The sequence below is a fragment of the Palaemon carinicauda genome, chromosome 42, assembly GCF_036898095.1.
Source record: "Palaemon carinicauda isolate YSFRI2023 chromosome 42, ASM3689809v2, whole genome shotgun sequence".
Classification (NCBI taxonomy): Eukaryota; Metazoa; Arthropoda; class Malacostraca; order Decapoda; family Palaemonidae; genus Palaemon; species Palaemon carinicauda.
In genome coordinates, this window is record NC_090766.1 from 23,731,681 (window position 1) to 23,842,086 (window position 110,406).

Consider the following 110,406-nt stretch of genomic DNA (forward strand, 5'->3'; position numbering starts at 1 on the left):
TAAAGCGCAAGGTATGTGAGGCAAAGAGGGCAGCTGACCTGAGGTGGGGTCAGGGATTAGGTCATTCATATGAAGAGAATAAGAAGAAGTTTTGGAAAGAAGTGAAGAGAGTAAGGAAGGCTGGCTCAAGAATGGAAGAGACAGTGAAAGATGGAAATGGAAGGTTGTTAAAAGGAGAGGAGGCAAGGAAAAGATGGGCGGAATATTTTGAAAATTTACTGAATGTTGAGGATAATAGGGAGGCAGATATAATTGCTGTTGCAGGTGTTGAGGTGCCAGTGATGGGAGATGAGAATGAGAGAGAGATTACAATAGATGAAGTGAGGAGAGCACTAAATGAAACGAGAGTAGGAAAAGCATCTGGTATGGATGGTGTGAGAGCTGAGACGTTGAAGGAGGGGGGTGTGACTGTACTTGAATGGTTGGTGAGATTGTTTAATATGTGTTTTGTGTTGTCAATGGTACCAGTAGATTGGGTTTGTGCATGTATTGTACCACTATATAAGGGTAAGGGAGATGTGCATGAGTGTTGTAATTCAAGAGGTATTAGTTTGTTAAGCGTAGTTGGAAAAGTGTATGGTAGAGTATTGATTAATAGGATCAAGGATAAAACAGAGAATACAATCTTGGAAATACAGGGTGGTTTTAGAAGAGGTAGGGGTTGTATGAATCAGATTTTTACAGTTAGGCAGATATGCGAGAAATATTTAGCAAAAGGTAAGGAGGTGTATGTTGCGTTTATGGATCTGGAGAAAGCGTATGATAGAGTTGATAGGGAAGCAATGTGGAAAGTGATGAGGTTATATGGAGTTGGTGGAAGGTTGTTGCAAGCAGTGAAAAGTTTCTACAAAGGTAGTAAAGCATGTGTTAGGATAGGAAATGAAGTGAGTGATTGGTTTCCGGTGAGAGTGGGGCTGAGACAGGGATGTGTGATGTCGCCGTGGTTGTTTAACTTGTATGTTGATGGAGTGGTGAGAGGTGAATGCTCGAGTGCTTGGACGAGGATTAAAACTGGTAGACGAGAATGACCATGAATGGGAGGTAAATCAGTTGTTGTTTGCGGATGATACTGTACTAGTTGCAGACCCAGAAGAGAAGCTTGGATGATTAGTGACAGAATTTGGAAGTGTGTGTGAGAGAAGGAAGTTGAGAGTTAATGTGGGTAAGAGTAAGGTTATGAGATGTACGAGAAGGGAAGGTGGTGCAAGGTTGAATGTCATGTTGAATGGAGAGTTACTTGAGGAGGTGGATCAGTTCAAGTACTTGGGGTCTGTTGTTGCAGCAAATGGTGGAGTGGAAGCAGATGTACGTCAGAGAGTGAATGAAGGTTGCAAAGTGTTGGGGGCAGTTAAGGGAGTAGAAAAAAAGAGGGTTGGGCATGAATGTAAAGAGAGTTCTATATGAGAAAGTGATTGTACCAACTGTGATGTATGGATCGGAGTTGTGGGGAATGAAAGTGATGGAGAGACAGAAATTGAATGTGTTTGAGATGAAGTGTCTAAGGAGTATGGCTGGTGTATCTCGAGTAGATAGGTTAGGAACGAAGTGGTGAGAGTGAGAACAGTGTAAGAAATGAGTTAGCAGCTAGAGTGGATATGAATGTGTTGAGGTGGTTTGGCCATGTTGCGAGAATGGGAAATGGATGTCTGCTAAAGAAGGTGATGAATGCAAGAGTTGATGGGAGAAGTACTAGAGGAAGGCCAAGGTTTGGGTGGATGGATGGAGTGAAGGAAGCTCTGGGTGATAGGAGGATAGATGTGAGCGAGGCAAGAGAGCGTGCTAGAAATAGGAATGAATGGCGAGCGATTGTGACGCAGTTCCGGTAGGCCCTGCTGCTGCCTCCGATGACCGCGGAGGTAGCAGCAGTAGGGGATTCAGCATTATGAAGCTTCATCTGTGGTGGATAATGTGGGAGGGTGGGCTGTGACACCCTAGCAGTACCAGCTGAACTCGGTTGAGTCCCTTGTTAGGCTGGGAGGAACGTAGAGTAGAGGTCCCCTTTTTGTTTTTGTTTCTTTGTTGATGCCGGCTACTCCCCAAAATTGGGGGAAGTGCCATGGTATATGTATGTATGTACGTACTTTCGGCAAAGCTGAAATTATAAGCCATTAAAATTTAGCAAGGGTTAACTACCCATAACGCTAGTTAAGGGGGGGGTAGCTTGCTACTGCTCCCACTTGCACACTGGTGATTCAGCTCACTTTTCTTGGAGGTAGGACTTTAATGGGGGGGGGGGGGGGATAGGGTTGACGAGTAAGTTTGAATAAATAGCTAAGCTTTGTATCGTTAGGAAAAATACAAATTATCTATGAATTTATCATTTGTTCCATAACTGGAATACAAACCTACGCTAATTATTTAGGGGTGACTCACCCATTAGGAAGGGTGGACGTCCCTCCCAATCTGGCTTATGTCTCTTACCTGGGGGGCTCCTTATCTGAGTGTGTTAGCAGAAAAATATAAGAGTGAGTTCACGCCAAGAACGAATGAGAATATTGAAACAGAAATGAGAGAAGAAAATGTTGAATATCTAACGGATATAGATATTAATGAAGCAGATATTGTCAAGGCTATAAACGAAATTAAAAATGGATCGGCAGCCGGACCAGATGTAGTTCCAGTGATTTTGTTAAAAAAAACTGCAAACACTATCGCGAAGCCGCTTGCAATACTGCTAAGACAAAGTGTAGATATGAGCGAGATATATGTTAAACATAAATTATCTTATATAACCCCTATCTTCAAAAGTGGATCAGGACTAGAGGCAAGCAATTATAGACCTGTTGGTCTAACATCACATATTATGAAAGTGTAATAAAAAAGAAAATAATGAACCATTTAGTTAAAAATAATTTTTTTACTATGGGTCAACAGGGTTTCGTGCCTGGAAAAAGTACACAGACCCAACTGATAGCACACTATGAAAACATATACAAAAATATGATAAATGAAAAAGACACAGATGTGATCTATCTAGATTTTGCAAAAGCCTTTGACAAGGTAGACCATAACATATTGGAGAAAAAAATGAGAAAGCATAATATTGTGGGAAAGATGGGAAAATGGGTAAAAGAATTCCTGCAAAACAGAAAACAGATAGTGGTTGCAAATGACGAGAAATCAGATGAAGCCCAGGTAATATCTGGTGTGCCACAAGGTACGGTATTAGCTGCACTGCTGTTTGTTATTATGATCTCAGACATAGACTGTGATGTTGAAAACTCCGTAGTGAGAAGTTTCGCCGATGACACAAGAATAAGTAGAGAAATTACTTGTGATGAAGATAGGAACTCACTACAAAGAGATCTAAACAAAATATATGAATGGGCGGAGGTAAATAGGATGGTATGTAACTCCGATAAATTTGAATCAATAAATTATGGAAACAGAGAAGGAATGGTATATGCATACAAGGGACCTAATAATGAGACAATCACAAACAAGGAAGCAATTAAAGACCTTGGTGTAATGTTAAATAGGAATATGTTATGCAACGACCAAATAGCAACACTGTTGGCTAAATGTAAAGCAAAAATGGGAATGTTATTCAGACACTTTAAAACAAGAAAAGCTGAACACATGATTATGCTTTACAAAACTTATGCACGTAGTACACTCGAGTACTGCAATGTGATATGGTACCCACACTACCTAAAGGATATTGCACAAATAGAGGATGTACAAAGGTCCTATACTGCTAGAATAGAAGAAGTTAAGGACCTTGACTACTGGGAAAGACTGCAATTTTTAAAACTATACAGTCTAGAATAGTCCATGAGCCAGATGAGAAGTCGGTACCATCTGGGGGCACCAAACGAAACTTATTTTTTATTGATTGCCAACCCATACCATTAACAAAAATACATGATGGACTTTTCAATCTCACAGCTTAAGATTTTTATGACAGTTATAAGTTTTTATGTAAAAAAACGAAAAAAATACGATTTCATCACTAAATGTTCCAACACACAACTGCTTGTGGGTGCTGAATAAAAAGATAATTTCATTTGAAAATGTGTTATTTGTGTTTGATATTCTTACATGAATGGATGAAATAGATTTAATTGATAATTTATTAATTACAGGTTAATATGTACAGTTCATATGTAGTCTATGAAAAGCATTTGTTTCTTCGAAACGACAAAGCTACTTCACAGAACGTTCTTCTACATCTATTTATATTTCTTCAGATGATAGTGTGACTGTAAGAAGATGCTCAATGGAATCACCAGCAAAAAGACAGAAAGTGCAATAATTAATAGAGAGGACTTGCATTATTTGTTCCAAACACTCTTCTGAAACATATTTGACAAAGGCCAGAGATGACCAGTCTATTTGTACATTAGTCGACGCAGCCAGAATAAGGAATTTTGATCCTATCTTAACTCTCGAAAAACATGAGTATGGTGAAATGCTGTTCTACCATAGAGACTGTAGGTCTAAGTTCACACACAAGAAAACACTTCAGCAGTTGAACAAAGAACCCAACTCTGAGCCACAATGCTCAAACGAAAGGAGATCCCCCCGTTGTCCAGCAACAACATCTCGTGTCCTAGGCCATATCTGCATCTTCTGTGAGAAAGAAAGCAAATATATGCCTGGTTCAAATACCAGAGAGACACTATTCCAATCCAGGGAACTCAGGTCAGATGAAACAATTCGGAGAGTGGGTCAGAACAAACTGGACCATAGAATACTGGCAATCACAGCCAGAGATTTGGTTGCTGCCGAGGCCCATTACCATAAATCATGTTATCGTAAGTACACCCGGGGAGAGAAAGAGAAAACACCAGTGGCTTCTGACAAAGATGATGAAGCTTATCAAGCAGCATAACAGCAGTCTTACGGTCTACTATTCCAGTATGTGAGAGACACATTATTTCCAAAACCAACAGTCCTAAGAATGACATAGCTTACTGTAAAGTTAGTCCGCTACATACAGACATGTGGTATCAATGATGTAAGACCTCATACTAAGAAACTCCTTCGTCGGAAACTAGAATGTGAATTCAAGGAGTCGCTTCATTTCGTCCATGATGACAAAGGAAAACTTCTCGTATATCTAGATAATCTTCCCTTAGACCAAGTAGTGGTAGCCATGGTGAAGACTGAAGAACAAATGCTTGAAATAAAATACTCCGAAAATATTGACAACATTATTAAACTTTCTGCAAACCACTTGAGAGGGCAGATTAAGAAGATCAAACTTAAGCCTTGGCCTCCATATCCTGCTGAACTGAATTCTGATTATACCGAACTACCAAAATCTCTGTAGATGTTCCTAAAGATTCTGCTTCATGGTGAGACAAAAGAATTAACTATGAAAATGGAACGTGTTGTCCATTCGATAGGCCAGGATTGTATTTATGCTGTCAGCAGAGGGAATGTCGTTACTGCCAAACACATATTGCTTCCTTGGGGTGTAAAATCACTCACAGGAAATGTTGAACTTATCAAGATGCTCAATCGCCTTGGTTATGGAATTTCCTATTCGAAGTTGGAACAGACAGATACTGCACTCTACCTTCAGAGGCAAAGGGAAGAAGCAGACCAAGGCATAGTCCTCCCATCATCTTTTCATTCTCATATTCCTACTTCACTTACTTTCGACAACATTGATAGGGTTGAAGAAACTTTGAGTGGTGGGGGCACATCACATAGAGTGGATGGGATCATCATACAGCCACAGGTTCACACAATAAAACCCCCAGAAACTGCGCCTCAGCTTTTGAACAAGAAAAAGCGAAGTGTAATTCTAATTCCACTAGGAATTCCAGAGTACAATGCTGGCAGTAGAGTAGGTCCATCAGTCATGAAACCACAGGACATGGATCTTCAAAACGTGCAGGATTTTGGGATGCAAAGAAACTTAATATGGTCTCTTACTCTTCTCTCAGACACTAATGATCAGTCAGTAAATTCTTGGACAGGTTTCAATGTGAAGACAAGTGACAACAAAAGTATCCAAAGAGACACTGTACGCTATCTCCCGACCATCACTACCCCAGCCACACAACTGTCAACTGTTCACCAAGTGATGCTTCAGATCATGAAGATAAAGGCAGAACTACACTTGGAGGAGATCGTCTGTGTATTCGAACAAGCTCTATATGCAAAAGCAATGGAAATCAAATGGAAGAACACAGTGAACTGTTCAAAAAGGTTGTGATCCACATGGTGGCATTCCATACCTTATGTAATCTTCTGTCGATCATTGGGAAGAGGTTCGCATCTGCTGGCTTGAGAGATCTTGCTGTGGAATCAGGTATAATAGTTGAAGGTTCGATCACCTCTGTGCTTGAAGGACGGCACTACAATCGAGGTCTCCGTTTCTGCAAACTCGTATATGAGACACTATTGAGACCGGCTTGGACAAGATTCTATCCCTGGCTCTAAGAATACCACGGAGACGTCAGACATATGAGAGAGACAATCCAAGTGCCAAGCCCACTGGAGTGCAAAGGCTTGTTGTTGGGTGACGTTGGAGAACTGCAGATAAATTGGATGACAGGAGCACCAGCTCCGAATGTAGTCCTGGAGTTCCTCTCCTGCAAATGCAAGAAGTCATCCAAGCTGCCATCCTGCCAGTGTATTGTGAATGGACTGCCCTAGGCCTGTATCCTGCAGGATTGCGAAAACATGAAGGATGACGATGTTGGTGATATGCAAGAAGGTGGATCAGATAATGACAGCGACATTGAAACCCAATAAACATTTAAGGTTTCCTTTTATGTATAATACAATGTAGTCATACACTGCTGGGTATGGACTGATTTTGCATAAATGGTAGCATTCTTGTATAGGCTTATACAGGTATCTGGAAAATTTAATTAATGTTGATTATGTATGATGTTTCCACTTTATTTTCATTTTCATATAATGGTTTATTGTTGTCATTTTTGTTATCAGATACTGTAATGGACAATCTAAAAAGGTTCCAATGCATATATAACAACTTATAAGATGCAAATTAAACATAAAGCTTTCAGGTTTGTGGATCTGAATAAATTCCCATGAGTATTTTGTTGCACAAGAATAAAGTGGTCTGCTATTGCGGTCGGAAATATGACGTTTTTATGTTTAGACCCCACCCACAAATTAACGGCTCTATTGACCTTAAGCTGTGAGTCACACATGTCCATCATGCTGCATTGTGTTGCAGATACATATAGCTATCAGAAAATATAAAAAATGTTTGGTGCCCCCAGATGGTACCGATTGGTCAAAATCAGAGTGCTGGCTCACGGACTAGAAAGGAGAAGAGAACGCTACATGATAATACAAGCATGGAAGCAAATAGAAGGAATTACTGAAAACATCATGGAGCTAAAAATATCAGAAAGAGCAAGCCGAGGTAGATTAATAGAGCCAAAAAATATACCAGGTAAACTAAGAAAGGCGCACAGGACATTAATCCACTACGCACCAGCATCGATAATGCAGCGACTATTTAACCCTTTTACCACCGGGCTCTTTGGAAATTTCCAACCCTTAACCCCCAAGGGGTTATTTTTTCCCCCAGCACATTTTGCAGTATATATTTTTTAAATTGCTCTAACAGCCTCAATTTTTGTCATAGAGAGGTAGGTTGGTCTCATTCTCTTGGAAAATGCCTGAATTTTCTAAAAAAAATTATCAAAAATATGAAAAAAAAAAAAAATTTTATAGCATTTTTTTGCAAGGACGTACCGGTACGTCCATGGGGGTAAAGGGATGAGTTTTGTGAAACGTACCAGGTCGTCCTTTGGGGGTAAAAGGGTAAATGTGCTGCCAGCTCATCTAAGAAACATATCAGGAGTGAGCGTAGATGTGTTCAAGAATAAGCTCGATAAATACCTAAGATGCATCCCAGACCATCCAAGACTGGAAGATGCAAAATACACCGGAAGATGCATTAGCAACTCTCTGGTGGATATACGAGGTGTCTCACACTGAGGGACCTGGGGGAACCCAAACAAAAAATAAGGTAAGGTAAGGTAAGGTGTGCTCTCTCTCTCTCTCTCTCTCTCTCTCTCTCTCTCTCTCTCTCTCTCTCTCTCTCTCTCTCTCTCTCTCTCTCATATTACAAATAGATCTAAACAAAATATATGAAAGGGCGGAGATAAATAGGATGGTATTTAACTCCGATAAATTCGAAACAATAAATTATGGAAACAGAAAGAATGGTATATGCATACAGGGGACCTAATAATGAGACAATCACAAGCAAGGAAGCAATTAAAAACCTTGGTGTAATGTTAAACAGGAATATGTTATCAATGACCAAATAGCAACACTGATGGCTAAATGTAAAGCAAAAAAGGGAATGCTATTCAGACACTTTAAAACAAGAAAAGCTGAACACATGATTATGCTGTACAAAACTTGTGTACGTGGTACACTGGAGTACTGCAATGTGATATGGTACCCACACTACCAAAAGGATATTCCACAAATAGAAAGTGTACAAATGTCCTTTACTGCTAGAATAGAAGAGGTTAAGGACCTTGACTACTGGGAAAGACTGCAATTTTTAAAATTATAGTCTAGAAAGGAGAAGAGAACGCTACATGATAATACAATCGAAGGAATTACTGAAAACATCATGGAGATAAAAATATCAGAAAGAGCAAGCTGAGGTAGATTAATAGTGCCCAAAACTATACCAGGAAAACAGGAAGGCACACAGGACATTAATCCACTACGCACAAGCATCGATAATGCAGCGACTATTTAATGCGCTGCCAGCTCATCTAAGAAACATATCAGGAGTGAGCGTAGATATGTTTAAGAATGAGCTCGAAAAACACCTAAGATGCATCCCAGACCATCCAAGACTGGAAGATGCAAAATATACCGGAAGATGCATAAGCAACTCTGGTGGATATACGAGGTGCTTCACACTAAGGGACCTGGGGGAACCCAAACATAGAATATGGTAATAAGGAAGGCTGAGGCGCTCTCTCTCTCTCTCTCTCTCTCTCTCTCTCTCTCTCTCTCTCTCTCTCTCTCTCTCTCTCTCTCTCTCTCTCCTGATGAAGATTCACTTGTACCAGATCTTTCTCAAATGGAGAAATTCTTCAAGATATAGATCTTGAGACATTTGTTATCAGATGAAGACTTTTTTTGTACAAAATCTTTGTTAGGTTGACAAGTAGTCCAAATCTCTCTCTCTCTCTTTTGATGAAGATTCACTAATATTGGATCTTTCTCAAATGGAGAAATTCTTCAAGATGTAAATATTCAGACTCATGTGTCATCTAATGAAGATTTTCCTGTACAAAATCTTCATTAGGTTGACAAATATCTCTCTCTCTCTCTCTCTCTCTCTCTCTCTCTCTCTCTCTCTCTCTCTCTCTCTCTCTCTCTCTCTCTCTCTCTCTCTCTCTCTCTTTTGATGAAGATTTACTTGTACTGGATATTTCTCAAATGGAGAAATTCTTCAAGATATAGATCTTGAGACATTTGTTATCAGATGAAGACTTTCTTGTACAAAATCTTTGTTAGGTTGACAAGTAGTCCAAATCTCTCTTTCTCTCCCTCTGTATTTTGATTTTTAATTCCCTGTTAAATCTTCACATTTCTCTGAACATTATAATAAATTTTTTGTATCATTACTCGATGTTTTGATTAAGAGAAAATTAGTAACACATCAAAAGGAAATCCCTGTATTTGCCATTCGCCTTCTGCAAGAAATATGACGCTATCAGACTATTTTTCTTAAATTTATGGTATTTAGTGCTATTCTCATAACTACTACAATACAGACCACTAAAACACTTGATATCGTTACGTTTCGATGATGGGAATGATACGGTAATAAGATTACTCGGTAACATGATGAAAGGAAATCATTCGGTTTGCCAGCTCACCTTCCGCAAGAAATATGACCTCACAAGATACGTGATGTAAACTCGATAAAGAATTACTTGCAAAATATGTAAATCCCTTTTCTTTTCTCTTGCAAGAAATGAAAGAAAAAACTACTTACCAAACAAAAGTATTTCATTTTTATAATGTAAAAATAAATATATTTTTAAAAAAATATTTGTCCTAATAGTGTACTTTCTTTAGATAAATATTGATCTATCATCAGAGATTGAATAAAAGTGTAGAGTACAATTTACACTATGTAGTACTCATGATAATCAATACAAACCCTCAAAATACTTTGTATTGTTAATTGATATTTCTATAATAGGAATACTAATACTAATCGTTAGCCTATTGGAAGGAAATCACTGTATTGCCCCATCGCTTTCCGCCGGAATATGACGTCACCAGACATGATATGAACTTGACATATTAAAATTTTTCTTAATGTACTCTTTAATGAAAACGGATACTGTATATTATCAATAAAAGAAAATAATAATTTACCAGGATAAATCAGTTTATTTTTATACAAGAAAATAGATTATTTCCAAGGAAATATTTGTCCTATTAGCGTACTATTTCCAGTAGACTTGAGACGTCATCACCCTGAAAAAATATTCGTAAAGTCGAGACTTCATAAGTCGAATAGGTCGTAAGTTGAGGACTATTGTACTGTATGTATTATTTTATTTCCCATTTATTATTACATTAGGAACGAAGTGGTGAGGGAGAGAACGGGTGTAAGAAATGAGTTAGCGGCTAGAGTGGATATGAATGTGTTGAGGTGGTTTGGCCATGTTGAGAGAATGGAAAATGGTTGTCTGCTAAAGAAGGTGATGAATGCAAGAGTTGATGGGAGAAGTACAAGAGGAAGGCCAAGGTTTGGGTGGATGGATGGTGTGAAGAAAGCTCTGGGTGATAGGAGGATAGATGTGAGAGAGGCAAGAGAGCGTGCTAGAAATAGGAATGAATGGCGAGCGATTGTGACGCAGTTCCAGTAGGCCCTGCTGCTTCCTCCAGTGCCTTAGATGACCGCGGAGGTAGCAGCAGTAGGGGATTCAGCATTATGAAGCTTCATCTGTGGTGGATAATGTGGGAGGTTGGGCTGTGGCACCCTAGCAGTACCAGCTGAACTCGGTTGAGTCCCTGGTTAGGCTGAAGGAACATAGAGAGTAGAGGTCCCCTTTTTGTTTTGTTTCACTCTGGCTGATCTGTCTTCTTGGACTAAGATGGTGCCTTATTCCTCATCTTCAGGTAAGTAGTATCAGCAGTTTTGTTTGAGGGCATAACATGCTGTACAAATCAAGAATACTGTGAGCCAATATGTCTTCCCAGAGTGGTTAGTTTTTGCCAGACACACCCCTTAGTACGAGACCAAGCACAAATAGCAGGAGCTGTGAGTGCTAGTGCTGTACTTCTTCCCAGTATGGGATACGGAACCATTTGGCACACACTGTATCTCTCTTCCCCGAGAGAGAAAGTGGTTGATTGTCCAGAAAAGGGTGAAGAAGGGCAGTACCCTTCATTCTGGCTGACTGTGCACATGTTAAAACCAGTAGTTGGCATGTGAGCACCTGTAGCACATAAAGAGACACCGACCCTCGATGGATTGTTTCTTGGTACCTCACCATTCCTCACATATGCACGCAGGGAGAGATTGGTCGGAGTTCCTGTGTCAAATACAGTAGTCTTCTTCGATGATGTCGTCGTCGTCTTGTAGAAGTCAAAGCATAAAGAATCTAATAAAGATGAGGCACAGGAGAAAGAGGGACGTGAAAGTTCACTTTCTGCAGAGTTTTTGCAAGCCTATGATGATACTTCCACAGGTGAAGAGACCCTCAACCTCATTCTGAGGTTGGGAAGAGTCTGCAGCAGCAAAACCTCCTTCCTCCGACAGAGCACTAGGAATGTCTAATGAATGTTACCTTCTTTAAGTTCCTGTTAATATCATCATAAGGCCACACTAGTGAGGGAATGAACAGCAGGACATGCCATCCAACAGCAGGAACAAGGATGTTGCTGATTATCAGCAGGCTTGCTCATATAATTATCATACCCTCACAGTATCTCTGGAAAATTACTGCATATCCCTATCTTCTTCCTTATATATCTACTGTACTGAACACAATAATCTGCTAGCATATTTATTCAAGGTAATGGAAAATGCAAAAGATTAAAAAAGCCAAGTTATGAGGCTGCAGAGAAGTACGGTAGGTCTGTACTGTGCTGTGGCCGAAATCAAACAGTGCTCAGTTGCCCGTCAGGTAGGAGGTTGGACTTACTTCCACCCACCAGCAACTAGTACCACCTTGAAAGTTTCATCGGCTGTTTCCAGCTTCACTGAAATCATATTCTCACTAAAGGATGATGGTTTGTATTTATGTAGGAACAAATTAAAAATTAAAATCTTTGACATTTAACTCAACCCAATGACCCTGGGTTGTATTATATTTAAACAACCTACCATAAATTCGAGAAAGTAATCAAACAGAAAAAATTTGTTGAAGGACAGAAAACAGCAGGGGTCACCTATATTAACTGTTGATCACTAATTACAAAACATGACTTTTATAGCAAACCTCAGAACAGGAAATATTACCGTATATTATAATTAACTGCTGTTGAAAGTTTAATACATTTTTGATGCTATGTTACTATATTCTTTTCTGCTTCAATTTCTTATATCTTATTTACAGTACTTAATATGAGAATGTAATTATAGTAAAAATATAGCAATTTTGATCTAAGAATACTGTAAATTAATACTTTCACCATTGAAAATTAACAAAGAAAAGGGATTTTGACGAAGGAAAAATCTATTTCTGGGCTCAACCTGTGTTGCTCCGTGAAATGCTCCTTGATGCACCATTTCAAAGCTATAAATACTGCTAAATATACCAGAGAAAAAAGTTGCATGGAATGCTAGGAATATATCCAGCTCGCTCACCCCTAAAGGGTGTCGGTATTAAAACTGGAGCGAGTGATACCTTTCCAATTAGACTTCTCCCTCCTCAAAATCCCCCGTTACTACGAGGTGTCGTTCACTACAGCTACTGCCCCCCCCCACCCCCCCCCACCACCACCACCACCACCACTACCTATCCTTGTAAACTTTTACTGTGATAGATAAATACCAGAAAATCTAAATCTTATAACAAAATTACTAAGTGCTATTTGATATTTCGGGCCCATGAAAAGATTAAGCCTTCAAGAATACTTACACAGTAAACCTGAAAATAAACAGATATTGTATTGGGTTTCATTTTTCCTTCTTTCCTTTCCTTACTGGTCTGTTTTCCCTGTTGGGGCCCCTGGGCTTATAGCATTTTGCTTTTCCAGCTAGGGTTGTAGCTTAGCAAATAATAATAATAATAATAATAATAATAGGTGACCCCTGCTGTTTATCAGGGCACCAGCCACCCGTTGAGATACTACCGCTAGAGAGTTATGGGGTCTTTTGACTGGCCAGACAGTACTACATTGGATCCTCCTCTCTGGTTACGGTTCATTTTCCCTTTGCCTACATACACACTGAATAGTCTGGCATATTCTTTACATATTCTCCTCTATCCTCATACACCTGACAACACAGATTACCAAACAATTCTTCATCACCCAAGGGGTTACTGAACTGTACTTGTTCAGTGCCACTTTCCTCTTGGTAAGGGTAGAAGAGACTCTTTAGCTATGGTAAGCAGCTCTTCTAGGAGAAGGACACTCCAAAATCAAACCACTGTTCTCTAGTCTTGGGTAGTGCCATAGCCTCTGTACCATGGCCTTTCACTGTCTGGGGTTAGAGTTCTCTTGCTTGAGGGTACACTCGAGCACACTCTCCTATCTTATTTCTCTTCCTCTTGTTTTGTTAAGTTTTTATAGTTTATATAGGAGATATTTATTGTTGTTACTCTTCTTAGAATATTTTATTTTCCTTTTTTCCTTTCCGCACTGAGCTATTTTCCCTGTTGGAGCCCCTGGGCTTATAGCATACTGCTTTTCCAACTAGGGTTGTAGCTTAGTAAGAAATAATAATAATAATAATAATAATAATAATAACAAAACATAAAATATCTAAATTGTTTATTTGTAAATTTTGTAACAGTACTAGAGAACATAATATATACATAATTTACATTCAATCTGCTTATTTTTCAGCAAAACTTATAGACTTATCTGAAAATAAATGCAAAGCTTCATCGTAAAGCTCTTCTTCAATCTCCTCTTCATCTTGGAAAAACGTTGGGAATGGTGGGTGGTTTTCTTCAGTGATCTTTCTAGTTGGTAGGCTGCAATCGTACATGTTAACATAGTTTCCAACTTCGCCAGGGATAGCCGGGCCGTGAACCCAAATAACATTGTGTCGCGTGTTGATACGCCATATCTAGATATGAGAAAGATAGACTTTACCTATTTCAACCTGCTTTAGTTATAATCATCTGAACTTTAAGAGTTATGGAAATTACTATAAATATTCTTATATATTTTTTGGGAGATGATTATAATAGGTATATGCATGCCAACTATAATGCAGTACAGTGAACCCTCGCTACTTCGCGGTTCGACCATCGCGGATTCACCACTTCGCGGATTTTTTCCATAACCCATATATATACAGTAATTATATATATATATATATATATATATATATATATATATATATATATATATATATGTATGCATGTATTTATGTATATATGTATGCATGTATATATGTAGGTATGTATATGTGTATACATATAAATATATATATATATACACACACACATATATATATATATATATATATATATATATATATATATATATATATATATATATATATATATATACAGTAGGGTCCCGAATTATACGTGTTCGAATTATACGATTCCCCTTTTATGCGATCGCTATTTTTCAAAAATAAATTTTCTGTATCTGTGAAGCTGTTCAAAGTCTGCTAGTCAAGGACTACAAAACATATCAAATATATTGTCTTTTTAAGTCTATTGGTACCCCTAAATACGGTGATTTATAATAAATGTTACAAAACAATATTAACATTACATCTTATTAACATAATTTCATAATAAAAAGCCTATTTAAGGATAAAATTCTGCATCAACAGTGAAATCAACTGTTAACTGTGCGAGTCCAGCTGACGAAATGTAAACAGAATTGTGGTTAGTTCTCGGCAATCTTTATCTTTCTCCAACCTTTCGATAATTTTAATCGTAGTGTTAATGATGGTATATTAAAGCATTATTTTTGTTTTTGTTTAGTACAGTATATATAAAAGCTTTATTTTTCACTTCGGGCGTTCAAGGTTTTCACGAGTAGACTGGGTTCGTTTATCGGCAGTGAATAGCCTAAACTTCGGTAACGAGTCGGCAATATTTTGTCATATTTTAAACAGTATACATTTGATTTGCAAAGATTGGTTTCGTAGAGTACACGGTATAATTATAAAAATCTCTCTCTCTCTCTCTCTCTCTCTCTCTCTCTCTCTCTCTCTCTCTCTCTCTTTGTGGGCTACTCTTCACTACCTCTCATTTCTTACCTCTCTCTATCTCACTATCAAATGAAATCTTTGTTGCTTCACAAAGTTTCATTTATATTGAAAATCAATCATGATTCAATTTTCCTTACTTTCTCCAATCTCGCACCATCTCTGTCACATCGAACGTTATAGCGGTAACTCAATTGTTCGATAACTTTAAAAATCTGCTTAGTACTTGCTGCTTCTCTTACTTTTTTATAGATGGTTTCATAATTGAAGTGGGTACAAGTTGACTTATAACTAAAGTTAGGAAAAGTATTTTGGATACGGAATGGACAATCATCTTTAGTAACAGTTTGGAATTATCGTAAATTATCATTCAGTCATTAGCGGAAGTCTGTTAGTGTTAATTAAACGCAAAAAGAAAAAAATAGCTTTCCTGCTTTGCTACGTATGTAGGAATTTATATAGATACGTTAAATAATATTTGTAATAACATATTTACTAAAAGCTTTTAATATTATTAATCACTTTGATCATGCGTGTTTAATGCCTTCGTTTGTTTATTATGATCGAAAATGGAGGGTACAGTAAACGAATGGAAGGTTTCCGTTTCAGTTTCCGTTTCAGGAGGCGTCATAAAGAAAAACATTAAATAAATGGCATTCATTCCATTTATTTGGAAGTTCTAAGAAAAATGTTATTTTTATTAATAAAATAAATTTTTGAATATACTTACCCGATAATCATGTAGCTGTCAACTCCGTTGCCCGACAGAATTCTATGGAGGGATACGCCAGCTATCACAATACTAGAAGGGGGTGTATTTACCAGCGCCACCTGTGGCCAGGTACTCAAGTACTTCTTGTTGACACCTCCTCAATTATTCCTCGGTCCACTGGTTCTCTATGGGGAGGAAGGGAGGGTCGATTAAATCATGATTATCGGGTAAGTATATTCAAAAATTTATTTTATTAATAAAAATAACATTTTTCAATATTAAACTTACCCGATAATCATGTAGCTGATTCACACCCAGGGGGGTGGGTGAAAAACCAGTGTACAAGACTAAAGGATAGCTAAGTATCCCGTATTTCATATAATCAGTTATCCACAATAACAATGAAATAATAAGTACCTGGTAAGGAAGTCGACTTGAACCGTTACTCTGCCTTTAATAAGATCGTCTTCCTTACTGAGCGCAGCGTTCCTCTTGGGAGGCTGAATCAACTCAAAGGTGCTAAAGTATACAGGGCTGCAACCCATACTAAAGGACCTCATCACAACCTTTAACCTTGGCGCTTCTCAAGAAAGAATTGACCACCCGCCAAATCAACAAGGATGTGGAAGGCTTCTTAGCCGACCGTACAACCCATAAAAAGTATTCGAGAGAAAGGTTAAAAAGTTATGGGATTATGGGAATGTAGTGGCTGAGCCCTCGCCTACTACTGCATTCGTTGCTACGAATGGACCCAGGGTGTAGCAGTACTCGTAAAGAGACTGGACATCTTTGAGATAGAATGATGCGAACACTGACTTGCTTCTCCAATAGGTTGCATCCATAACACTCTGCAGAGAACGGTTCTGTTTGAAGGCCACTGAAGTAGCCACAGCTCTCACTTCATGTGTCCTTACCTTCAGCAAAGCAAGGTCTTCTTCCTTCAGATGAGAATTTGCTTCTCTAATCAGAAGCCTGATGTAGTAAGAAACTGAGTTCTTAGACATTGGTAGAGAAGGCTTCTTGATAGCACACCATAAGGCTTCTGATTGTCCTCGTAATGGTTTTGACCTTCTTAGATAGTACTTAAGAGCTCTAACTGGGCAAAGTACTCTCTCCAGTTCGTTCCCCACCATGTTGGACAGGCTTGGGATCTCGAACGACTTAGGCCAAGGACGGGAAGGAAGCTCGTTTTTAGCCAAAAAACCGAGCTGCAAGGAACATGTAGCCGTTTCAGATGTGAAACCTATGTTCCTGCTGAAGGCGTGGATCTCACTTACTCTTTTACCTGTTGCTAAGCACACGAGGAAAAGAGTTTTTAATGTGAGGTCCTTAAAAGAGGCTGATTGGAGCGGTTCAAATCCTGATGACATTAGGAACCTTAGGACCACGTCTAGATTCCAGCCTGGAGTGGACAACCGACGTTCCTTTGAGGTCTCAAAAGACCTAAGGAGGTCCTGTAGATCTTTGTTGGAGGAAAGATCCAAGCCTCTGTGGCGGAAAACCGCTGCCAACATACTTCTGTAACCCTTGATCGTAGGAGCTGATAGGGATCTTACGTTCCTTAGATGTAACAGGAAGTCAGCAATCTGGGTTACAGTGGTACTGGTTGAGGAAACTGCATTGGCCTTGCACCAGCTTCGGAAGACTTCCCATTAAGACTGATAGACTCTGAGAGTGGATGTCGTCCTTGCTCTGGCAATCGCTCTGGCTGCCTCCTTCGAAAAGCCTCTAGCTCTTGAGAGTCTTTCGATAGTCTGAAGGCAGTCAGACGAAGAGCGTGGAGGTTTGGGTGTACCTTCTTTACGTGAGGTTGACGCAGAAGGTCCACTCTAGGAGGAAGAGTCCTGGGAACGTCGACCAGCCATTGCAGTACCTCGGTGAACCATTCTCTCGCGGGCCAGAGGGGAGCAACCAACGTCAGCCTTGTCCCTTTGAGAGAGGCGAACTTCTGAAGTACCCTGTTGACAATCTTGAACGGTGGGAATGCATACAGGTCGAGATGGGACCAATCCAGCAGAAAGGCATCCACGCGAACTGCTGCTGGGTCTGGAATCGGAGAACAATACAAGAGGAGCCTCTTGGTCATCGAGGTAGCGAATAGATCTATGGTTGGCTGACCCCACCGGGCCCAAAGTCTGCTGCAAACATTCTTGTGAAGGGTCCACTCTGTGGGGAAGACCTGACCCTTCCGGCTGAGGCGATCTGCCATGACATTCATATCGCCCTGAATGAGCCTCGTTACCAGCGTGAGCTTTCGATCTTTTGACCAAATGAGGAGGTCCCTTGTGATCTCGAACAACTTCCTCGAATGAGTCCCTCCCTGCTTGGAGATGTAAGCCAAGGCTGTGGTGTAGTTGGAGTTCACCTCCACCACCTTGTTAAGCTGGAGGGACTTGAAGTTTATCAAGGCCAGATGAACTGCCAACAACTCCTTGCAATAGATGTGAAGTGTCCATTGCTCCTGATTCCATGTTCCCGAGCATTCCTGTCCGTCCAGTGTCGCACCCCAGCCCGTGTCCGATGCGTCCGAGAAGAGACGGTGGTCGAGGGTCTGAACAGCCTATGGTAGACCTTCCTTGAGAAGAATGCTGTTCTTCCACCACGTGTGAGTAGACCTCATCTCTTCGGAAACAGGAACTGAGCCCGTCTCTAGCGTCATGTCCTTTATCCAGTGAGCAGCTAGATGATACTGAAGGGGGCGGAGGTGGAGTCTCCCTAACTCGATGAACAGGGCCAGCGATGAAAGTGTCCCTGTTAGACTCATCCACTGCCTGACTAAGCATCGGTTCCTTCTCAGCATGCTCTGGATGCATTCTAGGGCTTGGAAGATCCTTGGGGCCGACGGACAAGTCCGAAAAGCTCGACTCTGAAGATCCATACCCAAGGAGACAATGGTCTGGGATGGAACGAGCTGAGACTCCTCAAAATTGACCAGGAGGCCCAGTTCCTTGGTCAGATCCATAGTCCATTTGAAAATCTCCAGACAGCGACGACTTGTGGGAGCTCTTAAAAGCCAGTCGTCTGACGGAGCCGGACACAAGATCATGATACTGCTGCACAGTCTGTAAACTGTCAATCATGGGCAAGCGAGGAAGTACAGTGACAACCCGAATCTGTCTAGACTGTCTGGGTCGTACAGACAACTCCTTAACGGGTTGCTGAGGTTGCCGCACTGCGTCACAACAAGTCCCTTCTGTTGGTTGTTGAACGTCTTCCCCGTGACACATTGACTCCGTAAACAAAAAAAAAAAAAAAAAAATCCTCTAACAAGGACTAAGCTTGGACTGCATGTCATGCAACACAGCTCAAGGTCTATGGGAGCAGGTGTGGTAACAGACGGGATTAGCGGCTGAAGTGGAACCATTACCTTCCCTGTAAGCATGTAATGCTTAAATAAAAGTCCATAAGAGGTTATGCAGCTAAAGGCTCCCTCCAAATGACAGAGTCCTCAAGGGAATATCAGAAGGAGGGAGAAAAGAACTTTCTCATCTACAGGGACCTTATCCTAGAAAAGCTAAGTTCTCTGAGTGAGGGTTCACTGGTGCAAAAGCAGCAGACTAGAAGGGCAACGTTATGAAACTGCTTGACAGTCTAGTGAGTTGGCAACAACCCAAGATGTGTTGAGATGCGGTAAGGTATGCAGAGCATGATGTATGCAGAGTATGCTGTATGCAGAGCATGCTGTATGTAGAGCATGTTGTATGCAGAGCATGCTGAATGCAGAGCATGCTGTATGCAGAGCATGTTGTATGCAGAGCATGCTGAATGCAGAGCATGCTGAATGCTGAGCATGTAGTAAGCAGAGCCTGTGCATGGCGTTTAACATTTCTCAGAAATTCCATGACCAGTGCTAGTTGGTATGAAAATGGAGGTAAGGTATGCTGAACAGCAGAGTCAGAACGAGCTGGAACAACAATAGTTGTGGTTTCCTCTTCAAGACTCCGATGAGGGAACACCTGAGGCTCAGTCTGCAAAGGCTGAATAAAAGACAAGCAGAAGGAAGGCGCATGGGTGGAGGAGGCTGACTCCTAGCATGAGTGGTTGAACCCAAGGGTTGCGCTTGCTGAGCGGTTGGCGGAAGCGGAGTAGCAAGTTCCAGTTCCTGTGGTGTGAGCGGAGCGCGATGAGGAAGAGGCTGCGCAGAACAAGGTAAATGTCTCGCAAGCTGAGGCTCCTGAGGCGCAAGGCTAAGGTGTTGTGGTGCTTGCCTTGTGGAGGGTTGAGCTCGCTGCAGCAAGAGCTGAGGAGACTGACTCATGGACGGGAGAGGTTGTTGTACCTCAACCGAGTGTTGCATCACTGGTGGAGCAGCAAGTGGAGGCGGAGGAAGAGAGGTATAATCCTCCTGATCCCAATGTAAAGGTTGCCTTAAGGAAGGAGGAGGCTGAACACCACAGGGAGCAGCAAACTCAGCACGTGGCTCAACATCGTACGCCTGGCAGGTGGAACTGCTGGCAGGTGATACTGCGATCAGGCGGAGCGAGTGTAGGTGGAGGGAGTGTAGGCGGAGGCGGAGGAGCAACACTCTCAGCCCGACACTCACGCATCAAGTCCGAAAGCTGTGCTTGCATGGACTGTAGTAGAGTCCACAACATCGTACGCCTGGCAGATGGTACTGTGATCAGGCGGAGCGAGAGTAGGTGGAGGGAGTGTAGGCGGAGGCGGAGGAGCAACACTCTCAGCCCGACACTCACGCATCAAGTCCGAAAGCTGTGCTTGCATGGACTGTAGTAGAGTTCACAACATCGTACGCCTGGCAGGTGGTACTGTGATCAGGCGGAGCGATCATAGGCGGGGGGGAGTGTAGGCGGAGGCGGAGGCACAACACTCTCAGCCCGACACTCACGCATCAAGACCGAAAGTTGACTTTATGGACTGCAGTAGAGTTAACTTGGGGTCGGCAGACACTAAGTTCTGCTGAGGTAAAGCCTTAACAGCAGAGATCTGTTGTGGCAGAACCTTACTCCTCTTAGGCGGAGTGTAATCAACTGATGACTGAGGAGAGTCAGAGCTAACCCAATGACTGCATTCGGGTTGTGAACTTTAACTTCGTACGTCTGGCATAGGTCTGGACTTAACGTTTAAGAGGTCTTGAGACCTGAGACCAGCGTTACTCTGCCTTTATTTTCTCCCCTAATCTCTTCTGCAGACGAGCAAAATAAGGGCTCAATCGTCTGCGGGTGGGAGTGACGGACTCGGTAAGACACGCCCACAACCACCGAGAATACTTCTGTGCGCCGATCAAGGCCTGCTGAACCCTTATGCCCTTCGACATTGCTTCTCCCCTGGGCTTGGGAGCTTGCAAGAGGTCCCGGACTGGGAGGACGACTGGCGCGCACAAAAGTACCCTCACGCACTAATTACTTATCACTTTGATTTCTGTTTGCACTTATTTCACTGAACTCGAAACTTTAAGTGGTTTGTACCTGAAATACGCAATTCTATCCTTTCTCAAAGTTAGTAATTGCGAAAACAGAATTACAATGTAACAGAAAAATCTAATGAAAGATAATTCAGTGGTTGGAAAGAGACTAAACACTAGATCACTCTAGAAACGTTTAGTTTCTTCCCCTAAAGAGACTAGGGAGAAGAGCAAAAACGATAACGACGTTACTCGTACGCCTGGCAGGCTTGAATGAAACGTTTATCCTCTTTCTCCCTCCGTCTCTATCTCTCTCTCTCTCTCTCTCTCTTGACTTAGAACCTGAGAGAAGAGCCCAATCATATATATCGTTAAAACATATTATTGTTAAAGGAAAAAACTGAAAAGTTCCTTTATTAGGATCAAAACCATTAAGTTAAGAAAGAATGAACAAAACGCTAGACACGGTTACTCTTACTGCAACGTGAAACCGTGAACATTCTTTCTCTATCGTAACGATAGAGTGCAAGTTGAACGTTCTGAACGTCAACAACTGCAGAGACAAAACAAAACGTTAGTTCAACTTTGAAAACAGTACGAGACTGTCAAAGAAAATCTTTCAAACTCTGTGGCGGAAATAGCATAATATGTTAACAGGTAAAACCGAAATGACGGGCTCAAAGTTTATTAACTTCGGTAAAAGACCGCCTACTATTAGGAAGGTCGAATATAAACAAATATAAAAATTAATTTTAATGAGTTTATAATAAAAGGAAGTTAATCGAAGAGGCCTATAAGAGGCGGAGAGATATAAAATAAATCTATAACTTTGTTAAGCAAAATTAAGAAAGAGAGTCTATACTCTCTTAGACACCAACACTTCCGTCTAAGGGAAGGGTCGGCCATTGAAAGGTGAACGAGAGTTCATACTCTCTCGTCACCATAATTAATCAAATTAATTCCAAAAGCTAACTAAGCTAATATAGAAGTTTCCAGTAAAGCGACAGCCGAAATCAAAGAGAAATACTTCACCAAAGTCGTGAAAATACTCCAAGAACATAAGCGTATCCCAGAACGTCTTGCCGGAAGCACGACAGAGGAATAATTGAGGAGGTGTCAACAAGAAGTACTTGAGTACCTGGCCACAGGTGGCGCTGGTAAATACACCCCCTTCTAGTATTGTGATAGCTGGCGTATCCCTCCATAGAATTCTGTCGGGCAACGGAGTTGACAGCTACATGATTATCGGGTAAGTTTAATATTGAAAAATTAAGTAGAACATTGGTAATAGCAAAATCAACATATAATCAATACTTGGTAAGATTGCTGTTGATGCAAATGCGTCTGTTTCTTCGTTATGATCATTGATCAGAGATAAACGTAAACAAAAGATTGGTTGTCGTTTTTTATTGTGCTTTTTGGCGTGTTTAGGAAACGCATGATATAAAATCTCCTTTATTTTGATAATTCTGGATTTTCAATGATACAACAAAAGCTAGTCTATAGAGTGATGGTTTAGTTATTCACCAGTTGTCTTATACAATAGATATGACAAACATTAAAATTTGTCTGTATTTTGGGTCGTGTAATAACGGGAAATATACGGTGTTTACACCCATCCTGGTTTTCATTTTAACCTTTTTTTCAAGTTATTGGAACTTTAAAGCATATTAAATGTTTGATTTATTTACAAGAACAACTTGATATAAAAAAAAATGCATTATAGTACATAGAAAGTATTGGAAATGGGTAGTAAACACGTTTGAATAGGCAAGTTGCTGGTTGCCATGGCCCCAATGGAATTATTTCTGTTAGTTGTGTTTCTAAATATGCGATTTTCCATTTATACGAGGTCATTGATCGATCAAATTCTCGCATAATTCGGGACCCTACTGTATATATCTAAAGTAGGAAGATGTGATGTAGTTCTAAGGGAAAAGTATGGGAAATATGTCTGGGTAATAAGCAAAGCTCCACCTCCAGTTTGTTTCTTCATTATGATCAAAGATAAACGTAAACAAAACATTGGTTGCCATTTTTTATCGTGCTTTTTAGCGTGTTTAGGAAACGCATGATATAAAATCGCCTTTAATATTTGTGCCTGTTTTAGTTTAGGGTACTGTAGTACATGCATTAAGTGTTCTGTACATTAAAGGGTAGTTTGTTAACAGTACTACGTACAAGGGAAGGTTTTAAAAGTCTGAATATACATGTTGAATAAATAGGTAAATATGGTGTCACTACTTCGCGGATTTTCACTTATCGCGGCCGGGTCTGGAACCTATCTACCGCGATAAACGAGGGTTCACTGTACTGTATAATAAACAGCTATTTCTGAAGTATTGCATTTTCATAATTGAACCTTTTATTAAAACTAACTTGTATTGCTCTAGACATTTAAAATACCAGTATATCTTAGAATTAAAAGAGGAGTTCTACAGTACAGCACATCAAAAGACATAAATATATGAAAGACCAGATATTAACATTGCCAGTATATTTTCATATACAGTACTGTATCATTGTTACAGTAAAGTACATTTAACGTACAGTACGCTTATAGTTCTTCAGCGAATATTTAAATCCTAGGGTTCATCTTATTGAGAAGATATTTTTTCATTAGACTGTTAGGTTAGGTTATAAGTTGTAAACAATAAAATAAAAAAAATTCTGTACTCAAACTATGGTTGACAGGAAAATGATTTTTTCTTTGTAAGTACCTCTCCATAGTAGAACACAAAACATTACTACGAAGTCCACTACATATGAACAAATGATTTGTATGAGTAGGTTCTCAAGTTGACATGTTCTTAAGTCAAACATATTTAGCTGAGCCCTACAGTACTCTCTCTTACACTACCCAATGCGCCAAACACTCGACGGCTCAAGAATTGTATCATTCTTCACACCTGCTGGGTATAACTTTGTACGTAAAGGATTAGTGGTGTTTTACTGATATTCTTCTTTCAATTTTTATTGCATTAGTATATTCAGTGTGTATTAGCGTTATTGTTACATTAACTACTGTATAGTACTGTATACAAAATACTATACCGTAGTAATGTATAGATTAAGTGTACAGTGTTTGAACAGTGCAAGTCTACCTGCTGAAAACAGCAATCACTCACGAGAGTTACCTTAGCTAATTAAGCTGTATTGTAGTGATAGTGCTGTACATAAATTACAGTAATATACACTAGAGTACCAGCGAGTGTCGTTAGTTCAGAACAACAGTGTTTTGTTGTTACGTATTGTATGTATTACATGCATGTTTCAGTGTGACAATGACTAGTTTTATGTGTACTGTAGTCTTACTGTGTAGGTGTACATGTGTACATGTAATGTACACTTACTGAAATGTGTTCATTCATTAACAAAATACTTATACTGTGATAGAAACTAAATAAAAACTATATTAGGCAGTACAGAGGGTTACAGTAGATAGTGTGTTAGTCAATCACATCTAGGCAATGGGCAGCGAGTTGCTTGGTTTAGGGTTAACCCAACCTAGGGCAGCAAGTATTCACAGATTCTTACTTTTTACGCCTGACTTTACAGTCCGCCCTCGCCTTTTTCGGGTTCATTCTTCGCGATTTCGCTCGTTCAAGACACACAAAACTGTATAACCTATTAAATAAAAAATCCCATATACGGGGGTTTGCGAGAAGTACTCTAGCGGTGCGACGGTTTCAAACAGCACAAGTTCCTTTGCATCTGGCTCGCTTTGCACCACTTACTTCTCTGTCCAGTACAACATCCCATCTCACACTGACTTGGCCTCAGTCTTGCATTGTCTCTCCTAGCATGTGTCTCTCCCGCTTCGGTCCTTTTTTAACAGAATCATGTTTTCATGTAAAAAGTGATGTAACTGTACTGTACAGTATCAAAGCCTTACCGTGTCCAATACTAGTGTACATGTGTGCAAATGTACTAAACACTTACTGAAATGTCTTCATTCAATTACAAAATACTTAAACTGTGATAGAAACCAAGTAAAATCAATACTAGGCAGTACTTGGTGCATTAATCGACTGTGCGTAGGGAATGGGGAGTGAGTTAGTAGGGTAAGGAGTTATCCCACCCTAGGGCAACAAGCATTCGCGGATTCACGTTCTTTGCGCCGGTCTCTGTTACCTAACACCCATGAAGAGCGAGGGCTGGCTATATTACTGAACTCCGCGAATAAGAAGCACCTACTGTACTGTACACTGCAGCAAAAGTCAATGTTTCTTATTGGAAGATGGTCTATTGTCAATTTATTTTAATGGAGGAATTTTGGCAATTTGCTAAAATGCAATATATTTCTAGGTATTCTAATGCATTTAATTATTTTTCATTTCAAAACAACTGCCCTATTTTCCAAGGTATGCATTACTGAACAAAAAGGAAGATATGATAAAACTTTTTTTTTTAATTCGCATAGAATTGGAATGCAGTTTGCATCTCATTAAAATATTTTGTGATTTATGGTTTATTCTAACTTCGACAATTAAAGTAGTGCCATTTACAGATTAAGCTCATGTTATTGAATATAAACAAAGAAACTATTTGTCAATTTACAACACCAAAGTAACTCTGGCAATCTGCCAAATCTGTCAACTTGACCAAGGCATTTTGGTAGTTTGCAAAATCAGTTGTTTTACATTATTTGCCATTCATTCTTGTCTTTTTTTTCATTCAGTAATTTTAATGCATGCTGTCATATGTTGTTTGGTAAAAAAAAAAAAAGAAAAAAAAATAATGCATTTGTTATGCTGTTGTGGAATGCAACTACATAATTTACCGTTGAATCTTATGGTTATAATGTAATTAGTTTAAACGGCACATCACTCTTCAGAAAACAACCCTCAAGCAAATTGAGAACTTAGTCACACATATTCACAATCAATTCTCTAATTCTTTAGTTTATCAGTCAAAGTTGCACTTCCATAGCACATAGAATGTTGGGTAAGATTAATTGAAACAATATCAATATCATCAATGAATGTTTCAGGATTAAATGCCTCAAACTACTTAAAAACCAATTCAATTTTCTATACTGTATTACAAGGATTGGTAATCTTTTAACAATAATCAAATCTACTAACCTTAACTCCCCTGATAATTCGAGGATTGCGGCCCATATGCCCCGGCATCTTTGTACCCGGCCAAACTCTAGCTTTCTCACCGCCACCACCAATGCTTCCTCCACTTCTATGTGCCTTGGTTACACCATGAGTTGCTCGCAGACCTTTGAAGCCCCACCGTTTCATTACACCTTGAAATCCTCGATCAATCCTGTAACAAAATTCCTTCTATAAATATCAATTCAATAAATAAAAATAACTTTTCATAAGTATGTAAAGTATTTAAAATTACAGAGATAATCCTCATCTATACTTTATTATCTATAGGATTCCTGAATTTGTACAGTAGGTAAACTTATGACTTGCAACATTGCCAGGTGAATAAAACACCAAAAAACATCTGAATCCATAACATGTCTCATCATATTTAATCAGATCTATACAAACTTATTATTTCAAATTTCTAATGACCTAATTTTTTTGGTTATATTTTCCACACAGAATTTCACTGGCAAAATAAGATTAGCCACTAAGTAATTTAGTTTAAGCATACCATTGAATCATATTTCCAAACTCACAAGCCTGGTTTGATGTATTTCTTCTTAAAATAGAGTTAAATAAGTATGAGCCCTCACATAGTCAAAACAACCGGGACAATTAGGTGGGAAGACAGAAGATGAGATGATAAACAGAAGTCAGAAAACATTGCAGGTATGGGTAGACAGGCTTCTGCAGGGAGCCTCAGACAATATCTACAGTTTATAGGGTTATGGTGGCCTACTGATAACATCCCTGCCCGGGGATTTGAGTCCTGCTCAAAATCGTTAGTTCCTTTAGTTGCTGCAACCACACCCTCCTTGTGAGCTAAGGTGGGGGTTTGGTTAAGCCTATAGGTCTACTTGCCGGGTCATCAGCAGCCATTGGCTGGCCCTCCCTGGTCCTAGCTTGGGTGGAGAGGGGGCTTGGGCGCTGATCATATGTATATAAGGTCAGACTCTATGGCAGTATCCTGATTGCTATGGCAGTGTCACTGTCCCTTGCCTCTGCCATTCATGAGTGGCCTTTAAAGTGACATTACTGTATATATACTATGATCATACAAAACATAAGACCAAAAATTAAATAATTATCACAAATTTTTCCCAACTATATAAACCTGTCCTTTAATAGGATTATGATTTCAGTGAAGCTGGAACGGCTGTTAGTTTTTACGAGGTAGTTATGGCTACTGCTGTGTTGGCGAGTAAGAACCACCCACCTGATAGTCGGCTAGACGCTCGATTTTGACCTCAAAGCCTGGCTTGTATAGATAGCAAAAATACAAATTAATCTAAAAATGTTATTTTCATTATAAAATAAATTTTTGAACATACTTACCTGGTAGTTATATATATATATATATATATATATATATATATATATATATACCTGTATATATATATATATATATATATATATATATATATATATATATATATATATATATATATATATATATATATATATATATATATATCTGACATCGGGGACGTAAGCTATATATATATATATATACAGTGACCCCTCGCTACTTCGCGGTTCGACCATCGTGGATTCACGCCTTCGCGGACTTATTTCATTAAATACGGCATCCAATTTCATCAGCAAACCACTATTTTTGGGGGAAACATCATTTTATTCTAGAAAATTGCTACTCTTTAAATAGTTAATTGCACATTAAGAAAGCGTGTACTTTTGTTTTTAAATTTCAGGAGATACAGGAAACAAAAACACGGCATTCGATTACAACAGCTGATTTTCTCTCTCTCTCTCTCTCTCTCTCTCTCTCTCTCTCTCTCTCTCTCTCTCTCTCTCTCTCTCTCTCTCGTGTTATACAATAATTACAAATAGATGGGGTTAAGTGTCAATTAAATACAAAACGAAAAAATTATACCGTGTATACTGTACATCCATTTCAATCATAGCTTAAAATACGGTATCCAATTTTGTCAGCAAACTACTATTTTTTAGGAAACACCATACTATTCCAGAAAACTTTTACTCTTTAAATAGTCAATTGCGCTATAATAAAACATGTACTTATGTTTTTAAATTTCGGGTGTGTTTTAAAAATCGAGTATTTTTTACTTCTTTTTGTTTTACTTTTGGCTGTGATCACATCAGCTGATGTCTAGCTTCCGCTCTCGAGAATATGCGCGGTAGGAATACATTAACAAAGAATTGTTTACTGTACACCATTTCTTAACTTATCCAAACCATCTATACAGTTAATATTACATAAGCACCAATGAGTTATAACCTATCATATTTATTATTTAGTACATTTAAAACCATTCTCTCTCTCTCTCTCTCTCTCTCTCTCTCTCTCTCTCTCTCTCTCTCTCTCTCTCTCTCTCTCTGTCACATCGAACGTAATAGCGGTAACTTAATTTTTCGATGACTTTAAAAATGGCCTAGTACTTTCTTCTTCTTTTACATTATTTGCATATGGTGAGGTGGGTACAAGTTGACTTATAACTGAAGTTAGGAAAAGTATTTTGGATATGGAAAGAACAAATATCTTTCGTTAACAGTTTAAAATTATCGTAAATTATCGTTCTGTCATTAGCGGCAGTTTGCTATTGTGGATTAAACGCATAAGGAAAAAAAAGGTTTCCAGCTTTGCTACGAATTTAGGAATTTATATGGATGCGATAAGTAAAACATTTGTAATAACAATGTTTACTAAATGTTTGTTATATTATTAGTTATCACTTTGAGCATGTGTGTTTAATGCGTTCGTTTGTTTATTATAATCGAAGATGGAGCGTAAACCAATGGAAGGTTTCCGTTTCAGGCGGCGTCATAAAGAAAAACATTATATGAATGGCATTCATTTCATTTATTTGGAAGGTCTAAGAAAAATTAAGTAGAACATTGGTAATAACAAAGTCAACATATAATCAATACTTTGTAAGATTGCTGTCGATGCAAAAACTAACCTATACACAGATGTGTAAATGCGTCTGTTTCTTCGTTATGATCAGAGATAAACGTAAACAAAACATTGGTTGTCATTTTTTATCGTGCTTTTTGGCGTGTTTAGGAAACGCATGATATAAAATCACCTTTAATATTTGTGCCTGTTTTAGTTTAGGGTACTGTAGTACATGCATTAATTGTTCTGTACATTAAAGGGTAGTTTGTTAACAGAACTGCATAAAGGGAAGGTTTTAAAAGTCTGAATATACATGTTAAATAAATACGTAAATATGGTGTCCCTACTTCGCGGATTTTCAGCTGTCGCGGCCGGGTTTGGAACCTATCTACCGCGATAAACGAGGGTTCACTGTAACTACCACGTAAGTTTTATGTTTAAAAAATTGTGATTGTTCCTAACACCATCCTTTAATAGGAGACTTATCTTTAGGAAGAAAAAAGTTCATATGGACGAAATTCTGGCTGGCTAACCTTTCCTGGAAATGTCTGGCCCTGTATAAGGGTGAAGATGATGACTACTGTCAACATACTAACAGCCAGCACACGGAGATGTCACTGGAGTTGGAAAATAGTCACAGGAGAACCTATACCCTTACACAGGATATGTTGTCTGAATGTATATGCATTATGAGAAATGGGTTTGCATACATTCTATACATCATCACTCTTATCTAAGAGGATAGGCGAGATACTTTATAACAAATCTTGTCTGAAAAGAAAGGTTGCTCTATTATGAAGCTTATCTGTGTCTAGCATTCGAACCACCATATAACGGCCATGACCGCTGCACCCTAAGAGAGGGGAAGAAAGATGAGAAGAAGACCAGTCATTCTAACTTAATCTAGGCTTAATCTTAGACGAGATGCTTCTTGTCCCATGAGGGAGTTGGGCTGGCTATACAATCTGCAGAGCATTCACCACCAGATCAAGGATAAAGGCAACCAAAGACTTGTGGGTATACTACCGTAGGTAATGGGAAGTGAAGGTTGTCTGGCATTTCCAGGCTCCTGCCTTTAAAAAATTCATCACTGACTGGTTCTTCCTGAAAGCAAGAGTGGAGTTGATACCACATACTTTGTGAGCCTCTGCCCACAAAGGTCCTTCAATCCTCGTTGGCTGAATCCAGAACGAAACAGTGTTCTTAGATACCCTTTTCCATGGTCCTGCTGGTGCTAAGAAAGTCTCTCTGGTTCTCAGGCCTGAAGTGCAGTCCTCTTCAGATACCACTGTAGAGCCCTCACTAGTCAGAAAAGCAAGTCATTCTGGTTCTTGCTGGATGCCTCTTTGAGAGAATATGGAAAAGGAATTGAATATAGTATCATGAATGTCTGGGTTTGGGGTCTTGGCCACAAACCTAGGCAACAAACCCATGCATTATTATTATCATTATTTTTCATTTTTATTTGCTAAGCTGCAACCCTAGTTGGAAAAGCAGGATGCTATAAGCCCAGGGACCCCAACAGGGAAAATAGCCCAGGGACCCCAACAGGGAAAATAGCCCAGGGACCCCAACAGGGAAAATAGCCCAGTGAGGGAAGGAAACAAGGAAAAATAAAATATTTTAAGAACAGTAACAACATTAAAATAAATATTTCCTATATAAACTATAAACACTTTAACAAAACAAGAGGAAGAGAAATTAGATAGAATAGTGTGCCTGAGTGTACCCTCAAGCGAGAGAACTCTAACCCCAGACAGTGGAAGACCATGGTACAGAGGCTATGGCACTTCCCAAGAATAAAGAACAATGGTTTGATTTAGGAGTGTCCTTCTCCTAGAAGAGCTGCTTACCATAGCTAAAGAGTCTCTTCTACCCTTACCAAGAGGAAAGTAGCCACTGAACAAAATTACAGTGCAGTAGTTAACCCTTTGGGAGAAGTAGAATTGTTTGGTAATCTCAGTGTTGTCAAGTGTATGAGAATAGAGGAGAATCTGTAAAGAATAGGCCAGACTATTCGGTGTACGTGTAAGGAAAGGGAAAGAACCGTAACCAGAGAGAAGGATCCACTGTAGTACTGTCTGACCAGTCAAAGGACCCCATAACTCTCTAGCGGTAGTATATCAATGGGCAGCTGGTGCCCTGGCCAACCTACTACCTAATGGTAAAGGAGACCTTCCATCCCTCAGAAGGACTCGTGACATGCGAGATGACATGCAACTCACAAACTCACTTCGCTGATGCCAAGACTAGCAGAAAAATAGTCTTGAGAGTCAAATCCTTGTCTGATGCCCATCTCAAAGGCACACGTGGGGTAAGCATAAGAGACTTGAGAGCTTGGATAACATCTCTCAATGGGGCCTGCAATCCCAGGGTGTGCAAGAATCCTCAAAGCTCCTCACGTGTATAGACAATTTCCACAAGGAGGAAGGGTCTAAGAATGTTAGTCTACAGACTTAGTTTAAGGATGAGCAATAGCCTTTCATTACAGACTGCGGGAGCTTCTCTCTAGAGAAGAAAAACAAGAAAATCAGCTATCAATTGCACAGAGGTTTTGACCATAGAAGTATCCTTTCTATTATTATTATTATTATTATTATTATTACTAGCTAAGCTACAACCCTAGTTGGAAAAGCAGGATACTACAAGCCAAAGGGCTCCAACAGGGAAAAATAGCCCAATGAGGAAAGGAAATAAGAAAATAAACTACTGTATACAAGAAGAAATGAACAATTAAAATAAAATATTTGATAAACAGTAACATTAAAATAGAATTTTCATATATAAACTATAAAAGAGACTTATGTCAGCCTGTTTAACATAAAAACATTGGTGCAATTTTTAACTTTTGATGTTCTACCGATTCAACTACCCGATTAGGAAGATCCTTCCACAACTTGGTCACAGCTGGAATAAAACTTCTAGAATACTATGTAGTATTGATCCTCATGATGGAGAAGGCCTGTCTATTAGAATTAACTGCATACCTAGTATTATGAACAGGATGGTACTGTCCGGGAAGATCTGAATGTAAAGGATGGTCAGGATTATGAAAAATCATATGCAATATGCATAACGAACTAATTGAACAATGGTGCCAGAGATTAATATCTAAATCAGGAATAAGAAATTTAATAGACCATAGTTGAAGACCAGACAGGATAACAATACTCAACACAAGGTAGAGGGAAAGAATTAAAATGCCTCTTCAGAACAGATTGATCACCAAAAACCTTACAAGACTTTCTCAATAAGCCAGTTTTTTTGTGCAATTGAAGAAGACACAGACCAAATATGTTGCTCAAAAGTAAATTTGCTGTCGAGAATCACTCATAAAATTTGAAGTCACACAGAGTTAAAGAAACCTTATCAATGCTGGGATCCAGATGCTGAGGAGCAACTGTCCTTGGCATACTTACAATCATACTTTGAGTTTTGTTAGGATTTAACTTCATGCCCCATATTTTGCACACTGCACTAATTTTAGCTAATCTGTATTGAGGGATTCAGTAACCCCAGATCTACATTCAGGAGATGGAATTGATGCAAGAGTAGCATCCTCTGCATATGCAACAAGATTATTTTTTTATGCCAAACTACATGTCATGTGTATATACAGTAGTATGAAAAGTAATGGGCCAAGAACACTACCCTAAGGAACATCAGATTTCACATTCCTATACTGTACTCACCTCACTTTGGTGCCCATCAACAACAACTCTTTGCTATCTATTTCTTAAAAATTCAATAATAATGCTAAGAAATGACCCACCCACTCCTAACAGTTTGAGTTTGAAAACAAGGACATTATAATTAACAAGGTCAAAGGCAGCTCTAAAATCAAGGCCAATCATATGAACATCCTGACCACAATCAAGGGATTTCTGTACAGCATTGGAGATTGTAAGAAGGCATCACCTGCTCCAAGGCCTTTATGAAAACCAAATTACAAACTAGGGAACAGATGATTAACTTCAGCAAACCTATTTGAACGTTTTGCCAAAAGACGTTCAAAAACACCAATCATAGAAGCTGGCCTACTTTCCCTAGTAGACAGTTGAAGAAAACCTTTGCAGGTATCTTGACATCAGTGTAGTACCTCACGAAAAGCCTTTAGCTCAGAGATGCTGGATAATCTCAACCTGTGAAGAGCAAAGTGATGATATCTCAGCAAGTGGGGGTAAAAGAGAGGAATAGGCCATAAAGGTAGTTCTCTAAGCACCTCAAACAAGAGCATCAGCAGATTTGAATACAACAACTACAGAGTTATTGGGTCCTTTGACTGGCTACATAGTACTAAATTAGATCCCTCTCTGATTACAGCTCATTTTTCCATTGCCTGCACATACACCAAATAGTCTGGCTTATTCATTACACATTTTCCTCTTTCCTCATACAACTGACAACATTTAGATACCCTAAAAATTCTTCTTCACTCAAGGGGTTAACTACTGCACTTTAACTGTTCAGGGGCTACTTCCCCTTGGTAAAGGTAGAAGAGACTCTAGCTTTAACAAACCATTCTTCTCTAGTCTTGGGTAGTGCCATAGCTTCTGTACCATGGTCTTCCCCTGTATTGGGTTAGAGTTCTCTTGCTTGAGGTTACACTCAGGCACACTATTCTCTTGTTTCCTCATTTCCTTTCCTCAATGGGTTATTTTCCCTGTTGGAACTCTTGGGCTTATAGCATCCTGCTTAGCAAGTAATAATAATAATTTGGCATGCAGTTACCTGGAAGCCCCCAGGGTCATCTTGAGACCTGAAGTCGTTTACAACATCTAGATTAATTAGAAAATCTAGCAGAAGAGTGGAAAGTTTACACATCTGGGTTGTCCCAAGGGTGTTTGAAAGAGCCCCCAAATGCTGCCCAATGGTCTTGAATAGGGGAACAGGATACTGGGACTTTCCTGTTCAGCCATGTGGCGAACAGGTCTATTGCCTATGATCCCCAGAGAACAAAATATTTCTGCCATACAAGGAAATAGAAACCACTCTGAAACTACAATTTCCTCCTAGTGGCTGAATTTGTCTGCTGTGCACTCCTCTTGCCTGGAATGAACCTCGCAGACAGCTCTACAATACTGTATTGTCTACTGCCCAAATAAGCACGAGTTTAGTAAATATGCAAGGATGAACGAGACAGTTCCTCCTTTCTTGTTGACGTGAGTTACGGATGTAGTATTGTCACATATAACCATTTAGTATTCTATCAAACTCTGTTGGAGAGCTTGCAGAGCTACGAATGACACTATCATTTCCAATACATTAATATGCAGGTGGTTTTTTCTGGGGCCAAAACATGAGACAACTTGATCCTTTACTTGTGTGCCAACTCCCATTGGATGCATCCAAGAACAGAAGCATCTCTTCAGATGGGGAGTTTAAAGGAATTCTCCTGGTGAGTTTTATATTGTTCAGCTACCAAGGAAGATCGTTCCTCACCTCTTGTTCCACAGAAACAAGATGAGTGGGGAGATGGCTGACAGCTGACCAGTGACATTTCAGACAACACTGGAAAATCGTTGGTGGAGACATCAGTGTAAAACGAGTTTCTCCAATGAGGAAAGATGTCCCAGAAGCATTTCCAGTTATTTGAGAGAGGTCATTTTCAGGGAAGCCAATTGAACGAAGTTCATTTGAAGCGATGCATTGAGTGAACATTAGATTCAAAGATTTACTAATATAATGTTGATTTAGTTTAAGGCAACTTTGCCAAAAGGTATAATAATGAGAATTTGAAACAAATATTAGTATCTTGATACGACAAAAACATATAAGGTATATCAAGTGTTTGATAAAGGTCATTAAAAGAAATAAACACTAACCACCATCTTTAACAAAATAAATATAAATTCCACTTTATAATACTGCTCAAGTTTTGAAAACACTGTCAAGTATGATGTTCACATTTGCTGGGCATTAGTGCATGAATGCAAGGAACAATGCTTTCCTGGATCTGTCGGGCATGTATTGTAAACATTTGAATTAGAAGAGTTGGTGCAGTTTTAAATGTTCGGTCTGCCAACTAGTAGCGATTGTCGCACATCCATCGCCAAATTGGATGACAAAAATGCTGTCTTCAACTCCACTGTCTTATGCTGTAATAAAAAAAGTTCTTTGCTAAAAGTGAGGCGATCTGATTTAGGAATAACAATGTCCGTTGCCGTCTGAGGAGTAGGTGGGTGACCGCTATTGTTTTTTGCCTCTTTAGCACAGTTCTCCTCTGATTTGTTCCTATTCCAATCCTTGATGCAACTTCAGCTGAAACCTCAACTATTGCGTCTTGAAATATTCGTAGTGGTGGATTGTGTGTGTTCTCGGCAGCGATCACAATTTCATCTTTAATACAGTATTTTCCACATCAGGTTTCACTAGATAAGGACTATGACAATACTTAATTTTTCCATACAATTATTGTCATTTCTGTCATCTAAAGTTGTCTTTAATCATCCTTTAGAGTTATATACTTTACATCGCCATGTAATACAGCTTAAGGTTGCTTTGTTCTTTTTATATATAAATCCATTACAACTTATTTTGTCACGTCCACCTTTTGATAAAATGATTTCCATTATGGGTAGTGTAGAAGAACATTACTTAATATCAAATAAAAAGCCGATGAATCACACGTCTTCATTCTATGAAAAACTGTCGTCTAATCATTCTAAGATGCTTAATTTTAGTTTCCTGCTAAATATCAAGATCACCTCATCGCTCAAATTGTTCCGCTCAAAACCACCATTGCTAAAAGAGTATCACTAAGAACAGCTTCGCTGAAACGGACTTTGCCGAACAGGTAAACAAGACATTGCCACCACTAAGCATGAAGTGCTCGCTTGAACAGGAATGGGAGTACAGTACTATCCCTCTGAGCCTGCATATCCCACCTGCATATCCCATTTTCCCATGGAAAGACTATCGCTGCTGCCATGTCTATCAGCATGCCTAGATACTTCAATCCATATTTGAGCGTGAGAATTAACTTTTTCCAATTGCTTAAAATCCCCAGATCTTGACAAAAGGAAAGCAGCCTGATCAATCCTATAGCAACTGCCCCTCGAGAGAGGCCAGGATCAGCTAATTAGTGAGATTCCTGAAAAAAATATATCCCGTTCCAGTGGACCCAAACAGACACCATAGTGAACATCCGATGAGCAGAGGACAGTCCAAAACACGAGAACTTGAACTGTTAATGTGTTCCCACAGGGATGAAGAGGAGGTATTTTCAGGAGGACTGGTGAACAGGTATCTGGAAATACAAATCCTTCAAAACCGACAAGAGCATGAAGTCTTTTTCTCTAACGGCAGACCACATGATACCATCTCCAAGGTGAACGGAGGCCAACTAGTGATCATTTAAATACCACTGAAAGATTTTCTGGAGGATATGTCCATGGAGAATGAGTTTCTCCAGCAAAAAGTGAAAGAGAAGACATTACCAAAGTCGAGATGTAAGTACTGTCTTGGGCAGAAACTGTTGCACTATCTCTCAGAGCTTGCTCATGCGATCATTTACAAAATGCTAGTCAACATTGGGACAATGCTAACCAACATAAGATCAACATCGTATAGTTTGCACAATCACGTAAATGACAAACCAGGCTTGCTGTGTCCAGATGCTTTCATTGTTGAAAACAAGTGGTGAATAAATGTACTAACAAACTTTGTCTGAACACAAGCTAGGATATGGAGTTGCCAATTAGTAGATTAAATAACTTTGTTGAAATATACATCAAAAGAAAAGATCTTATACCTCGTAGCTCATAGGAATTGCACATCAGCCAAAAACCAATCTGACAGCTCATATGTACGTCAACAGACATGTACCTTCAAATACGTAGGGTTAAAACAAAACATGAATAAACTAAAAATTTGCAAGTCATCTTCAACCATTAAGCACCAGGTGGTCTATTGTAAATCATACTTGAAAGGCTACCTAACTACAGTGATAACTCTTGATATAAAATTTTCATGATGCGAAACGATATGCGAGGATTTTTTCGCCTATTACGAAAAAATTTTCACGATAAGAAAAGAGATTTGTCAGCCCGGCCAAGAATAAAATAGTTGTACAGTTAAAAATATGAGCCAGGTGAAGAAAACGGCTTGTTTATACATAATAGAAAACATACCTCTCTATAGTAAGGTAACTACAATAAGAGTACAGTACATATGGTACTATATATTTTGTATATGAACAGTACTGTACAGTATTTTACTGTATGTATTGTATTATCTTCCATTTATTATCTTATTATGTTCTAATAACTAGTAAATTAAAAGGTTATATAACTACAGTGATAACTCTTAATACGAATGTTTCTGCATACAAAATTTTCATAATACGAAACGAGATGAAGATTTTTTTGCCTATTACAAAAAACTTTTCATGATACAATAGGATTCGCCAGCCAGGCTGAGAATAAAATAGTTATAATGTTAAAAATATGAGACAGTTGAAGAAAACATAACTCTCTTTAGTAAGGGTAACTATAATAAGAGTACAGTAGGTATGGTACTGTATATTTCGGATATGTACAGTATTGTACTGTATGTATTGTATTATTTTCCATTTATTATTGCATTGTGTTCTAATAACTACTTAATTTACAGGTACAGTATTAACAGTTAGGTATATTGAATGATTCAAATGTATTTGGCTGAATTTCATTGTGGTTATAGCTATATTATAAAATTCATGCGGTGTTTTTGTAGGATTTGGAGCAAATTAGGCAATTGACATGTAAAACATGACTCATAATACAAAAAATTCACAAAAGCCACTCCGGAGCAAATCAATTTTGTATCTTGAGGCATTATTTTATGTTGTATGGTACTGAGGTGTCTAGAAACTTTCAAATGATAATGAAGTATCAAGCAGAAAATAATTTCCCATTGAGTAATTTGGAAAGGATTAAAAATCCTCTTGGTAGTGTTTACTGGTAAATGGTATTTGAGTTGTTATACCAATTTCAATAAATGATCTGTTGATTGGTACAGGGTATGGAACATCTCATACAAAAAAAAATTATTTTGCACTCCATAAATAAAATGAGTATCACTTGACACATTTGTGAGTGAAAAACCTAGATTTATGAGAATGCACTACAGTATAATGATATACTGTACAGTATTAGTTCATATTATTTTCAAATAATACCAACGGTCTCTGACATGTTGAATCTACATTTAATAACGTACTGATCTATATAAACATCGGATATACTTGTATACTCACGTTATCCCACGAATATCAACATAACTTCCAGGTCGAAAATGAGATGCATACAAAGGGGTGCCTGGTGCTAGCTTAGCGGTTGGACTAATGATGAACTTAGTTAGTTTTCTCTTTGGCAAAACACCAGATTCAACAAAAAGGGAATTGAATTCCTTTGTTACCTGCAAAAAAAAGAAATAAAAATTTTTTTAAGTAAAATTATTGTTACATCAAGTCAGTCTGAAATCTTCATAGATAAATAACCAAGTTTCTCTTTGAACTAATTGTAGTCATAGATTAAATTTTCCAATGAAACATAAAGAAAATGGAATTACCAAAAAAACAACTTTAAATTAATTAGAAAATTTGCTCAGTGAGTATGATGACAATGGCTATCAACCATAACTACATGGCTGGGTGTTTTACAGGCCATTAAGCTGTATGCCAGGTGATGTCATTTAAGAAACCAACTCCTTATACTGAACTATGCTCAAAGTCGTCACCCCAAAGTTTTTAGCCTGATTGACGTGTTATTTCAGCCAGAAAACATCACATCTCTCATACAACTCATAACCCAGGAAATCTTTACAATAATGAAATTTTAATCTTGAAATTGATTAGTGTACTTCTATACTCCCCAAAAGTTTGTATTGTTTCCAGCCTCCTGTTAAAATACTACTGCTAGGGTTATGGGGGTCCTTTGACTGGCCAGACAGTACTACATTGGATCCTTCTCTCTAGTTATGGTTCATTTTCCCTTTGCCTACACACACACCCAACAGTCTGGCCTATTCTTTACATATTCTCCTCTGTCCTGACAACAGTAAGATTACCAAACAATTCTTCTTCACCTAAGGGGTTAACTACCGCACTATAATTGTTCAGTGGCCACTTTCCTCTTGGTAAGGGTAGAAGAGAATCTTTAGCTATGGTAAGCAGCTCTTCTAGGAGAAGGACACTCCGAAATCAAACCATTGTTCTCTAGTCTTGGGTAGTGCCATAGCCTCTGTACCATGGTCTTCCACTGTCTTTGGGTTAGAGTTCTCTTGCTTGAGGGTACACTTGGGCACACTATTCTATCTTATTTCTGTTCCTCTTATTTTGTTAAAGTTTTTATAGTTTATATAGGAGATATTTATTTTAAAGATACTGTTCTCAAAATATTTAATTTTTCCGTTTCCTTTCCTCACTGGGCTATTTTCTTTGTTGGAGCCCCTGGTCTTATAGCATCCTGCTTTTCCAACTAGGGTTGTAGCTTAGCAATTAATAATAATAATAATAATAATAATAATAATAATAATAATAATAATACAAAGCTCTCCAAAGTTTAGACATCTATCATGAAACTAAAATTGTCCCATTTTCCTTTACTTCAATAGCCATGACTCATCAAGCATAATAATGTATTGTGTATTTATGACATTTACCAATGCCCACCTCGTGGGAAGCATTGGGGACACGTACAAGTATATCAAAATAAACTATACTAGGTTACAGAAGGGAAATGATTATTAACTGCAGAGGTTGAAGCCAGCTTACAGAGCGACCCATGGTGCTGTACCCCAAGACTGATTGATTAATTGATGGATTTAAAGTTTTCTGGCATCCTGACATCTAAGGTCATTGACGCCGATATCATTTATTTTACATAAAAGTTAAGATGTCATTAGAGAAGTTAAATAGTTTTCAGAAGACCTGCTTCTGAAATAAATCTAAAAATCCCACTCACATAGTAGGACACATCATGTCCAAGAACCTTGGCAAGGATGAACCTGTCATCCTCACCTCGAGCCTCAAACAGATATCTATTTCAGTCAACAAATGCCTCACTGTTAAAGGTACCAAACAGTCGTCGCAATACGGTTGGTGTTGGCCCTTCAGAAGAAACTTGTGTGTCAACCGAGTGTGACCAATGCGGAGACGACAAAGAGACGTCTCCCACTTTCGGGGCATCATGTTATACCTCCAAGGAGATATGACATTTGTTACCTCTCCAATCTTATTGTCATCTAGACTATCCCAGTGCTGTTGCCAATAATTATTACAAAACTATTTCTTGATGTTAGATAGGAAATCATTACAGGGAATGGGATACCTTCTTGGTAGCAACTTGGATGCAGCATTCTTCGCCAGTAAATCTACCCTCTCATTCCCAGACATACCTGCATGTGCTGGAACTCAACAAAATCGAACCATTATACCTCTCCGACCAATAATAAAAAGCAATTCTAAAATCTCTAAAACTAGAGGGTTACTAGAATTAAAAACTTCTAAAGCTTGAAGGACATTCCTTGCATCACTAAAAATGGTAAAATTACCCTCCTTCTCCAACGCTATTTTCTCAATAGCGGTTAGCATGCCATACAGTTCGGCAGTAAATATGGAAGCTGTTAGAGGAAGTGCACCTCTACAATTAAAACCATTACTATGTACTCCCAATCCAACGCCAGCATCAGATTTGGAGCCATCAGTATATATAAAAGTTGATCCCCTATGTTCTGCAACATGTTCCATAAAAAGAGACCTAGATTCTAAGTCAGTCATATTCTTCTTAACTCCAATAAAATATTTACAAAAAGATACCTCCGGTAATTTCCATGGAGGCACTGATGATACCTTAAATGTAAGCACCTTACTTCTAATTACCTTAAATGTAAGCACCTTACTTCTAATTACCTTAAATGTAAGCACCTTACTTCTAATTATATTCGGACTGTTTAATAATTGTTTCACCCGAAACCCATAATGTTGAGGAGATTTAAGGTGCAACTCAAAGTATGATGTGTGTCTTACAAGGCTTGCAGTCTGAAAGGCTAAAGAGTTAGGGAGTCGTTGCAACCTAAACCAATACCGAACAATAGAAGACTTTTGGTAAAGGTCTAGAGGTCATTCTCCAGCATCAACAAGGTGACTTGTGATAGGCGAAGTTCTAAACGCTCCCGTGGACAATCTAATACCAGCATGATGTATTGAATCTAATATCTTTAATCGGCTTGGGATGGCTGAACAGTATATTTCACCTCCATAACTAATTTTGGAGAAAATCAAGGCCTTGTATAATTTTAAAATAGTATTGCGGTCTGCCCCCATGATGTATGGGACAATACTTTTAAAAGATTCAAAGCCTCAAGATATTTAGCTTTTAACACTTTTAAGTTATAAAATATCAAACCTAAAAATTTTGCTTCAATTACACATGGGATACATTGACCTTTAATGTATATATCCAGGTCTGGATGTACTCCCTGGATACGACAAAAATGGACAATAGTAGTTTTACTTTTCGAGAACCTAAATCCATTCATATTGGCCCACTGGATAATTTTGTCCATTGAGAGTTGTAGTTTTCTCTCAACCATTGCCATTCTAGCTCCAGCAAATGATATGGAGAGATCATCCACAAATAACGTTGAGAGAACATCCCGGGGTATGACTGAGGATATCCCATAATTGCTAGTGCAAACAGGGTTACACTCAGCACACTACCCTGAGGAACTCCTCCTTCCTGACATTTACTCTCTGATAGAGTTTCCCCAACTCTCAAATGAAAAACTCTATGTGATAGAAATGACTTAATAAATAGTGGTAGCTCTCCTCTTAATCCTAATTCATGAATTGTCTTGAGTATACCATATCTCCATGTGGTATCATATGCCTTTTCAAGGTAAAAAAAGACTGTCACATGCTGCTGTTTGGAAACAAAAGCTTTACAAATTAAGGACTCAAGTCGTATCAACACATCAGTCGTTGAGTGCATTTTTTTGAATCCACATTGAATGGGTGATAAAATACCCTTCTTTTCAAGGTACCACATCAGCCTTGCATTGACCATCTTCTCCATCATTTTACATTAACAAGATGTCAATGCTATAGGTCGATAGTTTGCTGCCCATGGGAGCAGTACAACAAAAGCCTGAAATTCAGGGACATTGCAAACAGGTGCACAGTTGGGGAACCCACACAAAGTCAGGTCTTTCTTAGCTATCAGAGTATTCAAAGACCATTCGGAGGCCACCATCTGAGTCACTCTGTTCAGGTTGTCTGCAAGCACATTCCTCTTCCCCAGAATGAAACGAGCTGAGAGGGACACCAAATGATCTTCTGACCATCGTATAATCTCTACTGCAAGATGGCATATGGGCAGCGAAAAGGTACCTCCTTCTTTGTTTATGTAAGCCACCACTGTGGTGTTGGCGCTCATCAACACCACCGAGTGACCCGCCAGCAACTGATGAAACCGCTGGAGAGCTAGGTAGGCTGCCGAGTGTGCAAGCATATTTGCAAGAAATGAACTTACCACTGAAATGTCATCTCTTGTTAAATAATGATCCTGTTCACCCTCCAGGCTTAGATGAAGATTTAGTTGATGAGTTAAACTTTATTCAAGTTAAATATCTGCTGCCAAACACAACTCCTTTGCTACAACCCATGGATCAACAGGTCATTTCTAATTGCAAGAAATTATATACTAAAGCCTTGTTTCGGAAGTGTTTTGAAGTCAGTAATGATACTCGACTAACTTTGAAAGAATTTTGGAAAACTCAATTTCATATTCTTAATTGCGTTAACTTTATTGATAATGCGTGGAACTAAGTGACCTACCATACTATGAACTCAGCCTGGAGGAAACTCTGGCCCGAGTGTGTACCAGGGCAAGATTTTGAGGGCTTTAGTACTAATGACAAAACTCTGAATGACATTGTTTCCTTGGGACAAAGCACAGGCTTGGAGGTACAATGATGATGTTGACGAGGGAGGAGGAAGGGAAGGAGGCTATCCCCAGTTCAGTTATTAAAGAAAAGTGTATAAAGTGGGAGGAAAGTTCAAGCTTTTGTTGTAAAAACCCATCCTGATACCGTAGTAACCAACGGGACTGTAAACCTTTTCAATGATAATGTTATGTCGCATTACTTTATTCTGCAACAAAGGCAAAAGTAACTAACATTGTATCAATTTTTAATTAAAAAAAATCCTTCCCCAAAGCGACAGAGAAGGGAAAAAAAACCCGAACTTCAATTATTAGATGTTTTTATGGAAGGGGATTCCCCCTCCCAGCAATAACTCCTTCCTTCCTCCCCACACTACCATCCACTTACTTAATCTGTCATATCGCAACAAGTTTTCTTATATTAAGATAACTTCTAATGTTTTTATTTTTATTGAGAGTTTTATATGTCTTATTGTATTTAATGTTTGTGTCAAAACTACATGATTCCATCACTTTTTTATGCTAGTGTCTTGCTACTAGCAAATTATTAACTTCTATATTTATGTAATGAGAAATAATAATTCGGTATTAGAACAAATCAGTATTTGACTACCTTTTTGGAACGAATTATGGTTGAATGCCGAGGTATTACTGTACTAACAAATCCAGAACATCTGGAGTATGGGCATGTCATTTTAACACGACAGCGATGCATAGACAGAAGACAAAGGTAGTATGGCTTGCCAAGTCCATTGGTTTATTCCCATTAACTGCTAGATTGTCTCATTACTTTGCTAAGGTCTAAGGAAACAAAAAAGGATTTTCTTTAGGGTTAAAAGAAAATTATTAATATTAAAGGGGTGGATATTTACTAACCCAGAGAGACAAACTTGACTCCTAAAGAGCTGGCCTGAATAAATTTTGGGATAAAATATATGCTAGTATAATAAACCTTATTGATAAAAAAAGTTAGAAATTAAAACCTATGATAAATAGATTTTAATAACCAAGAACCCAGCGAGAAGCAATATGAACACCAGGGGATGTTCAGAGAGAAAAAAAATTATGTTAAGAGTTTTTCAAACTACTTCCAGCTGGCCTTCTTTCTTTGTTAACTTTCTCCTCTACAACTGCTTAACTGGTTTTGATGGAATACACCTGAACCACACAGGAATGGGCTGAAATATGTTATTTTTATAATAAAATAAATTTTTGAATATACTTACCCGGTGATTATATAAGCTGCAACTCTGTTGCTCGACAGAAAACTCTACGTTAAAAATCCGCCAGCGATCGCAATGCAGGTAGGGGGTGTACTTCAACAGCGCCATCTATCGTGCAGGTACTCAGTACTCAATGTAAACACAGAACTCAATTTTCTCCTCGGTCCACTGGGTCTCTATTGGGGAGGAAGGGAGGGTCCTTTAATATATAATCACCGGGTAAGTATATTCAAAAATTTATTTTATTATAAAAATAACATTTTTCAATATTAAACTTAGCCGGTGATTATATAAGCTGATTCACACCCAGGGGGGTGGGTAGAGACCAGCAATAATTGTTTACATTATTATGAGCTAAGGATTTTTTATTTCATTTTAGCAGTTATTCAAAATAACAAACATAAAATAAATAAGTACCTGGTAAGGAAGTCGACTTGAACAATTACTCTGCCTTTTTAAGTACGTCTTCCTTACGGAGCCTCGCGATCCTCTTAGGATGCTGAGCGACCCCTAGGAGCTGAAGTATCAAGGGTTGCAACCCATACAACAGGACCTCATCAAAACCTCTAATCTAGGCGCTTCTCAAGAAATGACTTTGACCACCCGCCAAATCAAGTAGGATGCGAAAGGCTTCTTAGCCTTCCGGACAACCCAAAAACAATAATAAAACATTTCAAGAGAAAGATTAAAAAGGTTATGGAATTAGGGAATTGTAGTGGTTGAGCCCTCACCCACTACTACACTCGTTGCTACGAATGGTCCCAGAGAGTAGCAGTTCTCGTAAAGAGACTGGACATTCTTAAGATAAAAAGACGCGAACACTGACTTGCTTTTTCAATAGGTTGCGTCGATTATACTTTGCAGAGATCTATTTGTTTAAAGGCCACGGAAGTTGCGACAGCTCTAACTTCGTGTGTCCTTACCTTCAGCAAAGCTTGGTCTTCCTCATTCAGATGGGAATGAGCTTCTCGTATTAAGAGTCTGATAAAATAGGATAAAGCATTCTTTGACTAGGCAAAGATGGTTTCTTAACTGAACACCATAAAGCTTCAGACGGGCCTCGTAAAGGTTTAGTTCGTTTTAAATAGAACTTAAGAGCTCTTACAGGGCATAAGACTCTTTCTAGTTCATTTCCAACCATACGATAAGTTTGGAATATCGAACGATATTGGCCAAGGCCGAGAAGGCAGCTCGTTTTTGGCTAGAAAACCAAGTTGTAGAACATGTAGCCGTTTCGGATGAGAATCCGATGTTCTTGCTGAAGGCATGAATCTCACTGACTCTTTTAGCTGTGGCTAAGCATACCAGGAAAAGAGTCTTTAAGGTGAGATCTTTCAGGGAGGCTGATTGTAGCGGTTCGAACCTGTCTGACATAAGGAATCTTAGTACCACGTCTAAATTCCAACCAGGTGTAACCAAACGACGCTCCTTCGTGGTCTCAAAAGACTTAAGGAGGTCCTGTAGATCTTTATTGTTGGAAAGATCTAAGCCTCTGTGACGGAAGACTGATGCCAACATGCTTCTGTAACCCTTGATAGAGGGAGCTGAAAGAGATCGTTCTTTCCTCAGATATAAGAAGAAGTCAGATATTTGAGTTACAGAGGTACTGGTCGAGGATACGGATACTGACTTGCACCAGTTTCGGAAGATTTCCCACTTCGATTGGTAGACTCTAAGGGTGGATGTTCTCCTTGCTCTAGCAATCGCTCTGGCTGCCTCCTCCGAAAAGCCTCTAGCTCTCAAGAGTCTTTCGATAGTCTGAAGGCAGTCAGACGAAGAGCGTGGAGGCCTTGGTGTACCTTCTTTACGCGTGGCTGACGTAGAAGGTCCACCCTTAGGGGAAGTGTTCTGGGAACGTCTACTAGCCATCGAAGTACCTCGGTGAACCATTCTCTCGCGGGCCAGAGGGAAGCAACTAGCGTCAACCTTGTCCCTTCGTGAGAGGCGAACTTCTGCAGTACCTTGTTGACAATCTTGAACGGAGGGAATGCATATAGATCTAGATGTGACCAATCTAGGAGAAAGGCCTCTATATGAACTGCTGCTGGGTCCGGGATTGGTGAGCAAAATATTGGGAGCCTCTTGGTCATCGAGGTTGCAAAGAGATCTATGGTTGGCTGGCCCCAGGTGGCCCAAAGTCTCTTGCATACATCCTTGTGGAGGGTCCATTCTGTTGGAATTATTTGTCCCTTCCGACTGAGACAATCTGCCATGACATTCAAGTTGCCTTGGATGAACCTCGTTACTAGTGATATGTCTAGACCTTTTGACCAGGTGAGGAGGTCCCTTGCGATCTCGTACAACGTCAGAGAGTAGGTCCCTCCTTGCTTGGAGATGTACGCCAAAGCCGTGGTGTTGTCCGAGTTCACCTCCACCACTTTGCCTTGAAGGAGAGACCTGAAGCTTTTCCAGGCCAGAAGTACTGCCAGAAGCTCCTTGCAGTTGAAATGCATTGTCCTTTGAATCGAGTTCCATAATCCCGAGCATTCCCGACCGTCTAATGTCGCACCCCAGCCTACGTCCGATGCGTCCGAGAAGAGAACGTGGTTGGGAGTCTGAACAGTCAGGGGAAGACCCTCTCTTAGGTTGATATAGTCCTTTCACCAAGTCAGACAAGACTTTATCTTTCCGAAAACCGGGATCGAGACCGCTTCTAGCGTCTTGTCCTTTTTCCAGTGAAAAGCTAGATGGTATAGAAGAGGATGGAGGTGTAGTCTTCCTAGTGACACAAATTGATCCACGGATGACAGTGTCCCTACCAGACTCATCCACAGCCTGACTGAGCAGCGTTCCTTCTTCAGCATCTTCTGGATGGATAGCAGGGCTGGGGGCTGATCGTCTTGTTCAGCAACGTCCTCATCAGAGGGTTCCTCATCCGAAACTGATGAGGAAACGGCAACGGAGTGGGCAACGTCTGACTCGCTGAATCCGGTCGCACTGGTGGATGCGTGACGGAGCCGGACGCAATATCATGGAACTGCTGCACAGTCTGTGAACTGTCAACAACCATGGGTGCGCGAGGAAGTACAGCGTCAACCCGAAACTGTCTAGACCGTCTGGGTTGTGCAGTCAACACCCTACCGGGTTGCTGAGGTTGACGCACTGCGTCACAACAAGTCACCTCTGCTGGTGGTTGAACGTCCTGAACGTCAACAACCACCTCCGAGCGTCGCTAAACGTCAACGTGCGACTGGCAACCCACACTGGGTCGCATCGGTGGAGGAACCACCTCAACTGGCAGACGCGAGTAGGTTACCTCAGCGTCAACAGGGCGCACAACCGACCGGTTGGAAGGTTGTTGGCCAGAAGGAGGAACCACCTCAACTGGCAGACGCGAGGGGTTACCTCAGCGTAAACAGGGCGCACAACCGACCGGTTGGAAGGTTGTTGGCCAGAAGGTTCTTCTCCGCATTTAAGTCCTCTATCAAGGACGCAAGCTTGGACTGCATGTCTTGCAGCAAAGCCCATTTAGGGTCTACGGGAGCAGGTGTGGCAACAGACGGGGTTAGCGACTGAGGCGGAACCGTTTACCATCCCTGAAAGCCTTGTTATGTGTGACATAATAGTACAGCAAAACTTCAAAGGCTCGACAAAAGCTGAGAAGTTGACCTGTAAACAACTTGGAGCGTCTCCTGGCTAGGTGCCAGGGCGAGTCTACCAGCATTGAGAAGTCTATCTGGGCAGAGGCATGAACTCCCAAGCCGAGAACTTCTCTCGTGTCATATCAGACTCTCGCTCTATAAGCCAGTTTAAAAGAAGGGAAATCAAAGGCTGTATCCCTAAAACTCCTCCTGGTGCAAAAACCAGTCGCCTAGCCAACGTAACGCTCTCTAGGAGAGCGAGAGAGCACTAGCTTAAAAACAACGGCTTCGAAGTAGCTAGGCCTAGTGTAAGTTCTGACGTAAGGCGAACGAGGAGCAGCAGTTACAAGATCCGGACGAAGATCCTTAAAAAAATCATCATGATTTAATTAAAGTCCATAGGAGGCTAAGCAGCTTAAGGCTCCTCTCCATCTGACAGAGTCCTCAAGGGAATATCAGTAGGAGGGAGAACAGCAACTTCCTCATCTACAGGAACCTTGTCCGATAAAAGCTAGGTTACCTCAGTGAGTCTCTCACTGGTGCATAAGTAGCAGACCAGAAGGCAACGTCATGTAACTGCTTGACAGTCTGTGAACTGTCAACAACTGAACTGTCAACCACAACAGGTGTGTGAGGACGTACAGTGTCCACTCGAGACTGCTTTGACTGTCTAGACTGAGCAGTCAAAACAACTCTAGAATGCGGAGGTTGACGCACCGCGTCAAAACAAAACAACTTAGACTGTTGTTGTACCTCGCGAACGTCAACGGAAGGTTCCGTGCGTCGCTGAACGTCAACATGCGGCTGGCAGGGTACACTGGAACGCATGGGTGACGGGACTCTCTTGGAGTGCGGCAGAAGGTCGCCTCAGCGTCCACAGGACGCACAACCGTGGTTGGTTGTAGGCTAGAGGTTGGTGCAGTGTCAACCTTCTCCGCACGAAAGTCCTGCATCAATGACGTTAACTGAGACTGCATGGTCTGCAGCAAAGACCACTTAGGGTCTACAGGAGCAGGTGCGGCAACAGACGGTGTGACTGCCTGATGCGGTACCGCTTTGCCTCTCTTAGGAGGTGAGCAGTCGTCGGAAGACTGCAGCGAGTCCGAACTGACCCAGTGGCTACAACTGGGCCGTTGGATTTGCGCGGAAAGGACCGACTTGCGCTTAATAAGCCGCAAGACCTTGGTCCATGGTTTCTTACGAGAAACCTCTTCCGCAGACGAGGAATAAATGGGCTCTCTCGTCTTAGAGTGGGTGGGGCGATCTTGGGTAGATACGCCCGAAACCACAGAGGGAAAACGTCTGTTCGTTGATCAAGGCCTCTCGAACCCATAAGTCGTTCGACATTACTTCTCCCCTGGGCTTGGGAGCTTGCAAGAGGTCCCGGACTAGGTGAACGACAGGCACGAACAGACGAACCCTCGGACGCAACACTGTAACACTTTGCGCATATCACTTTATCGATTTTCTGTTTTGCACTTATTTCACTGAAATCGAAACTTTTACTGATTTCTACCTGAAACACGCAATTCTACCCTTCATTAAAAGGTAGTAATTGCGAAATCAGTCGTAAAATGCAGCTAATTAATACTAGCAAAAAAACAGAAAACATATATTAAGATAAAAAATTCAGTGGCTGGGAAAGAGACTAAACGCTAGTTCATATAAACTACGTTTTCAATCTCTCACCGCACATAGCCTGGGGACAAGAATAAAACCCTAGAAACGTTTTACCTTTCTCCCCGTACAGAGACTAGGGACGAGAGTAACACGAGAACAACGTTACCCGCTTGAACGGAACGTTTTCTCTCCTCTCTCCCCCTCCGTCTCTATCTCTCTCTCTCTCTTTCTCTCTTGATTTCGCACCTAAGAGAAGAGAAGAGCCCAATTATATATCGTCAAAAAAACATGTTATTTGACTAAAGGAAAAAACTGAAAGGTTTTCCAAATAAAAAGTTCCTTTAATTTAGAATTTAAAACATTTAAGCTAAGAAAGAATGAACAAAACGTCAGAATCGATTTACTCTTACTGCAAAGTGAAACTGTGATACACTCTCTCTCTATCGTAACGATAGAGCGCATGTTGAACGTCCTGAACGTCAACAACTGCGTAGTCTAAACGTTAGTTCATCTTTGAAAACAGTACGAAGACTATCAAAGAAATTCTTTCATAAAACATTACATTTAAAAAGTTTTAAATTCTTTAAAGGCTAAATACGATATAACGGGCTCAACGTTGATTAACTTCGGTTCCAAGTTAGGACCGCCTACTATCAGGAAAGGTCGCATATAAACAAAACATAAAAATTTATTTTTATATGTTTATAATAAATGGAAAGTTAATCGAAGAGGCCTAATAAAGGCGGAGAGATATAAAAAGTATAGATCTATAACGTGTTAAGCAAAATTACTAAAAACCTAAACACACTTCCGTCTAAGGGAAGGGTCGGCCATTTAAAAGTGAAAGAGAGTCCATACTCTCTTTGTCACCATAATTAAATCTATCCAAAACGAGTTCAAGTTTTGAGATGAAGATAAAACACCTGCATAGCGAAAGCTCAAAACTAGAATAGTGTACTTCACCAAATAGTTGTGAAAACAAATCCAGTTAGTAACAGCGAATTAGTAGGTCTTGCCGGTAGCTCGACAGAGAGAAAATTGAGTTCTGTGTTTACATTGAGTACTGAGTACCTGCACGACAGATGGCGCTGTTGAAGTACACCCCCTACCTGCATTGCGATCGCTGGCGGATTTTTAACGTAGAGTTTTCTGTCGAGCAACAGAGTTGCAGCTTATATAATCACCGGCTAAGTTTAATATTGAAAAATACAATTATCATATCTATATAAAAAATTCATTCTATCAAAGCACTGTATGCTTACCTCTCTTGGGTCAAGTGAATCTGCACCAACAACAAGGCCAGCAACATTCCCCGTTCTCTTGTTAAAGTAGCTAGTTGCCATATCTTCTGGGGGAATATATCTTATCACATGATTATCTGACACCTGCCAAGAAAAATATCAAGATTATATTGTGTGATTTTCAATAAGGAAAAGTAATCATTAAAAAAAAAATTGTTAATAAATGACTACAAATAGTAATCAGAATAATATACAGTGCATACTACTGAAGGCATGATAGATATCCCAAAACCCTTTGATAAAATGAATTTTTCTATTCCAAAGTAAAATACAGTCAAAATAGTAACTTTTATAGATGATTATGTATACTGTACTAGTATATATTGCATGGTAAATATGACAAATTCAGAGATAATTTGTGTTTTTCCCTAATTAATACAAACCTGGAGTTATTTATGTGGATATTCTTTCAGCAGCAGCAGGAGGTAGCCATTAGACTTTAATTTCAAGGTGGCAACCCTGCCTAACCGCTTGAGCGGGTAGGCTGGGATTGGTTGGGGGGTACCCAGCCGCCTCTATACACTCTCACAGTGGTGAGATACGTCACTTTTTATTGCAGGCAGGACTTCTGGGGGACAAGTGATGGCGGGCCAATTTATAGAAATAACTCCATGTTTGTATTAGTTAGGAAAAAATACAAATAATCTCCGAATTTGTCATATTTACCATGCAATATACACTAGTAGAAATTATCCCCGAATTTGTTATTTGTTCCCATACTAACAAACCTTTCGTTATTTATGCGGATGACTCATTCTTAGGTGGGTGGAAGACCTACATCTGGCATGGACATTGACCCGGTTTTACCTAGTACAGTATATGACTGTGGTCTAGGGAAAACTTTCATACCTCGCTGAAATATACAAAGTGAGTATACTCGTAGAGTGGCAATGCAGTAAAATAGAGGTTGTTGTTTGTATGAACGTCTTTGAGTTTATACAGTGGAACCTCTACACACGAACGTATCTACATCCGAATTTTCCAACATACGAAGTAAAATTCGAGCAAAATTTTGACTCTACACCCGAATTTTATTTCGACACACGAAGTAAACATTACGCCATTGAGCGTCGAGTGCTTAGTTCTCTATTCTTGTGTGTATCGTGTGGTTGTCGTCTGTTTGGTCTGTTATTAACAGTGCTTATTTTCTTCCTTTTCTCACATTTCCTTTTTGATTTTACCTATAATCATGGTGCCTAAGAAGCTAAGTTTCAGTACAGGAAGAAGGCGATTCTTTCAGTAGAATTGAAGCAAGAAATTATAGAAAGACATGAGAGCAGTGAGCATGTGAGTGATACTATATGGCTAAACAATATGGCCGGAATAGGCCTATGATCTCGAGGATCATCAAGCTGAAGGCAGCCATTAAAGCAAATAACCATCGAAGGGGATCACCATTATTACAAGACATCTTAGCAATACCCTTGAAGAGATAGAACGCCTTTTGTTGATAGGGATAAAGGACAAAGAGATTGTTGGCAACGATCATTTGTGAGAAGAGCCAACGTGATGAACAGAAAGAAAGAAAAAAGTGAAGCAAAGAAAACCATGATAGCATTAACAATCTCTTTTAAATAAGACTTCTCTCTTTTTCTGTTTCTCTCTAAACATAGCATTAACATGTTCTTTAAATAAAATCTCTCTCTCTCTCTCCTTCTCTCTCTCTTTTCTTCGTTGTTATAGAGTTAGATACGTCTATTTTTTTTCCGAGAGAGAGAGAGAGAGAGAGAGAGAGAGAGAGAGAGAGAGAGAGAGAGAGAGAGAGAGAGAGAGATTAAACAAAAATGTGTTTAGAGTACATATGATTTTTAACAGCGTCAACGAGTTGAAAAACAATTAAATGTAACTAAGGAAGTAATAACAGCTAATCTGAATTCCTTTATTAACTAAAACAAATATTGATACAAACACACTCGTGTGCGTATGCACAAACACACACACAGGTGCAAAAATTGCTACGCAGTAAGAAAAACGGTTGGGGAGGAGGTAGAGATGGTGACTGCGATAACATACCGTAACTCATCACTGAAAGTGATGAAAATAAAAAATCAAAAGAAAAAAAATGTAAAAAATATGAAATATAAAAAAAAAAAATAAGCTAAGTTAGATTAAAATGTCTGTAGTGTAAGTTACGGTATGTTATCGCAGTCACCATCTCTAGCTTCTCGCCGATCGTGTCTCCTCGTGCGTGTGTGTGTGTGTTTGCGCATACGCACACGAGTGTGTTTGTATCAATATTTGTTTTAGTTAATAAAGGAATTCAGATTCGCTGATATTGTTTTTTTTAGTTACATTTAACTGTCTTTTAACTCGTTAACGCTGTTAAAAATCATATGTACACAACACATTTTTGTTTAATCTCTCTCTCTCTCTCTCTCTCTCTCTCTCTCTCTCTCTCTCTCTCTCTCTCTCTCTCTCTCTCTCTCTCTCTCTCTCTCTCTCTCTCTCAGAAAAAATTAATAGACGTCTCTAACACTAACAGTGAAGAAGAACAAGAGAGAGGAGAGAGAGAGAGAGAGAGAGAGAGAGAGAGAGAGAGAGAGAGAGAGAGAGAGAGAGAGAGAGAGTATTTATTTAAAGAACATGTTAACACCATGTCTACCTTCTCGCCGATCGTCCGGGTCCTGGCGTAGCAAATCCTACACCTGCGTTGGCCTGTCTCTAAGGTAAAGTGGCAATAAAACACATTTTTTTTTTATTATTTCTTTATAATTATCTTTTTTACATGCTTCTTTCATATTATGCAGTTATGTTATTGTTAAGTGTAATTATGTGTAGCCATTTATTAATGATTTATTATGGGTTTTCATGCTGAGGAACGAATTAAATGAATTACCATGTATTCTTATGGAAAAATTCGTTTCTACATCCGATCATTTTCTACATCCGAAGTTGGTTGTGGAACGAATTAAATTCGTATGTAGAGGTACCACTGTATAGGAAACAATCAAGACATATCCCATTGCTCCCTTGCAGAAAGCAATGGGGAAGTGCACAGTATAACAATTTTATAACTTGTACTAGGCTACGCATGGGAAGTGATAATTACCTGCAGAGGTTGATGCCAGCTTCCAGAGGGACCCATGGTGCTGTACCTCAAGGGAGGGGAGGATGAAGAAAGGAAAGCCAGACATTCTTCTTATTCATCCAAGTTTTAACCGGGTAACCAGTGCCCTCAACCAACTGCTACTTTTTCCATTGAGGAGCTTGATGTATCTTAAACCACTTGTTGAGCAGTCACCACAGGACCGATAGTGAACGTAATGAGTCTCCTGTAGGCCACGTCTTTTAAGTAATGGGCTGTGAAGGTAGTCTGCCTCTTCCACACGCCGCTTGGAGAACTTGCAACATGGAAAAGTTGCACTTGAATGCTAGGGAAATACTGTTTCCCCTGACATCGTGGGCTCTAGGTCGACGAGTCTGAGGAGGATCTGGGGCCAAAGCCCTTTCAATGACTTGGGAAACTCAGGAGGAAACCGTGTTTTTGGTGATCTTCCTTTTTACTCTACCTGTACTAACAAACAGAGGTGTTAGTCTGGGCCATATTGCTGCAGTGCATTTAAGATAGTATTTCAAACTCCTCACTGGGCATAGTAACAACTGATCTGGGTCATTGGTTACAGAACGATGACTCGCAATTTGAAAGGGTCTGAATCTATGGTCCAGCACCTCTGGATTTTGAGTCTTAGCAATAAACTCAGGGACAAAGCTGAGTGTCACTTCCCCCCGTCCCCTTGAGTGGGCGATGTCATACGAGAAGCCATGAAGTTCACCGAGTCTCTTTGCCGAGGCTAAAGCGAGCAGGAACGCCATCTTCAGAGTGAGATTTCGGTCAGTTGCATGGCATAATGGTTCGTAAAGAGGTCCTTTCAAGGAACTCGAGGCACAAACCACATTCCAAGGAGGAGGCCTAATCTATGACTGGGGGAAGTGATCTCATAACTCCGTATGAGTAAAGAAAGCTCCAACGAAGAGGAAATATCTACTCCTTTCAGCTTAAAGGCAAGGCTTAAGGCTGAGCGATAGCCCTTCACCCCCGAGATTGAAAGGAGTTTTTCCTCCCAAAGGCACACAAAACTCAGCTCTTACTGGAATAGTGGCATCGAGTGGAGAGATATTCCTTCCACGACACCAACCACAGAATACTCTCCATTTAGCCTCGTAGACCGAGGTTGAGAACTTACGCAAGTATCCGGACATCCACTCCGCAACTTGTCGCGGAAAGCCCTTTTGAGAGAGAAGACGCTGTATAGTCTCCACACGTGAAGTCAAAGTGACTGCAAGATCTTGTGGAAGATGTTCGTGTGTGGTTGTTTGAGTAAATTTGGTCGTGGAGGGGCTTCTCTTGGCAGATCTACTATAAGTTGCAGGAGGTCTGGAAACCCCTCTGCATGATATCATAGCGAAGCTATAAGGGTCATCATTAGATCTTAGGATACTCTGGTCTTGTTGAGCAGTCTTCTCATCAGACAAAACAGGGGAAAGGCGTACACATCGATGTTGTCCTACCGTTGTTAGAAAGCATCTTGCCATAGAGCCTGAGGGTCTGGGACTGGAGAACAGAACAGCAGAAGCTTGCTGTTCAGAGATGTTGCGAACAGGTCTACAGTCGGGGAACCTCACAAAGTCAGGACGTTGTTGGCTATCTGACCTGAGGATTCAAAGACCATTTGGAGCCTACTATCTGAGTCACTCTGTTCAGATTTTCCGCAAGCACATTCCTCTTGCTGGGAATGAATCGAGCTGATAGAGACACCGAATGTTCTTCTGACCATCTGAGGATCTTTATTGCAAGATGGCATAGAGGGTGTGAAAAGGTACCGCCCTGTTTGTTTATGGAAGCCACTACTGTGGTGTTGTCGCTCATCAACACCAAAGAGTGACCTGCCAGCAACTGTTGGAACTGATGAAGAGTTAGGTAGGCTGCTCTCATCTCTAGAAGATTTATGTGCTGGTACCTTACTGACTGACTAAAGGCCGGAGATCGTAAGGTACAGCATTTGAGCCCAGCCCCCCCCCCCCCCCCCCATTCTTTTGATGCATCTGTGAAGGGCATCAAATCCGGAGGGGGAACGAGAAGATTCTGGCCTCTTCGAAGGTTTTTGTCTACCATCCACCAACTCAAATCCGTCACCTGATCCTGAGTTATCAGAACTCAGGTGTCCGGTGGATATGAGTGTTGGTTCCACATGGACTTTAGTTGCCACTGCAGAGATTTTATCCTGAGGGGGCCATTTGGAACAAGACAGATGAGAGAGGTTAGATGGCTTAACAGACACAACCAACGAGAGGCTGGAAGAACTTCTTTTCTGAGGCAGGGAGTGACTACTTCCTTCAGTCTGTGTACTCTTTCATCTGAGGGGAAGACTCTCTCTAGGACGGTGTCTATGATCATACCGAGGTATACCAGTCTCTGAGAAGGTTGCAGTAATGACTTCTCGTGATTTATCAGAACCCCCAGGTCCTGACAAAATTCGAGAAGCATGTCCCGGTGACAAAAAAGGGTTGTCTCTGAGTCCGCTAGGATCAGCCAGTCGTCCTGATATCCGAGAAGACGGATGCCGTTCCTGTGAGCCCGACATGACACTAGGGCGAACACTCTGGTGAATACTTGAGGAGCTGACGTGAGACCGAAGCATAGAACTATGAGCTGGTATGTCTTTTCCTTGTGTATGAATCTCAGATACTTTCTTGAAGACTTATGGATTGGGATCTGAAAGAATGCGTCCTTCAGATACAGTGTGCACATGAAGTCCCTTGGACAATCCGCTTGGATGACCGTGTCTGCCGTCTCCATTCTGAACTGAGTCTATTGAACAACCTTGTTCAGAGGGGAGAGATTGATGACTGATCTCCAGCCTTCAGTTGCCTTTTTCACCAGAAAAATTCGACTGTTGAAGCCTGGAGACCAGTCCGCGACCTCTTAGAGAGCACCTTTCTGCAGCATGGTCTGGACTTCGGCCCTGAGGGCCAGCTCCTTTGCGGATCCCTTCACATAGAAGCTTTTAGACACTGGATCCCGAGTCAGAGGAGGGAGAGATTGAACGAACGGGACGAGATACCCTAGGGTGATCACTTCGACCGTCCAGGGATCTGCCCCGTGAAGCTGCCACCTGTGCCAGCGGCGCTGTAGGCATCCTCCCACAGGTGGTAGGTGATGAGGAATGCCATTCCTACTGGGAGTGACCACCTCGGCCACCTCCCTTTCCTCCCCTCTTTCCTCTAAAGGACTTGGACCCCTTCTGTCCCTTGGACTGAAAGTGCCGCTTCAACTTGGAAGGTCCCGAGGACCTAGAAGTTGACTGGTCAGTAGAGTAAGGTGCTTGCTGAGGCTGAGAAGACTGGGAAGGTCTACCATAGGTCCACAATGTCATAGGCCTGTGGAGGAGAGAATCATTGGACAATTGCTCAGCAGCCCTCTCTATCTCTTCCAGAATGAAGAGAGATGAACCCTCGAGGGTGGAATTCCTCAATCGAAAGACCTCCACTTTTGGCACCTGCTTGTGGAACCAATCTATAATGGCATCCCTTCTCGTGAGGATAGCGTTCGCCCACAGGTTGACAACCTGTAGAGACAGAAACTCAAGAGACCAAGTACCTGACAACAGAAAGGACTCAAAAGTCTTCCTGGACGACTCTTTCAAAAGATCGTGGGAGCAAACCATGAAGCTTAAGGATCCCAACCACAGATCAAGCCACAAAGCAGCCTGCATGGTGTACTTCGCGCCTCTCTCTATGTTCAGGAGATCAACTGCCGAGAGGGAGGCCTTCAGAGAGGAGAAGGTTTAAGAGGGAACGCCCTTCGTTAGAGACTCTACCATAGGGTTGAGGGTCATGGTGGAATGCGGTTCTCCTTCGATTTCGTAATACTTCCTTTGTAAAACGACCCATATCCTTCCCTTCCTGGATGGTGGAACCAGGAGTGGACAGCCTGTTGATGGCCCTGCGAGGACCAGCCAAAAGGTATGTTCCAACTCACGTCTCTCCTGTTTGGAGTGATAGTTCGGACTGGCCGCCTTTGGATGATTCTCATCCTTCGAGTCTAAGGGATCGTCCAACTCCAGGCTAACATCCAGAGCCTTGGGTAGGTCAGGGTCATCAACAGAATCACTGGGTGGGCCCGCCATAGGGGACCGCCTATGTGCCTCAGTCAGTCTAGCTTTCCGTGCCACAGCGTTCTTAGGTTTCATCTCAAAGTCCTTCAGCTAACTATGCACAGGACATTCCTCCGCAGACTTAGGAAAAGGGAACCTGCGAGGTCTTCGAGGCACTAAACGAAGCCTTGGCAACAGGAGCTGGAGGCTCTTCCTCTGGAGGAGCAACAGAAACTGGACGCTTGTCTGGAGGCAATACCTCGATGTCTTGAGGGTTGAAGGGATGGATCATGATCTCCCTGGGCAAGCCTATGTCCCTACTCGTCCTAGGATGCATGATATCGGCGTGAGGTGGTGTTACGCCTCTCATCCTTATCTTCTGCTTCTTCGTTATGACCTCTTTTACCTTCACTTGCTTAAAGGGTAACTCGGCCATATAAGAATCAGAAGGAACAGGGTCTTCAGCACGCAATCGGGGTGGAGGTGATCTGTGCGCTCTTTCCGCAGTCGACCCCCTTTTAGGGTCCTGGCTCCTAACTGACGAACCCATCGAGGGTTCCAGGGGGATCCTAAGGGTTGCCTTGACTGAGACAGTCAGAGGCTGAGGCGGTGGAGGAGCCCTATTCAGTCTTAACGAGGGTGGTCATAAAGGTGCTCACCCATGGAGGAAGCTCTGTGCCCCTAGGTATACCCTGGAATTCCCTAGGAGTGTGTCCTTTGGGTGGAACCCCAGAAGGAGCTCCAGTTGACGGAAGTGACAACCTCTGAGGCAGAGGAACATGTTCCTTCGGATGCGAAGGAAGGTCGGGACTAAAAGGAACATTCGCGAACCTATTAGGGGGCTCCTTGAATACTTCTGGGAAGAGTGTTGGTCTTCAGCTGAAGGGGGAAGACGCAGAGGGACGAGCGAAGGTGTTGGAACCGCACTTGCTCACGGTTCCAACACATCTGTTCGTGAATTGCTCGCGGAAATCGCCGATTTACTCGTGAAATCGTGAGATTCATGTGCAAAATCGCGAATTTCACGCATCAACTGACGCCATTCACGAGCGGAAGTGCTCGCAACAGGAGCCACAGAGGGAGAGGAAAGTCTAGCACCTTCCTGCTGCCCCAGAGAAGCACCTACGTCCGACAAAGTTGGCAGAGGAGCCCTCTGAGTAGGGACTACTCTCGATGGAGTATGCGTAACAGCATTTCTGAGTGTTGCGTAGGTGAACGCTTTGCTAAAAATCCCCAGGTAGTGAAATGCACTTGGGGTTTAGCAGGACGCCTGTTAGAAGAATGATCAAACTCATCTTCAGGTCCGGTCCAAGGTCGTTTGGACGGTCTGGTTGATGGGCTACGTGCTGATGGACTGCGCATACGCCTACCTCTACTTCTAGACGAGGAATGTCTAGACCTTGATTGCAAACATGCGGTTCGAGATCGCGAACAAGATGCTCAAGAACGAGAGCATCTAGTTCTCTTTCGAGAACGGCGTGAAGGACGCGAATGCCTAGCTCGTGAACATCAGCTTCGGCCTCGTGATTGAGAACGTTGTTCTCGTGAACGGTACCCTCGTGAACGTGAACACTACCCTCGCGAACGTGAACACCACCCTCGTGAACGTGAGTGACGTCCTTGCGAGCACGAGCGCAGTTCTCAGAGATATAGAACGCCAGCATCTGAACCTAGGTCTAGACTTTGCTAACGATCGTGTAGAACGCGATCCCGTGACTCAACCTTGTAAAGAGGAACGCCTTCGAGGAAAGATGTTACTTTCATTAGTAAAATAAATTTTTGAATATACTTACCCGGTGATCATGTAGCTGCAGCTCTGCTGCCCGACAGAAAAAACCTACGGGCGGGATACGCCAGCGATCGCTATACAGGTGGGGGTGTACAACAACAGCGCCATCTGTCGAGTAGGTACTCAAGTACTTCTTGTCAACAAAGAACCAATTTTCTCCTCGGTCCACTGGGTCTCTATGGGGAGGAAGGGTGGGTCCTTTAATTCATGATCACCGGGTAAGTATATTCAAAAATTTATTTTACTAATGAAAATAACATTTTTCAATATTAATCTTACCCGGTGATCATGTAGCTGATTCACACCCAGGGGGGTGGGTGGAGACCAGCATACATGTTAACATTAGAAGCTAAGTATCCCGTATTTCATTTTAGCAGTTATTCAAAATAACAAACATAAAATTAATAAGTACCTGGTAAGGAAGTCGACTTGAACCATTACTCTGCCTTTTTAAGTACGTCTTCCTTACTGAGCCTCGCGATCCTCTTAGGATGCTGAGCGACTCCTAGGTGCTGAAGTATGAAGGGCTGCAACCCATACTAAAGGACCTCATCACAACCTCTAATCTAGGCGCTTCTCAAGAAAGAATTTGACCACCCGCCAAATCAACCAGGATGCGAAAGGCTTCTTAGCCTTCCGTACAACCCAAAAACAACAATAAAAAGCATTTCAAGAGAAAGATTAAAAAAGGTTATGGGATTATGGGAATGTAGTGGTTGAGCCCTCACCTACTACTGCACTCGCTGCTACGAATGGTCCCAGGGTGTAGCAGTTCTCGTAAAGAGACTGGACATCTTTAAGGTAAAATGATGCGAACACTGACTTGCTTCTCCAATAGGTTGCATCCATTACACTCTGCAGAGATCTGTTTTGTTTGAAGGCCACTGAAGTAGCGACAGCTCTAACTTCATGTGTCCTTACCTTCAGCAAAGCATGGTCTTCCTCATTCAGATGAGAATGGGCTTCTCTAATCAAAAGTCTGATGTAATAAGAAACTGCGTTCTTCGACATCGGTAAAGCAGGTTTCTTAATAGAACACCATAAAGCTTCTGATTGTCCTCGTAATGGCTTCGTACGTCTTAAATAGTACTTAAGAGCTCTTACTGGGCATAGTACTCTCTCTTGTTCGTTTCCAACCAAACTGGACAGACTTGGAATCTCGAACGATTTGGGCCAAGGACGAGAAGGGAGTTCGTTTTTAGCTAAAAAACCAAGCTGTAAGGAACATGTAGCCGTTTCAGATGTAAATCCTATGTTCCTGCTGAAGGCGTGTATCTCACTGACTCTTTTAGCTGTTGCTAAGCAAACGAGGAAAAGAGTCTTCAAAGTGAGATCTTTAAAAGAGGCTGATTGAAGCGGTTCGAACCTTGCTGACATCAGGAACCTTAAAACCACGTCTAAGTTCCAACCTGGTGTGGCTAACCGACGCTCCTTTGAGGTCTCAAAAGACTTAAGGAGGTCCTGTAGATCTTTGTTGTTGGAAAGATCTAAGCCTCTGTGGCGGAAGACTGCTGCCAACATGCTTCTGTAACCTTTGATCGTAGGAGCTGAAAGGGATCTTACCTTCCTTAGGTGTAAAAGGAAGTCAGCTATCTGCGTTACAGAGGTACTGGTTGAGGATACTGAATTCGCCTTGCACCAGCTTCGGAAGACTTCCCATTTTGACTGGTAGACCTTGAGAGTGGATGTCCTCCTTGCTCTGGCAATCGCTCTGGCTGCCTCCTTCGAAAAGCCTCTAGCTCTAGAGAGTCTTTCGATAGTCTGAAGGCAGTCAGACGAAGAGCGTGGAGGCTTGGGTGTACCTTCTTTACATGCGGCTGACGCAGAAGGTCCACTCTTAGAGGAAGAGTCCTGGGAACGTCTACTAGCCATTGCAGTACCTCGGTGAACCATTCTCTCGCGGGCCAGAGGGGAGCAACCAACGTCAACCTTGTCCCTTCGTAAGAGGCGAACTTCTGCAGTACCTTGTTGACAATCTTGAACGGGGGGAACGCATAAAGGTCTAGATGGGACCAATCCAGAAGAAAGGCATCTATGTGAACTGCTGCTGGGTCCGGAATCGGTGAGCAATAGTTTGGGAGCCTCTTGGTCATCGAGGTAGCGAACAGATCTATTGTGGGCTGACCCCACAGGGTCCATAGTTTGTTGCAAACATTCTTGTGAATGGTCCATTCTGTAGGGATGATCTGACCCTTCCGGCTGAGGCGGTCTGCCATGACATTCATGTCGCCTTGAATGAACCTCGTTACAAGCGATATGTTTCGATCTCTTGACCAGGTGAGGAGGTCCCTTGCGATCTCGAACAACGTCATCGAATGAGTCCCTCCTTGCTTGGAGATGTACGCCAAGGCTGTAGTGTTGTCGGAGTTCACCTCCACCACCTTGCCTAGAAGGAGGGACTTGAAGCTTCTCAAGGCCAGATGAACTGCCAGTAGCTCCTTGCAGTTGATGTGTAGTGCTCTTTGATCCGGATTCCACGTGCCCGAGCATTCCCGACCGTCCAGTGTCGCACCCCAGCCCGTGTCCGATGCGTCCGAGAAGAGAAGGTGGTCGGGGGTCTGAACAGTCAGTGGTAGACCTTCCCTGAGAAGAATGTTGTTCTTCCACCAAGTCAGTGCAGACTTCATCTTCTCGGAGATAGGAACTGAGACCGCTTCTAGCGTCATGTCCTTTCTCCAGTGAGCAGCTAGGTGATACTGAAGGGGTCGGAGGTGGAGTCTCCCAACGCGATGAACTGGTCCAGCGATGAAAGGGTCCCTATAAGACTCATCCACTGTCTGACTGAACATCGGTTCCTCTTCAGCATGCTCTGGATGCATTCTTGGGCTTGACTGATTCTGGGGGCCGACGGAAAAGCCCGAAAAGCTTGACTCTGAATCTCCATACCTAGATAGACTATAGTTTGGGATGGGACGAGTTGGGACTTTTCTATATTGACCAGGAGACCCAATTCCTTGGTCAGATCCAGAGTCCATTTGAGATTCTCCAGACAGCGACGACTTGACGCAGCTCTTAAAAGCCAGTCGTCCAAATAGAGGGAGGCTCTGATGTCTGCTAAATGCAGGAATTTGGCAATATTCCTCATCAGTTTGGTAAACACTAGAGGTGCCGTGCTTAGGCCAAAGCACAGGGCTTGGAACTGGTAAACCACCTTCCCAAAGACGAACCTTAGGAAAGGTTGGGAATCTGGGTGGATGGGGACGTGAAAGTACGCGTCCTTTAGGTCTAACGAGACCATCCAGTCTTCCTTCCTGACCGATGCTAGCACCGACTTCGTCGTCTCCATGGTGAACGTCTGCTTGGTGACAAAGACATTTAGAGCACTGACGTCTAGCACCGGTCTCCACCCTCCTGTCTTCTTCGCTACTAAGAAGAGACGGTTGTAGAAGCCCGGGGATTGATGGTCCCGGACTATGACTACCGCTCCCTTTTGTAGCAAGAGAGACACCTCTTGCTGTAAAGCTAGCCTCTTGTCCTCCTCTCTGTACCTGGGAGAGAGGTCGATGGGAGTTGTTGCTAGAGGGGGCTTGCGCAAGAATGGAATCCTGTACCCCTCTCTGAGTAACTTCACAGACTGTGCGTCTGCACCCCTGTTCTCCCAGGCCTGCCAGTAGTTCTTGAGCCTGGCTCCCACTGCTGTCTGGAGAAGAAGGCAGTCAGACTCTGCCTCTTGAGGACTTGGAACCCTTCTTCTTGTTGCCACGTTGACTATCGGCACGGGTACCTCCTCTGCTGGAGGTTCTGCCACGAAAGGGCGGAATGAACCTAGACGCTGGTGTGTCCATCCTAGGTCTAGGCACGGAAGGTAAAGCTGTGACTTTACGTGCGGATGACGCCACCAGGTCATGGGTGTCTTTCTGGATCAACGAGGCGGCAATACCCTTGATCAGCTCTTCAGGAAAGAGACACTTGGATAGCGGAGCAAACATCAGCTCTGACTTCTGACATGGTGTGACTCCCGCCGACAAGAAGGAGCAAAGGTGATCTCGCTTCTTAAGAACTCCAGACACGAAAGAAGCCGCAAGCTCGCCAGACCCATCCCGAATGGCTTTGTCCATGCAGGACATGATGAGCAAGGCAGAGTCCTTATCCGAAGGGGAGGTCTTTCTGCTCAACGCTCCCAAACACCAGTCCAGGAAGTTAAAGATCTCAAACGCACGGAAAACTCCCTTCAAAAGATGGTCCATGTCCGAAGAAGTCCAGCAAATCTTGGACCGTCTCATAGCCAGTCTGCGGGGAGAGTCTACCAGACTTGAGAAGTCGCCCTGGGCAGAGGCAGGAACTCCCAAGCCTAGAACCTCTCCTGTGGCATACCATACGCTAGATCTGGTAGCAAGCTTGGCCGGGGGAAACAAGAAGGTTGTCTTCCCAAGTTGCTTCTTGGCCTGCAGCCACTCTCCCAGTACCCTTAAAGCTCTCTTGGACGAGCGAGCGAGTATGAGTTTCGTAAAGGCAGGAGCTGCTGACTGCATGCCTAAAGCGAACTCAGAGGGAGGTGAGCGTGGAGCTGCAGACACAAACTGGTCCGGATACAACTCCTTAAACAGGGCAAGGACTTTCCTAAAGTCTAAGGAGGGAGGCGTAGTCTTGGGTTCATCTATGTCGGAGTGTTGATCATCCAAATGCGCAGCTTCGTCGTCATCAGAGATTCCTTCATCCGAATGCTGAGGAGGAAGCGGCAAAGGAGGAGAAGAAAGCTGAACGGCTGAATCCGGCAGCACGGGTGCATGCGTAGCTGCACTGGATCCAACATCATGCCGCTGCTGGTCAGTCTGAGAGCTGGCAACAACCAAAGCGGAGTGGTGGTGCTTGGTGGGGGCTGCCGTGGGTTGCGGAGACTGCCGCATCGCGTCAAAACACGGCAGCTTGACTGCACCTTCCCACTGCTGATGCGGTAGCTCACGCATGTCAACGGAGGGAGCCGCATCAACATGCGTCTGGCAGGGTCGACTGCGCATCGGTGGTGGAGCTCTCACAGCCGGAGTGTGGGAGCAGGCAGCCGCAGTGTCAGCTGAGCGCACAACCGTGGCAGGTTGTAGGTTAACGGGTGCAGCGTCAACCTTCTCAGCACGATACTCCTGCATGAAGGAAGCTAGCTGAGTCTGCATAGACTGCAGCAAAGACCACTTAGGGTCTACAGCAGTTGGTGCGGCAACAGACGGAGTGATTGCCTGCTGCGGAACCACTCTACCTCTCTTGGGAGGTGTGCAGTCTTCGGAAGACTGTGGCGAGTCCGAACTGACCCAGTGGCTACACCTGGGCCGTTGGACTCGCTCGGAAGGGACCTTGCGCTTGAGAGGTCGTGAGACCTTGGTCCAGCGTTTCTGACGAGAAACTTCTTCCGCAGACGAGGAATGAATGGGCTCACTCGTCTGTTTGTGGGTGGGACGATCTCTGCAAGATACGTCCTCAACCACTGAGGGTACGTCTGTACGCTGATCAAGGCCTGTCGAACCCTTTGGTCGTACGACATTGCTTCTCCCCTGGGCCATTGCTTCTCCCCTGGGCTTGGGAGCTTGCAAGAGGTCCCGGACTGGGAGGACGACAGGCACGAACAGACGCACCCTCATGCGTAACACTGACACTTTTCACTGCACTTGCACTCACTACACTTCCCACTGCACTTTTCTCCTTCAACTCCCTGACGTCAGCCAGGAGTTGAATGCGGTCATTCGCTAATGACTCAACTCTGTCACCAAGAGCCTGAATGGCACGCATCATATCCGCCATCGAAGGTTGATGAGAGCTAGTAGGAGGGTCGGGTGTAACCACTACAGGGGAAGGAATAGGTTGTGGGGCATGGGGAGAGGAAAAATCAAAAGAGCGAGACGAACTCCTCCTGATCCTATCCTTCTCTAGCCTACGTGTATTCTTGAGGAATTCTTGAAAATCGAATTCCGAAAGCCCAGCGCATTCCTCACATCGATCTTCCAATTGACAGGCTTTACCCCTACAATTGGAACAAACGGTGTGAGGATCTATAGAGGCCTTCGGAAGACGCCTAGAACAGTCCCTAGCGCTACACTGCCTGTACTTGGGGACTTGAGTAGGGTCAGACATCTTGAATTAGTCAAAGGGGGAAATCCAAAATCTATCCAAGTCGTCAACAAATAATCCAAAATCTAATCAATGAAAGTGATAAAGTATTGATGATAACTTCTGTACAGCGAAAGCTAATAACTAGAGAGAATACTTCACCAAATAGCGTGAAAATCAACTCCAGAAACAACAGCGTATCAAGTAGGTCTTGCCGGTGGCACGACAGAGAGAAAATTGGTTCTTTGTTGACAAGAAGTACTTGAGTACCTACTCGACAGATGGCGCTGTTGTTGTACACCCCCACCTGTATAGCGATCGCTGGCGTATCCCGCCCGTAGGTTTTTTCTGTCGGGCAGCAGAGCTGCAGCTACATGATCACCGGGTAAGATTAATATTGAAAATACTGTATTGAGACCTGTGGTCTCGTGAGTGCGAGGCTCTAAAGCGTGACCGCCTTTTAGAAGAAGAGCGTTCGGATCGTGATGACCTACGATCCATTAGTTCTTCCCATCGTCGCGAACGACAATCAGAAGAAGAGAGTCCAGAAGAGCAAGGCAATAATGATGCTCCTCCTTTCGCGCTGCTGATGGTAAGAGCGCTGGTCCCCAGAAGATCCACACCTGCAACCTGCAGGTTCCTGTGGGGAGAAACAGTAGGTTGAAGGTTAGGGGATGACAAGGTCCCAGGATCTCCCAAATTTCTCCCATTGGGAGACATACCACTCCCTACACTCTACACAGGGCGAACCCTGCTCGCATTGATGCCCTTGGCAAGTACGACACAAAGAGTGTGGGTCGGTCTCCAACGACGATATGAAGGTCCCGCATGCAGCACCCTCGTGCCCTGGACAGGTTCGCATGATGTAGGCGATCATCAAGAAAAAACACGCACACCTGAAAAGAGAAAGCAGAATTGAAAATGTTCAATGACAGTCAGGAAGAGAGTGGACACATCCGATCTCTACTGAGCCAAAAGAAAAAGTGACGTCTCTCACCGCTGTGAGAGTATATACTGTATAGAGGCAGCTGGGTAACCCCCCAAGCCACCCACAGCCTACCGGCTCAAGTGGTTAGGCAGGGTTGCCACCTCGCAATTAAAGTTTAATGGCTACCTCCAGCTGCCGCTCAAAGATCATCCACATAAATAACGGGTTTCCTACTATGGGAACAAAAATGTACAATACCCTACTCCACCCACATACTGTATACATTATGGGGAAGCATCACCAGCACATACTCCCAAACAAAAAAAGGATTGCCAAAAAGGCTACATTAGTATGATTAGGTCTGCTTTTCTAACTAGAGTTGTAGCGTGGCTATAAATAATAATAATAATAATAACAACACAAATTACCTGTAGTAAAGTTGTTAAAAGTTTAGTTCCATCTTTCTTCCACATTGGATAGACCCCAATTTTACGTGCAATGACACCACATCGGCGTACTTTTTCATTCCACTGACCTCTCTCCCACGGGACAGCCTTTAACGGTGATGAATACTCATTGGCAACTACCTCACTTACAAATGCTTGATTCTCAGGGGTAATGTTTTCTGGATACATCTGTTGAGACAAAAAAAAGTTCAAAATATCTTTTCAAAATAGTATGGTGCATAATCAGGAAACTGGGATCTAACGACTTAAATTCCCCTATATTCTGTCTAATTAGAGTACTGTATTGCAAAACATATTCATGATTCTTCTCTTCTCAAAAGAAAAGCATTGATCGATCTTTTCCTACAGCTTTAGAAATTGGAAGGAATCTATTAAATAAAAATGATAGCCTTTAATCCCTTTCATAAATTTAAAATAATTCAACTTGAAATCACACGTAAATAGTTGTAAGGAATGCAAATAACTCAGAACACGGCAAATCACTTTTTAGTTACGTAACAAGTTATCAATAACAAATACATAAGAGTAATCTTTTATAATAATAAATATGGTAGAGTAGTTAAAAGAATGAGTCATAAATCCCTAAGTTTTCCTTTTTATGAATACATTAATTCATGTAGCCTGTAACTTAAAGAGTTCATTATGATGATAAAATTGTTGTACTAACTAAGACTACAAAAATAAACACTGTACAGGATCAGAAATGAACGATAATATGGAGAGAGAAAGACACAAGTTCTTAAACTTCCCAAAAGCAAAAGTCTTCCTCTCTGAAGGTCTATTGTGGAGCAAAAGATCCAGTTGAACATGGTCTGACAAGTACAGGTTCAGCAGAGAGTACAGATTAGTGCTCCACTCCTGTGACCAATCATGAAGAGCCGACAGGAGAGGACTAGCCAAGGTCATAAAAGACTCCCAGAACAGAAATCCAGGATTATTCCACCTGTCTCATGTCCATAGATGGAACCTGAAAGGTAGGTCTGGAACGGATTTAAATGGAAAATCGAGAAGGATTGTGCAGGATAAGACATCCCCCTACTGACAGTAGGGAACATATTTCTGTATCACTCTTCCCACCCTCCTTCCTCCTAAATCCCCTACTTAAATGAGGCTAAGAGGAGTAAGAATTGGTGAGGCTGAGATTACCCCATATTTGAGAAAGAAGCTACTAGTGATCATTGCAGGGATTTGGAGAAGGCCCGGATCTTCCTCTAAACAAAACCAACTGACATGGCTGCACTCTCAATCAAAAGATCAGAGCAACTCAAGGATACTACATGGTGGATGGAGGCATCTCGTTCCACTACTGCCTCAACGTCACCTTCTTGAGAGATAGACGAGGAGTCCAAAAATATCCAATCCTTAAAGGACCTATTGTCTCCTCCCATAAGGTGCTACCAGGTCCATTAACCAGTCAATCAATATTACCTCAAGGCCAGAGACTATACATTCCTCAACCCATTCTGGGAATTGATTCTTCTCCCTAGAATAAGAACAATCAAATCCAAAATAGATCCAGGAACATATAATCAGGAAGCAGACATTGAATTGGATCGTGAATGCTCTCGTTACAAGTCTGAGAAACATCCCCTGCAGTCAGAGAGAACGAGCAGTACATATACTTCCCTCAGGTAAACAGCTCTGGTCATGTCAGCTCAGTGCACAGAAGCCCAGAGCAGAGACTAATCACATGACTGTATAGTGCACTAACGTGCAGGACCGGTACCAAGTAATGGTATTCCCTCCTTTAGGAAGTACCAAACTAAAGCAATACTGCATCATCCAGGTAAAAAGCGAGAGGAGGTGCTCAATCTCCTCAATCATCTGGCCCATGCGGTGATAGGTCTCGTTCAGCCAATAGCCAGATGATCGACTGCCAGCATGGGTAATCGGCCGTGGCACTAATAATCAGTCATATATATGACTAATCAGCCATCACAACAGATGAAAGGAGCAGCGTGACTAACATCCACATCAGCCTACCCTACCGTACGGGAGATTGGTCAGGGAAGGACCATTTACCTTCAACTAATGGAAACAGTGGTGGCTGCCACACCAGGTTCACAATTGCATAGCTAAACGACCCTGAAATTATTAGTCTATATGTGACTTTCGTATCAGTTTGAGGATTGATTGATTGATTTGAGGCTTTCTGGCATCCTGACCTTATTTGAGGCTTTCTGGCATCCTGACCTTATTTGAGGCTTTCTGGCATCCCGACATCTAAGGTAAGGGGTAGTGTGAATACATATATAGGCCTACCATACAGTGCTGGAGATCAGTCTAGGTAGAACCTTTTACATGCAAGTAATGTTCATCATAGGGCATGCAGGTATAGGGGACTGGTCTGATTCTGGTAACACTCCTGAAACAGAGAAACTACCACAAAACGAGACGAGTTATGCCAAGTTCATTGTTTTGCTGATCAGAACAGTGCAAACAATACTCTCTACGACAGAAGAGAGCCAACAATACTCTCTACGAGGAATGGCTGCTTACAGTCACCCCCTCAAAAAGGTACGCAACAAATGGGGCTTCAAATGTTTTTAAACTAATAGGACAAAACCATATCACCACATGCTTACCTTTCAGAGGTCTTCCTCTTACGAGAGAGAATGCTCACAAAAAAAGAAAAAATGTACGCTCATCACAAATGGAAGTAAGAAATGACTTAGTCGAGGGAGCAGCGCCCGTAGCAGCCAAGGTAAAAGAATTTATATTCTGTGCTAGCTGAGTGGGTGGGCCTTTTCATCGTGGCACCTGTCATTACCAACTAGCTTGATAATGATAAAATGGCCATTCCACCAACGCTATAGACATGTCCCTATTTCAAAGGATGAAAAACTCTTATGCACATATAAACAAATATCTTATGCATTTATAACGTATTACTCTGGTTGCTTCCCTTAAATTTCTCGCACACACAAATTACATTCTGAGAGCTACATAAATCAAAAAAATATTAAGCTGCAAGTAAAGAATAATTTAATCACTGACAAAATTATGAAGAAATAACATGAAGTCCAATACTTCAAACCTTAAAAACCCCACAATTACATAAAATTTACAATGCCTAGATTTTTTTTTTTGACAACCATGAATGAACAAATTACTGACCATGAACTAAGCTATATTGCAGATACAGTATACACACAATCTCTTCAGTCACTTTAAAAGGGCAATAACAATGTGGTTTAAAAATAATTCATGTATCATTATCCAGATTAAAATACAAACAGGTATTACAGTATTAGGGCAATAAAGAATAGATGAACATTACAAGCAGATTAATGTAATGCTCCTGACATATAGCCCTTTCAAGTACACTGAATTTGGAAACTTCAGGCTGAAAGTGTTTAATCCTACAGGAACTACTTAAATATCTAACTACAACCAAAAAGCTGTAACTTATCAACGTACTGTTCTGGTGATTTTTGGTAGCCAGAAAGGAGGCATGGTACGTCTTACTTTCATACGAGACATCCATCGGACTTGTGTAACAGCTGGCAACTGCCTGAAAGAAATACAAAGTCATTTTTCTAGAATGTTTTGCTGCAAGTGAGATATACAGTACTGTACTGACATTTGTATGACTGATTGATTACATAACAAGAGGTTAATTATAATAAAAATAAAAATTAATACTATTACTACTCATAATATCTTAATGATTTCAAGCTCTTAAAACATTCATAATAGGCCTCCCTTCAAGAGATTATTCCTTACAGAGATATCGGATCCAGGAAAGATACAACAACTGGAGGTCTGGTGTTCTCTGTGACATAAGGGTTCCTCTGAGATTGAAGGGAGAGTTTCATTGGTCAGTTGTAAGACCAGCTATATTATATGGAACAGAAACAGCAAGTACAGTAAGAGGAAAACAGAGAAGATGGATGTAGCAGACATTAGAATGCCAAGATGGATGTCTGAAGTAAAAGTGGTGGATAGGATTTGAAATGAGTACCAGTATACTGTATAAGAGGATCAACAAAGGTAGTTGAAGGGTCAAAGAAAATACAGGAGGGAAGACTTACATGGTATGGACACTTGTTACGAAGAGATGAACATCATGTTGGAGGACATACGATGGAGATGAAAGTTTGGGGTAGGAGGCAGAAGGGAAGAACAAGAAAGAGAGGGTGTGATTGTGTTGGGTATAGATTTGCTACTACAGTAAAAGGTATTGACGAAAACGAAGCACTAAACAGTAATCAATGGAGATGACTCATTCATAATGGCGACCCCATACAGAAATGGGTTAAAGCTGACAAAAAGATGAAGACTGTAATTATTATTATTATTAATAGCTAAGCTACAACCCTAATTGGAAAAGCAGGATCCTAAAGCCCATGGGCTCCAACAGAAAAAAATAGCTTAGTGAGGAAAGGAAATAAGGAAATAAATGAACTATATGAGAAATAATGAACAATTAAAAATGTTATTTTTATTACTAAAATAAATTTTTGAATATACTTACCCGATGATCATGTAGCTGTCAACTCTGTTGCCCGACAGAAATCTACGGTCGGGATACGCCAGCGATCGCTATACAGGTGGGGGTGTACACAACAGCGCTATCTGTGGTCAGGTACTCCAGTACTTCTTGTCAACAAGACCTCAATTTTCTCCTCGGTCCACTGGTTCTCTATGGGGAGGAAGGGCGGGTCATTTAAATCATGATCATCGGGTAAGTATATTCAAAAATTTATTTTAGTAATAAAAATAACATTTTTCAATATTAATCTTACCCGATGATCATGTAGCTGATTCACACCCAGGGTGGTGGGTGGAGACCAGTATACATGTTAACAAAGAAGCTAAGTATCCCGTATTTCATTTTTATTAGTTATTCAAAATAACAATAAAAAATAAATAAGTACCTGGTAAGGAAGTCGACTTGAACCATTACTCTGCCTTTAATAAGTACGTCTTCCTTACTGAGCGTAGCGGTCCTCTTAGGATGCTGAACGACTCTTAGGTGGCTGAAGTATAAAGGGCTGCAACCCATACTAAAGGACCTCATCACAACCTCTAACCTCGGCGCTTCTCAAGAAAGAATTGACCACCCGCCAAATCAACAAGGATGCGGAAGGCTTCTTAGCCGACCGTACAACCCATAAAAAGTATTCAAGAGAAAGGTTAAAAAGGTTATGGAATTATGGGAATGTAGTGGGTGAGCCCTCACCTACTACTGCACTCGCTGCTACGAATGGTCCCAGGGTGTAGCAGTTCTCGTAAAGAGACTGGACATCTTTGAGATAGAATGATGCGAACACTGACTTGCTTCTCCAATAGGTTGCATCCATAACACTCTGCAGAGAACGGTTCTGTTTGAAGGCCACTGAAGTAGCCACAGCTCTCACTTCATGTGTCCTTACCTTCAGCAAAGCAAGGTCTTCTTCCTTCAGATGAGAATGTGCTTCCCTAATCAGAAGCCTGATGTAGTAAGAAACTGAGTTCTTAGACATTGGAAGAGAAGGCTTCTTGATAGCACACCATAAGGCTTCTGATTGTCCTCGTAAAGGTTTTGACCTTTTTAGATAGTACCTAAGAGCTCTAACTGGGCAAAGTACTCTCTCCAGTTCGTTCCCCACCAAGTTGGACAGGCTTGGGATCTCGAACGACTTAGGCCAAGGACGTGAAGGAAGCTCGTTTTTAGCAAAAAACCGAGCTGCAAGGAACATGTAGCCGTTTCAGATGTGAAAACTATGTTCCTGCTGAAGGCGTGGATCTCACTTACTCTTTTAGCTGTTGCCAAGCACACGAGGAAAAGAGTTTTTAATGTGAGGTCCTTAAAAGAGGCTGATTGGAGAGGTTCAAATCTTGATGACATAAGGAACCTTAGGACCACGTCTAGATTCCAGCCTGGAGTGGACAACCGACGTTCCTTTGAGGTCTCAAAAGACCTAAGGGGGTCCTGTAGATCTTTGTTGGTGGAAAGATCCAAGCCTCTGTGGCGGAAAACCGCTGCCAACATATTTCTGTAACCCTTGATCGTAGGAGCTGAAAGGGATCTTACGTTCCTTAGATGTAACAGGAAGTCAGCAATCTGGGTTACAGTGGTACTGGTTGAGGAAACTGCATTGGCCTTGCACCAGCTTCGGAAGACTTCCCATTTAGACTGATAGACTCTGAGAGTGGATGTCCTCCTTGCTCTGGCAATCGCTCTGGCTGCCTCCTTCGAAAAGCCTCTAGCTCTTAAGAGTCTTTCGATAGTCTGAAGGCAATCAGACGAAGAGCGTGGAGGTTTGGGTGTACCTTCTTTACGTGAGGTTGACGTAGAAGGTCCACTCTTAGAGGAAGAATCCTGGGAATGTCGACCAGCCATTGCAGTACCTCTGTGAACCATTCTCTCGCGGGCCAGAGGGGAGCAACCAACGTCAGCCGTGTCCCTTTGTGAGAGGCGAACTTCTGAAGTACCCTGTTGACAATCTTGAACGGCGGGAATGCATACAGGTCGAGATGGGACCAATCCAGCAGAAAAGCATCCACGTGAACTGCTGCTGGGTCTGGAATCGGAGAACAATACAACGGGAGCCTCTAGGTCATCAAGGTAGCGAACAGATCTATGGTTGGCTGACCCCACAGGGCCCAAAGTCTGCTGCAAACATTCTTGTGAAGGGTCCACTCTGTGGGGATGACCTGACCCTTCCGGCTGAGGCGATCTGCCATGACATTCATATCGCCCTGAATGAACCTCGTTCCCAGCGTGAGCTTTCGATCTTTTGACCAGATGAGGAGGTCCCTTGCGATCTAGAACAACTTCCTCGAATGAGTCCCTCCCTGCTTGGAGATGTAAGCCAAGGCTGTGGTGTTGTCGGAGTCCACCTCCACCACCTTGTTTAGCTGGAGGGACTTGATGTTTATCAAGGCCAGATGAACCGCCAACAACTCCTTGCAATTGATGTGAAGTGTCCTTTGCTCCTGATTCCATGTTCCCGAGCATTCCTGTCCGTCCAATGTCGCACCCCAGCCCGTGTCTGATGCGTCCGAGAAGAGACGGCGGTCGGGGTTCTGAACAGCCAAAGGTAGACCTTCCTTGAGAAGAAAACTGTTCTTCCACCACGTTAGAGTAGACCTCATCTCTTCGGAAACAGGAACTGAGACCGTCTCTAGCGTCATGTCCTTTATCCAGTGAGCAGCTAGATGATACTGAAGGGGGCGGAGGTGGAGTCTCCCTAACTCGATGAACAGGGCCAGCGATGAAAGCGTCCCTGTTAGACTCATCCACTGCCTGACTGAGCATCGATTCCTTCTCAGCATGCTCTGGATGCATTCTAGGGCTTGGTTGATCCTTGGGGCCGACGGAAAAGCCCGAAAAAACTCGACTCTGAATCTCCATACCCAGGTAGACAAAGGTCTGGGATGGGACGAGCTGGGACTTCTCTAAATTGACCAGGAGGCCCAGTTCCTTGGTCAGATCCATAGTCCATCTGAGATTCTCCAGACAGCGACGACTTGTGGGAGCTCTTAAAAGCCAGTCGTCTGATGGAGCCGGACACAAGATCATGGTACTGCTGCACAGTCTGTGAACTGTCAACCATGGGGAAGCGAGGAAGTACAGCGACAACCCGAAACTGTCTAGACTGTCTGGGTAGTACAGACAACTCTTTATCGGGTTGCTGAGGTTGCCGCACCGCGTCACAACAAGTCACCTCTGCTGGTTGTTGAACGTCTTCCCAGTGACACACTGACTCCGTAAAAAGAAATCCTCTATCAAGGACTAAGCTTGGACTGCATGTCTTGCAACAAAGCTCAAGGTCTATGGGAGCAGGTGTGGCAACAGACGGGGTTAGCGACTGAAGCGGAACCATTTACCCTCCCTGGAAGCATGTTATGCTTAAATAAAAGTCCATAGGAGGCTAAGCAGCTTAAGGCTCCTCTCCAAATGACAGAGTCCTCAAGGAAATATCAGAAGGAGGGAGAACAGCACTTTCTCATCTACAGGAACCATATCCGAGAAAAGCTAAGTTCTCTCAGTGAGGGAGAGCCTCAACTCCTGCCTGACTAGTTTGCTGCTGGCGAGTGGCGGTAACCACAGTGTGTTGCGGAGGCTGACACACCGTGTCAAAACACGGCAGCTTGTGCAAAAGCAGAGTGCTGGTGCGTGGGAGGGGCTGCGGTGGGTTGAGGAGCATGCGGTATGGTATGCAGAGCATGCTGTAAGGTATGCAGAGCATGCTGTAAGGTATGCAGAGCATGCTGTAAGGTATGCAGAGCATGCGGTATGGTATGCAGAGCATGAGGTAATGCATGCGGCTCATGCTGCATGGTATGCGGCTCATGCTGCATGCGGCTCATGCTGCATGGCATGCGGCTCATGCTGCATGGCATGCGGCTCATGCTGCATGGGATGAGGCTCATGCTGCATGGAATGAGGCTCATGCTGCATGGGATGAGGCTCATGCTGCATGGTATAAGGCTCATGCTGCATGGAATGCGGCTCATGCTGCATGGTATGCGGAGCATGCTGTAAGGTCTGCAGAGCATGCTGCATGGGCTGAGGAGAATGCCGCATAGTGCTGGAACCCGGCAACTCCTGATGCGGCAGCTCACGCATGTTAGCAGATGGTGCAGCAAGAACATGCGTCTGGCAGTGAGGACTGCGCATCGGTGGAGGAGCTCTCACAGGTGTGGTGTGGGAGCAGGCAGCCGCAGTATCTGCTGAGCGCACAACCTCGGCGGGTTGTAGGTAAACAGGCTGCATTGTCAACCTTCCAGCATGATACTCCTGTATGAAGGAGCAAGCTGAGACTGTAAAGTCTGCAGCATGGACCACTAGGGTCTATGAAAGACAACAACAAACGGAGCTACTGTCCGTTGTGACTGAGGGTCTAAAACAGCTGGTGCGGCAACAGACGGAGTTACTGCCTGTTGCGGTACCACCTAGCCTCTCTTAGGAGGTGTGCAGTTGTCGTACTGCAGCGAGTCCGAACTGACCCAGTGGCTACACCTAGGCCGTTGGACTTGCGCGGAAGGGACCGACTTGCACTTAAAAGCTGCAAGATTTGGTCCATGGTTTCTGCGAGAAACCTCTTCCGCAGACAAGGAATAAATGGGCTCTCTCGTCTTTGTGTGGGTGGGGTGATCACGTCGGCAACGTGTGTAGATACACCCGAAACCACAGAGGGAAACGTCTGTTCGTCGATCAAGGCCTGAGGAACCCATAAGTCCTTCGACATTACTTCTCCCCTGGGCTTGGGAGCTTGTAAGAGGTCCCAGACTAGGTGAACCACTGGCACGAACAGACAAACCCTCGAACGCAACACTGTAACACTTTGCGCATATCACTTTATCACTTTTGATTTTCTGTTTGCACTTATTTCACTGAACTCGAAACTTTAAGTGGTTTGTACCTGAAACACGCAATCCTATCCTGCATTAAAAGGTAGTAATTGCGAAAACAGTATTACAATGTAACAGAAAAACATAATGAAAGATAAAGAATTCAGTGGCTGGAAAAGAGACTAAACACTAGATCAAATAAACTACGTTTAAAATCTCTCACCGCATAAAGCCTGGGAACAAGAATAAAACTCTAGAAACGATTTACCTTCTTCCCCTCTATCGACTAGGGAGAAGAGCAAAAAAAAACGAGAACAACGTTACCCGCTTGAACGAAACGTTTATCCTCCTCTCTCTCCCTCCGTCTCTATCTCTCTCTCTCTCTCTCTTGACTTAGAACCTGAGAGATGAGCCCAATTATATATATCGTTAAAACATATTATTTGTTGAAGGAAAAAAACTGAAAGGTTTCCCAAATAAAAAGCTCCTTTATTAGAATTAAAACCATTTAAGCTAAGAAAGAATGAACGAAACGCTAGAATCGGTTTACTCTTACTGCAACGTGAAACCGTGAATACTCTCTCTCTATCGTAACGATAGAGCGCAAGTTGAACGTTCTGAACGTCAACAACTGCGGAGACTAAACAAAACGTTAGTTCAACTTTGAAAACAGTACGAGACTTATCAAAGAAATTCTTTCAAAAACATAAAATTAAAATAGCATAAATTCTTAACAGGAAAAACGATATGACGAGCTCAATGTTAATTAACTTCGGTTCCAAGTAAGGACCGCCTACTATTAGGAAAGGTCGCATATTTTTTTTTTTTTTTTTAAGGAAAGTTAATCGAAGAGGCCTATAAATGCGGAGAGATATAAAATAAAAAGTGAAAGAGAGTCTATACTCTCTTCGACACCAACACTTCCGTCTAAGGGAAGGGTCGGCCATTTAAAAGTGAAAGAGAGTCCATACTCTCTTCGTCACCATAATTAATTCAAATTAATTCCAAAAGCTTGCTAAGCTACAGAGGAAAAATTGAGGTCTTGTTGACAAGAAGTACTGGAGTACCTGACCACAGATGGCGCTGTTGTGTACACCCCCACCTGTATAGCGATCGCTGGCGTATCCCGACCGTAGATTTCTGTCGGGCAACAGAGTTGACAGCTACATGATCATCGGGTAAGATTAATATTGAAAATAAAATATTCTAAGAACAGTAACATCATTAAAACAGATCTTTCATATATAAACTATAAAAAGAGACTTCTGTCAGCCTGTTCAGCATAAAAACGTTTGCTGCATTTGAAGTTCTACCGATTAAACTACCCAATTACAAAGAACATTCCAGAACTTGGTCACAGCTGGTATAAAGCTTATAGAATACTGTGTAGTATTAAGCCTCATGATGGAGAAGGCCTATTTAAGACTTCCCTGGAAGTGCCAATTTAACTATCCCAAACTTCAAGAGCAGCAAATGCTATTAATCGTCACTCCACCTGAAGGGCAACTGGAAAAGTGACCAATTATCTCCCGAATTAAAGATGGAAATCAGGCTCTTGTGATTCATCTTCCACTAGGAATTAGATTTTATGCCTTCCACATGTTGCATTTGGAAGCAGTAAATATTCATGTGATGTTCACAGAGAAATTTACCGTTATAATATAGGAAAAGTACACTTACCAATATAGGAAAGGTAGACACATCACAATTCCCAAGTACAAGCCAATACTTGAAGGTTTCCACATAACACTAACAACCCATGCCTCTGCATTATTAAATTTACCAATAAGAAGAGAATTTAACATCACTTATTCATTATCCACACTACACAAGTATTATCTATGACCACCTAAAGACATTCCTCTGGAATGATTTTTCAAGGGTAATTGCAAAATTGTAATTTATATTACAGTACTGTATTGGAGAAAACTGAAAGGAAAGCCCCAAAATACAGTCTAGGACTCACACACAATGGAAAAAAATAAAATTTAGTAGGAAGCCCAACTCTCAGGACGAGTAATTTGTCATTATTTTAGTTGTCAAATCAATCACTTGAATTAATTACTTTTTGCTCCGCCACGGTTATATTCGCTCGCTTCTTGACATCTCACTGCTCCTCTATTTTGGCAAGTGGTACGGGGATGTGCTGCACATGCTAGCCGCATTGCGAGTATTTAGACTAGACCAAAGAGGCGTCGATATTATTTCACTAATTCAGTGAGATATGTAAAATACAAAGATACCCTCACCTAAACTTTCCTACATTGGTGTATCATTACCAGCAAGATAACACCCTAGCTTGCGACCCCCAATTGCCTCTCTAGGATTAATTAGCAGGGTAATTTTGTAGTGAATTACATGGCAATGTAACCTAGGAAAAAAACTACTGTTTCTTATAGAAAAATTACGATCTCTTCAAAAATGACACTCGTTTCCGTCGCAAATGAAAAGTTTCAGAAATATATATACATCTATATCCTACGATAATGGGGGACCCCCAGTGGGAACTCGGGGTTTTGGGTGGGGAAAACATACTGGGGAAACGAAATATAATTGTTTTCCTATAGTAAATAACGTGAATTAAGCGAATTTGATGTTCATTTCAATCGGAAACAAACAGATCAACCAATTCGGATAACTTTGAGATGCACGGTGTCACTTCTCTTAAGAACGAACGATAACATTAGCAACGTTACCAATAATACACAGTGTTACCAACGTTGACGTATGGTACACAGAGTTACCAACGGCACGTTGACATTACTAAAGATAGTAATGATAGATATTTCCATATATTAAATAATTTCTCCATATAAGTTTTACTCAATATATAAAAAGTACAAAAAGGGCACAGAACCTAACAAACCCACCTAACCTAGCCTAGTAGTATGACAGGTCACAAAATAACATTTGATCTACATCGGACGTTGGCAGCACTGGTTACTGTATTTTTTCATGACACAATCTTTGTAACGGCGCCTCCAAAGTTTATCCAGATATACTGTTATGTATTTTCCTCCAGTTATTATAATTTCAAGAAGGTAATGTATAGAGAAGAAAAGGCTTGTTTTACGTTTATATATCGATTCCCCAATATGTTTTCCCCACCCAAAACCCCGAGTTCCCACTGGTCGTCCCCCATTATCGGAGGATATAGATGTATATATATTTCTGAAACTATTAATTTGCGACGGGAACGAGTGTCATTTTCGAAGAGAGCGTAATTTTTTCTATTAGAAACAGTAGTTTTTTTCCTAGGTTACATTACCATGTAATTCACTACAATGAAACCATTAGCAGGTGTGTCCACCATCCTACAAACACAATTAGGAGCTTTTGTATATCTGCGGCCAGTTCCTCAGGCGTTCATTAAAAATGGACATCAACTAACCTAAACTTTCCCCCATAACCTAACCTACAAGCCGTGTCCTTACCTACTTACCTAAAGGGGGGTTAACGACCCCCTGCGGCCCCCCTTACACTGACATATTCAAAGTTAGACAATAAGGTAATTTTGTATATTATTCCATGGTGTGAGCTCGCACAAGAAATATATGATTTCCTATAGCAAATAACGTGATTAAACCAATTTTGATGATCATTTCAATCGCAAACAAACAGAACAACCAATTCGGTTAGTTATAAGTTGACGAATTGGTTGATGTTATTACGGATGAAATGAATGAGAAAACCAGTTAAATCACGATATCTACTATAGGAAATCATATATTTCCTGTGCGAAATCACACAATGAAATACAATACAAATGAACCATATAAATATTAACACTGTTGACATATATACTGAGTTAAAATATTTATACAACAGATGTACGGGACGATAACATTAGCAACGTTACCAATGGTTGACAGAACTACCAACGTTGACGAATGGTACACAGTGTTACCAACGACACGATGACATTTCTAGAGGTAGAAATGCTAAATATTTCCATACGTAAACTAAATAATTTTTCCATATAACTATTAAACAATAAATAGAAAGTACCAAAAGGCCACAGAACCTAACAAACCCACCTAACCTTGCCTAGAAGTACCCCGGTCACAAAACTCATATAATAAGCATTGGGGAATGACTTACTTTGATTCACAGTACTACCAACGGTGACGAATGGAACACAGAACTACCAACGACACGATGTCATTACTAGTGGCAGAAATGATAAATATTTCCATTCGAATATTAAATAATTTTTCCATATAACTGTTACACAATATATAAATAGTACAGAAAGACCACAGAACCTAACAAACCCACCTAACCTTGCCTAGAAGTACCCCGGTCACAAAACACGTAAAATGGCTATTGAGGAATGACTTACTTTTATGAAGAAAACGTCGAAGTATTCGGTAACCTGGGAAAAGAAACTTCTCCAATCGACACTAGTTTTCGAAGATATGACGATACCATCCATGAGGGTCTCATGGTCCGAATGTTTATGCAAAAAGTGGATGGCACATATTATCTTCCATGGGGGTAGACGACTTTTGTCCAAAAAAGTACCTTTATAGGCAGTAACGGTATAACCACAACGGAGTTTCTTCTTAGTTTTACGAATGATGGATTCAGAATTGCAATAAAACACGAGAATGTCTTGCCTATAAGGTAAAGAAACCGCACTTGTAATTCAGAACACCTCACCAGGACAAAGGTTATAACGGGAAAGGCATTGGAACAAAACCTGTGAAAAGACCGCTAATAGGGATAAAGGAAATGGGGGGGTAGGGAGATATCTGCATAGGCCTAAGGTGGTGATTGGTTAAGGGAAAAACAAAGAACTCTAGAGGGTAAACATGAATGAACTAAATACGGAAACTAGACCAGAGAAAGAATTTATAAGACACAGAGGAGAGAAAAAGAAATAACCAACAAAAATAAATAAAAACAATATAGGAAGGTAACATGGAATGAACGGTAAATAATATTGAATGGGAATATAAAATGAGATGATCATACCGAGAATTAACTGGATAAAAAAACTAGTCCAGAGTAAGTATTTATGTGCAACCAGGAAGAGAGAAAGAAATAACCAAACAAATAAACCCAATATAGGAAGGTAAAATGGAATGAATGATAAATAATATTGAATGGGAATAACAAATGAGAAAATAACACGGAAATAAAAAGAGTAATGGGGGAGAGGAAACTCCTGCGCAGGGGGGGATATATGCGGAGGTCGGAAACTGATGAAACGAACGAACGTACAAATGGGAAAGGAAATAACCAAACAAATAAACCTAATATAGGAAGGTAAAATGGAATGTATGATAAATAATATTGAATGGGAATATAAAATGAGAAAATACGGTAATAAAAAGAGTAATATGGGAGAGAAACTCCTGCGCAGGGAGGTTATATATGCGCAGGCCGGAAACTGGAGCGAACGAACGAACGTACAAATGGGTGCTGTTAGCAAGGAATGCTAACATTTGATCTACATCAGGTATGGAATGCTAACATTTAAACTACATCAGGCGTTGGCAGCACTGGTTACTGTATTACTACAAGAAATAACCTTTCAAACGGCTCCTCCCAAATATATCCAGTTATACTGTTTTGTATTTTCCTACGGTTATAATACATACAAGAAGGAAATGTATAGAGAAGAAAAGGATTGATTTACGTTTATATATCGATTCCCCAGTATGTTTTCCCCACCCAAAACCCCGAGTTCCCACTGGGGGTCCCCCATTATCGGAGGATATAGATGTATATATATTTCTGAAACTATTGATTTGCGACGGGAACGAGTGTTATTTTCGAAGGAAGCGTAATTTTTCCTATAAGAAAAAGTAGTTGGTATCCTAGGTTACATTGCCATGTAATACACTACAATGAAACCAAATAGACCAAAGTTTTTAATCAGAGCCTTTGTATATCTGCGGCCAGTTCCTCAGGCGTTCATTAAAAATGGGCATCAACTAACCTAAACTTTCCCCCATAACCTAACCTACAAGCCGTGTCCTTACCTACTTAACTAAAGGGGGGTTAACGACCCCCTGCAGCACCCCCTTACACTGACGTATTCAAAGTTAGACAATAATACATACAGCTGGCCGCTTTCATACATACACCCCTGATACTCAATAATTGATATTTATATTCGACAACGGATTTAAAATAAATAAAAAGACTCATAGGACCAGACAAAGGAATAACAAAGAGTAAATGGTGTAGTATACCTAGTTTGCCTTAGACTACCATACCGGTAGACTACTCACCTGGCAATGGAAGTGTTGACATTGCTTATAGTCAAATTGCTGAATATCGTACTGAAATCTCTGATGCTTTCGGTTCCAATAACCTTTCTTAAAGCAGCCATAGTACGAACCTCCAGGTAAAAGAAATATAAAACCCTAAATGTACATTACACAAACAACGCCATAAGCAGATACAGAATGAGTGAGTAGTAGTACGATCGTTATTCAGCCAAGAATTCCTCTACAACAGCTCCTCCTATTCCTCGTTAGTTCTTAGGACATGTTTTATTTCCTTGTTTTTTTATTCTAGATTTTGCTTCTCCTTAGATTTAATTTTCTAGTTTTGTTTATGTTCATTTTACAAATAAAATTCATCTAATTTATTCTAAATTTCTCTTTCAAATTAGGTGTCGTTAATATCAACATTACTCTCTCTCTCTCTCTCTCTCTCTCTCTCTCTCTCTCTCTCTCTCTCTCTCTCAGTATATGCAAATATATGTATGTGCACACAATGTATATATATATATATATATATATATATATATATATATATATATATATATATATATATATATATATATATATATATATATATATATATATACATATATATATATATATATATATATATATATATATATATATATATATATATATATATGTAAATATATACATATATATATATATATATATATATATATATATATATATATATATATATATATATATATATATATATATATATATATATATATATATATATATACGCAGGGTATGAGACCGAAATAAAAATAAAGGGTAAGCATGGGATGGAGAGCTTTGTCTTATAGTAAACGAATTGAAGTTGTAAAAAGTAAAATGCCATTTTCTCTGAAGAGAAAATCATTCAATCAAGTGGTCCTACCAGTATGGCCTAAGAACATAAGCTAGTCACAACTCAGCTATGAAAAGAATAATGATGGGAATAACATTAAGAGACAGAAAAAAAGCAACATGGATATTTAAAGTGAAATATATTCTAACAACATGTAAGAAAAATAAATGGACATGGGCAGGACATATAATGAGAATGACGCATAATAGATGGACATATAAAACAATAAAATGGGTCCATAGAGATTGCAAAAGAAGCAAGGGAAGGAAGAGAAGGAGATGGATTGACAACTTAAGAAAATATGTGGGTATAGACTAGCATAGAAAGACCATAAACAGATGGGAGTGGAAGGACATGTCTGAAGCCTTTGCTTTGCAGTGAATTAGTAATGATGATGATGATGATGATATACACACACACACACACACACACACACACACACACACACATATATATATATATATATATATATATATATATATATATATATATATATACATATATATGTATATATATATATGTATATATATGTATATATATACTGTATATATATATATATATATATATATATATATATATATATATATATATATATATATATATATATATATATATATATATATATGTATATACAGTATATATATATATATATATATATATATATATATATATATATATATATATATAAACAGCACTCCCCAAGAGAGATTAGGTCACCAAACTTTCAACTGGTTGAACTGGGCTCCACAAGGCGCAAAAAGAGTTGGAAGACCCAGGCCTACATAGCTGATGACTATGAAACGTGATGTAGGGGGTGATGAATGGAGAAGTATTGATTCAAAAGCTCAAGATAGAGACGACTGGCGAATTCTAACCGAGGCCATTTGCGTCAATAGGCGTAGAAGGAGATGATGATGATGATATAAACAGCAAAGCTATTGATTTTCACTAAATACTGCCATTTTGAAAAAAAATTATTTTTATCGTTATTGTGGCTGTTTTCATTTTTCTTTATCAAAATACAAAAATGAAAAAAAAAACTGGAGATAATGACAATTAAACGTTGTCTCCTTTAGTATTTCACTATTTTACTGTTCTACCATTATGAAATATTAATTACGTAAAAAATGCAAGACAAAAGTACCATTTAAATGTTATGTTCTCCCAAAAATTATCAAAACTTTTGTTTCCGACTGTTTTATGAAATACTGTTATTTTAAAATACTCATCAATAGATGTTGAGAAACAGAATATAAAACAAACTAAAATGCAATTACAAAACTGACAGTGGGAACTCCCTTTCATGATCCCCCAAATTATCAACTAATGATGTTAAAGGGTTTAATTAACAAGGCAGCCAAATTAACTATGAGTATATCCCTACAGGAAAAGTCACGGCCAGACATTCTGAGCTACATTGGCTACTATAGTCCATTTCTTTTAGCGATGCATATTTGCACCGACTCGCGGCGGTGCCCTTTTAGCTCGGAAAAGCTTCCTGATCGCTGATTGGTTAGAATTATCTAGTCCAACCAATCAGCGACCCGGAAACTTTTCCGAGTTAAAAGGGCACCGCTGCGAGTCGGTGCAAATATGCATCGCTAAAAGAAATGGACTATAGTAAGGTATTCTATACTTAATGGATATTGCAATTCAGAATAAAATATCATGATATGTAATTCATCTTTTTTTCCATTTTTATTTCTAGCAGTCGGAAAGTGCTCAAATAAAGATTATTCATCTTGCAATTTATTGTGGCTGGAGTCAGTTTGCAACTTAATAATATCACACTTTCCTTCCTGTTTTTTTTCTCTGTAGAGTTATTAGTTTTATGAAAAATTACGCATGTATGTATTTGTATACATACATATATATATATATATATATATATATATATATATATATATATATATATATATATATATATATATATACATATGCATATATATATATATATATATATATATATATATATATATATATATATATATATATATATATATATATATATATATATCTGAGTAAGGATACCTGAATGTGGAGAAAAAAAATTGTGAAACCCCATGAATGATCAGCAAAGCTGTACTGGTCAAAGATACCTATACTAAGTTGGTTTGTTTGTCTCCCACCATCACCAATCTGCACTGGCCAGCATGGTGATGAAAACTGGCCAAACCCCAGACATGACTAGACTTGTCTGAGGTCTTTGTCCTGCAGCGAACTAGAAACGGCTGCATTTATTATTATCATTATATTATCATTATTCATTATTACTTGCTGAGCTACAACCTTAGTTGGAAAAGCAAGATGCTATAAGCCCAGTGGCTCCCACAGGGAAATTTAGCCCAGTGAGGAAAGTAAATTAGGAAATAAATAAACTACAAGAGAAGCAATTAATAATTAATATGCAATATTTCAAGAACAGTAATAATATTAAAATAAATCTTTTATATTTAAATCATAAAAACTTAAAAAAAGGAAGAGAAATCAGATAGAACAGTGTGCCCGAGTGTGCCCTTAAGCAAGAGATCTTTAACCCAAGACATTGGAAGACCATGGTACAGAGGCTATTGCACCACCCAAGACTAGAGAACAATGGTTTAATTTTGGAGTGTCGAACTGCTTATCATTGCTAGAGTCTCTTTTACCCTTACCAAGAGGAACGTAGCCACTGAACAATTACAGTGCAGTAGCTAACCTCTTGAGAGAAGAAGAATTATTTGGTAATTTCAGTGTGTCATGTATATGAGGCAAGAGGAGAATGTGTAAAGAATAGGCCAGACTATTCTGTATGTGTGTCGGCAAACATGAAATGAGCCGTAACCAGAGAGGGGGTGCACACCTAAAATTTTAAAAGTCATACATATTTGAAGAAACATTATCAATATTGAGATCCGGATGTTGAGGAACCACCGTCCTTGACTTACTTACAATCATACATTGAGTTTTATTAGGATTCAACTTCATACCCCATAGGCTAATTTGCACCATGCACTAATTTTAGCTAAATCTCTATTAAGGGATTCACCAACCCCAGATCTACATTCAGGGGATGGAATTGATGCAAAGAGAGTAGCATCATCTGCATATGTAACAAGCTTGTTTTCTAGGCCAAACCACATGTCATGTGTATATAGTATGAAAAGTAATGGGCCAAGAACACTACCCTGTGGAATACCGGATATCTCATTCCTATACTCACTACTGTGCCCATTTCAATATTTTAAGTGAAGTAACAGCCATCAATATCCACTACAAATAATTAAATTACTAGGTAGTATGAAAAATATCTGTGATTAACTTCAAAGCACATTTTACTTTACGGATACCTTTTGATCAATTTTGATAATTTTTAAAAGATCAGAATCGTTCTTTCAGCACGAGGTGCATAATCAATGTGTTTTACTTTTATAACAAATATACCGGAGTTAATTTATTTCAATATATTAGTGTAGGTGATAAAGTAGCTTATATTTGTAACTTCCGCCACAATCTATAGTATATCATTTGAGGTTTCTTGACGAACACTTAAAATTATCTTAAAAGATCGTTCCTAGATCCTATCATTTTCTGCTTCCTTCATTCATATTGTATCAGAGTCGTTCTTTCAGCATGATGAGTATAATCGATGTGTATATTACTTTTATAACAAGTATACCGGAGTTAATTGGTTTCAAAATAGTAGTATAGTTGATAAAATAGCTTATAATTGTAACCACCTCCATAATCTATAGTATATAAATAAGGTTTATTGACTAATATTTAAAATTATCTTAAAAGAACGTTCCCAGATCCTATCATCATCATCATCAGCTTCCTTCATTGAATTCATGTTATCCCAGAAAACGTTCGATTCTAAAAGTTTATTGTTGTGTTAGTGTAGTGTATATCGTATACTCGCGGTTTTTATATTATTTCATTTGAAATTCATTGACTCTTGTACCATCTACGAAGGACAGAAAGAGGTTAAGTGTCTGGTTTTCAAGTTATGAATGGAAAACTGAGGAGTTCGAAGATCACTTGTAGGTAGACAACTATTGCAAGGTAGGTACCCATGGATATTTATATTATATATTTATATTTATATTAACATTTGTGTTAATTACATGAATGTGTCGAGTAGGCTATTGTTAGTCTTTTTTAAATTAATGTTGGCCTGCCGCTTGTTCAGGCTGATTTCAGGAGATAGTTCGTATTAGATTTGCTCAAAGATTATGCATTGTTCATTAGGTAAATTTGTATTGTATTACATGTTCATTATGTTTATTTTGAAGAGCTATAGCATTATGAAAATGTTTGTTTTAGGTTACAAGTTTATGTAGAAATATGTACAAGACAATGCTGTAATATTGCTACATGAAAATTGTTTTTCATCATGGGCTTCTTATAACCATTTTTTTTATATGAAATTATATTTCCAGAGCTTCGTTGTCAAGTGACATGAACAAAGTATTTGGGCTAAGAGTTACCGAACCAGGATTTTGATTATGTCATAGGAATGTATAGCAAAGCAGCAACTATAAACAAAATCTGAACAGAACATTGTAGGCCTAAGTCTAAGTCTGTTAAACATTTTCTGAATTTCAGTATACCTTTTGGCAACTCAGGGTAGTATGCTTGATATAGGGTCAAACAAAACTTTTTTTTTTTTTATTAGGTTACAGTAAGTAAGGCAAGGTAATGTAAGGTTAGGTTAGGTGATGTGAAGTCGCGGGAACTTAGGACGTCTTTACTTAATTTTTGAAACTGTGGCTCAACTCCCTACAACCATTACCAATTCAGTATTATATGGTGTTTTAAGTCTAAAGTTGGTTGTAAATTAGAATTAATTTTGGCCGATAGTTTTGGTACAATTTATCAGTAGCGTAGTGTAGGGGGCTCATATCTCTCGGACACGTGTTGATTTTTCCTAGTAGGACAGTGCCTGAATTTTCAGATTGCATGGTTTCACTGTTTAGCCTGATACTTCAGATCTAAGGGTTTTAGTAATGAACTCCATTTGGTAATTTTGTATTGTATTACAGGGTGAGATTTCGAACAGAAAATATATGTTTTCCTATAGTAAATAACGTGATTTAACCGAATTTGATGTTCATTTCAATCGGAAACAAACAGATCAACCAATTTTAAGTTGCACGGTGTCACTTCTCTTACGAATGTACTGCGAACGATAACATTAGCAACGTTACCAATAATACACAGTGTTACCAACGTTGACGTATGGCACAAAGAGTTACCAATGGCACGCTGACATTACTAATGATAGCAATGATAGATATTTCCATACGTATTTTAAATAATTTCTCCATATAAGTTTTACCCAATTTATAAAAAGTACAAAAAGGGCACAGAACCTAACAAACCCACCTAACCTAGTCTAGTAGTATGACAGGTCACAAAATAACATTTGATCTACATCGGACGTTGGCAGCACTGGTTACTGTATTTTTTCATGACACAATCTTTGCAACGGCGCCTCCAAAGTTTATCCAGATATACTGTTTTGTATTTTCCTCCGGTTATTATAATTTCAAGAAGGCAATGAATAGAGAAGAAAAGGCTTTTTTTACGTTTATATATCGATTCCCCAATATGCTTTCCACACCCAAAACCCCGAGTTCCCACTGGGGGTCCCCCATTATCGGAGGATATAGATGTATATATATTTCTGAAACTATTCATTTGGGACGGGAACGAGTGTCATTTTCGAAGAGAGCGTAATTTTTTCTATAAGAAAAAGTAGTTATTTTCCTAGGTTACATCGCCCTGTAATACACTACAATGAAACCCTTCATTTTTAGACCCTGTGGCTTCAGTGTCATGGTAGGTTATTTGCCCTGTAGCGCTGTGCCTGACTTAAGCTTTTTAAATCCTGTAGCTTAGCTTTTTATTTCATTGAGATTGCTGTACCCAGATTTTTATATCCATTGCTTAAAGGGGGTGGTGCATGGCGAGTTTTTATTACCTCCATCAATGAAGTTAAAAGGAGGTTATGTTTTACCCCCTGTTTGTGTTTGTTTGTGAACAGTTTCTTGGCCACAATTTTAATCATAGAGTTATGAAACTTGCAGGGATTAACTGTTATGTAAAAAGTTGGAAATGATTGAATTTTGAAAGGTCAAGGTCACGGGCAAGCAAAATGTCCAATTCATGTAGGCTAATCATCCATACGTTTGGACATCGTTGTCACAGAGACTTCAAACTTGGTTCATATTTGAGTGTATGAAAATTCACCCCAATTAATACATGTTAAGGTCAAAGGTCTACGTCGAGCTAAAGGTTGAGAAATAAGTTGCCTCTGTGAATGTCTGGGTTCCACCGAGTGCCCCTCTAGTTGTAATTTGGTAATGCTATGCCATCAATACAGGTATTTGATGAATAGTTTACTACCACAAACAGGAACTTTTCAATTATATTGATATCCATTTATTGATTATGTTGATCAATTCAAATGTTATTCTTTTAAGGACAATTGGTACTTTTCTCTAGAACTAGTTGTAAGTTAAATTTTAGAGGTCATAAGCCAAACCTAATTTTATATCTGATAGTAAATTCCTTGAAGCCAAATTCTTTTAGGGCTCTTGCCATCTTGTGCCAAAGACTCAGTGTTACTTTAGCGTGCAGTCTGCTTGGTCATCTACTTGGCTTTTTACACTGTAGCCTGTGGTATAATTTCACATTTATATTTCTACTTCTGTTCACCGTCGATTATAAAATTTTGTACTGCAAACATCAGTAAAGCATAAAAATATACCAAGGACAATTACAGGGACATGTTAATAAAGTCTTACCTAACCTAACCTAACTTAGTATGCGAGCCCATACCTGATAAGGTGTGGGTGTGTTTGGCTGTTGCCACTGCGGGACAATCCTTGATCTAGAACAATGAATTAGAATGACTTCATAGTCAATTATACTTTTACACAGGAAATCACTATTTACATGTTACACATTTACAATACAGTCGGCCATCCTTATTTGCGTTTTCGGTTATTCGCGATACAGAGAACCGTATACTGTAATCTATTAGATATAAAATCGGGTATTCAGTCTCACAAATACTCTCATAGCTCGACGATTTCAAATTAACCACGTTTCTTGGCACCTGGCATGCTTTATGCTGTTTCTCATTCCACAGAGCACAGCACAGCACTCGGCCTCAGTCTCAGATTGTCTCTCCTTGCGTATACACTCCTGCTTCAATCCTTTTTGTGTAGAATTATGTTGTGATGAAAAAAAGGGATGTAAAAAATATGAGCATATTCCTTGCATTTATAGCGATTTTAGTAAAAAAAGTGATACTGTACATATATTGCACTATCTCATGCACAAAATATTCAACGTTATAAGAGTTTAGCATGCTTTATACTTAATGGGTAGAACTTCGTACCCAAATGGTTAGTGGTGTTGTACTGATATGTTTTCTTTCAATTTTTATCCTGTTATTGTATTCGTTACACATTAGTGCTATTGTTATATTAACTATTGTACAGCACTGTATACGAAATACTGTACTTTACAGAAATAGTGTAGGTAATAGGCTAAGTATACAGTAAGTTTGAATGTTGAGAGTTGACCTGCGGAAAACACCGATAACTTAAGAGTGTTACCTTAGGTAATTGAGCTATACTGTAGCGATAGTATTGCTTATATTACAGTATAGTAATATACAGTACACTATAGTATTAGCGATTGTTGTTAGAAAGGCACAACAGTGTTTTGTTGTTACTGAGCATATTACATGTACATATAAGTATGGCGATGACTTGTTTTATGTGTACCATAGTTTTGCCTTGTATGTAGTATGCAAGTATACATGTATTAATTCATTGACATAATACTTACACTTTTATAGAAACCAAGTAAAAACAAAATAAGGCTGTACAGTGGGTTACTTAGTGTGTTAGTCGACCGTACCTAAGCAGTGGGAAGGGAGTTGTTAGGTTAGGAGTTAACCGTAAGATAGCAAGTATTTGCGGATTCTCACTTTTCGCAGCTGTGCCTGTTACCTAACCCTTGCGGATAAGGAAGGCTGACTGTATTCCATATCTTGAGTCTGGGAGATCAAAGGCTATGGTTCATGTAGTCAAAGATATATTCATGAAAAGTTTCAATACAGATATGAGGCATTAAGAGCACTATACTGCAGTCAATTTTTTTTTAGTGAGGCAGATTTGCAGAGACTCGCAGGGATGCCCTTTTAGCTCGGAAAAGTTTCCTAATAGCTGATTGGTCGGAAGTATTTCTGTGTGAATACTTCCGACCAATCAGCTATCAGGAAACTTTTCCAAGCTAAAAGGGCATACTTGCGAGTCGGTGCAAATCTGCCTGACTAAAAAAAAAGTGACTATAGTTCTATAATTTTGCAAAACTCCAATTGCAGTGTACAGTATTTGGTTGTTGATGTTCATATAAATGAAAATTAGGTAATGAATAACTTATCCGCTCATTTCAAAGCTTGAACCATGCTCATTGTAGTAGACCATACTGCATCCTAAAATAGAAATAACAACTATTGATGTCTCATTATTTATGTGAGGATTATTTTTTTTTATTTGTATAGGATATTTACTCATTTTAATTTTCTAACCTTTTCTATAGTTATATTTAATTTCCTGATTTAATTTATTATACTTTAAAATTTTCACTTTAGTTTATGTATTTGATGCTAAAATTGTTTTTAATAATTATTTTTCCTATTTGTTCTTATGTTTTTGTGTTATATGGAACTGTTTGTTAAGGAGGCATCATATCCAATATTTAGTAGTATATTTACTGTGTACAGTAATTAATGTTCACATGATGTATAATTTCTTATTCCTGGTAATTTAAAATTGTCTGAATTCAAGTCATTCCCAGGAGAAATGTTAATGAAGGGTGATGGAATCTAATGTTCTCCATTTGACTCCTCTTGTAACATTCAGAATGAGGGACTCATCTGATATATATATATATATATATATATATATATATATATATATATATATATATATATATATATATATATATATATATATGTGTGTGTGTGTGTGTGTGTGTGTATGTATGTATGTTTGCATGTAAGAATATGTAGTAAATTGGCCAGGGCACCAGCCACCCATTGAGATACTACCGCGAGATAGTTTTTTGGTCCTATAACTGGCCAGGCAGTGCTTTATTGGATTCATCTCTGGTTACGGCTCATTTGTACTTTGCCTACACATAAACCGACTGTTTGGCCTATTATTTCCACATTCTCCTATCCTCATACACCTGACAACACTGAAAATACCAAACAATTCTTCTTCGTTCAAGGGGTTAACTACTGCATAGATTTATTCAGTGGCTCCTTTTATCTTGGTAAGGGTAGAAGAGATTCTTTAGCTATGGTAAGCAGCTCTTCTAGGAGAATGATACTCCGAAATCAAACCATTGATCTCTAGTCTTGGGTAGTACCGTAGCCTCTATACCATGGTCTTTCACTTTCTTGGGTTAGAGTTTTCTTGCTTGAGGGTACATTCAGGCACAATATTCTATCTTATTACTTTTCCTCTTGATTGTTTGAAGTTAAAATATATATGAAATTTTCATGTTACTGTTTTTAAGATGTTTTATTTTAAGTGTTTATTACGTTTCCTGTAGTATATTTATTTCCGGGTTTCCTTTCCTCACTGGACTATTTTTCAATGTTGGAGCCTTTGGGCTTATAGCATCTTGCTTTTCCAACTAGGGTTGTAGCTCAGTTATGAATAATAATGTGCATATATATATGTATATATATACATATATATATATATATATATATATATATATATATATATATATATATATATATATATATATATATATATATATATATTATATATATATATATATATATATATATATATATATATATATATATATATATATATATATATATATATATATATATATATATATATATATGTATGTATTTCTCAACATCATCATCATCAGCTATTGCTAGTCCACTGCAGGACAAAGACCTCAGACATGTCCTTCCAAACACGTCTGTGTTTATGGTGAATTTATGGTAATTTATACCAGCAAATTTTCTCAGCTTGTCAATCCATCGTCTTCTCTTCCTTCTGCTTCGGTTGCAATCTCAGGTGATCAATTCGGTAATTCTTCTTGTCCATCTATTATTTGTCATGTCCATTTCCTTTTTTTTTTTTTTTTTTTGCATGTTAGAATGTCCTGTACTTTAGTTTGCTCTCGTATCCATATTGCCCTTTTACTGTCTATTGGGAACGTCCTTGCCTGAGCATAACCAGACTGGGGTTCGAGTGCCGCCCAGAACTTTAGTTTCTTTAGTGTCTGCAACCTAACCATCCTTGTGAGCTAAGAAAATGGGGTTTCGTGGAGCCTGTACGTCTACCTGCTGAGTCATCAGCATCCATTGTCTGGTCTCCCTGGGCCTAGCTTGGGCGACCTGATCATATGTAGAATATTACTACTACTACTACTACTACTACTACTACTACTACTACTACTACTACTACTACTACTACTTGCTAAGCAACAACCCTAGTTGGAAAAGCAGGGTGCTGTAAGGTCAAGGGCTCCAACAGGGAAAATAGCCTTCTGAGGAAAGGAAATAAGGAAGTAAACTACAAGAGAAATATATATGGTAAATCGCTAGGGCATTGTCCTGCTTGCTTGGGCAATGTCACTGTCCCTTGCCTCTGCCAATATATGAGCAGCCTCTAAACCTTAGACCTTTACTGTTGTTCCCATAATTATTCTTTCCATAGCTCTTCGAGTAGTAACTATCTTATGCTCAGTCTAAGGCTTTAGTAAGACTCCTAGTTTATTATGCATAAGTCAGTACTTTTCTTTTTAGAAAAAGTGGCGTTTTACATTAAAAAATCTCATTTTGTTTACCAAAAGATTTTCAACCCATGCTTATCCTTTTTTTTAAATTAGATCTCATGTCATGGATATGTGGTTACATTTTTTCAATAGGTGAGGATTTATAAAAAGATTTTATACTAAATAACAATATACAAATGTTATTATGGTCAAGCCTTTATACCTAGAGTATGTGTAATTGGGAACTATTTTTTTTTCTGTGGTATGCGGAGGATATAATTTTACTATGCATTTAGGCTGAATATTTTGGTTTCACCGCTACCGTATACACGCAAACAATATATGAATTATATACGTACAAAAGTAAATACAGTATACTCACAAACACTAATATATATATATATATATATATATATATATATATATATATATATATATATATATATATATATATATATATATATATATATATATGTGTGTGTGTGTGTGTGTGTGTGTGTGTGTGTGTGTGTGTGTGTCATCATCATCAAGTACGGGGTGTTCGATGTCGAACGGCCGTGGCCCTCTGCACAAAACTTCTCCATTCATTCCGGTCTTGAGCCTTCCTTTCCAACTCCACCATCGTTAGCCCGCACATCTCCATGATATTGTCACTCAATCTAGTTTTAGGCCTTCCTCTCGTTCTTGTACCATAGACTGATCCAATTAGTAGCGTTCTTTCCAGAGTATTGTGTTTCCGAACCTGGTGTCCAATAAAAGTTAGTTTTCTTTCATCCAAAATATCAAGTAATCTTTTTTCTATATTGATCTTTTGTAGAAATTCCACGTTAGTCTTTTTCTCAATCCAGCTTATCCTAAGGACTCTTCTGTAACACCATAGTTCAAAATTTTCTAATCTTTTCCGATCTGTAGCTTTTAAAACCCAACATTCTGAGCCGTATGATGCGATGGGGAAAACAAGTGATTTGAGAAGCCGCTTCTTTGTGTTTAGAGTGATAAGTCTGTCTTTCCACACATTGCTTAGTGCGATGGTTGCATTCTTTGCAATACCAATTCTTCTTTTGATCTCTTGGGAGTCGTCTCCCTTATTGGTGAAAGTTGCTCCGAGGTAAGTAAATTCAGTGACATTATCTAGGGCAACTCCGTCTAGTAGAATTTCTTGATCAGACGGGGCTTTTTGACACTTCATGACCTTTGTTTTCTTAGCATTTAGGTACAGTCCCACTTTTTCACTCTTAGCTTTTACTTTTGATACTAATGTTTGGAGGTCCTCCATACTTCCAGCGATTAAAACCACATCGTCGGCATATCTGAGATTAGTGATCTTTTGTCCTCCAACAGTTATGCCTCCTTCGTAGTCTTCAAGCGCATTTCTCATTATGGTTTCCGAGTAGATGTTAAAAAGGTGGGGAGAAACAATGCATCCTTGTCTGACACCTTGTCCGATGTTAAACCAATCCGTTAGGCCATAAGATGTTCGCACTGCTGCTTTCTGTTGATTGTACAGTGCTTTCAGAAGTGAGATGACATGACATGAGGTGGAAAACCCATATATATGTATATGTATATATATATATATATATATATATATATATATATATATATATATATATATATGTATGTATATATATATATATATATATATATATATATATATATGTATATATATATATATATATATATATATATATATATATATATATATATATATATATATTATTATTATTATTATTATTATTACTAGCCAAGCTACAACCATAGTTGGAAAAGCAAGATACTATGAGCCCAAGGGCCCCAATAAGGAAAAATAGCTCAGTGAGGAAAGGAAATAAGGAAATGAATAAATGATATGTCATATATAAACTATAAAATGACTCATGACAGCCTGGTCCACATGAAAACATTTGCTCCAACTTTGAACTTTTGAAGTTCTACTGATTCAACTCCTCGATTGGGAAGATCATTCCACAACTTGGTAACAGCTGGAATAAAACTTCTAGAATACTGTGTAGTATTTAGCCTCATGATGGAGAAGGCCTGGCTATTAGAATTACCTGGCTGTCTAGTATTGCAAACAGGAGAGAGAGAGAGAGAGAGAGAGAGAGAGAGAGAGAGAGAGAGAGAGAGAGAGAGAGAGAGAGAGAGAGAGAGAGAGAGAGGTGTATACACACACACACACACACATATATATATATATATATATATATATAGATAGATAGATAGATAGATAGATATATAGATAAATATACCAATTAATGGTATTATGTGCAAAAATTTACATGCGCATCATCTTATGTCACTTAGGATGAAGAAAATACTGGGCTCATTTTCATAATCTAGTCACACCTCATTTTGTATATGTAGTAATTATTAACTTTTTACATAAATCTACTGCAATGCCCCTTATTGCTTAGGTTTATCAAGCTTTCCATATCTGAAATGAGCTGAGTAGTAGAAAATTTTGTCATTTCTCCCCGCCCACTAGGTTAAGCACAGAAAGAAAATACCACGACATAATGGAAAGGGTTCGAGCAGATTTAAAGAAATTAGAAATTGATAAAGAAATTGAAGCCACAATTACTATATTTTAATACAATCACGTTTATCGAGCTCCTCCTTTTGATATGTTTTGGTAAAATTTACGCTTAATCTTTATTAAGTTTATTGCTTTATCCTTGTTCCTGCTTCCTTTCTTCCGTCTTGCTGCTCTGCTTAAACTCTGTTTGACCCCGTCAGTGCCATCATTGTACCTCGCGCGGAGCACTGTAGGCAACAAAAAGGGTCTTTGTAAGGTCTGTTTCAGTTCCTATGTACATGTACTTAATATCTTTCTATTTTACCCCCATTCTTGCTTTCTGTCATCATTTTGACTGTTCAACTTCTTTTACAATTTACTTCATACGATTGCTGTGAAATAATTGGTTCACTTAAGTTGAGATTTTTGGTTGAATGGCCTTCCCGGCCCTAGTGGTGACCCATTCGTCCTAAATTGATGATCTTTTAACAAATCCTCTGCAGCGAAAGTATCAAGAGCTGATTTTCTTCATATACTTCTGCTTTACCTCTGTTCCAGTTTCCTCTCTTCCGCTTTGCTGTCCACCTTAAACTTTTACTTCGTAGTGAATCACAGTGTTTTTCCCATAGTTGCAATTGGGCGGTTGAATGGCCTCACAGGCCCCAGGGCTGTGTTAAACCATCGAAAGTTCATTATTCCAATCTAATCCCTAAGAGGTGTACTCCGTATTTGTTCTGTCGTTTTGTTTATGACCAACGGTATATTTTCCTTTCGTAAACTTATCCGTAGGTGGGTAGTACTGTCAGTACATCTTGTGTGGTTCACTGTAGGCATGACTAAAGCATTTTTAGTGTCCTTTCATCGCCTAATCGGTACCCATATATTTGTTTTAGTTTGTATAATAAATTATTTAGATAAAACACTTTTGCCTTGCTCTATCTACGAAAAATAAGGCTTCAATGATTGTAATTTAAAGAATCATATGTCTTTCAGTAGCATTTCCTGCTTTGTAACATCATTATTTGATACTAGACTTTTAACAAAAAAAGTTATGTAGTTTTTTCATCGTTTGCTCAAGGGGGAAGAAAAAAAATGCTGTTTGCTTTATATAGAATTATACTTCTTGACGAATATCGGATTACTTCGTAATTATTCAACTAAAAATGGTAAATTTCCAGGTGTGTGTTGTTTCTGTAGTTGAAAATAGAACTGTTGATGCGAAATCCTTTGACATTCCACGGTGGTGTGCGGTGTCGAGCAAAAGGTCAAGGGTTGGGTAGAAGAATTCCTGCGCTGGTGGTTTGCAATACGAACCTCAACTCGAGATGGTTTTGTTTGTGGGGAAATATTTGAAGAATTACGAAGGTGTAAGTTTGCTTGGATAGGTACAAATGCAATGGTAGAAATTGAATATAATAGCTGTTAGGAAAATTTCATAGGTTTATTTTTTTCCAACTAATTGTGACTCTCGGGTATACGCAAATGATTTACGTATATTATATGCAAACGGTGCAGATTAAGCGTATTTGTTTTGTGAACAAGGCAGTTTAGGTAATTTTGAAGTGAGTCTTATGCTTGTATTGGGAGTACTCGCGTACACCCCCCCCCCCACGTATACACACACATGCATACACACACAAACACACACACTCACACACACACACACACACATATATATATATATATATATATATATATATATATATATATATATATATATATATATATATATATATCATCATCAGTCCTCTTTGTCTTGAGCTTTTAAATCAGTCCTTCTCCATTCATCATCTCCTACTTCACGCTTCATAGGCCTCAGCCGTATATATATATATATATATATATATATATATATATATATATATATATATATATATATATATATATATATATATATATATATATATTGCTGAGTGGGGATACCATAATGTGGTGAAAGGGTTTATTTATTCCCATGATCAGCAAAGTTGTATTAGCCAGCGCCACCCATACTAGGTTGGTTTGCTGTGAGCGATCAGATCAAAGTCTCCCATAATAACCAGTCTGCAGTAACTAGCGTGGTAATGAAAATGGCCGCAAACCCCAGACATGACCAAGACATTTCAGGCCTTTGTCCTGCATTGGATTAGAAATGGCTGCATTTGTTGTGGTTTTATATATATATATATATATATATATATATATATATATATATATATATATATATATATATATATATATATATATATATATATATATGATATTTATTTAGATTTATATATATATATATGTATATATATATTTATACATGTATATGTATATGTATATATATGTATATATATATATATATATATATATATATATATATATATACACATACATACATACATACATATATATATGTATATTTATATATATACAGGTATATATATATATATATATATATATATATATATATATATATATATATATATATATATATAATTTACTATGACCAGTGATTGAATTATTGTTTGTCTTCACATACAATTAGATATTGTGTTATCATTTACCAATAAAATATTACTGGTGCCTTTATGGAATATACAAATTTGATTAGAAACCCGTATTTATAACCAGTATAGCATAAGTATTTTATTTTTTACTACGAGTTAATTTGTCACGGGTGAAAATTGAATTAGCCAACGTCTGTTATGATAAAAAGATAGATAACTTAAATTGAATGAACATTATTTTTTCTTTCAATGAGGCGAGATTGTGGTTGGTATTTGCTTTTACCATAACGGAACAATGAATTGTCTGTCTTTATTAGTTTTTGCTATGACCGAACATTGAAATCATTTTTTGTTTTTCATTTGGAGGTATTCATAAAAATGAAGGATATCCTTGTAAGCATAAGGTAATCATTATGAATATGGAAAGAAAGATTTGCTTATACTTCTACCTTTTGCTTCAGATCATTACCTTGTACTTCTACAGGTAATCATTATGAATATGGAAAGAAAGATTTATACTTCTACCTTTTGCTTCAGATCATTACCTTGTACTTCTACCTTTTACTTGCGAGGATATCCTCCAAGCTGAAGTAAAAGGTTGACTCGTGTTTCGGGAGCGCTTAGTTACATGTTGGAACTTGTAAGATTTCATTTGTGCTGTCAAGATAAGAAAGAGTTTAGTATTTATAATACGTATTTAATGCCCTGTTTTTACTTGTATTTAATTAAGTTTACGCATCAGAAAGAACACGACCCCGCCACGCCTTCCCTAAAGCCTCGCTGGCATTAGAAGGTCTTTGACCTTTTTTTAGCTCCCCCACCCCTTGCATTAGAAGTTCTTTGACCTCATTTTAGCTCCCTCACCCCTTGCATTAGAAGTTCTTTGACCTCTTTTTAGCTCCCCCACCCCTTGCATTAGAAGTTCTTTGACCTCATTTTAGCTCCCACACCCCTTGCATGAGAAGTTCTTTGACCTCTTTTTAGCTCCCCCACCCCTTGCATTAGAAGTTCTTTGACCTCTTTTTAGCTCCCACACCCCTTGCATGAGAAGTTCTTTGACCTCTTTTTAGCTCCCCCACCCCTTGCATTAGAAGTTCTTTGACCTCATTTTAGCTCCCTCACCCCTTGCATTAGAAGTTCTTTGACCTCTTTTTAGCTCCCCCACCCCTTGCATTAGAAGTTCTTTGACCTCATTTTAGCTCCCACACCCCTTGCATGAGAAGTTCTTTGACCTCTTTTTAGCTCCCCCACCCCTTGCATTAGAAGTTCTTTGACCTCATTTTAGCTCCCACACCCCTTGCATGAGAAGTTCTTTGACCTCTTTTTAGCTCCCCCACCCCTTGCATTAGAAGTTCTTTGACCTCTTTTTAGCTCCCCCACCCCTTGCATTAGAAGTTCTTTGACCTCTTTTTAGCTCCCCCACCCCTTGCATTAGAAGTTCTTTGACCTCTTTTTAGCTTCCCCACCCCTTGCATGAGAAGTTCTTTGACCTCTTTTTAGCTCCCCCACCCCTTGCATTAGAAGTTCTTTGACCTCTTTTTAGCTCCCCCACCCCTTGCATGAGAAGTTCTTTGACCTCTTTTTAGCTCCCCCACCCCTTGCATTAGAAGTTCTTTGACCTCATTTTAGCTCCCCCACCCCTTGCATGAGAAGTTCTTTGACCTCTTTTTAGCTCCCCCACCCCTTGCATTAGAAGTTCTTTGACCTCATTTTAGCTCCCCCACCCCTTGCATGAGAAGTTCTTTGACCTCTTTTTAGCTCCCCCACCCCTTGCATTAGAAGTTCTTTGACCTCATTTTAGCTCCCCCACCCCTTGCATGAGAAGTTCTTTGACCTCTTTTTAGCTCCCCCACCCCTTGCATTAGAAGTTCTTTGACCTCATTTTAGCTCCCACACCCCTTGCATGGGAAGTTCTTTGACCTCTTTTTAGCTCCCCCACCCCTTGCATTAGAAGTTCTTTGACCTCATTTTAGCTCCCACACCCCTTGCATGGGAAGTTCTTTGACCTCTTTTTAGCTCCCCCACCCCTTGCATTAGAAGTTCTTTGACCTCATTTTAGCTCCCACACCCCTTGCATGAGAAGTTCTTTGACCTCTTTTTAGCTCCCCCACCCCTTGCATTAGAAGTTCTTTGACCTCATTTTAGCTCCCACACCCCTTGCATGAGAAGTTCTTTGACCTCTTTTTAGCTCCCCCACCCCTTGCATTAGAAGTTCTTTGACCTCATTTTAGCTCCCACACCCCTTGCATGAGAAGTTCTTTGACCTCTTTTTAGCTCCCCCACCCCTTGCATTAGAAGTTCTTTGACCTCATTTTAGCTCCCACACCCCTTGCATGAGAAGTTCTTTGACCTCTTTTTAGCTCCCCCACCCCTTGCATTAGAAGTTCTTTGACCTCTTTTTAGCTTCCCCACCTCTTGCATTAGAAGTTCTTTGACCTCTTTTTAGCTCCCACACCCCTTGCATTAGAAGTTCTTTGACCTCATTTTAGCTCCCACACCCCTTGCATGAGAAGTTCTTTGACCTCTTTTTAGCTCCCCCACCCCTTGCATTAGAAGTTCTTTGACATCTTTTTAGCTTCCCCACCTCTTGCATTAGAAGTTCTTTGACCTCTTTTTAGCTCCCACACCCCTTGCATTAGAAGTTCTTTGACCTCTTTTTAGCTCCCACACCCCTTGCATTAGAAGTTCTTTGACCTCTTTTTAGCTCCCACACCCCTTGCATTAGAAGTTCTTTGACCTCTTTTTAGCTCCCACACCCCTTGCATTGGAAGTTCTTTGACCTCTTTTTAGCTCCCACACCCCTTGCATTAGAAGTTCTTTGACCTCTTTTTAGCTCCCCCACCCCTTGCATTGGAAGTTCTTTGACCTCTTTTTAGCTCCCACACCCCTTGCATTAGAAGTTCTTTGACCTCTTTTTAGCTCCCACACCCCTTGCATTGGAAGTTCTTTGACCTCTTTTTAGCTCCCACACCCCTTGCATTAGAAGTTCTTTGACCTCTTTTTAGCTCCCCCACCCCTTGCATTTGAAGTTCTTTGACCTCTTTTTAGCTCCCACACCCCTTGCATTGGAAATTCTTTGACCTCTTTTTAGCTCCCACACCCCTTGCATTGGAAGTTCTTTGACCTCTTTTTAGCTCCCACACCCCTTGCATTAGAAGTTCTTTGACCTCTTTTTAGCTCCCACACCCCTTGCATTGGAAGTTCTTTGACCTCTTTTTAGCTCCCACACCCCTTGCATTAGAAGTTCTTTGACCTCTTTTTAGCTCCCACACCCCTTGCATTAGAAGTTCTTTGACCTCTTTTTAGCTCCCCCACCCCTTGCATGAGAAGTTCTTTGACCTCTTTTTAGCTCCCACACCCCTTGCATTAGAAGTTCTTTGACCTCTTTTTAGCTCCCACACCCCTTGCATTAGAAGTTCTTTGACCTCTTTTTAGCTCCGACACCCCTTGCATTAGAAGTTCTTTGACTTCTTTTTAGCTCCCACACCCTTTGCATTGGAAGTTCTTTGACCTCTTTTTAGCTCCCACACCTCTAGCATTAGAGATTCTTTGACCTTTTTAGCTCCCACATCCCTAGCATTAGAATTTCTTTGACTTCTTTTTAGCTCTCACACCTCTAGTATTAGAAGTTCTTTGACCTCTTTTTAGCTCCCACACCTCTAGCATTAGAAGTACTTTGACCTCTTTTTAGCTCCCACACCTCTAGCATTAGAAGTTCTTTGACTTTTTAGCTCCCACATCTCTAGCATTAGAAGTTCTTTGACCTCTTTTCAGCTCCCTTACCTCAAGCATTAACAGTTCTTTGACCTCTCTTTATAGCTCCCACACCTCTAACATTAGAAGTTCTTCGACCTCTCTCTTTAGCTCCCACACTTTTAGCATTAGAAGTTCTTTGACATATATTTCTAGGTTCCATACTTTTAGCATTAGAGGGTCTTCGATCTATATTTTGAGGTGCCTTACTTCTAGCATTAGAGGCTCTCTATTTTTAGGTGTCTTTCCTCTGGCATTAGAGGCTCCTCTTCGCTGTTCTCTCCTGTCTTCTAGTTTTCAAGATCTTCTTTCATTATATTATCTGTTTCTTTCGAGATTTCATTGTCTCTTTTCCTTAGTTCGTCAGTGTCCTTCTAGATTTCAAAAGAGATTTCAGTGCCGCGAGTCCTCACTTCGTCAGATTCCTCAGAAAAATCGAAGGCATTTATTCTTTACCTATCTGGGCAATGAGTAAAGAGATGAATACTATCGATTTCTCTGCATACACTAACACGCCAAAGTAAATGACGAGCAACATGATATATTTACCAATGTCGTCTAGATATGTCCTTACTTCAATGGCGAATTTTGGGACAATCCTGTTGAAGAACTACACGTCACTCACCGTTCAGTTGAACCATTCTGCCTCCATCCTCATTCCCCGCAATCCGTTTTTGCACCGATACAAAGCCTCGTACTTTTTCCAAGAGTCTCCTTTAATAAGACATCGTCGCAAAAGCCTTCAAGGCGCATACATTATGATCTTCAAAGCTCAGCTGCCAACGGAAGATCCCATGTCTTTCTATAGGTTGGGCGATATAGAACGAACGATCGGCAACTTCGGCAGCAACCAAAACCATCTGTAGTTGATGGTGTTCCGAAGACGTAACACATAATTCTTACCGACAGCTTCCTATTCCGCCAGAACGCGATCTCTGTGAGTTATGTGAAATCCTTCTCCCAGTCATCAACTCATTTCCTCTTACTCCCATTGACGCGCAATTCCTTGGTTAGATTTCGCCAGCTACATACAGATCATGTGAGGTGTTGCAGGGTACGTTTGAAAAAATGAAGATCAGGTCTTCAGAAGTCATCTGAAGCTCGGGGAGGAGTTGTTCAGGACTGCTCCTGGAAATTTCAGTTGTGGAGTCATTCAGAATTCCATGTTAAGTATACGGCTATGTCCTTTGAAGACTTTTGGAAATTCGGGAAAGATTTCTTCCAAACCGTTATGAGATTCCGTTCTGGAGGCATTCAGAATTCCGTGCTAAGTCTATGGCTATATTTTCTGAAGCCATTTGGAAATCCGGGAAAGTTTTCTTCCGATACCGTTCTGAGATTCCGTTCTGGAGGCATTCAGAATTCCATGCTAAGTCTATGGCTATTTCTTCTGAAGCCATTTGGAAATCCGAGAAGATTTTCTTCTGAATTCTTTTAGAACTCTCAAAAAATTCCATTCTTGTTTTATAACAACAACAACAGTAATAATAATAATAATAATAATAATAATAATAATAATAATAATAATAATAATAATAATAATAATAATAATAATAATAATAATAAACTGCGTGATTTGATATATGGATTTGAGTTGAAAAGTTTTGAAGACGCTAAACGCTCAACTTGGCAGTTTGAAGGAAACTTTAAGATACCCGGACGAAGGGCGAAGGGTAATTGAGGTTTAAAGCAAACCTAATTGAAATAGTTGATTTCAGCTAAATTATTTCAGGTTTGGGATTTAGAACAATCTATTTCTGGTACTAATCGATATATATATATATATATATATATATATATATATATATATATATATATATATATATATATATATATATATATATTTATATAATGTATATACATCTATATAGTTTATATATGTGTATATACATGCATGTATATAAGCTTTTGCAATATATGAATATTCTGTGTATATGTGTATATTTATACGATGTATATATATATATATACATATATATACACATATATATACATACATAACATATATATATAATATATACTGTACATACATATATATATATATATATATATAATATATATATATATATAAATATACATACATATACATATATATATATATATATATATATATATATATATATATATATATATATAATATATATAAACTATACTTATATATTATATGAATACAGTATATTTGCATGTACTGTACACACACACACACACACACACACACACACACATATATATATATATATATATATATATATATATATATATATATACATATATATACATACAAATACATACATACATGCATACATATATACTGTTTGTACATACATACATTCCTAAATACAGCAGCCTTCGTATTCTCCCAACTGTTTATACATGCAAAAGCAAATGTAAAATGCATATCACCAAGTTATGGCTTAACCTTGATATTTCATCGAGATTCCAGGTGTGGACAAGATATCTGTCCGTAAGCCACTTTACATTTTGTTCTTCAAAACGGAATAGCATCTTGAAATCACGATCAAGTGTGGGTAAACGGGGCATGTATTGTTTAACATGCCTCACACCCACAAAATCTGCCATCGTGCTAAGAATCTGACAGAACAACCTTTCTCTTCGAACTGCAGTCTGCTACTGACCAGACTCGGCTTTTTCGAAGCATATGCTCGTTATATGAAGTAAAGGGTCTTCTTTATGTATAACCATTTACTTTTATGTGATTATAAGGATATGCTTTTGCTCTAAAAGTAGAAGCTTTTGCTTGAAATGTTTATGAATGCAAGTAGAAGGATTTCCTTCATATTTTGCAAGTATAAGCATATCCTTTTCTTTATGAATACCGCCCATTGACCCGATGTTGAAATTAAATATAGTTTTACCATGAAAAGCATTGAAATATTTTTAGATAAACCATAATTAAATATTGAAATATTTTTGGTTTTACCGTGACCAAATATTGGAATAATATATATTTTCTACCTTGATGGTACCTTGATATCACGTTAAAATTTTCAATGAATAAACATTGATACCTTTTGATTTTCACTTGGCTAAATATTAATCATTGTCTAATTTTTACCACGTCCCTAACATTGGTTTAAAGTCGTATTTTTTTATAGATGGTATAACTGATTAGTATCTTTGATATGATCAAATGAAAATTGATATTTAACCGCCACCACAGCGAAATTGTTGAATTATAAATTTCTTTTATTTTTATGGAACCCGTATCTGGAACATTTATTTTTTATTCCATAACTAGATATGGAATTGATCTTCCTCCCTAATCAATAAGATTTTTTTTTATTTAATTAAATATGGCCTCTAGTGTACTTCCGTTGTTATTCCTTCTTTCTGTCCAAATTCTAACTTCTACTGATAGCGAAAATTGTTGAATTATAAATTTCTTTTATTTTTATGGAACCCGTATCTGGAACATTTATTTTTTTTCCATATCTAGATATTGAATTCATATTCCTCCCTAATCAATAATATATTTTTTATTTAATTGAATATGGCCTCTAGTGTACTTTCGTTGTTATTCCTCCTTGCTGCCCAAATTCTAACTTCTACTGATAGCGGAAGTTGTTGAATTATAAATTTCTTTTATTTTTATGGAACCCGTATCTGGAACATTTATTTTTTTCCATAACTAGATATTGAATTCATATTCCTCCCTAATCAATAATATATTTTTTATTTAATTGAATATGGCCTCTAGTGTACTTTCGTTGTTATTCCTCCTTGCTGCCCAAATTCTAACTTCTACTGATAGCGGAAGTTGTTGAATTATAAATTTCTTTTATTTTTATGGAACCCGTATCTGGAACATTTATTTTTTTCCATAACTAGATATTGAATTGATGTTGCTCCCCAATCAATTAGATTTTTTTTTTATTCAATTGAATATGGCCTCTAGTGTACTTTCGTTGTTATTCCTCCTTGCTGACCAAATTCTAACTTCTACTGATAGCGGAAGTTGTTGAATTATAAATTTCTTTTATTTTTATGGAACCCGTATCTGGAACATTTATGTTTTTCCATAACTAGATATTGAATTGATGTTGCTCCCCAATCAATTAGATTTTTTTTTTATTCAATTGAATATGGCCTCTAGTGTACTTTCGTTGTTATTCCTCCTTGCTGACCAAATTCTAACTTCTACTGATAGCTGAAATTGTTGAATTATAAATTTCTTTTATATTTATGGAACCCGTATCTGGAACATTTATTTTTTTGCCATAACTAGATATTGAATTGATGTTGCTCCCCAATCAATTAGATTTATTTTATTCAATTGAATATGGCCTCTAGTGTACTTTCGTTGTTATTCCTCCTTGCTGACCAAATTCTAACTTCTACTGATAGCTGAAATTGTTGAATTATAAATTTCTTTTATTTTTATGGAACCCGTATCTGGAACATTTATTTTTTTCCATAACTAGATATTGAATTCATATTCCTCCCTAATCAATAATATATTTTTTATTTAATTGAATATGGCCTCTAGTGTACTTTCGTTGTTATTCCTCCTTGCTGCCCAAATTCTAACTTCTACTGATAGCGGAAGTTGTTGAATTATAAATTTCTTTTATTTTTATGGAACCCGTATCTGGAACATTTATGTTTTTCCATAACTAGATATTGAATTGATGTTGCTCCCCAATCAATTAGATTTTTTTTTTATTCAATTGAATATGGCCTCTAGTGTACTTTCGTTGTTATTCCTCCTTGCTGACCAAATTCTAACTTCTACTGATAGCTGAAATTGTTGAATTATAAATTTCTTTTATTTTTATGGAACCCGTATCTGGAACATTTATTTTTTTCCATAACTAGATATTGAATTCATATTCCTCCCTAATCAATAATATATTTTTTATTTAATTGAATATGGCCTCTAGTGTACTTTCGTTGTTATTCCTCCTTGCTGCCCAAATTCTAACTTCTACTGATAGCGGAAGTTGTTGAATTATAAATTTCTTTTATTTTTATGGAACCCGTATCTGGAACATTTATGTTTTTCCATAACTAGATATTGAATTGATGTTGCTCCCCAATCAATTAGATTTTTTTTTTATTCAATTGAATATGGCCTCTAGTGTACTTTCGTTGTTATTCCTCCTTGCTGACCAAATTCTAACTTCTACTGATAGCTGAAATTGTTGAATTATAAATTTCTTTTATTTTTATGGAACCCGTATCTGGAACATTTATTTTTTTCCATAACTAGATATTGAATTGATGTTGCTCCCCAATCAATTAGATTTTTTTTTTATTCAATTGAATATGGCCTCTAATGTACTTTCGTTGTTATTCCTCCTTGCTGTCCAAATTCTAAATTCTACTGATAGCGGAAATTGTTGAATTATAAATTTCTTTCATTTTTATGGAACCCATATCTGGAACATTTATTTTTTTCCATAACTAGATATTGAATTGATGTTGCTCCCCAATCAATATTTTCTGTATTTACTTGGATATGGCATCTAATGTACCTCTGTTTTTTCTCCTTGCTGACCAAATTCTAGCTTCTACTGATAATGCAATAGTTTATATGATCGGTTACATTTGGGCGCCGAAAGGGATCACAGGGCCCACCTCCGGGATATATAGCCCAAATTCATAAACGTAATCCAATCTAACAAGATATTAAATTACAAATAAAAATCACTACTTGATATGATATGGATTGAACGGATTTGTAACTAAAACAATTTTGCAGATATCCCAATTTTATGACAAATTGATTTTATACTTTTTTAACTTTTATAAGATTAAAAATTTTGTAATTAGAGATTGTTTTTTACAGTTATCTTTCCCAATTTTATAATTGATATTTTGTAGTTTTTTCAAATATTAAAAAAAAAGAATTTTTTTTGTTGCAAGAGATTGATTTTTATAATAATCTTTTCATCGCAACCTAACATAGAAAAAAAAATCTAACAAAGTAATCCAATGGTAAGGATGTTTTTTTTTTTTTTTTTTTTTTTTTTTTCGTCATGAAGCTTCAAACGGAATCAATAATAAATATTTTTTAACATTCTCAGGTTAATTTTCATTTCCTCCGACCGTTCCTCAATCCTTCAAAGGGACGCGAACATCGCTCTGGCAATAGCTTGCTTCGGATATCCTTAAGGCTTAACGGTATCCTCCAACACTAATCCTACGTTTGTTGGAAATCCTTCGTTTATGAGTAGTTGGTGTAACTCCTTTTGTTTAAGGCTTGTTAATATTCATAAGCTGACGGCGTGTTGAATATTTGCCTCTTTTGTATAATTTATGTATGAAAAATCTATTTTAATGTTGTTACAGTTTCTAAAATATTTTATTTTTAATTGTTCATTACTTCTCCCGTAGTTTTTTTTTGTTCCTTTATTTTCTTTCCTCACTGGGCTATTTTGTCCTGAGGGAGCTCTTGGGTTTATAGCATCCTGCTTTTCCAACTAGGATTGTAGTTTAGCTAGTAATGAAAATACTAATAATAATCATCATTAAAATCATCATCATCATCATAATTTATTAGCTAAAGGTAGAATTTCGTTTTATGGTGCTTTATTTCATATAGATAACTGCTTGATCTTAAATATAAGCCTTGGTATAAAGTTTTCGAAAAAGAAGAGGCGTTTCTCGTAGGCCAACCTACCACAATGAGGCCTAGGGTGAACATGGAACGGGAATATACAATATATTAGGCTGGGAGGGCTCCCCCCCCCCCTACCACACACGAGGACTGGGATTTCAATCTGGAATGGGTGCGTGGGAGGGGTCTGGAAGAGGGGTTCTGGTAAGTCCTCCCTCCTTCCCCCTTCATCCCCCCCTGGCATGGTAAAGCTTTATCCTATATCTGATGCAAGCAACTTAAACCAACTCAAGTTAGATAACACCCTCTTTGGATCCCGCGGGGGATTTGAGAAGGCACTCCGGTGCGAGACGAACACAAGGGAGGCGCTCCCACAAGGTCGGTTTTCCGGAGACACTCGCCCACGCCTTGGCCCTTGAGGACGTGGGACGTCTGGTGTGCTTTTGGCAGGCGCGTCCGAGAGCGTATCCCTCACGTTGGGGGGATTATTTTGGGTTTTCAATTTTCCCCATTGTATTGAAACATAATTGTTGT

General features: G+C 39.7%; 1 protein-coding gene across 1 annotated transcript; it reads right to left on the minus strand.

The window, feature by feature from the left end:
* Positions 1–13,917: 13,917 nt before the first annotated feature.
* Positions 13,918–83,098, minus strand: LOC137633339 (large ribosomal subunit protein uL3m-like). The gene is made up of 7 exons (XM_068365588.1): positions 82,886–83,098; positions 70,779–70,872; positions 67,320–67,526; positions 51,006–51,128; positions 38,633–38,793; positions 26,499–26,688; positions 13,918–14,233 (listed from the first exon to the last, which is right to left on the minus strand). Exons 1-7 carry the CDS (start codon positions 82,984–82,986, stop codon positions 13,997–13,999), a joined length of 1,113 nt encoding a protein of 370 aa, XP_068221689.1. The 5' UTR covers positions 82,987–83,098; the 3' UTR covers positions 13,918–13,996.
* Between the last annotated feature and the right edge of the window lie 27,308 nt (positions 83,099–110,406).

What these genes read in the sequence shown, in the direction of transcription:
- LOC137633339 (XM_068365588.1), bottom strand. Translation starts at nt 82,986, where the DNA reads ATGGCTGCTTTAAGAAAGGTTATTGGAACCGAAAGCATCAGAGATTTC. An exon ending in TTTTAACAACTTTACTACAG is followed by an intron (nt 51,129 to 67,319) that starts GTAATTTGTGTT and finishes TTTTCTTGGCAG; the next exon opens with GTGTCAGATAATCATGTGAT. An exon ending in GTTGATATTCGTGGGATAAC is followed by an intron (nt 26,689 to 38,632) that starts GTGAGTATACAA and finishes ATTTTGTTACAG; the next exon opens with GATTGATCGAGGATTTCAAG.